This window comes from Sipha flava, unplaced genomic scaffold, assembly GCF_003268045.1.
Source record: "Sipha flava isolate LNK unplaced genomic scaffold, YSA_version1 124_pilon_pilon, whole genome shotgun sequence".
Classification (NCBI taxonomy): Eukaryota; Metazoa; Arthropoda; class Insecta; order Hemiptera; family Aphididae; genus Sipha; species Sipha flava.
This window is the reverse complement of record NW_020271750.1, coordinates 817,869-962,047: the sequence shown is the minus strand read 5'-3', so window position 1 is coordinate 962,047 and position 144,179 is coordinate 817,869. Positions and strand designations below refer to the sequence as shown.

At 32.5% G+C, this 144,179-nt stretch overlaps 4 protein-coding genes across 8 annotated transcripts in view; 1 reads left to right on the top strand and 3 right to left on the bottom strand.

Annotated features, from left to right (window-relative positions):
* The window catches only part of LOC112694191 (forkhead box protein D1-like), a 13,719-nt gene extending 2,393 nt beyond the window's left edge, over positions 1–11,326 (bottom strand). The window contains exons 1-2 of the mRNA XM_025569588.1: positions 10,612–11,326; positions 5,208–5,970 (exon numbers count right to left, since the gene is read on the bottom strand). Coding sequence (XP_025425373.1) covers positions 5,208–5,970; positions 10,612–10,935 — 1,087 coding nt within the window. The 5' untranslated portion in view covers positions 10,936–11,326. The remainder of the gene's footprint in view (positions 1–5,207; positions 5,971–10,611) is intronic.
* Positions 11,327–34,754: 23,428 nt separating this feature from the next.
* LOC112694143 (transcription factor 25) lies at positions 34,755–39,194 on the bottom strand. Its single transcript, XM_025569529.1, has 10 exons — positions 38,779–39,194; positions 38,516–38,707; positions 38,237–38,451; positions 37,209–37,294; positions 37,019–37,149; positions 36,769–36,962; positions 36,162–36,572; positions 35,847–36,099; positions 35,499–35,674; positions 34,755–35,128 (listed from the first exon to the last, which is right to left on the bottom strand). Exons 1-10 carry the CDS (start codon positions 38,914–38,916, stop codon positions 34,912–34,914), a joined length of 2,013 nt encoding a protein of 670 aa, XP_025425314.1. The 5' UTR covers positions 38,917–39,194; the 3' UTR covers positions 34,755–34,911.
* A 98-nt stretch (positions 39,195–39,292) lies between these two features.
* On the top strand, positions 39,293–40,945 carry LOC112694144 (histidine--tRNA ligase, cytoplasmic). Its single transcript, XM_025569530.1, has one exon. The coding sequence runs from the start codon at positions 39,301–39,303 to the stop codon at positions 40,873–40,875; it is 1,575 nt and encodes a 524-aa protein (XP_025425315.1). The 5' UTR covers positions 39,293–39,300; the 3' UTR covers positions 40,876–40,945.
* A 590-nt stretch (positions 40,946–41,535) lies between these two features.
* On the bottom strand, positions 41,536–142,664 carry LOC112694186 (ankyrin repeat domain-containing protein SOWAHB). Of its 5 annotated transcripts, none has more exons than XM_025569579.1 (16): positions 142,380–142,664; positions 142,249–142,313; positions 141,982–142,190; positions 141,755–141,920; positions 141,445–141,579; positions 132,673–132,708; positions 132,508–132,609; positions 82,417–82,428; positions 60,130–60,135; positions 56,884–56,973; positions 53,648–53,653; positions 51,316–51,388; positions 50,866–50,961; positions 43,710–43,739; positions 42,494–42,636; positions 41,536–42,330 (listed from the first exon to the last, which is right to left on the bottom strand). In XM_025569579.1, exons 1-16 carry the CDS (start codon positions 142,504–142,506, stop codon positions 42,109–42,111), a joined length of 1,518 nt encoding a protein of 505 aa, XP_025425364.1. In that variant the 5' UTR covers positions 142,507–142,664; the 3' UTR covers positions 41,536–42,108. The 5 variants fall into 5 exon arrangements, with proteins under 5 accessions (XP_025425364.1, XP_025425366.1, XP_025425365.1 ...); XM_025569580.1 differs by lacking the exon at positions 60,130–60,135 and adding an exon at positions 82,303–82,305 and having other exon boundaries at positions 42,109–42,330; positions 142,380–142,506; XM_025569581.1 differs by lacking the exon at positions 141,445–141,579.
* Between the last annotated feature and the right edge of the window lie 1,515 nt (positions 142,665–144,179).

Here is a 144,179-nt window from a genome sequence, read left to right as displayed (position 1 = left end):
ACGCTCGCGAGAAAATTGTGTTAGCAGCTCGTAATAATTACACGTTGTTGCGTCGTTTTGCAGTTAATACATATACATCGTATACAGTACTCGACTTGGCAAAATTAAAGAAGGGGGACTCTATTTACTTATTTACTTTAAAAAAAAAGGGTCCCCAAAACTTTTTAAGCCTTATAATTATAATGCAATAATAGTAGGGGGATGCTAACATTTCTGAAAATTAGTTGGGGTACCCCCCTGCGTCCTGATCGTATATAGTGACGGGGAATCGTTATTCAATTACTTTAACCATTTATGTTTTTGAAGGATATTTTTCTTCCATATGTGTTACCAAATTTTTCTTCATCACAAAAAAGTCACGTGAACTATCTAGTGTGTTCGAGTCAGATGACCGACCAAATAGAATTCTTGCGAAACATCACTTTGAAGCAACCAATGAGGTTTACACGATTACGGTGGTTTTGTTATATCACTGTTGCCGTATTTTTAGACAAACGTTAAAAACAATCATAAAACGCGTGATCGTTGTTTTAGTATTAATGTGTTATTACTCGTATATTAATACTGGGAATGGATGTTACGAACAAGATGACGTCTGATCAGTGCCGGATTAAAAATTTGTGGGCTCCTAAGCAATTAAAATGTTGAGCTCTACAAAATTATTTTTTATATACATCTTTAACGTTATAATCCAATAATTAAAATAAATAATTTTAGTAATAACCAATTATTATTAATAAATAAAATCATGTTTATTAATTTTTTTTATTTGCAAGAAAAATGAATGAATTATTATATTATTTCTATTTTTTTTTTAAATAATTTTGTTATTATTATTGCATATAACACCTACAACTTAATATATATTATATTTTATAATGACTTTTGTCCTGAAAATTCGTAATTAAAATACAGGTATTATTAAATAAAAAAAAATATATAGTTTTCCATTTTCACATGGCCCCTTAAATGAGTGAGACCCTAAGGCGGGCGCCTACTCTGCTTAAAGGGTGCTTAAACAGTGCTTAATCCAGCACTGCGTCTGATATTGTAGGACAGCGAAACGCTTTAACATTATTCGAATAATAATAATACGATTAATACGATGTTACACGATTTTAGACAATACAAACGTAAGTCTTAGCACCAAGTATTTGAAATTGTTTATCTTAAAACATTGGAAACGCACATATAATATATATATATACACACCCTTCTACACAATTTAATGAAATTATAAATTCGATTTCAGTAAAAACTGTAAAATCTGCTGAAATAACAGAGAATACCTAATACGAGTGTTTATATTTTGCTGAATTTATTTATTGAATAAATAAATGTGTTTTATATGTATTATTTTTATTTAATCAAAGACACGATGAACAATACATTCAGTATAGTCCGTAAACGGGATCCTCTACCTATCGCATTTTTATTTTACACTCGAGTTAACACTGCAACTCATTTGCGCACATTTAAAATTTTTTATCTGAAAATCGACAACTCGTTTGCGCACGACGAAATCAGCTGTTTACCTGAAAATAAATAACTCTGCGCACAACGACACATTCACATACATGACACGTAAAGTTTCAGTAAGTATGGACTATGGATTTGGACGGTACAGTGGTGACTAGTGTGTTGACGACGAAAACTTAATATGACGTAGAAACGTCTAATATTTTTGAATCTTGGTGAGGAAAACAACGTTTTAATATTGATAATTATAAATTTAGTAAATGCTGTGTTTTAATGAGTGGATGTTCAAATTTTAGATGCACTAAGAAAAAAATGTCCTGCGAGTGTTATTGTTAATAACTCAAACAAAATAATAAAAGTAACCAACTCTCATAATTATAAGGAGTATAATAATCAACGATAATAAGCAAACGAGTTCTGACACTAGGGATTTTCGTCACAAGTAGCCAAAATATATGTGCGCAATCGAGTTGTGCATTTTTGCGCAGACGAGTTGGAAAAAAGGTAAATGTGCGCAAACGAATTGTAGCCCGAGTTAGCCGTTTGCGTGCGATTACTTTTCGAGTAATCGTCGTTTGATAAATTGTTCAGTTATTTCGAAAAGCGGGCGTGTACAAAAGACTGATTAATTTCCCACATACAGAAGTTTGGTCCAAGCGGAAAGTGAAAATTACAAAATATGATTATCCTCCAAATTAAATATTTCAATAAATCACACAAAAACTAATATAAAATATATATATATAATTTTACATTAATAAAATTATACACGCTAATATGTATGTATCAATTAATTTAATGAAATGTACGTACTGATTTACTGTTCAAGAATCATCAATTATAAAACAGCTATATATATTTGTTAGCATTCCTAAGATCATACAATGTTGTTGATTTTGATTGAATTTTAAATTATAATCATCTAGGAGTGCACGATTTTACATGCCAATAAGTAGTGAGTACGACTTATTAATACCAATTATGAAATTGATTTGACTTGCAAGCTAAGTTTTATTGATTATATCTACTATAATGTGGTCAATGTTATCTTAGACAAGCTAAATCTCAATATTTTAAAGATACTCTAACATGAATATAAATGCTAACTTAGTATTAAGTACAGAATAAATACATAACTAGTATATTAATAATAGTTAATAACTAATGTCACCTAGGTAGTATTTATATTATGATAATTTATTAGGAAGTAATCTATCGAAAATATTATACTCCTACCTATATATTAACTGCATGAATTTTTTGAATATAATATCAAATTCAGAAAAATTTTTATCCAACTATTTATTTACATGAATTATTTCCATTAGAAAAACGAATTTAAAACAAATTTATATCGATATCACGTTAAATAATATTAATTTATCATATTGTAAGCTTTTGAAATACAACCATATTTTACTTGTACTATATCATAATCTCTGGTTTGAAGCGTCAAAAATATCTTTTCTTCGTATATCAATTTATTTTTTATAGTTTCATAATGTTTGAAAACCTTTTAACTTGAAATAAAAAAGCAAACTGCAGTGTTGGGATTTGACACAGATTTACGATTTCTATTATTATTACTATAATACATTTTATATACCATATGTAAGCCAAAGAATTAGTTGTTTTCTAGCCATCTATTTATATTTTTACTTTATTCATTTTTTGTTCGTCAATTCTTGAAAATTATAAAAAAAAGCTAAACACAATTGATACGACATAATTTAACAAAAATAAGAAAATACCAAACCTATTAAAAATGTATTATGAAGTCGATTGAGTATTATAAATTATAAGTGTCTACATATACATTTTTAAATTACAAATTTAAATTATAAGTAGTTGTAGTAATATTTTAAATCTTTAATAGTGTTTTTTTTCATATAATTGAAAATAAGAAGTATTTTAGACGAAATAAGTATTTTGAACACATCGAGAAAAAGGAAAATAAAAACCACGTAGGTATAAATTAATACTTTACACATGTTGCAAATAACGACGTATAATTAGTTGACGCTCAAGTATAATGTTTCGTATATGCAGGGACCATATACAGCATATAGAACGAATGGTTCTACAGCCAAGGATCATTGACTTGCGATTTATCGTTTGGAATGTCTAAAACGAAAAAACATCAGACAGACTAATCAAGAATACCAGAACACTTGATTTGTAAATACTTGTTTTTAGGGTTGCGGTATGGCAAAATATGCGATAGCGAGATACATAGTTGTATTCGATTAATCGCTATCACTTCTTGATTCGCTTCTCTTACCTAATATACTAGGGACCAGACACACAATCTTTACACAGTACAATATACGAATTAACATTTATTTTTGTATTTTTGAAGCATATGCCATAATGTGCTCACATATTATAATTTATTCAAATACGGATTTTAATACTTGTATACTTACTTGTATACTTATATTTTATTAAATACCCAGTACTCGTTAGCAATGATAGTAATTAAATAAAAATTTATTTTTCTTCTGAAGCCCTAGGGGACAATACATAAAATGATTTTCAGTACATGTAGTTTCAATATCAAATACATTTAAATATTTTTCTTAATATATGAAAATACAATTTGAATTCAGTATTTAATACGAAAATAAATATTAATAATTAAAATGAGCCATTTGCAATAATTAATTTGAATTTTAAGTTATAAAACAAATACACTTGTTAATAATTGATTGTTAAGTTTATTTGTTTTGTTATTGAGGTACCTATTATAGACGATCAAATAAATTAGCTGTGGCTTAGAAAAAAAGAACATTCTTATTTAAAAAAATATTAACTGTTGGTACACACTATATTATATTTCTGTTTGTGCTAATTTCTAGTGACTAATTATTTTTTGTTATAACAAATTTAGAAAAATGCAATAAGTAACACTATACACAATTTTATTCTCAATAAGATATTCAAAAGTTATAAAAGAATAAGTCTGACCTTTTTTTAATAAAGTAAAAGAGCTGAAAACTACTCATTTGTTTTGAATATTAGTTCAATAATATTAATTTTACATTTCTATTATAGATTTAGGTGAAATACCAAGTTGTATGAACCAGATATACACAATTTCAAAATTCAAAGCTACTACTAAAATATACATAAACGCCTGTCTAAGCACTACGAAATCCATTAATAACTTATTAGTCATCAATTGCAATAGCAGATACGTTGTCGTGATACTGATGATATAAAATACATCAGTGTATCACATTACTCAGGTGCCATGTTTACCATAAGGGTGCGTGGGGCACAAACCCAAGGACCCGACTCAAATCCCTAACCTCCGATTTACGGTAGCTCCGAGAAATATAAATTACATCTTTACGTTGTAACATATACGCGCAATCTATCTCGAATAAATATTTGATTGTTAGGCTTAGATATAACGTTATAATTTAAATGCTGTAAATACGACGATTCCTACTTTTAGCCATTAATTTGAATAATAACAAGTTACATTTTACAGTTTATTGTTATACGTCCGTGACAAAATAGTATCGTTGTTACATTTTTGAACAAATAGGTGGGCCTAAAAATATCGTTTCAAATTAAAAATGTTTGTTATGATTTGTAAATGATTAGGCAATGTGATCGAATAACTGTACTCTTGCTTCTAAAAGGACTCCTGCGTTGCCAAAGATGGCGGCTTTGGGCATGCGATTTGTTTGGAAACAAAAATCGAAGAAAAATAAACTCACCGTTATCGTGCGACAAGTTGTACTGGCAGCCGTAGTCGAACTGTTCCTGGTAACCACCTGTGCCGCCTGCGCCAGGGCCGCCGTAGACTTCGGACTTTTGACTTTGCCAAAAGCTGGCAGCGAAATGATCCAACTGCAGATCGTTTCTGCAATATCCGCCGTCACCACCGGACGCGCTGAAGTCCTGATGCTGGTACCCGGCGACCATTGCTGCCGCAGCATCTTTGTAATCGTACTGGTCGTGCAGATAACACGGCACGGTCGACTGCGACTGCGGTTGCGGTTGTTGCGGTTGCGGTTGATGTGGTTGCGGTTGATGCGGCTGTGGTTGATGCGGTCGCTGCTGTGCCGGGGCCGGTGGTAGTGACTGAAGCTGTTGTTGCGGCTGCATCTCGTGCCCGGCGGGACGCTGAATCTCTTGGCCGGACGGGTGCTGTTGCTGCAGTTGACCGAGACCGAGTTGCTGCTGCTGCTGCTGCTGCTGCTGCAGATTCTGGTGATAATGGTGATGGTGGAGGTGCTGGTGATATTGCGAAGTCTGGTAGCCGCCGCCGCCACTGCCGACCATAGGAACGACCGACTTCTGCTGGCACTTGCGACGGAATCCCCGGGGCCGTCGTCTGAACGAGCTCTCTTCGAACATCATCTCCGATGCCGGATCCACGGTCCAGTAGTGGCCCTTGCCCGGCCGACCCAGTCCTTTCGGTAGTTTGATGAAGCACTCGTTCAGCGACAAGTTGTGTCGCACCGAATTTTTCCAGCCCTGAACAAACATACGCTCGTATTACCATAGTGCAATGTGACCGGGGGCGAAGAATATGTGTTCGCGTTACTGACAACGTTATGAAACATTGGTAAAGAGCCAAGAGCGAAAAATAAATAAATAAATACGTTCATTTAACGTGATTTACATTAAGTATAAGGGTATTTAAAACTGTTTTCGTCTTTACACTTTTGTCGGTATTGAATTTTACTTATTCGAGTATCAGTTTCGCTCTGACAATATAACGAACGACTATAGTTATGCATAATTAATTTCCACTCCATCCAACTGATCGAAGTTCAACTTTTTAAAATCTTACTATGATAGAATATAAAGAATTTCTATTTTCTGACTCAACAAGTTTCCATGTTATTTAGTATTCACATTGAACTATTGTAATTTATAAATTCAGAAATTCGTTTAATCTATATTATTTACAAAAACATTTCAAAATATTAAATAACTTTAGTGAGAGAAACTAAAGTTTGGAGAATACTTTGAGATGATCTTAAATCTAAATAGGTACATCCCTTTTTTAATTTGGTTTCTAACAATGTTTAATACGATCTGAGAGTGATACTTGTAGTTATTGTTTACCTTTTATAATAATTACTTGTAAGCGACAAGCGTCTCGAAGGAATTTACATATTAAGTATCACGTGTGTGAGATCAATATGAATATTACAGAACGAGAGCTAACTGTAAAGGAATTCGGATGCAAAACGCGAACACCATATTTTTAATAAAAAATATATTTGAATGACTTGATGTTCTCACTGTGCTATCAAATTTTATTTTGTGGTAGAAATGTTAAAAAAATCATTAATTAACAAACCTATGAACAACAATGGAATCATCAATGGAAACGGTTCAGCAAGATAAATGTATATTTCCAAATGAATTAAAACGGTATATTTGGGGCTTTTTTTGCAACGTGTGCACTTGAATTTCGATACGATTCAATGTTGTACATTCACTGAATACAACTGTTCGAGTTTGGCAACTTTAGTATCGAATTTTCACTCTACGCGATTTTTACTACTTCCGCGATCACTTGTATTTATTGTTTCGAAAACAATACAATTAACTGTTGCTTTGATCGTCATTTCAGCGTGTAAACTATATTCTTTAAGTCTATACCATATCATAACAAAATTCGATAATAACTCACCTATTGTTCTCGTCTTTACGAAAATGATTTGAAACGCTCTCTTGGAAACCCGAAGTTTTAGCGGTATTGGATAATATGATTTGACGAATGTCGCGAAAAGATAAAGGAAACAATTACAAACACGAAATTATTACATTATTATTTGAAACCATATTCGTAGAAGTTTAATCAGACCAGTCTATAGCTCATTAATTAAGTATTCGCCGTGCGGTTGACATACTATCATAAAATATGAGTCACCCGCGTACGGTATACTCGATTGGTTTTCCGACATTTAGATAACACCAACAAAACGAACGTGAACTTATGGTAAATAGTAAATATTTTGAATTCTTTTATAATTTTTTGTTTATTTAATTTTTGTCTATAATACTTTTATAATATATTGAATATTGATATTATGTGTAGGGCTTGTATAAAATATTACTAAATAAACAAAAAATGGAGGAGTTCAATGGCAGAACATAAGATTGCGTTTTAAAGATTAAACTAGTATACCTAATGACGATGGCAGGGATATGAAAAGAAATATTTTCTTAGGCTTAGTAGTGATTTGAAAGACATTGAATATGTGTATCAATAGATAATTATACTTCAATTATTAATAGATTCTCTTAATACAATTGTATTCTTATAAATTTAAATGTTTAAATCACGTTAAAATATGTATTAAAAGCTGCAGCAGAACGATTAAATTATATATAGATAAATATATTTACCATTAAATTGTATTAATAATACAAATCATAAAGTATTTTAATTATATCCTAATAATTGTGGTTTATTAATCTAAATACGCCTGAAATTGTACCCATACATATCTTAGTTGCATTTTCAGATTAGTCGTAACTAAGTTTGATTATATTTTGAATTTGAATGGTAAAAAAAAACTACTCGGTGAGTGTGCCAATTTTTAAACATTTTTTAATATTTAAAAAATATCTAAATATTTTTAATGATAATCGTTTTGTATCAGATTTGTCTATAACTATAACCACAAAATAAGTACGGATAAATCCGAGAATTCGATGATATTCTGTAATGTGTTTATCTGATTAAACTATGTTTAGTTTTTGTTTATACTGATCTGAACTTAACCACAATAGAAAAAATTATCAATTATAATTGAATGTTTATTTATAAATAGTAAAAATAATTTAGATCTAACCAATCCACTACGCCGTCAATAATTTATCTAATCTTGTAACTTTATTAAGTAAAGCTAATGAGAAGGAAAAATGTTCAGATACATTCAAAAAACAGAATGGTCAAAAAAGACAACTCCTCCAATATTATTATATTTTTTTTGTATAAAAGCTATTAAGAAAATACGTTATATCGTTACACTTATTGAAATATTTTTACAATGTATTAACAATAATGAATAATGGTTTTGGAGTCCAAGCATTATTTGGTACAAAGTTTTCAACGAAGGACAGCAGAATCGATTGAAACCAAATATTTTTCATTTCATAATTATAATCCCATTACTGTTTGAGAGTATCTAAATGGTTATTTGATGATTTTTAAGCTAAATTAAAATAATATTAACTTATTAACCCCCTACGAGAAAGAAGTACACACACATTTACGAATTGTTTTTTATATGGTTATTTTCAAAAAAAAAAAAAAAGCCGATTAATACTGGATAAATATATGAGTACAAATAGGGTTAATATCAGGCGTGTATTTGGACTTACTTCTAGGGGGGAGGGGCGACTCAAATTTGTTCTTCAATTCAAGTTCAAAATTTACAAATTAAATTTTTGGTAATATTTAAATCAAGTGAATTCTTAATAATATGTTTTTTTTTTTTTTAATCCTATACCGGATCCACTTGGAATCGATGACTACTTGTGTAGTTCTTTTGTAACACCTGTCTGTTTTGAAAGTTACGCTTGTGTTTTATTTGATTTTTCACTAAGTATGGACCCGACAAAAAGCTCAAATCAGTATTCACAGCAACGTGTAATTCGATTTCGTTATAAAATGATCTACATTAAAAAAAATTGAAATGTGCATCTCACATATAATAAATTCCTTAAATACGGATTCAGGGGGGGCGATTGCACTTTCGCCCCCCTTAAATTATGTCCATGGTTAACATGTTGGTATGCGATGTGTTACTATAGTATGCTAAAGGGGGTTTGGGACGGTTAGGCCCGTTAGACGTAATGAGGACGTGACAAGGTCCAAACTAACTCTGGTAAAAGCAGTGGCGGCGACAGGAATTTTTGCTAGGCAGGGTCAATGGGAGGCCAACAATTATACGGTAGGGCCACCAAAAATGGTGTTTCAACAAAAAATGAATAAATAATAAAAAATTAAAAAAACAATTAAAACGAGTTAATTACTATATTTAAATATATTAAATGATCACTATAAATGATATCTATAACAAAACTACTTGAAAATAATTCTACGATCACTATGTGCATCTGCAAACTTATTTATTATTTATTTATTAATTTATTATTTATTATTATTATTAATTATTTCATTATTACTGATATTTATTATTTATTATTTCATTAATGTCTAGTGACTTAGTTTCACGTGTTTCAATATATATGCTCTTAAACTTAAATAAACAAACTTTTATTTTATATTGTTAAATTGCATACAGTGAACAAAATACAAATACCATTATTTAATATTTTCTGCTTATGAAAAATGACTGTATTATTATGTCTAAGGTCAGGTCAGTGGTAGGGCCACCGGTAGAGCAAGGCATTTTCAGGTAGGGCTATGGCCTTACCTGGCCGGTCCCTTGCACAAGATACAAAAGACCGAACATTATGCCTAGAAGTTTCGCCTCATAAAACGTAATAAATTGCTCGCAGGGGGCGGATGGATAATGTAAGAAAATTAATTTGGCCCTTCACACGAAGAAAGGGTTAGTGTTTACTACTAGCACGTAGTATATGTATGCGTACTATATTATATTTATTTACATTGGGTTCCGCCTGATGTAATATTTATTTTATCATAGCGATGGAATGTGTATTAACAACTAATACGATTTCGTCGTAACTATAACATTTTGTCTGTCAAAAGTAATGAAAATCATTAGTATTTAAACCGTAATGAGATTTAGATACGAGTTTAATTGAATGTGTAGGAGTGTAACCAGCCCACGACCATTTCAATTTTACCGTGAATTTCAAGGCGATCATGAACGTTTTCGACAAATTCTCGAAAATATCTGTGGCCCGAAGAAAATATTGTGACGAAAAACTAATGAAAAATCATGCGTCCCGAGATCATGTTGCGAATTATTATTTTGTACATTTATTTATCCATTAATTTAACAACTTTTTCCAATTCAATGGGTCGCGTGTGCAAAATAAAAACTTTTTCGACATTGTAAACGTTTTTTTGTTTTGCGTCGGTTTACAAGTTTCGGTTACCGCGGGCAAACGAGTTTGGTCCGGGCGGGTGCGCATCGAGACCACTGCGCACGTATTTACCTGATAGGAGCCTCTGAAGAACGGGAACCTGTGCTGGAGGAAAGCGTATATCTCGCTGAGCGTGAGCCTCTTGACCGGCGAACTCTGTATGGCCATGACGATGAGCGCTATGTACGAGTAAGGGGGTTTCTCGGACCTGCCGGTGGCGACGACGCCCGCCGGCACGCCCGTCACCGCGGTCGCCGTTTTGCCCGTCGCTGCGCCTCCGCTGTTCTTCCTGCAACCGTCGTCGTCGTCGTCGTTGTTGTTGTTGTTGTTGTTGTTGTTATAGCTGTTGGCCTTTTTCCTGTCTTTGTCCTCGACCTTGACGATCAGCACGTCCATAGTACCACCGCTGCGGTGCCGACCAACCGGAACCGCGCGGACGACGAGAGCGAAAGTAGCGATTGTCCGGAAAACGTTCGGACGAGCGAAAAACAAAACGATCGATCGCCGGCGTACACTAGCCGGTACGTGTGCGCGATACGGGAACAACACGTTGTCGCCTCGGAGACTGGCACCGCGGCACCGTGACCGCTGTTGTTGGCGCACGTGCGTGGACCACCGCGGACACCGTGGTCGAGCGCGTGGACATTTGCGTGCGGGACACGGATCGTGTGCTATACGCGCGGCGTTCGTCGTGCGGTGCGGCCGTCGCGCGCGATCCACCAATACTGCCCGGTGCTGCGGGGCAACCGGTTGGAGCGGACCGCGGCGCGACCCGGGCGGAGCGGCGTCCCCGGGATATGGGCAGGACGGCGGTCGGCGGGCCAATCAGCGCCGGCCGGGGCAGCCGCCCGCCGACGTCTCGGGACGGGCCGCGATGTCGGACGGTGCGCGCGCGCTGCGTACGCGTAACGAATGTCCGCGACGAGAGGGGCTAGCGCCGCTTTCGTTTTCCCGAACGGTTCCCACAACGTTCCAATTATCGCGCATGAAAACGTTTTTTCCCTGTCCGACGAGTATACATATAACACACGTTGATCGCGCACGTACCGCGGGCTGCCCGATGCGATTGCTTTCGACCGCGATCCGAACGCGTGTCCGTCCCTTATTTCGTTTCGGCCGCAACGCATTGCGTACGACCAGTGTGCCGTCCGTACCGCCCCTGCGGTCGGTACCCGGGCGAAAAAAAAACCATGTCCGCACAGCAGACGACTACCACCATGGTTCACATCGGTGAAACTCGAATTGCCTCCTGTTCGAAAATCGTCCGTCAATCCAATCAAAACCGTCGATTTATGCAATAATATACGCAGTACTCGAACGACGTTGTTATACGTGTTATACGCAAACATATTTATTAGAAAGATTTAATGTGTGTAAAAATAGCATACGTGTAATATGTCAAATATATAAATACGATTCATGAATCAATAGTTAATATTAATACCTAAAGGATGTATAACGTGTATGTAAATTTAAAATATTTTTATTCGTTTTTATTATGTATTTAGCTGGTCAAAAATAAAATCAATTATTGTTTTCTCGGTTTGAATTTGATGCTAATGTTTTTACATATTTCAATTGTGATATTTGATTTGTATTTAATAGATGACATTAATTTTATCTTTCTGTAGGTATTAAAATTGGCATGGATTTTAATACTTCTAAAATTGCATTTGCTTTTCTTGCTTTATTACTGGCAAATTCATCGACAATTTCTTCATGTGATTCATATTCTTCGTATATTTAAATGCCCTTGTGTTATTTTAATAATTTCATCATTAAATTCACGCGTAGTGTGTACAAATAGACAACATCTACGTATTTCAAAAATATAATGGAAAAATTTCGATTTGATTGTAGGATAAAAACACGACTTCTGCAAAATGTTGCACCCCTTTGCAGTTTGCGCCCCAGGTGTAGACACAGTTCACCATACCCTTGTTATGCCACTGCCTATGTTAGCCGAAATTATGTAGTAACTACGCAGCATAGTTATAGATAAAACCGTGCTATGCAGACATGCAGCACGCGTTCACCTGGCGACTCGCGCTTAGCAACATACAAAATATATAACTGGTTGAATATTAATTCAAATGTGTGGTAATTATAATTATATTTACGCTTAGTACCCATATAGGTAGATGAGAAAATATATTTTCATAGTAAAAGATTATATGTTGGTTATGGTATAAATGGTTATAAGCGAAGACGTCATTATTTTAGGAAAAATATAAATACTAATATCTAATACATTCGGTTATAATTTGGTATATACTTCATTGTATCGTTTATCATTAATGCTATCGATATTAATATTTGGAACCTAAATACTTGTGTAACTGATAAGTTGTATTAAAAATATACGTAAGGTTGGTGGAGGTGGTATGGGAGGGCCTTGCCTCCCACGGGTCTGTGTTAAAAAATTGCGCACGTGGAACGCAGTTTTTAAATCGTTGGACTGAGCTCTTTAATTTAATAATATTAATAACATAGGGATTTATTACTACAAAAAGAGATACTCAGTTACACTTTTAGTGTAAATTTATACTTGACATATAAAAATAAACATTTTCGTGATACTTCTTTGCAATGTTTTCATATGAATCGAAGTATGACATCGATTTTGCACTAATTACTTATTTTTAAAGTTGATTGTAACATGTAGAAATGCATAGAATTTTATAGGAGTCATATATTGAACAAGATTTGTAAAATTAAGCTTAATTCTTAAAAATGTAATGTAGGTATTAAAAATTAAAACACACTGGTTATTTTATATTAAAATAACTGTATTAATGCATCAGTTGGTGCTTTGAATCAGGGACCAGAAGCGTAACCGAAAAGAACCGATACTGGAACCAGTTAACCTATAAAATTTAGGAACCGTCACTGAAACCGGAACCTTTATTTTAAAAAAATGAAAAACCGTAACCGTAACCTTCATTATAAAAGGTCTAATTTAGGTCAGTTATTTAGACTAGTAAAACTATGGTAATGAATATTTTGTTTGTCGATTCAGAAAAATAAAAATCAACTGTGTTGTGTTGTAAACTGTAATAGTATAATGCATATAATAAGTAAATTTGTAATATTATTAATATTATTATTTTTGTATATTTATCAATATATTACAATTTACAATGAGTATATCATCTATCTTGTCTATTAAGTTTTAAATATAATTAATGTTTATAAATAATTTGTAGCTATAACAGCAGCCAGTATTAACTTTGATTCCAAATTAAAATTAAATTTTAAATTAAAGATATTTATTTCATCATAATATTTACCATAATATTTCACAATATTACAAAATATTTTACAAATTCATACTATGAGTTGAAATAAAATAACTTAACCTAACTAAAAGAAATATAATAATAGGTTGATATAATATTTATATATTTAATATATTTATAATTATTTTTTTTTTAAATATTCATAATATCTTCTATTTTCATGAAATGAAACAATTATAATTTAAACAAAAATAAATAAATAATTTCATATTATTTTTTAATAAATCTCTAATAATCAGAATCAACCGAAATTAACCGGCTCTAGAACCCTTACTCTTTTAAAAAACCAAAACCTAAACAGGAACCCTTAAGAAATTAATTGAACAACCAAAACCGACATCGGAACCGAAAAAACCTATAGGTTCCAGTCCCGGCTTTAAATAGCAAAAAATTAATTTAATAACTACATTTATTCTTGTTAAGTACTTGCAAAATCAATGTTTTATATCAATTTTTTCATTTTAATGACACCAAGCAACATCAAACGTAAAAAATGTGTGACGATTGCACAACAATGTTGTTCAACGATTCGTATGCAAATTTTACAAAAAAATTTAATAAGATTATTTTTTTTTACTTTTATACTATAATTTTGAGAATAAAGCAGAATTTAGAGATAAGGAAAATAATGGTATCATTGGCTAACTCTTTTGTAATGCGCTGTTACTAGTTTTCTCATTAATTTCAGTAACATGTTGCAGAATACGTGTTTTGCGTGTTAAAGATAAATATCCAAGTATATATATATCTATTGTAAAAATGTCGCTGATATGAATCTGGGTGAAAAATATTGCTATGCATTTTAGCAACATTGATTTTTTGAGGGAAAAAATTATTTATCAAAGGAAAATGTATCATCCGAAATCAATACACCTTGAGTTGCAACGATAGCGATCACGGGAATTAAAACGGTTCAACTGCTGTTGTTTTAAAATAAATGCGATATTGAACGCGAACATATTTAATCGGAAATGAGTGCAGAAAAGAATATGGTAGACTGGAGATTACAGATATAGAATATAGTGTACCCAAGGGCCTGCACTCACGTTGATCGGCAATAGGAATAAGACGATAAAATTTAATACAATACTAAAATATGAGGTATAAATTTGTAATTGTTGACTACATAGTTGCCAATAAATGAATACTGAAATTTAAAAACACAAAAAATATTATATTTATATATTTTAAGTATTCATAACATAAAGCAGTATTTTATATTTATTTTAACTACTAAAGTAGTATGAATAATAGTAATAGCAATTTTTTTATTTTCACTGTTATTTTATTATTTATAATCATGAATTTACTTTTTATGTGTTTAACTAATCATCAAATCGACGTGTTATCTAAATTATTAACAATAAAAATGTTTAATTTTAAACTTTTTTACGGATTTGTATACAAATCCAAAGGGGTTGTACATTTATAACCAAACATAATAATTTAATCATTATCAGTGTAACATAAATTTACTACTTTTACTATCTCTCCATCATTTGTCTGCACATAGCAATCGGTTATATTTTTGCTTTAATTTCGCTATAATTAAATGGCATTACGAGTATATATATATATACTGATATTTACTCTGTATATCAATTGGTTAAGGTCTTTCAGTGTGTTTGTTTTTTGATACGTAATCATCATGTATGTAACTCCAATTACTTGATACGTCGAGAGTGATATTTATTAAATTATATTTGTTTTGAATAGCGTTTTATTGCTTGTTGAAGAGGTTGACTTTTTCGCACACATTTTTTTAGAATCGTCATATGGTTCTCGAACGGAAATGCACTTAAATGATATTTGAATCTTATTCTAACATTTAAGTTAATTATTACAGTATGCTATTTGGGTAAGTCTATAGCAACAAAGAAAAAAAAAATGTAGAAATCATAAAATTCTATGGAAAGATATTTCAACGCTATTATTATTATTCTACTAGCTTAATTATCCGCCTTCGCACGGAACATTCTTGGCCGTGACATAGGTTTTAATGGATTATTATTTGACACTATTTAAAGCCAAGTTTGGTTCAAAGGAAAGTTCAAATGAATCAGTATAGTAATTTTGGTAATACGCTGAATTACCTCTGAATTATCGTACTTGTTGGTTCCAATATTTTTTAAAATCCCTTCTTATTGCATGTATTGAATATTGGAGAGACCACCATAATAAATTTCGAGTTCATATAGTTTTGAGATGTAGCGATGATCAATGAGGAGTAATACCTGACGTTGTCCGTTGAGAAATTTGTGAGTGTTCAACTCTTTTTGAGTGTTACCGTTGAACCTATACCTTTTTAAGTATAAATCACCCGAAATAACGGTTGAAATATTAATTTGTTATGAATTATAATGAGTAAATATTAAATATAGCCATGCCTATCACGCCTTCCTGTACTGTTTATGATATTTAAGCATATACTAATATCCTTACAACAATGTTCAATTTATTTTGGATTATTATTTTTTTATTTATTAATTTTATTGAGAAAACTCTGATGATTCGAGGTTTCAAATAGATGCTATTTATTAAAGTGTATTTGGATTATACAATACTTTTTGTTTTTCCTTTTGTAGTGCGTACACAAATAAATCAGAAGGTTCTCTAACGCGTGAGCAGGCCACACACAGTTATCTATGTGAAAAGCATGAATTTTCAAAATCCAGTCCACATATTCTTTTAATTGTCCTTGTAATTTGTTAATGATCATTGCAAAAGCAAGTCGCACTGAAAACTACAAAAGTTTGAATTCTTATTGCTTATCTGTTGGAGTCATTGGGATGCGTGGCATAGTACGTGTTCACCTTTAAATTTTCCGTTTAAATTCGATTATGTTGATATACAGTTTAATAACTTACATAATTCTTAATCGGTGATTATTAAAATCAACATATTAAACAAATCAAATATTTCCTAGGTAACCAAAAATTTGAAAATGTATGCATTCAGTCCAAAACTGTTTCGACCCTTAAATATGCGATTTTCAAAAAATCCTTTCTTATTGCACTGTGAAAATATGAGAAGAACCTCTATTCCAAATTTCAAGTCTGTACGTTGCATAGTTTTTGAGATACAGCGATCAGTGAGTCAGTGGTATTTGGATTTTATATGTATAGATTATTATTCTAATGTCTATGTATTTATAGAAATACATAGACATTAGAGTGGTCCTTATTTATGTAAGTGGAATATTTTATTTTGAAAAGTTAACACAGTATCTCCCCAATTTGTTAAGTCATGTATGTAAATAATTTCGGTAAAATTTGGAAGGTCTTACTTAACCCCTTTTGGTTCTGTACTAGGGTTGAAATATGGCAGAAAAGAGAAGTTTTCTTGATTCTTTATTTAATTTAATTTAAATTTTGCCGGTAAAATTATAGAAAACAATTTTTTTTAAAAGATCTGTAAGGGTATTGTTACAGCGTAATACCTTGTAACCAATTGAAATTGAAATTGATTATTTTTCGAATATTCAATTATGTTAAAATAATTGTCTCAAAAACATGGGAACTTTTATAAATCGAACATTTATGTTGTAATAAAATGGAAACCGATTAAAAGTGTATAAAACTAACTATCGAAAAATTCAATCTGAATCTGAGTTTCTTTCATTCAACGGATTCTTCACTACCATACTATTCTTATTTCTTCTTTTTTTTGTTAAGGAGTAGGAGGATTTGGAGAATTGACCTTGTTGACCTTGTTTCGATTTAATTTCACGTATTAATAAATGTACAAATTATTAAATAATATTAATGTATTAGTTGAATAACAAAATATGAATGTTGATTAAAATAATACTAGTAGCATATATTCTGTTTTGATTCTGGTGGTTTTTCAAACAAAATTTATGACGCATCTTCTATATTGAAAAGTCCTGAGAACGTCATTACTTTGATTTATATTTTATTCTAAAACTTGCTCAAAGTTTAATACATTGTGTTCAATTGTTGAAGAAGCAAAAATAACTATAATCTACAGTTTTTTAAATGTCACCTACTGAAAACCATCTTCTTTACGGGGTGGTAGGTAAATTACTAGCGAAATGTTTTAAATCAAAAACAGTACATATTTTATGTGATGATCCTGCTATTACTTAGACAGCGATGACGTTACACGTGTCTTATTTGACCGGCCGAAAATAAAAATTAAATAAGACCTAACCTTTAATGGCCATGTGTTTTCTTCGTATATCCGCATGAAGGAAATTGGCAGGGATTATTCTATGGATTTTTATCAGCTACGCATTTTGTTTGAATAAGCCTATCAAAATAGAACCATGATCTCAAAATATACTGTCAAATTATAGTTAAAAATGATAACATTTGTAGCTTTTAGGTGAAGTAATTTAAAATGTTACTTATTTAAAGGATATAAAACAATTTACATTCGTGTTTAAAGTATTTTTTTTAATAAATGTCCTTTTTACTTTGATTATAAATCATAATGTAATGTATAAAATAACACTAAACAACATTCGATTATAAATCAATTATGCAAAGTCTATTATCAAGTGCGCATCTAGCTTTTCCGAATACGCAAATTAAGCCCAACTACGCTTTAGAATAAGTTCTGGAAATTGGTATAGAATAAAACAAAAGCATAAGTTCCATTCACACTTCAGTCCATAAATCAATATGAAACGACATCGCATTATTCGATGAAAGCCTGCTGATGAATCACAATTAAGACGAGCGATAAACGGTTGTAGATTCAAATCAAATACAATATTAACATAAAGTGCCATGTATTATTTCGAATTTTAAATCACGATTGCGCGTATAACACGCAGGACTGCAGTACATAACTTTATGGAACTGGATACGAAAAAAAAAAAAACAAAAATAGACTCCTCACGATAAAAACAGAATGTTTTTGTGGAAATCTTTTAATCAGAGATGTTAAGTCGTTTAACACATAACTCAACTCATCTAAACGATTACATGTTATGTGGCTTGTCATTTAAGCTACAAGTACAACCAATCAATCATCTCATACGAATGTTTTATCGTCGATTAATTAGTCTGTAATACGATATAATTCTATAAAACAAAAGTTATCGGTCTATGTCGCGTCTTATGCCCACAACATATCGATTAAATCATCTGTAGACTAAGTTGTTCATTACACGTTTATATTTCGATGAACATTGTGGCTCGTTCTCGTAGTACTAACTCATATATAACTGATAGTACGTATCAGCAATTGTTAATTAGAGATTATTTTTTTTACGTTTTTTGGCGAAAAATAACGCGTAATTTATAGAATGACTAATATTTGTATAAACTAATCGAACGTTTTTATTTCATTTGTTCGATAAAAACCAACAATACGTAGTGTAATAATACCTATGCAGCACATCTAAACGTCACTCGTATCACGCGGCTGTCTCTATCGCGATAAATAATAAACGACCTAAGTATAATATCTCGCAACACATTTAGCCGACCAGAATAATATTGTAATGGATCAGTTGGAAAGTATAGCATATGAATAAAAAAAATACATTCGTCGTTTCATTTAGAATCTAAAACAATACGTCGACTGTTTTCAAGGCAATTGCAAAGTCGAATTACAGTAAATATGATATTGATAGAAAACATATTATATGTATTTATATGTCCGTTTAGTACAAAAATAAGTTTATTCTTATCAATAGTATTTATTTTTATTTTTTATAACATTATAGAAATTACATTATACATTTACATTACAATTTAAATATTAATAATGAATTAATTGAATTGATGAATTAACTGCACATTGAATACATTTTAGAAAACAGAAAGGATAAACCTTTTTAAAATAATATATAATACTGTATTAGTTGTGATAAATTATGTTATGATGATTATACACACTTTCAGTAAGAAATAGGTACCATACTATATTACATAGGGCCAGTTACCAAGCATATATCATTGTTTATTAAAACGAATATAAGTTATAAAATTATTATAAGAAATATCAATATAATTATTTAATCACTCGAGCAAATCGTATTAGACGCGTTGTTTCATGAAATAAACAATTTGAAGAGAAATAATAAAATATGCTTTGTTCGACTCAAGTTTTAACATTTTGTCCATGGTCTACTTTGAAGGTATCGGGTCAACAATTAAAAAAAATCAAAAACATATTTTACCTGGTTTATCCTGATTCATTTGGATGATCCAAATAACAGAAGATTCCACATTAGTATTTTCACTGATCATTGTATTTGTATTATAACTAACCTAACTAAATGAAAGAAATATAATTAGGAACCTACTTAATATTATTTACAGTTAGTATACAAATAATATAAGAAATAATAACTGATAATGGACTAAGGGACTAATTTAATTATTTTTATTTAAAAAATGTAAGAAACCATTTATGAATTATTTCAAAAAATAGATTAAAAATATTTACCTGTGCTTGTCTGATTTTTTTTTACAACAAATATACTTAATGATCCTTTTAATTTCTTTATTTCTTCATTTTTATTTAGTTTTGTTTTTTGTTTTTCACAATCATTTAAATATTTTGACGACAATATAGAAAAAATATAGTCACATTTGACAAAGTTAATTTAGTAAAAATTACAAAAAAAATTTAAAAAAATGCACATTTATAATTTTATAATTTTCTTATTTGATAAACACTGATACATAAGTTATGTTGGGAAATCGGTAAATGATGAGTTTGTGAATAAACGGCAATATTTTCATTCTACTTTTATTTTTAGTGCTAATTTCAGTGTACTGCTGTACAGTTATGATTATTTTTTATTTTGGTAATATGGGGGGGGGAGGAAATTAATGCATCCACAACAGAGATATTGAGAATATTCAATGTTACTATCTATTTTTTTTAATTTTATCATCACTTACTGTTATTACATTTTTTTAAATATTATAATAATTAAATAGTATTGGTCATTATCATTTATCAACTATATTTTATTTTAAATATTTTAAATGTACACAATTTCTGTTTACTATCTAGCCAAATTTACAAAAGGACTTCAAACGAATTATTTTTTTTCGTCCTGGTACTAGTTGCGGCACTGGTCTGTTGCGTTTTAGTTGAGCATATACATATACGCTGTACAAAAGAGCTAACTTGAACGACCCTAATCTTATCTGATAAGACTACAATAAAAGCATATGCGTACAAGCATAGTAAAACGCAAATATATATATATATAAATATATATCTATGCTAAAGCAGATTCGATTTGCCAAGAGTAATGTTCATTATTATTATTTTTTTTTTTGCACTCGTGTATTTATATCCATACATGTATAAAGCAATGCATATTTTAACTAATACACTGGGAAACATAATTGTTTCCTAGTAAATATTTTTTGTCGCCTAGTAGATGATATCTTTAATTATTGGGCGATAACAATGTTTTGTCAAAAATTCAGATATTTTTAATCATTTTGTAATTTTATTTAATAGTCGTTTATTAAGTATTAATTTTGTTATTCGTACATCATTTCGTTTGACGATTTGAAGTTGAAACATTAGTTACATTGGTTATCAGAATATCTAGAAGCGGAGTTAGGCATTAGTCGAATAAAAAACTATTCGATTGATCATTTGAATAAAAATGTATTATTTATTCATTTATTTTTCATTTGATTGTTCTAGATTACTTTTATTCGTGATTTGAATTTTTACAATTATTCGTAAATTCAACGAGTTATTCTACATATTTTTCTTCGTTATTTGGTTATTCATTAATCGGCTGTTCGTTATTCTTTCAAGCCACCCATGGTTATCATAAACAATATGTGGACAATTTAAAATGCTAACTCTGTTGAAAATTGAAAAACCAGTGTGCATCTTTTTTTTATTGTTATGTTATCTGCTGATGCAACGGACGCACGACGTCCTCCGACCGGGGATCATCATCGGGACGGTACGCGTGTGCGCGCGCGCAGTGGCGTGAATAACTCGAAAACGTTCAGAGGCAATTGCAATACCCACTCAAATCCCGAAAAACTGAGAGGCGGCCGCCGGTCGATCACCCACATCGCCACTGCGTACAACGCAATGTGTGCGTAGACGACGTACGCAAACCACGTACGAGCGTTTGCACGAGGACGTGCGTTACGTGTCGGAATCGTGTTCGCGGGAACCGGGAGTGCCACGCGAGGGCCGACACGTTGCGCGCGAACTCGTGCACGTGTTCTTGCGGCCGGTCCGATGTCGTAATCGGTTACTGTTCGACTCGGTCCGCCCTAGTCGTCCCGGCGGTATTGTCGACCGTCGCGCAGAGGCGTATTAGACTTACTTCTAGAGGGGGAGGGGGTGATTCAAATTTTTTCTTTGATTCAGGCTCAAAATTTACAAGTACGATTTTCGGTAATATTTAAATCTAGTGAATCCTTAATAATTATGGTTTTTTTTTTTTTTTTAGTCCTATGCCAGATCCACTTGGGATCGACGACTTCTTGTGTAGTTCTTTTTTAACACCTGTTTGTGTTTTGAAAGTTACGATTGTGTTTTACTTGATTTTTCACTAAGTATGGACCCGACCAGGGGCGTATTTAAGGGTATTTTATGGTATTTCACTAAATTGCAAACTTACTTACAGTATAATTTGAATAAACGTTGTAGATATTACGTATACTGTCTTAATATAATTATTTTCATTAATTTAATACGGGGGGGGGAGGGCAGAGCTCCCCACTTACCATGAGTCTATTAAATTATAAAACACCCCCGTTAAATGAATCCTGGATACACCACTAGACCCGAAAAAAAAACCCAATTCAGTGTTCACAGCCACGCGTTATTTGATTTCGTTATAAAATGATCCACATTAAAAAAATGTGAAATGTGTACCTCACGTATAATCGATTACTTAAATACGGATTCTGGGGAGGTGATCACCTCTCCCCTCCTAAAATACTCCCCTGCGGAAGCGTCGGGTTGGGTTGACGGCGGCCAACGGTCCGTGACGATCGCACGACGGACCGGATAAAACGTTCGACATCATCCGGCCCTTCTGGGACTCTGGACGTGTATTTTTTCAATTTTTTTTTTTTTGGAGAATGTTAGAAAACTCACGCGAAACAAGTGTACGAATACACTGCATATAGCTCGCAGTGTTGTAAAGATTGTGTATTTCCTCGCGGAACAAAAACGTTTTTCGGTTGTGCGCACGTGCGCAGCAAATGAAAATCATAAAAATCGCACAACTTGATTGCATGCGAGAATCATGCTCGAAAGCGATGAATCTTTGGCCGTCTGTTGAACGCAGCGCATGTTTTCTCTACTTTCTCTCTTTACGAATCGACTAGCGTCGTAAACAAATTATCTCATTATTACGCAGGCGTACCTCGTCCTTTATTCTATACAGTTGCCCGGGAAATCCTTATGCGGATTCACATGTATATATTTGTTTTTCTGGATTACATCTTACGTTGTAACCGCGAAGGGTTGTGTCTCGCGGAAACACCGAGATGAGTAGCGTCTCCTAGTGGTGGTCAAGTTCTCACTCGCGGGCGTAAGAAGATATTATTATTACAATCACGTACGCGCGCTCGATAACAGTTATAATACGGTTGAATTTAACACTCAGGATTCATATTATTTTCACCTCTCCCTTTTATTTCGAAAACACACAAATCACACACAAACCACAAATCGAATGTTTTTCCCGTCAACCACGTCCTAAGTGCACTCGTTCACACCTCGTGTATTTAAATGGGAACGCACGGACCGCTGGAGGGGTAAAAATAGGGACTAGAAATAAAAAACGAAAAACAAAAACACTTTGTCACTTTGAAAACCGTCGTCACCGCGTGTATCATAATCGATGCCAAATAATATATTATTCCAACATGCGTTCGTCGTTATACCGCACGAGCTACTCGACTCCTCTCTTAATCACTCTCACTCTCTCTCTCTCTCTCTCTCTCTCTCTCTCTCTCTTTCGTTCAGTCATCACTCACAATCCCTTTGGTTCACTCACCACTCGTAATCTCTCTCCCTTGCGCTAACACGTTGTACCGCTTTCATCACCATACACGTACACTTTTACTTAAACGTACATGTATATATGGTCTTTCTAAAATAATAGCTTGAAATAACGGTTGATTTATCTGTGACACGTTTGGGATTTTAATATTTTAAGAAAACGATCTGTGCGATTAAAACTTGACGAATTTGCAGTCCGTCTGTTTTTTGCCGATTAAAAACACGTCTACAAAGTTCGTGCGATGACTTTGAATTCGAACAAGACCTAGTTTCGTAAATGATGACTGATGCGCAGCTGTTACATTAACTGCCACATACGATTTGTAATACTATATACGCGTATATACGTACACATGTACTCTGATCGTATTAATATGCCGCCAATACCGCCGTCACGCGTTTATCGCCGTATATCCATTTAACACAGTTGCTTAATTACAGCTCAATTATGCAGGCGGGGGAGAGGTGATTTAAAAATTGTAGTACACCACAAAATATTGCTACGATTTCTCTCTTCGCGAAAAAATTCAACAGTTAGTCATTTGATTATGCATAATACCGTAGCCATAGCGGATGCATATGGTGTTTCGTGGTAGTGCGGTATCGGTGTACTATCACAACCGTGGTCCGTGATTTTCACTGACTTCTATAGAAGTTTATGGTGATTTTAGACAAGAATTGGTCGATATCATTATCAATACTCTTTGGTAATGCTAATAAAAATGTATAATCAATATTGCGAATACAGGCACGAAGCTATAGGCAGCATCGCGTTACTGCGTTCGATGCGATAAATTACAAGCAGTTATGTTCATATAATTTTGTATTCGTCGTGAATAGAAAAAAAAATGTCATAGAACACAGCGTTAAAGATAATCATTTAAGATTATTTAATAATAACACACTATAAGACATTTCAAAATATGGTTCAACTCTTTTTACTCGATTGTTTCAACAACATAATAGGGGTGGCCTGTTACCCCAGGTCACGTCACCCCTTAGCTACGTGCTTGTGTGGGTACAAATACTATATTATTTTATTGCCTACCCGTAAGTTGCAGAATTTAACCGTGATTAAAACGTCATCGATAAAAATTCCAAGGGATGTTCGTCCATCCTCTCCACATCAACGCCGGTGATTCGGACAAATACTCGTCTTGTACCGCTATGGTGACTCGCCCGTCGTGCACACGCATGTAATAAACTACTAATATTCCTAAGCGCTACAGGTCATAATAATTCTTGGCCTAATATATATATATATATATATATATTATATAATTAAAAAAAATGAATATTGTAAACCGTTCTGTTGTCTGTGAATATATTATTATTATAATATCGTATTTACATACGTATAACAATTTGTAAATTATGCGCTCACGCCTACCGTATCCACGAGCGCATGTAACGCGTCGTACGTAATGAACGGTCGGGTGTTTATACTACGACGAGAACGCGGCGAAAGATTATGTACGGGTTTCCACCGGGTAGCATCATCGGCGATGATTAAAAACAGAACATTTGAGAATCTCTCTTTCTCTCTGCTCTCCATTCCACTGCGCAAAGACCGAAATATCTGTTCTTCCTGTTTACTCATCACCTCCGTCATAAAAAAAAAAAAAAAAAATAGGGGAAAAAGGATTTATTGCCAGTAAGTCCGTATACGTCATATATACGTACATATGCATACGCATTATATTTACAGGCGTTCGACAGCTCGTCATCGAAGGGATTTCCCTTGTGATTTTTATTGCGTAACCGTCGTCGTTGCCGTCGCCACCGATAAAACTCAACAGGGGTAGTATGTATTTGTGTGTGGGTGTGCGCGCGGGTTAATATCTGGTTACTTTCGGTCGCAGCCCGTCCGGTACCGCGTAAATTTTTTTTTCTTTCCATTTTTACAACCTATTCCCCGGACGTCTAGGTAATAATTACGCTTTATGTACGATTTATAGTTAGAGCGAGGACACAAATCATTTGTTTCCATCTCACTCTAACTATAAATCGGCTTTCGAGGTACGAAAAAAAAACATCTAGACCACGCAGCCGCGGTGACTTTGATTTTATATCATCTTTTGGGTACCCTCGTTCTCCTTTTCCTCTTCGTGATCCACGTGCGTCGGCGCACCCCCATATCATTGACAGCATGTGACTTGACGACGTGCACGCGTGATTCCGTAAGTCGTATCGCTGACAGTAATATATTAGTACACCGAGACGAGGACGTCACATTATTCAGCGGTTTACTTACCGCGCACTTTTTTTTCGCGTCCAAAAGACGTTTGACAGGTTTTTTTTTTTTAAAGATCAAAAAATCATTAACGATACAATTTTGATAATAGACCTACTCTTTTTAATTTCGTTAACGATTCGTATTCTAAAAATATGTATTTTTTAAATTAAAATAACCAGATAGAGTGAATATTCGATATTCGATAACCTATCAAAACGGCCTTTCAGAACTATTACTTTTTTCAAGACTATTACACGGAAAGCGTAATCTTTTACAAACCATGCTAATTTCAGCTCTTTCCAAAAGTCCGCTGGGTTAGAACTGTATATTATACTGGATTAGGTTGTTTTTATCGATATATCTCATATTATTATTATTTGATTTAGTATTATATACGCTTGCGTCACATCTATGTAAAGTTAGTATCAAAACAGTGTCGGTCTCTTGCATAACAAATTTACAAAATACTAAATAAAATTAAATCTGATCGGCATATTATTTGTCTACGGAAATATCGAGCCTTTTAAGATGTAATTCCACTGTTTCATCAACTATTAATGCGCGGTAAGTGTTTAGGTTGAATTCGTGATGTGGAATTAAACAATGATCACACCAATTCTTAATGTACATCTATTCACCGAAACCGATGTACTTACTAACGACTAGCAATAAAAATATAATTAAAAAAATTCGAGGTAAATGTATACATACAATCACAGTTATTATCATGTTCTTATCTATTGAATTAACTGACTAATTTTTAATTTATGTTTTCTTGTTTTGAATTATACCGAGTTCTGATTCATGAGAATGATTATTATTATTATTAAACTTGATAGACGCAAAAATTACTTTCTAAGGAAGGCGAAGCAATTAGTTGATTGGAATAAAATGATAAATCCACAAAAATAAATTGCCCCATGCATTATCACTTGAGAACGATTTGACTGATTTGGAATTTTTTTTTTTGTATTCGTATTTGTCTAGAAAACATTTGTATGAAAGAAAATGTTTAGAAAGTATACATTTGACTTATTTAACTATATATATATACATATATATATTAGATGAGCGTATTAAAAGATTATTTATGAGGGTTTGATACATTTAGGTAATAGTTATTTTTATTATTACCTATTTATCTATTTACTAACAAGGATTTTGGCAATGGAGGGGGGTTATCCCCAAAATCCCACATTACCTATGTCCCTTTATATTTATAAATATCAGGATAAATAAGTTCAGCGTTTAAAAGAAATATCACATTTTATTATTTCGAAAACTATTAATTAAAGGAAAGGATAATATAAATGAAAATTTGGTTCTCGAAGTTATTTATATATGAGTTTATAAAGAACTTATTTTAAAATTTATAAAATATACATTTTAATAATATACATTTGTATGCTCTGAACAAAGGAAAAATATAATTAACCCTTTTATTTGTAATTTATTTCCATTCACAAGTCTTAACTAACAAAAATGTTGAACAAAATAACTACCTTCATAAAATTATTTTATCAATTACATGTAAAAATATATAAATTATGTATAATAATCTATTAAGATTAAATACGTATGATATAGAAAATCTATAGTTAGTAGAACCAAATTTGAGTTGTTAACTTTGATGTAAGAATAAACTGAACTGTTATCAAACTTAAATGGACTTATTCATTTTTAGAAAGAAAAAAACAGTTTCTGCAAATATTTTAAAAACTAGATAACTTCGTTGTTAAAATGTTTAGTTCATTTCTTATAGCATTTTTAAAAACTCTAATTTACCGGCTTTACAGGAAGAATATATCTGTTCTATAACCTTTTTTATTTTTAAGCAAGTTATAAGGATTAAAAATTTATAATTAGAGATCCAAACAAAGTTAATCTATTCGTCTTGTGGTCATTGGCGACGCCAGGGACGGGCCAGGTAGGGCCATGGCCCTACCTGAAAATAACTGGCCCTATCAGTGGCCCTACCACTGACCTAACCTTAGACATAATAATACAGTCATTTTTCATAAGCAGAAAATATTAAATAATGGTATTTATCTTTTGTTGAAATCTCATTTTTGGTGGCCCTACCTTATAATTATTGGCCTCCCGTTGGCCCTACCTAGCATAAAAATTCTGGTTCCGACACTGCTTGTGGTGTATATAAAAAATTAACACATGTTGTACTGCACGTTTTATTTCGAGTGAGTTGAGATTAGGGTTAAATTTGTATCAGAAGTATTATTTGCACAGCAAATAAATGTTATTCGTGCGCGAACTAAAAACTTATCGGGAAATCGAGAGATATCTCGTCAGAACTTCAAATAATCCCCAGATTCAGCGTAATATATTTGCCATGTAAACACGTTCGCGTATCACAGTGATGTCCAACCTTTTTTCCTCGGCGGTCCACTTGGTGAACAATTATCTTAGACCAGGTCTCCAAATATAAAAGTAAGCACAACATCAATATTAACCTAATAATGTTCTTTCGTTACACATATATAATATAACACATATAACACGTATATTATATTCATGTAGGTACATATTGAATAAGTTTTCAAATATTTTATTGATTACCGGAAAGATTACAGATTGAGATACACACTGTAGGTACACAATTTAATTTGTTCAGTAAGGTCTTTTAAGTCCATGGGTTATATCGTGAAATTTCTATTTTAAAATGCTCTAAAAAAAATTTTTAATTTATAAAAAGATTGTATTTTATAATAATTTTACATTTTTTTTTTAATATTTTGTTTCATTCTAAAAAAATTTAAATTTGTCACATGTAGCTCGCGGGCCATGAGTTGGGCACCACTAACGTATCATATCTATACAGCGATTCGTAGGTTGTTTTTTCATTCGAGTGTCTCGGCAATAACAACGTACACGGACAATAATGTGTTTGATTTGATGAAACTCACGTATAACCCAACCCCTTGAGAATTGACCGAGATGTTATCACGTCTATCGAACGGTTTTCTACACTTGATGTATATTAAACATAATACTAATATTACGGTTAATGAAAAGTTAATTGTTATGTTAGTTGTTGTTGAAAGCGACCGAATTGTTCCCTTGAAAACGGTAGCGTATCTAGACATGTGCTTAACGATGCACATGGTTTAGTGGCGAATAAAAAAATTATCGAATATGTGATTTGAAGCAAACATTAATGATTTCTACAGTGACGGATTGCAGAAGATACGTATATTATATGCTAGTTCAGGGGTGATGATAGATAGTTTTGAAGGTCAACGGCTGTAATTTCGCACAGAAAAACATCGGTTGAGTATTTCTGCTTCTATTAATATGCATCGGACATGCAATATCTACTCCATCGAAGTGCGATCCACGAGTTCAAATAAATTATACAGACAACCGTGATCGTTATAGATCTGAATTTTTTTTTTGCGTTCGCGACCATACACCGTTGAGAGGTCATGTCGACGATTGTACTATTTTTATTTGAAGTGATTATACGTTAAGGGGACGTTGTACTAATAAATTACATAACAAAAGAAACATTTCGTATTTCCATTGAGTCTACGACGTATACACGATTGAATGTATACTATATGTAAAAAGGAGAAGATTCAATATGTCATGTAGGAAGTAGAATTGTAAAATTCTGTTTCCAATTGTTTCTATTTGTCATTAAAATTATGGAAAAAGTATAAAATGTTTACCAAGAGAACTTCGGTCTCTTAAAAAAAAAAAAGATAGTACCTTTGAACCTCCCGTGGATTGAACGGCTTTCACGTCTAGAAAATTGTTGTCTCAGACTTTATTGGACGTGGAATACGATCCATACAAGATGCCGAAACGGGCTTTGAGAGCGAAAACATTAAAACGGATAATCGAATTGGCCAAGCCAAAAGTGATTAAGACCAAATCAGAGTCAGAATTTAAGTTAAATCTTTACGCGGTGAATCCAAAAGTCTTGAAGCACAGGTGTGCGCACAGAGGGTACCGGGTGCCCCCAGAAATGTTGTAAATCGAGCCCTAAAACTTAAGTTTAAGAATAAGGGGCCTCTATTTTAACTGATGTTTCTCGAATAAAAAGTAATATATTTTAATATATTTGGTAAAAAATAAATGATATTTCGTAATAGAATAAATAAAACAAAATATTCTGAATTTCGTGCGAAAACTTATTATGATAATTTAACAGCTGCTGTACAATATACGCGCATATCTGCCGCACCGGACCGATCAAACCTCTGGTCCGCTGGCAATACAAAAGGCCATTTCCGAACACATTCGATTCCCGTCGGCCTTCCAAACTGGGCGTACGACTGTTCGCCCGGCACCCGGACTGCTATCGATGCCCTGGAAGACTCACTCCGTGTGCCGCGACCGTACGTCACGGAGCTGTCGTCCGCGCGCGTCCCGAACGTAATCTACGGACTTACGAGTCGTCCGGGCTTTTCCTGCAACGGGTTTTCATCGTCGACAGTATTAATCTGGTCCAATACGTCACGATTGATTTATTTTTTAATATCGTGCATTTTTTTTTTTTTTTTGTCGTCGTGTCGGTTTCGTCACGATTGACAATCACATTGTCGTCGCTTGCCATCTTTCAACGCTGTCGCGGACGTTCCTAGTTCCAACGAACGATTCCAAATGGGTACAGTGTTCCAGACATACCTCGGAAGACTTCCGGTAGTTTCCTATCCATCGCACGTGAATCAACCAATGGCGTATTTGAAGGGGGGGCGAATGGGGCATTTGTCCCCCCGTGACTCGTATTTTTTTTTGAATATGATACATTGATTTATTTAAAAAATGTATAAATAATTAAGAATATAAATTACTAGTCTATCATTATAATATGTTATCATTATAACAGAACATGAGCTGTTAATTATTTTTAAGTTTGTATCGAAGAAAAATTAGTTTCACCCCCTCCCATGGACTCAACTCAAATATGCCTTTGGGATCAACACGATCCCGTGGGTAAAACCGCACGGACTGGGGCTGCGCTAGGTACATTAATATCACGCTACTGCGAGAGATTTGCCATTATTATTATTATTATTATTATTATTATTATTATTATTACATTGAATAGCGCGTCTGCGGCGAATTTTTCATTTATTTGTTATATCACATAAGTAGGGCTCGGATTTAAATGCCCTAAAAAAATGAAAAAAATGCCTTTTTAAAAAATGCATTTATGACCAAAAACTCTAAAAAATGCCCTAAAAATATCAAAAAATTCATAATTTATTAAATAAATTCAAATTATTATTAAAAAAATGAGTAAAAAATGAAATTTTATTTACTTTACACTACAAAAAATAAATATAAAATTACATATTTGAATTGCACTGTAGGATTAGTATTTGTTTTAAGTTTTGGAATTTGAATGAACGACGGTTATCTGCCAATAAGTTTTTATATACTGAAAATGACTTCTCAACATCAACTGAAGTTAGTCATAATACGAGAAATAGGTCAAAAATGTCCTGAAATATAAAAGAATGCATTAAAAACGTTGAAAAATGCTCTAAAAAGTACAAAATCCAGTAAAAATGCAAAAAAAGTACCGAAAAATGTTTGTGGGTAGAACACGGAGTACCTGAAACAAATTTGTAGCTTGGAAAGCATCGCGTAAGACATCCCAAAAAAAAGATGCAAATGCATTGAAATCCGAACCCTACATATAACTTATATGTAAGGGTGCCGCCAATCGAATATTATTATTATTATTAATATAAATCAAGAATAAAGATTAAACTATTATCATTATTTGTTGAATTGTGAGGTTACCTCCGTCCTTACCTTTTTTGACTGTGGCTTCCAAATCAGCGCAATTATATTAGGCCGATATACAGGCAAATGTAGCGGAACCGCCGGGTATCTCCGGCCGACTATTGAGGTTACGTTTACAGCTACAATTGAATATAAAAGTAAAAAAAAAATATTCGTTTGGACTAAAATACCATAATCTTAAATAAAAAACTGAAGTTATGTTTGTTTAAATATTTATAAATTATAATTAATGACCGGATTTATATTCTCTTAAAACACTTAAAATATGATGTTAATATTCTTTAAAAAAACCTTTAAAATATTCTCATTATATTCTCTAAGAATTTTAAAATAGTATGCAAAATTAGATCAATATATGCTTTAATATACCAATTTTTTTAAAACATTTTTTTTACAGCATTCCTTTTATTAATTAGTGAGATATATGACACTTGCGATTTTAAAATTATTGGTCTTTTATTTTTAATTTAAAAATAATATAAATCATGCAATTAAATAAATGTGTAAAATTAAATAATGTGTAATTTTCAAAAGTTCAAAACAAAATATTTAGACATTTGAATTTTTATTAAACAATAAACATACATATATGAAAACAACTGCCAGCTTTACATCGCCATTATGTTTAGTGAACCAACTTGTTGTTTAGGCAACTTATAAGAAAAGTGTTATTATTAGGGCTGGGATTTAAATGCTCTAAAAAAAAAATGCACTCTAAAATGCGTTAAAAATGTATTTATTGTAGTTTAAAAATTGTATTATTAAATAAATAGCTAAATACTCCATAACCCATAAAATATTCTCAAACACGCAGAAAAACTTTTTCGCGCTAACTCAGAATTGAACGAATCGTTCACAATTTTTATTCTCAAAAGACTTCATTGATCTGTTAACAATACGTAAAAACATATAAATCCCGGTCTTTAATTATAATTTATTAAACGTACCAAACACGTTTTGTTTAGAACGGAGCACAATAGTATTGTAGACATCCCTTGAGATACAGGTCGCCCACGCCTATGGGTGCAGAGCAACAAAACGCATTATTAATCAATGCCCCGAAAAACAGATTAAATGGTCACTCGAAACCATTCGCTGCACTTCACTGCGTTTTCAATATCTCGTTGTCAGACGTGGATCGACTGGCACATCCTCTAACCTCAACATATCATTATCGCCTGTCGGTGTTTCCAGTGCGATTTTATCCTTTAATTTACCTATTATGAATCGACGCATTGTATTTACATAAACACAATTTATTTCCGCTTCGTATGAACGTATAACGTAACCAGTTGAAATTGAAGTCGAGTAAAATTCAGTCGAACAATCGTACCCTCTCACCCCATCGATTAATAACTTTCGTAATATTATCAAGTCGGCGGCGCGACGCATAGGCAAACGCGCTACGTAACTACGGACTAAGACGATTCAACAGTATTTTTTCGACCCGTAAGCGTACGAGGGAATACCATTACAAGGATCACGTAGTTTTTTTATTTATTGCTGCGAACGGTATTTTTTCCAAAATATCCGGTTTTTGGATTTAAAAATCCAAAATGCGGAACAAGTATTCAACGATACTTGCCCGTTGTACACGTGGTCTTAGGCAGTGCTCGACTCGAGGGGGACGCAGGTGGACGGATTTTTCATCCAACTAATTTTCAGAAATTCTAGCGTCTCCCTACTAATAGCACGTTAAAATGATAACGCTTAACAAGTCTTGGGGACGCTATTTTTCTTTAAAGTAAACACAGTTCCATTCTTTAATTTTGCCAAGTCGAGCACTGGTCTCAGGATGAAATCCGAAACCAAGATGTTAATCAATTCTACGTCGACAATAACAATCGAAAGCAGTTATCTGATGATCCGATAAAAAAAAAAGCGACCAGGCGCAACGAGTGTACTACGAGAAAACAATTGATAGGTACCGACACCTCGTTCTAGTTGAACATTGGGATTTTCCACTGCAGGTTCCCGATGAGAATATATTCGGTCTTAATCAGGTTTGTGACCACGATATTTCAACCGTCTTGGGACACCAGTCAATTGTACTTCAATGACAAGCATCCAAAAAATTACCAGCGCCTCCGAGTTGTTCTTGGTTATAGTAACCTGCGACGGTTCTACACGATATATGTATAGCAGCAATGGTTTCCACGGAAATGTGTTCAATAAATATACATTCTTTTTTTTTTTTTTAATTTTCCTTATCATTCCTAAAAGAAAATACAATGGTTTTTGTTTCGAGTATATAACAACACTTGAAATCAATTGACTTTGCAGTTCGATTCCATTAATGTGAACGATAGTTTAATAACATCTACACTTTTAGGTAAAATATACGAGTAAATAAAAACAAAGATTCAGTTTATTCAGCTTAAAAGCTTTCATGGAAATCGTTCTATTCAAGTTCAAAGTTAATTGACATAGTTTTTATTAATCCTTTAACACATTTGAAGAGTGGCTTATATAATTTCACAATATTTATTTAACGTTTTTTCTATCTAGTAACTAAATATAATATTTACACCTTTTCGAGTAATATAAACTGAATAATAATAAATAACCTTTATACTAGATGTTCATTTGTCATAATTCCATACAGAATTATAGTGGTTTTAAAGGAAATAAGTGTGATTGGTATTTTTGAATTTAAAGATTATTATGTTTGAGAAAAGTGAAGAATAACCAAAAAAAATAGTTACTAGAAAATTTATAAATAAAGAGCAATCAAAACAGCTATTGACCTCCCCAAAAAATAATATAGTTTATTTATAAATATCAAAATGTTTATGTAAAGAGAAAGATTATAGAAGAAAAAAATAGAATTATAATTTATTGAGATTGGCGATAAACGTAATTTGTTTTAATAAATCGTCTGTACAGACATTTTAGAGTAAAAATAATATAACATTAAGTATAGTGTTACAATAATATATTATACATAAATAAGCAAAATCCATCAGCCCAGTCTTCTAATGCAATATTACTTTAATGATAAAATTAAAAAACAAATTATATGACATGGGATCAAAACAAAAAGTTATAAAGAAATTACATATTTTTTTCCCCCTATTATGCTGTATCTGTAAGCTCCGAATCATCATCAATGTCACCATCAGCTGGTACATTTGGTGAATGAACATTAGACAATAAGTTTCTCATAGCGTCTAATAAAGAGTTTACACTTTGGCGTAAGTCACTTCTCATCTCTTCAATTTGCTCCCCGACCATTGTAATAACAGGTCTTGCAACTGCTTCAGCTTCAGCAGCTAATTCTTCGTCCACATTACTAAAAGTTAATTAAAATATATATAACACAACAACTGATAAAAATGTAGGCAATATACATGTATTTTAAAAACAAAATCCATATTAATAAATAAGATTAATAAGTTTACAGCCTTACAGTATAATAAACATTTGTATCATTTTCTACAGTTAAAATAAAATAAATTTATATTAATGTAAATAAATGTTACTAATGGGGAACTTCTTACTCAAATGATTAATGATTGTAACACATAAATAACGTATATTTATTGTACTACTTTGTATAGATTATATTTTATTTTAATGTAAAATAAAAAATATAAAATACATATTAAAAGAAGTCAAATAATAATTAATGTATTGATAACAACTTAATAATTTTGATTTACCTTTCATCGGAAAGTGCTTGAAACACTGGGTTTAATGACCGGAAAAATGTTGAAAATAGTGATTGGTTTTCCGTAGCTGTTCTACTAATGCTATCGAGTGATGATCTGGAATTATAAAAAGAAGTACCATCTAGTGGTGGAAATGGATCCATAATGAGAATTGGACTGGTAACCGCCTAACAAAAAATAATAATTAGTAAATCAACAAACAAATTCAAATCTAAACATCTTGTTAGATTAATTTATGCAATGACTATTAGACCTCACATATGTTAACTCAAGTAAATACATAACAATATCAAGATTGATATTAGTACAAATATGACAACAAACATTGATTATTTTTACCTCAGCTGGTGGTGCAATTGTATCACTCATGTCAGACAGTAACAGATGTCTGTGTATGTTGAGTGGGGGTTTGGCACTGTATAAAGTGACTCGTAAGTTTTCCATGTTCTTTATCAATGGATCCTGAGCTTGTACTCTATCAAGTACAATTTGTACATTACGTTCAAGCCATGGTAACAGCTGCACTTCTTTCCAAATATGGTAACTTCTCGTTACATACATCGATATTAAGTAAGATAAAGATTTTGGTTGTCTAAAAAAAAGAATTACAATAAAATAATTTTATATCATTCAAAAATTGCATATTACACATACGTTTCAGTAGCATAAGTGGTGAAAAATGTATTATCATATACACGCTTGTCGGCCTGGATAGAACACTTTTCTAACAACGGTAATAAAACACCAGGAAACATGATCAATGCTTCTTGTAGTAGAGTGTGAGCAGTTTCAACATCACCTTTTTGCCATTTAGCAACAGCGAGTGAAAACTTGATGTTAGGAAGTTGAGTTAAATTACGTGCAGAATCAAAAGCATTCACAAAGTGAATGAACCATGTATACTCTGAAGAACGCAGAGCATAAAAATCGATACAAAGAATAACTGCAAGAGGATCGTCCATGGGAGATAATGACAAAAGAAGTTTACAGAATTCTAAAGCTGTACGATAACAAGCCCGAAGTCCAACAAATGTTAAATGTCTGTACAAAGTCAGGAATAATGCTCTGAAAAAAATTTAAATATATAGATAAATAAATCGTACATGTATTAAAATGTTTTAACTTAATATAATATTATAATTATTATTATCAAGGACAGCATGTAGATAACATAATTTGTGAATTATTAATAATATTTGTGAACTAATAACTTACATTAATAATTATACTTTCAAATAATAATGAAAAAATAATTAAATACCTATTTTCATGTAAACGATAATCTAAACGACATTTTCCATTGGACAAACTGAACATGGGATGGAATGAATTTTCCAATGAATACAAAGCTTGTTCGGTAAGTTCAGCAGCAACCGGTAAGTCTTCACTTAACCTAGCCCATTCTGTTATTTGCAAAAGCACATCCACATGATATGGATGGTTATTAATAATATTCTGAAATGATGTTATGTATACAATCTTATGTCAACTAAAATTTAATTGATACTAACCACCAGAGTTCCTGATGACATGTGAGATACAGCTTTGTAAAGTTGCATCTGTACTTGTTGGTATTCAGGACTGTGTTCAAATGCAAAGTACATAATTCCATTTTTACTTTCCACATATTTCATTGTTGAACCTAAAATATATTGTTATCTTTAGGAGATCTTTACATCAAATAGTTATAAGTTAATGCACCTGATTTTCCAACTGGTGGCCAATTGTCTTTAGGTGTCACCAACCATGTTGTTTTTAAATGATTTCTTCCTCTGAACTTGCGCTTACTGTAATTATTATAAAAAAATGCAATTAATGTATAATTTTAAAGTTAGTATAGAAAAAAGTACATATAGAAATTATGTTTCATTTATAACAGCACAATAACTTAATTTTTTATTTATATTTTTATTGTAACTGAAAAAAGTACAGTTATGCATTTAGTTATTCAATTTTAATTTAAAATATCTATTTTTACTTTATTAAAGGGTTTGATAAAAATATATCAGTTAACCTTGACATATAAGTTCAACTTTTAGTTGTTGATCTAATAATACTTTATGATATGGCATCTTTATAATTTAAACTTAACTTAACCATAAGCAGTTTTTGAATAAACAATGTAATATAAAAGCATGTTACATTATTTTAAATGTCACTAAAAACTCATTTGTGATTCATAAATTAAGTTAGTAGGAATAATAATAATTTAGATATATTCATTAAATAAAGAAGAAAAAACATAATATAGATTGTTCAATCATATAGTAGTATAAGCAAATATTATAATTCTACTAGCAAACATTATATGTCATAAAAATAATTCATAGTATACTAAAAAAATATAATACAGGTGGACAAAAATTAAAAAAAAAAATTGATTTTCTATTGTTTTTATAATTTCAGATGTGAAAATAATTATGCTGTAAAAATGACCTATTTAAAACATAATACTTAAATGGAAAAATAATTATAAAATTGAGCACACATTTATGTAATCAAAACTTGTAAAAATATAGCACTGAATAATGGTGTAGATAAAAAGGATAGTCATACGATTAAAATTAAAATATAAAATTACTATTAGGAATTAACAAAAGACAACAATAGATATTGTTTTTTTTAAGTTTAGAATGTGCGATAGAGATAAATGCTATTCAAATACTTTAAAAAAAGTATATTTTTTTAATACTACACCAAGAAATTGTTGTTAAACAATAATGTTATACCTTAGTTCAGCTTGATGAACAACTCGTCCAAACATTTTACGCAGTTCATTATTAGGGTTAAGATTACGGTGCTGTACAGACAATATATTTTTAAAATAAATAGATTCTCGATTGTGAGGTAAATTCTGCGAAGAAGTAGCTTCATTTTCTTCTCCTTTGTCAGGTACTTCACCCAAAATTTTGTTTACTTCACGCACACTTCTTTCAACTTCATCCTAAATGATTAGTTAGGATTTATATTTCTAGTAGCACAAATTGTTAAATCGGTACAACACTTACTTCAATGTTATCTTCGCTGCTGCGAGTGTTAGTAGACAATACTTTTCCAGACTTCTTTCTCTTTTTTTTCTTTTTCCGCTTGATGTTTTCCTTGTCACAAGAAATGTTTTCATCTTTCTTATTTACTGAACCGGTAGTTTCATGGTCATCATCTTCTTTCACTTCGGACTCGGATAACGACCCATTGTTCAGCTGTAAGACATTGGCCAACATTGCAGTATTAACAACAGAATTATGGTCAGCGTATACACGTTCGCACTCACCAAATCGTACATGTTTAAGTGACGCTTCTTGTTCACACCACCGGAACTGGTTTCCGTATCGTCACTCGCGTCATCTTTGACCACTGACAGGTCCTGTTCGTCCTGCAGACCCATTTTCCGCAACACCCTCGAAGACATTTTCGTACGTGTGGCGCGATCGGATTTGTTTACAGATATTCCGAAATCGTTGGATTACATGTCTCGCGGCGACATTGATAACCGAGCGGTGTTCACTGGCTGTTACGGTCGCGGGAACAAAATGTAAATAACAAATGCGCTGATGTACAAGGAGGACGTCACAGGACGATAACGGTAGGTTTGCGAGATTGACATTTGCTATATCATTATTATTATTATTACACGGCAATATGATTGCTCGGAGATGTTTTTATTTTATCACGCGCACGACAGATTTTGTATTGTCAAACAACAGCTGTTTTGTGCGTGTATAGAGACCACGATGATTGCGAACAGTTTCTGCAGTGTTGCCAATCGCGTTGGCGGTGGCGTGGATATGGACTAATGATAACCGGACGGTCGGCGGCGGCGCCGCTTAACAGCATGATGAAAACCTTGCGCACGGTTGCACGGTGGCCGAACAAAGTGTGTTGTACTCGCGTCATTCATCCGCGACCGTGCACGTACCGCTCAGTTCACCATCACGACGACGACCACGACGACATGGCGTCCAATGACCAGCAACACGATAAACCACCGCCGCCCACGAGTAAGTCGCTGGACAAGCTGCCGGCCAAGGTGCAGCTGAAGACCCCAAAAGGGACGCGCGACTACGGGCCCGAGCACACGGCCGTGCGCAACGACGTGCTGGGCCGCATCACGGAAGTGTTCAAGCGCCACGGGGCCGTGAACATCGACACGCCGATATTCGAGCTGAAGGAGGTGCTGACCGGCAAATACGGCGAGGACTCGAAGCTTATTTACGACCTGGCCGACCAGGGCGGCGAGTCGCTGTCCCTGCGCTACGACCTGACCGTGCCGTTCGCCAGGTACCTGGCCATGAACAAGATCACCAACATCAAGCGGTACCAGATCGCCAAGGTGTACCGGCGCGACAACCCGTCCGTGACACGCGGCCGGTACCGCGAGTTCTACCAGTGCGACTACGACATCGCGGGCCAGTACGACGATATGATACCCGAGGCCGAGTGCGTATTTGTCGCTACCGAGATCCTCAGTGCCCTGGACGCGGGCAAGTTCAAGGTGAAGGTCAACCACAGGCTGCTGCTCGACGGCCTGTTCGAGTCGTGCGGTGTTCCCACCGACCAGTTCAGAACCATTTGCTCCTCTGTTGACAAGCTGGACAAGTCTCCGTGGCTAGAGGTCAGGAAAGAGATGGTCACCGAGAAAGGGTTGGCCGAAGAAGTGGCTGACAAGATCGGCACGTACGTGCGGATGAACGGGACCGACGAGTTGGTCACGGCTCTTTTCAAAGACGACCTGCTCACCAAGTCTAAAATGGCTGTACAAGGGTTGGAGGCCATGAAATTGTTTTTCGAGTACATCAAGTTCTTCAATATCGACCATCTTGTGTCCTTTGACTTGAGTTTAGCCAGAGGACTGGATTACTATACAGGTATCATATATGAAGTTGTTTTATTAGACAAAGGCGAATCCGTCGGTAGCGTTGCCGGCGGTGGTCGCTACGATAATCTAGTCGGTATGTTCCATCCTAAAAACAAAACCATCCCATGTGTGGGTATATCGATCGGTGTGGAAAGGCTGTTCACCGTCATCGAAGCCAAACTAGCCAAACAGAAACAAAAAGTACGTATGACAGAGGTGCAAGTGTATGTAGCTGCTGCACAGAAAGACCTGGTCCAACACAGGTTGACAGTGTGCAGAGATTTGTGGAATGCAGGGATTAAGGCTGAACATTCGTACAAGAAGAATCCTAAACTGTTGGCCCAACTTCAGCACTGCGAAGAAAATGAAATCCCGTGGGCTGTCATCATTGGTGAAGGGGAAGTAGCGAAAGGTGTTGTTAAACTAAGGGATGTTGTTACTAGGCAGGAAGAAGAAGTTCAAAGGGAGGATCTCGTCCAAGAAATATTTAAGAGGTTACAGATTAAAAGCTAAAGTGTCTTGTATAGTAGATATATTGGTATTAAATTATTTTTTCTATTAAAGGGTGTTTTTTTTAATAAAATAAGAAACATGGTTTTTTAATTGCTTTTTTTTTATCTTGCTTTTATTATCTAACTATATATATTTCAATGCATCTAATGTTGTTTTATTAATTATTTGCTTAAGCTCTAAAACTAAAATATGTTTTTATACATAACAATCCTTGCCTTTCCGGGTAAATATTTATAAGTTATTATTTACAATTAGTGTTGTTCACAAACAGGACTGCTGAAACACTTGATCACAACATTTTGTCATAGTCAATTAATACTAGTATTGTATTTAGAACTAGATATGCATTATTTTTGAAGTGAATCATCCGGGAATTTGTAAGTGGTGATGAAATTGTTCAAAAAGCAAAAAGCAAATTCTGTTGGTCATTTAACATGAAACATGTATTATAATAAATTGTCATCCTAGTGCGATACTATTTAAAAGGTGTAAAGCATGTCTACAGCTGTTATTGATAATGTTATGTTTAATTAGTAGAAAACTTGCATGGGATTCATTCTATTGTACTTGATCCATTAAGTAAACGTATACTCGGATTATGCATACATGTGTTCGTAGCTGATGGACCATTGATGAAATATTACAATTAAACAATGATAATGATTGTTCATAATTAATCCAATTTATTACCATTTTTTATCTTAAGACTACTCATCAATTAATCCAGTACTAACATTTAATAACAATAGCCTAATTATATATTTTTATAGCTCTTAATACTTGAACAATTAATAAAAAGTATACAATAAATATCACTAGCATGTTGTCATTACTCGAATTAATCACTCATTGGGTCACATTTAAAATAAACTGTAAATTAAATTATTGTAAACATATTAATAACTTATAATCAATGTATGGTGGACTGCGCACGTTTGTTACATCACATTGTTAGGCTATTACATCACATTACCTCTAATAATGTGTGTTTAGATTAAATACAATAAGAAAAAAAAAACAAAGCTAACATAATAGATATGAGTAGAAAAAAAATGGTGAGATGCCGGGAAAAAGAACAAATGAGCTCTTTTGTTGGATTACGCAACGATGACTGAAGATCAATAATACTCGGTTTTAGGTACATTTGGATTACAACATTTTACGAAAAAAAAAATAAATAAATAAAATCGTATACGACTGTTGAAAAAAATTTCGGGTACAGAGACGGCGTTGTTAAGAAGGCTGCCAGTTGGTCCCGAAACCGCAGGCCGTGTCCGAGTCTGAGTCACCGGTGGTAGCTGCGACTGCGGCGGTGGTGGTGGCGTCCGCCGATTTCCTCTTCTCCGGCGACCTGTCGGCCGGTGCCGATGCTCTTCTTAGAAAGTCTTGCGGTCGTTTGGATTTCCTCTTTTTAATTGAAACGCTCTTCGGAGGGGGCATCCTTTTGATGTCATTCTGCGATTGCGGAACGGGAAGGGGAAAAAAAAAAACCTATATTAGATCTTCTCGAGCCGTACACGGGGATGGTCAAAAACACACGGCATGCATTCGTGTGGTAAACGTAACGTAATGTTACGGAAAAATCGTATATTGCATAATGTTCGGTTGCGTTTGTAACCTGTTGTAAGTTGTCGGCCGAGCCCCAGGTCTTATGAATCTTCTCTGCGTTATGTCCGACGCCCAGGAAGTTGCTGAACGCCTCCGTGGTGCGTTTAACGCGTACGTTCAGGGACCCGATCCTGAGGAATCCTAGATCCTTTTCTGCGGCGCGTTAACGAAAACAACGAAAACAAAAATCCGACGAGACACAATTATATTGATTATTAATCGTCGCCGTGTGTGCACGGTGTTATATGCTCGCGTGAGTGTTAAAAGCCGGTATCGTGTACGTAACATTATTACACGTATGTCGTGTACGTTTGGATCGGAGAAAATCGTGTGTGAATTACAGTGGCGTACGCAGAGGGGATGATGGGGGATATATCTCCTTAAGGGCTTTTTTTTTTTTTAGCCTTAAACATATAAAAACGTATTTAAAAAATACGACGGGGTAGTCACGGTTAAATTGATTGCGTTAATGAAAATACATCGAGACATTCCATTATCAACAGAACAAATTATTGATGAATTTAGTGTAAAAGCCAGAAGGATGAATTTTCGCCTTGATTGAATTTTTTTTTTTTTTTATAATAATAAAGAATAAAAATTTAAAATAATACATTTTAATGTTTGACATCCCTCCTCTCATACAAAATGTCTGCGCACGCCATTAGTAAATAATCTAACCACCAGCAGGAGCGGTTTGTGAGCGCTTTCAATCCAGGATACCGCTTAGAAAAAAAAAAATTAAATAAAAAAACAAACGTGATTTGGGTGAAAATGCTTAAGTCTAACAATGCGCGATTCGTTTGGGTCGTAAAGCCAAACAAATTTGAAACACAAGTGAATAGACAGATTGCCCCAACAAATTTTCAGAAACCTTATCGTCCCAACGTTACAATTATAACGCTTAACAAGTTTTGGAGACGCTCTTTTTTTTTTAGGTAAACAATTTTTTTTTCATCAAGTCGAGCACTGCAAGTGAATTTATGAGTGTACGGTGTGATGAATTGTGACAGTTATCGCGGTGTCACGGTGTACGTCGAGCAGAGTGATTCTCTCTTGGAGCACTGTCGACTGGTGGTTTTGTCCGATTGGTGCCGGTAAAAGACGTTCGAACCGCCTCTGCTGGCGAACAGACACGTACATTTGCGTACGCGGGACGTGCCGAAAACAATGTTACGTACACAAGCGTTAACGTATAATGAGAAGCGATTAGGTGCGCTCGAACTTACCCGTGTGCTTGTGTTTTCGGGCGTTTAGTTCTGCAAACAAACAAACACTACAGTATATTATGAACGGAAACGTAAACCATGGGGGAGAAAAACGGAACCGGAAGAAAACGAATGACACTCGGGAGGCGGAACGAACGCACACACACACATAACTACGCGTAATGTAAGTATGGAGAGGATTGCGGGGGTTAGTTCGTTATCTTGCGAATAAACGTATAAGGGTGGCGCAGAGGCTAAAATATATAATTTTTCGTACTGCACATTTAAGGATTTTGTCGCGCTCCCCTTTCGAACGTGAACGGTAACGAGCAACACGGTAATAACAATTTTTGTTTTATATTTCGCCGATGATACATATTGGAATTTCAAATATATGTAAGATGATTTAATAAAAAAAAAAAATGTAAAAGTTAAAAACAAATACCGTAATATAGAACCACAACACACATTTTTTAATTTCATACTACACACTCAACATTTCGTATTATACAAAGCGTGTCATACTGCACACAATTTTAGTTCCTGCGGGGGTACGCGTCCGGATATTGGAACGTTCTTACGTTTTATTTATTTTTTTCTCCCTCGCGTCAGAAAAAACCCGTGTTCGTCGTTTCGATGTAAACGACGAACGACCAAAGCGGTCGCAGTTGCACGGCCGCATGGCGATGAACGTAGAGCACGCGATAATAAAATTATACAGTTATATACGTTAATATTCTACGGGAACACAACGCGCGGGCAAACAGGGTTAGGTACGCCGCGTTGTTTTCGACAAACTTTCCAGCGAAAAGCGTATCCGCGAACACGGCGTCTCGGGAGTGTTCCGAGTGGCAGACCGTGTAAATAATTATTATTATTATGATTATTATTATACTCGTATGGTGAGTCGAGGGACCACACGTGAACAGTTTGACCATGCACAAACCTGTACGCGTCGTGATGCGTACGAAAAAGCGTGTTCACGTTCGGCGAACGTAAGCGGTGGTAACGCCAGGGCCGTATTTAAGGGGAGGACAACGCTGTAACCCGATGTCCACAAAATATTGTGTTAGTAAATATTATAAACATTAAATTATAAGAAATAACACCGCCAATATTTTAATAAATAATTGAAAACATTATCTGCGCAATTACTAAGTTTAGGCAAAGCGAAGAACGAACTAAAGATGTTAGAAACATTTATATATATAAAAGCGTATATATATTTTTTTTTTTTTTTTGGAAGGAGATGCGTGTTCAAATACAGTTGACCCAGGGTTCAAAATATGTTAATACGACTCTGGCTAACACCACGTGCACAGTGCGCAAGGGTTTATGCTAAGCTAGACGGGAAACGTCGAAGGTTATGTGCGGGAACACGCGCTACGGGAGTTATTGTTGCACCAAGCGAAAACCACACCACACACTTTTATAGAAAATTTTACTTGCCTTTCCGTTTCCAACAGCCCTATAAGCAAAACAAATAATAACAATACGGTTAGATTTTCGTCGTGGGCCAGTCGAGTTGTACAACGCTGCGCAGGTAGGAGTGATACGCCACTCGTGTGTTTGTGTTGACGACGCCTGTACGCGGGATAGGAGACGAGACCTTTTCACCGATCGCATGGAATGTGCTCAAAAACGGGACGTGCTAAAGACTCATTGTATTACAGTGCTGATAGCAATTAATTGTAATTAATTTCAAGTGTTAACAATCGGAAAAATGTGACTTTAGCAACAAAAATCTTAGGAAAAGTATAAAAAGTAACTTGAAATAAGATACTTTATTATCATAATTTACCTTTTTAAAATATAAACTACTGCATGTATTTAACATTAAATCAAAATTTGAAAACAAAATATACCCGTCACATTTCAAAAACTAATCATCGCGAACAGAGTATTTCGCATTATCAATGCAAGAGGGCCATATATCAAAAATACTAAATCGTCCAGCATTTTTAATGTTTGATAATTTATAGCAATTTGTAATTTTCTTCTGCTAAATGTCAATATGACTAACTAGACCAGACATTTTCTTATAATATTGTTATCAACAAGTATAATTAAAAGGCCACATTTCGTATTACGGCTTTATTGTTTTCAGCAACCACTCCATCTGTCTTAGTGTAATAAGTTTATTTGTATAACTAACGATTTAAAAATGTAACTACATAGATCGCGCCACTTTATAATACCAAAAACGTAAATTTAAAATTGTTTGATATACGGCCATTGGCACTCATAGTGCGATTTGTCCAAATTTATCAATACGCATTAAATAACAAATAAATAATAATCTATAGTATAATGAAATAATATTAATAATAATAAAAATTATTTAATCTGTACTCTGTTTACCAGTCATTACTCATTATCACTTTTTTTTGTTCGGTCAAAATGTAGGGCAGGGTCATCGGAATTAAAAACGAAAATATGCAATACCACCCTAGGTAAGGTCACAGTGAAAATATAGTTGCTTTTTAGGTTTCCTACTCTATCAGATCTTGAAAACATTATTTTTCTATAAGTGTTCATATATATAATATACGATATGTATTTGGTGTTTATCATTACAAAATGTATCTTATTAAGTGAGCGGAACATTTTTCATAGTGAAATTTGTGTTAAGAATGTGTTGCAGCTAACACAGATCAATAACAGAAAAATACAGAAAAATGTCTTTATTGGAATCTCAAAAAGATGAGAAAAGATACCATAATTATGAAAAAAAAAAATAAAAAAAAAATGAAGAAAAATTAGGAAAGTGAGTCGCTACCAGCACTGCCGTTCGTCCTCCTGTCGTATGTACACAAGGGGGAGGGGGTTGAACGCAATACTGCTCGTCACGGTTAACAATATCATCACATCTGCGGGGTGTTGCATGCTGGTCGGACGCATATTACCAAAGTGTATATGGTCTCGGCACTAGGTATAAAATAAATCATTTTCATGTCTATGTATAATTTTATTATTGATAGTAATTTTGTTATCAAAATATCGGTGACGAAAAGCGCGGTAAAATAAAAAAAATGTATTTTGTACCTAGTGCCGAGACCATGTACACTTTGGTAATATGCAGGTCGGGGACGCGAGCGCACACTCCGCGGACCGGTCTCGTCCGAACGCACGTTACGTGCGTCGAAAACGCGCCACGGACATCGTTGTATCGGCGGCTGCATCCGAATTGGGTCCCGAATTATTTTAGGTATACACTAGTTCCTGAATATTTTTCAGTTAGTACTACATTATACTAATATTTTCCTTCCCATTTTAACAAACTTAGGACTGTCTATGATCTATTTTAGACTACAGGACCACATTTTTTTTTTAAAATTCTATAATTTATATATTAGAATTGGAAAGTTAGGATAGTGTAATAAAAATATTATACAATAATATTAATACAATTTTAATATATTTAATATTTTTACCAACACAATTCTAATAATTTATATTTTAATGGAAAAGAAACTATATAAAAAAACTATAAAAACATTTTTCACCATACCTGTGGTCTAAATAGAACATAGACAGTCCTAAGTCTGTTAAAATGGGAAGGAAAATGTTAGTATAATGTAATACTTATCAAAAAATATTCAGGAACTAGTGTAATACCTAAAATAATTCAGGACCCAACTAGTGTAGTACCTATATAAATTCGGGACCCAACTAGTACACTACCTGCGATTAGCACCTAGTATTCGGGACCCAACTCGGATGCTCCGGTTTCGGCACAGGCGCGCGCAACGCGATACAAGATCACGCGTACGGTTCAACCGTGTCACGCCACACGGTGTACGCGGTTGCAGCTTCGCGCGGTGTAGGTTCTGTTACAGGGCGTAAGCGATTACAATAAGCGCACACATAACGACGCGGGTGGGTGTACCGAGTGCGGTTACAACGAACGATTGAAACACAGAAAACGCAATAACGTGGACGCAGGACACTACGAAGCGTATCTAGCGCATCTTTGATGCCGGCGGCGCCGAACACGTGCTTTTAAGGGATGGGGGCCCTGCGTTTAACTTCGCACGGTTGAAAGTTCACCATGTAAAATCATCCATCATTGTTCCGCTCCGACTTAGCGAGTGGTGCCGATAGAGGTGGAACTTGGAATTTTTACGCTAGAAGAAAATGTTAAAACTACGCCCTATCATAGAGCAATAATTGAATACGCTTCTTGAGAATTGTTTTCTAATAATTAAAACACAATCATACTTATTGAGTTTTCACTTAATATCAGTATTTAACAAAGTTAAAAATATCAAATTAGTTGTTGATAATTAGAAAAATTACACCCTCTAACTTTTTTTGCCCGGGGATGAATCGCCGTCTTCCGCCCCCAGTTCCACCCCTGGGTGCCGGTAACCGATGTCTCTATTTCGCCCCACCAAAGGAAATACAAGTCGGCGCCGCCGTCTTTCGGATAGTCATGCAATACATTCTCACCGACACCGATCGATTGATTTAAGATGAAAGTCCGAATTGGCGTTAGAACGGTTATTTTGTTTAGCGTAAAACGTTTTTAATTTTTTTTTTTTTTTTGTACGTCAACCGAAACGTTCAGAACAGGATCGTCTTATGGTAATATACCATATGTAAATACGTTTGTTTTGGAATCTTAAAAAAATTTATACTTCAGACGAATAATAATTTAATTTCGTTTTGCAGTCCCGTTTCGGTATATAGGTTACATTGTTGATGGTTTTTTTTATTTATAAAGATATTATTGATTATTAGATTTATTTATACGATCAAATGTATTTTATTATATATAGTTCCTCGAATAATAACAGTTTGTTAAAATATAAATAATACGAATTTTTGTAAATGTAACGTTCTTTTCAACCAAATAAAATAGCCATGATAACGAATTTTCAATTTTATACACACACAATTATATGGAAAAAACTTTAAATAACTAAATAATAAATGTTCATTTTTTTCACAGAACTTCTTTAAACGGTAATTTTTTTATTTACCACCATCAAAAGAGTAATAACAAACTTTGAAATTTCTTTTTTATCTTAAATTAATATAAATTATATTATTTCGAATGCGTTTGTAAAACTTTTTTGAGGGGATCCTTTATCTTATTAAAATAGTAAGTTAAAAACCAAGTATTATCTAATAATATTTTAATATAAAATAATAAAAAAATTAGATGAAAATAACACACAACGGTAGAAAAATATAATAAGTACAAATCTATCCATAAACTTCAGTTAAGTCATAACTAATCATACGCATAATAATAGTATGATATAATAACATAAAACATTGGTTAAATGAATTTAATGATATTATAAATTCTAATAGTAATAATAATTTGGAAAAATGAATATGAGACATTAATACACATAATCTGTAAATATTCGAGGATCAGATATAATGTAGGAATATTTATATTCCATGATATAAAACTCTTTTATTAAAAATATTTAACCTATTTTCTCAAATTATGCATTTTACACACAGTTTAACTAGATAATGTAATCTTTAAATTAACTAATTATTGTTTATTACCAGCGGAAAGTATTACGAAAATATTAATATATAAAGCCATTTATTGATAAATTTAATATTTGAATTAATAAAAAAATGTTTGATGTATAGTATAAAATAGTATTAACATTGAAAAATAATTTCAAATTAGATGTTTAAAAAAAAACTAGTTTAGCATTTATGTAATAATAACAAACAATTGATATTTTACCTATTTTACTTTTTGGTTATGGACAGTACCTATATGATTTATAGTAACTTAACTGGTAGTTATAACGAAGACTCATGGAAAAATAATGTATTCAAATAATTGTTTATTTCTAAACAATTATGAACAATAACAATAACGATTGATATCACGTATTTATTTAAATATGTATATATATATATATATATATACACATGTAAATCGAAGTAGAGAAGAAACGCGTACTATAAATTATAATAAATTAACAAATATGCACCTAATCCAGAAGTAATTATTTATGTATTAAATGTATAACAATTAATAATTATGATTAAGCAACAGAATTATTTCAAGTACATTTGTTACAAACCATGCACCACAAAATTAAGACATAAATTATTACGACTATATCTAATTAACTACATTAACATTGCACTAATAGTTGCTACTACATAAATATTAAGTACGAAAGGACTTTTTTGTGTTCTTCTGTTGTTATTGTCGATTTTAGGCAACGAACTGTGCACAAAAAAAGTGTAGGGCGATATTGGTGTAAAGGGTGGAGGGGTAAAAGTAATTTGTGATTCGATTAAATTTAAGAAAAAAAGGGATTGAGATCAATCGAATATTACAGTTCCGCGCGATTTGCCAGAAGGGGTGGTGGGAAGAGGAGGGAATCGTCGAAAAGAAAAATTTGTCATCGAATAGAGAAATTCAAAAATCTATCGAAGGAACAGCGAACAGACGTAATAATAAATATGACGTCGCGACAACATTTTAATATGCAACGGGATGCTTTTTACCGTGACCGCATTGGGGTTTAAACGAAACAAAATGGTGCTCTTGTAGTAATTATTCAAGTGTTGTTAAAGGATGCCGAACTCGATACGGGAAAACATAATGGATCACGTTACAAAGTCGAGAAGGCCGAAAAAAGTTCAAGTAAGTAATAGATGATGAGATACATTCCCGTTTTATTACACGTGCAGGTACGTATGAAATATAATAATAATAATAATTTTAAGGTGAGGAGGGAGTGGGGTGGGGGTAGGCTGGCGGATATGAGTTGCGAGGAAGCGATGCGATTATTATTTTTGTTATCAACGTATTTTTCTTTAGTAATCGTCGAGCGTTAAAAGTGTGTTGTAATCACGTGTGTATCGTGTTACGATGTATTGGCGATGATATAAACTGCGGTGTTAAATTTGCGCGTGAACGCGGAATGATGTACGGGGTGGGCACGAGTGCGTCACAGCCTACGACGTGATGTGGCTGCGTGACGGGGGGAGGGCGTCAGGCCCGGCGGCTCGGTCGCGTTTTTGTCCCTGGTGAGCTTGAACGGGGGGTTGGTTGGGGCGGTGTACGAGAACGAAAAGGACGACAGTTGGGTGTTCTTTTTCGCACGTCGTTTTGGCCTCGGCAAGGAACTGAACAGAAGGAGCTTGGCGGCCGCCGAGAGCTTCTCGCGTCGAACATACTCACTGCGATACGTGTCCGCCGATAGGCTCGTCACGTCCTGGTTCGTCTGGTACTGCCTGGGTTTCCGTCCGCTCCAGTCCCGCACGTTCGGGTCGGCTCCTGCTCGTGGATCGTTGTTCCGCCGGGGCAGCACCGTGCGAAGAAAACCGAATGAGTTACACGGATAGAATAATAAAGAAACCTTAACCTAAACGTAAACATCCTGCTGGTCCGACGAGCGAGTAGGACTGCAATGCGCGCGCGATAACGGGAAACTATTGCCAAACTTAGGGGCGGATAGGTGATTGTAACGGGTGTACGACGAGTTTTTGGGTTTCGGTGCAGTGCTCCTCGTACTCGTCGGGTCAACAATTTAGGTATTGCGACGAGAGTGTTGTGTGTACATTGGACATGCTATATAGTATATACAGTCGACACAACGCTTATGATCACCCCGTTAGTACCCGTGCTTACCGTAAGACTCAACCAGTATCTTGTAGATCTCCTCATGTCCGAACTGCATGGCTATGTGGCACGGCGTGTAACCCTGCGCATATTCGAAAAAACCGTTGGATGAAAAAAAAATAGTTTTCCACTCGGCATCACCGTTTCATATGGTATTAATAGCGGGGCGGAAGAGGCTTGGCAACAAAGAAAATAAGTTCGTCTACATTCGTTTTCGTATTCGGTGCCGAAGCATATGCTTCGAGAAAAACTACGCGAAACGGATCATGTCCCGAGAAATTTCTGATTGTTTTACGGAATTCGAAAATATTAAAATTACGCATATTGACCAATACTTGTTGACTGGATTTAAGACAGTATAAAATCCATATGTAAACCAATTGTAAATATTTTTTCAATCCACCCTCCTTCCTATTCGCATAATAAATCTTTAAATCTCTTATATACACCGCCTTTGTGACGTTAAATCCGCATTCACGCGTGACTTCAATTTGAGTAGCATTCCCATTGCGTATTATCCAAATCAGGCTATCAGTAAACTACGTGCACTACAATCCTAAAGTCACAGGTGAAAGTATACACAATAGTTTATAGACACTGTAGATATACAATTTACGGCATATGTATAAGTACAACTCGTATACAAAACTACGGAAACGTTAAATCAATTTTTGCCAATGATAATGATTTATGAATCATAAATAAACTAAAGGATACCTATTTTATAATAATTATTAATTAATTATAAGGATTTTATTTCATACTACCATGTTATCTTTAAATCTTGTCAAAACGAAAATATGATATAAAAAATGTTTGACTGCGATTTTTAATAATTTTTACATATATTTAAGAATTATAATATTTTCTTAAAGTTTTAGTTGTTTGAAAATCAATATTTATTTTCATCTATATAAATTCATATTTATAATTACATACATTTGTAATAAATATTATTTCAAATCAAAAAAATAAATGTTTTGTGTAGTATTCCTATCGATTGAAAATTCAACTAAAATGTTAATTTGATCAATTTATCTAGTTATCACGAAAAATACCGAAAATAAAGTGAAATAAACTACAGGGTCATAAAATCTCTGATGAATAATATATCAAAATTTTATTTTATGCATAGTGTTACAATTCATTTAAAATATAAGAATTTTGATTTTGACTTTTTGGGAGAGGGGATCCGTAAAATATAACTTAAATCATAAATATATAAATGTTAGTATAATAAATATTTATGAATAGCCTTAAGAATTATTATTTATAACTATCATTTAAATTTTGAATGACATAAATAGACAAAAATAAGAAGTATTTATTTTTTTTTCAACTAAGTGTTTAATTTAAAATTTATTGTCTACTTAATAATTTAACAAATCTAGTTATAAATCCCCTCTTGTTTATCATAAGCCTGAGAAAGCCATTGAAATTAACTATTTCCTATGCAATTATTTACGTATACTTAAACAATAATATGTACTCGACTAGTATACAGTAATTATAAATAATTATAATGATACACGTCGTCATGGGACAATGAAATGCAACGAAAATTCTCCTAGTAGAAAAAACTGAACAAATATTATACATAACGTGTTTAGGCGTATATGCAATTGTGCTTACATCACCGAAGGGATGAAAGGCAATGACGGAAATGCATCTGGGTTCTGAAAAATTTTTGCGTAACTCAAAACAAAACTGTACAGTTTTAATGCGATATTTCCCATTGTTTTGGCAGGAAGACATTTTACAGTATTTTTTTAGTACTTCATTTTGCACTAACTTTTGTCGATATAATTGTCGCTTTGTATAAAGAGAACAATATGCGTACAAGTGTAGTCGTTTTGAATTAATTTCTCACACACAATGGCGCAAACGTGAGTATAAGACCGCCAGTCCTGTGGAACATTTAAGTGCGCATCGTTTTGGAAAGGGTGTAAACATTATTCAATAGCAATAGTATTCTTTATGCTTATATTATTGGGGTGATTGTCGGGAGAGTGCTATGATTTGTCACCCTTTTTGATTTTTAAATCGTTTCGTAAACGTTCTAGAGGACAATTAAAAATTCGAACAGATGTCGCCAACCGAGTATTTATATGTATATATACTATATATAGGAGTTGAATGAAACGAAATACACATACACTTGCAAAAAAAAAAAAATGACAACAATGTCAAGGGGTTTGCATAAAAAGGGTAGGTATATATAAATGTAATTTTAAATTCTATCCTGTTTTTTTCAATATTATGCGGTTCGTCATGCTTCTCAATCGCTTATTGTTTAATTGCCAAACCCTTTTCCACAATTGAAAATTAGTTTTATACTTACTCCATTCTAATTTGTTCCGTTTATTGTGTAGGATCCATGTAAGAAACAAAAAAAAAAAAAAATATTAATATATATAAGAGTACGCATTAATATAATAAACATTAAATTCATAAGTCGAAAGTTAGGTTATTGTTCAGAGAAAAAGGGGTGAAAAACTTTAAAATCCCATAGGAAGGCAGTACAACGTTAAACTTTTTACGGTTTTCAGTCTTACCTACCTATAAAAAGTAAGCACTCAACTTTTCAAGTACACACGAGATTTTATTTCTTCTAAGCTCAACAATACTTTTCCTGTACTACGGTAAGGTAAGAGAAATATTTTGTTTTTGTATATTTTAATACTACACTTAATTATTGACATAGACATACAGTCAAAAATACCTCAGGCTAGGGGAAAAATGTATTATATATACTATTTCCTTTAGATATTATAAAAAAATTAAACTGTCAATATTATTTGTAATTTATTAAAAATATTGTTTTCAAAATATGAATAACTCTGCGTTGGTTAAAATGTCAACACTATTCGCACAATTAGTATTACTAAACAAGTTTTTACGTGTTGATGTTGCTTATTTTTAAAATATATAACAATTACCTGAAACTCGATAAACTATTATCATTTTATTTCATCATGACATTAAAACGAAGGCTACGTGAAATAAATATTTTTTAAATTACTCATTTTATTATGCTAAGATTAGATTTATTGGGTTGTCCATAGAATTGGAATATTTTCAAGTGACACTTATCTAATAGTAAAAAGTTTACCAGAATTCTAATCAATTATAAAAATGCATATTTTGAACAAGATTTCTGGTTAAGTCTATGATTATTGAAATATTTGAAATTTGATAATTTACTTCATAAACGTTTAAGATGAATAACTTAAACTAGAATATGTAAATAATATACGATTGCAATTGATCTAGGCTATTTTTAGATTTTAATATTAGTCATTCGTATAACCTGTTTTTGATGTTAAATAGATAGAATAGTACCATATACACAAGCAAAGATTTATCGAAGGATTCGTAGTCATTGTAATAAATCACATTTGATGTAAACGTGCTCTTTTTTTTTTTTTTTTTTTTAAATAATTTAATAATTTTTTATCATGTTTGTAATTAAAACGAGCATGTGACAAAGCCATGCACGAACAATTAATAACACAAACAAAGCACGAGATTATTGTTTCTATATAGGAAGTTTTGAAGACAATATATTTTAAGTGATGTCATTTAAAAGAATAAAACGGATTTTTTATGAAAAAAAACACGTGATTGGATGTCGTACTTCCATCTACTCGAAAGTCGACCGAAGAATAGTTGTTGTTGTGAAGGATGTCGTGAAATTTTGAAATGTATAAAATAGGAAAACATCGGTGGCGGTGGTGACTAAACGGTTCTATGATATTCCCCGTCGTTGTTCAACAACAAATTGGAAGAAACGCGAGCGTACACAATATACTCGTATTTAATACAATGTTCTTACAAGAATGTGCAATACACCGGTCGCAACGGCGGCAGCGATTTCTTTTTATGTGCCTATCCAAGTGTTTTTTTTGTTTCTTCTCCCTATTTTATACACCCAAATCGACGAAACTTGGCTTAACGGTAGCCGTCGCATAGATATTATCGCTGAACCCGTATCTAGACGGTCAATCGATATTCGTCATACAACACGATGTATACACCGCCGTATACTGTGTCCAACGCAGAGCAGTAGTCCCCGGGGCCCTCGGTGGCGTCGTCGTCGTCATCACGGGGTTATCCGTGCGTCTTGCACCGCCGAGATTTAATAAACCGTATCTCGGGGGATAGATATTAAAAAAAAAAAAGTAAAACTGTACGTAAAAATCGACAGGGAAGGCGACGACGGGCAGAGAAGAAATGTGAAAACAGGATACGTATCATCGGACCTGATGATCGGGCGCGCGCGCGCGCGCTATTATAATTAAACCGAATCTGTATAATTATTGTAATTACCAGATAACACATAATACGCGCGTACAACCGCCACCGCAGTAATGAATAATGTATAATCCATAAAAATCATTATATTATCGCTATAGTTATCTCAACGGAATTACATTACGTACCACATAAAGTGTATAGGGAGCCCGTTCCGTCGGAATGTTACCACACACACACACACACACACACACACACACACACACACATACACACACACACACACACACACACATTATACATATATACTAATCGTTTCGGACCTCAGGCCAAATATATATACATACCCAATACGGCTGTAAAGTGTAAATGTGTCTAATACGGAGTTCAAGAATTCGGACGATTTGCAAAATTGTTCTCATTTTTCCGAATACCAGCAAAGTTACCAGAAACCGTTTTCCCCCCACCCCACTGCAGTGCAAATAATAATTGTTCCGCGCACGATATTGTGTTTGCTGTGATGTTTCCACGGTATAGAATCGCAGACCGCTGGTAAGTATTAATATTTTACAATTAGAATATCGTGACACATAAAATATTCTAATATGTTAATACCTCTATTTTAGGGTTGGATATATGGCGAAAGGGGTTCAGGAGGTCAGCTGACTCACGGTTAATATGTGTTAAGGAAATTGACATCTTGAAGACAACTTATATTTTTTAAGTGTGCCGACTATAGGTTGTATTGGACTGGAGCAAATGTCCCAGTTGCTACTCTTCAAATGACACCACTGGTTTAACTGTGTCGTTAAGTAAAATATCTCTATGTCGGTTCTCGAGTCTCGATCTCACCAAAAGAAGAAAAAATTACGGTTTAGTGATGCTATCAATAAATAAAAACTACTTAATAACAACTGAAGAAATTATTGGTGAACTGACGAAAAAAAGACGTTTACCTTTTGGTATTTAAAATAATAATAGAATAATGTATTAATTCATACCTTATAAGTATTATTTTTTATATTATAAAACCACTTATTTGTTAAAAATATTTTCAACCCCCTTCCTATAACAAAATTGAAAATAGGCCACTTTAACACGATTAGGACTGTTTTAAATCTCATTTTACTTATCTCACAAAAAAATAAAGATACTCAACTCATTGTATTAGAATTATTTTTAATTTTTGTCTCCCGCCTGCGGGTCTGACAGAGAAAACGACTAAAAGCTAAAATTACCTGCATTGTTTTGCAACATGGTTCTACCTTAAGTGAATATAGTGAGAAATTTATAAAAAAAATAACGAAAAATAACCGCGCTTACCGTTTTGGCGTTGACATTTGCGCCGTACGTGCCGGCCAGCATTTTCACCAGGTCCATGTTACCGTGTTTCGAGGCCCAGTGCAACGCAGTCTAAAACTCAAATAAAACAATTCACATTAATGTATTTCGTTTTTTTACGCGTGCTCACGCACAAATGATTGCATTATAAGCCCACCTGAACGGCTAATTAATCTTGCATGTTGCACACGACTAATTTGCAGGCTATTAGCCGCGTAAAACTAGTTCTCGAAGAATAATAATTTTTTTCGTATACACACACGGTATACGTGTGCACGGTTAGTAATATTCGGAAACGCAAGACGCGCATTATTATATCAGCTGCTGTGTCTCATCGTCGAACGGATACTACTTCGTGACGGACTACGCGCGCGGTGCTTGTATACAACATAAAAGTATACACATACATGTACACACCACACGTATATTGCGCGGCTCGAGATCATAATAATTATTATTATTTTGTTTAATTTACACCTGTGCACGACAACAATAACCCTTTCCCGCCATCGTCTCACAATTGTACCGCGGCCGTGCAACTTACCACACTCGTTAAACAGACATTACTACTAGTACTACCAGTAAGTACTATGCGCAGTGCGGCCCCCAGGGACCCGGGGGTCATTATTTAATTGCGCGAGCCGTCTACGAGGATACTTCGCAGTCGACGTAATAATATTAACACACGTACACACGGTTTTATATTCAAGTATTATTGCTGTATTACACGTGTATCTACCTTTTTTCGTACAGTATATACGTGTACGACGCGCGAAACGTTTCGTATAATAAATTAAATTATCCGGTCGCCTTGTCTCGAATTGCCGTACTCTCAGGCGTAGAACGGTATTTTTTTTTTATTATTCGAGAAAATAACACTCGGATCGAATCCAAAATCTATCGTACCTAGAATTAATAATAAAATACTGAATGGTAGGGTGGTATCCCCATTACGAGTTCAAAGTTTTAATCATTCATACCCGATCTGTTGACCGGGAGAAAAATACGTGTTCAGTAACCATAACAATGCCATCCTCGAACCTAAGCAACACATTTTATAGTCATGAATATTTCGCGTTATAATAGGATACATTGTTTCGGGTATATCACACTTGTCGCCATTTATTTTATTAGTAACTATGTATAAATATTAATAATTCGAGAGTATAAAATATTGTATCCCATCAGAATTTTATTTTCGTTTCGATGTCGATCACGGACTTCCACGACAAAACCGCAAACGCTATGTTTAACCCTTCTTCATGAACCAAAATGCCTAGTTCAGTTATAGTCAACGTGGTGTTCAGAGTGTTTCCTAAAACCTGGTCAGCCTTTCTCAGACCGAAGTTGACGCAGTGTTCGGCCTTAGATATGCTGTCGACGAAGGACTTCTCGGTCTTGATCACCCCGTCTACGATCTTCTTCTCCGTCATAACGATATCATTGGTCACGGATTTGTCGGCGATCCCAATCTTGCCGTTAACCAGCGTGGCCGTTTGGCTCACGTGCTTTTACATCGTCTTTCGTGCGTCCGAAATGCCAATGGCCATGCTGCCCATCCAGTCTTCGATCTCATAGGCCACGCCATCCCGCAGTTGACCGTACTTTTTTTTGGCCACCTTCAGCGACCTGATCAAGTTGCCAAATAGGATATTTTGTTTGCGCACGCAATCGAAGTCCACCGTGTCGTTATTGTTCACGGTCCGCGGCATTGTGCGGTTCTTCAGGAAGTAGCCCAAGGCCAACGCAAAGTCCAGCTCATTGTACCGGTTCGGCAGTGGCCGTGGCACGATTTTGTACGTCCCTTTGCGGTCGCCGTCACTGATCTTGTTATTTATTTTATTATTTACTTACTATTTATTTATAAATAGTTAATTACACACATACTTAATAAAATATGTATATTATACACAATTATTATTATCAGCCAGACAGATAAAGTAGCACGATTTGAAAATTATTTAGCATAAAATTATACAAATATTATTTAAATCATTTTTGAAAGTTATAATTTAATTTGTGCCGCAACAAAGTTCATCCGTAGCCATACGGCTTATTTTTGCATTATACGAAAATTCACACGTTTCTATATATTTACACGTAAGTCTATTTAGGCATGCGCCCATAAATTCACTACAAATAAACATAAATTAACTGTACAAAATATTTAAATATTTTATACAAATGTGCGTCCGTGGCTACGGTTTGTACCCTATGAAAACTTGAAGTCGAATCATTTACGCGCAGCAGCATTAAGTAGACAAACAATTTCGTTCAATACACACTGTACGTGTAGATACTCTTTATATACATACGATATAATTACACAATCGCTCGTTTTGTCCAGAGAAATATTATAATCAACCGGTTTGGAAACGCATAAAATGCGCACACCGGTAGATAACACACCTATAATTTAATTCTAAGGCTTTTATTATTATAATTATTATTATTATTATTGTAATATAGTCGAAGGTACAATAATAATACGAGTCCTTATGCTGTACATACTTACGCACGCGTATGTAGCTTCAATACACAGTTAATACCTAAACAATATCATATATATAGTTAATAGTTATATACGAGTATAATAATGTCATCGGGAAGTACAAAGGTACACTCATTTAGGGAACCTATAGACGTTTATGCCGCACAGACCGTGAACATATTCGATAAGTTTAACATTTACAATTCGCATACACCTATAAACTAATGATTGTGAACCTGCAGTATATCATATCATGGTTATGATATCTAAATATACTTACACGGATCGTGTAAGTTAGTGTTAGGTTTTTTTATTTACGCATTCTTCCTTTTATCTGCCGATACGACTTTTTGTCTCACCGTAAAATGCATAAGTTCCAGGAAAAAAAAATAACTCAACAATTATTAACACTGTTGACAGTTTAGATGATATCCATAGAATTAATATTAGAACGAAAAGAAAAAGACATAAAAAATGTTGTATCTTCATATCAGTTTATAAATATAAACATGAGACAGTAGGGGATACGTTATACTTCCAAAATGATAAATACTCTAGTTTTTCCCAAAAACTGTAGAAACTATTGTGTTTTTTTCTGTTATATTTTATAATGTAAAATAAACTATATACTTGTAAACCGGTTACACATGGTAAACATTGTACATTTGTTAAGAATTATAAGGTAAACAAATTAAATGGTCCAAAATCGATTAGACCAAGTTGAGGGTTGCATAACTATAGCTCTCATCGGATTTAATATTTTGATTTATAAGTTATATGAAGATTTACAAAAATAAAACTTTCAATAATTTCCTATTAACTTATAATATCATTTGCCATTATTTAAAAAAAAAATTTTTAAAGTTAGAAGGAGAGACAACTGCATGCACGTTTGCATATTTAAATGGTAAAGACGCGTAACAATTTCACGTATAAAATAAATACATATTTATTTATTTTTTTCATAGAGCAAGAATTGTTACTTGTATTTTTTCGAGGTGAACAGAGAACGTACATTAATACTATATGACGAACTCTGCTGAAAACAAAGGGCATCGTAGCTTCGTAATCCACAAAAAAATAAATAGAAAAAGTACCCGGAACGATATAAAATAATTATATATTTATATATTTTCGCGTTGATTTGAAACCCATCACCGTCGACGGAACCGATAGAATTAATTAATTCTACGAAGCTGAGTTATCATTAAAAATTTCACATCTGAACTCGTATTGCACGTTTTAATAATTATATAATAATTCAAGAATTAAATTTATACAGGATAAATAAAAATTTCACGAAATGTGAACGTATAGATTTTAACTTTAGCGTAGTAGCTAACTAAATGCCACGGTCTTATTGGCTCGGACCACTGTTTCCAAGAGTCGTAGTTCAAATAAACTAATATTTCTACGTTTATAATGTTCAGTATATTAACGAATTTATGATAAAGTGCACTTGCGCACGTGATACAAAGTGATCAAACAGATAGACATCGTATGAAGTATAAACACAACGCGTATGCATGGTATTTTTTAAGTGGAACTGCACATCTTGAATCGAGGTGAATAATATATTGCGCGGGAATAGAGAATTTTTAGTAAAACATTGAACAGAGACGAGCCGGAAAAAAAAACTAAGTCATTGGGCGCCGATCCCGAACAGAAGTTTCGACGGGACGTGTATGCGTTGTAAGAAAACATAATTTCACTTCGAAATATACTTAAATTTCGGTACAAAACGTGGCGCTGCCTTTTCTATTGTAATTGAACTGCGTTAAACGCCATTAATGGTTTGCAGCGTTGTGCCTGACAAACGCGCTGCTGCTGCTGCAGGGTTAGCTCCCCGGGGACATAGATTACCGAGAACACAACACGGTTAGGTCGAATTTTTTTTTCTCAGTCCCGCATCCGTCTACGGCGACCACATTGCTGCTCAGAGTTCGCGGAAGACGGGAAGAGCGCACGGGATCGCACGGGCGCGCACACACGCCAGGGACGCGGTGTAAAGGTTGCGACCCGGAGGAGGCGAAAATGTTTGCAGACACGTTTTGTTGGAGCCACGGGAACAACGCGAGACGTATTATTTACGTGTAATTTATAACCGCGCGCGCTAAACGCATTTCATCGGTTGTTCGCAACAGCAGCAGCAGCAGCAGCGAGCAATCGGACTCCTGTTCTAAACGGGTGGAGACGATTAATAATACGCGCCGGGTTGTCAACGCTAAAAGATCGACGTGCACGTGTGCAGTTCGTGGAAACGACCGGGTCGCCGCGGGATAAACGAGAAGAAATAAAACGAAAAAAGGTTTTTCGGCCCGTCTGCTTCCGGTTCGGCGTGAAAAACGCGCACAACATCGTGGCCGGTACACGTGTAAATATACGCGTAAGTGCACGTATATTAGCAAAACGTATACCGCGTATAAATAACACCAGACAAATGTTACAAGACAGTATCCAGACGCTGTACGTAATTTCATCGAACGCTCAGTACGTTTTCAACGCGGTTATTAGTACACGTGTATTATCATTGCAAAACGCGAAAACGCGACTGCCGGCACCAGCTGTATATTTTGTCGATGCGATCGAAGGCTTTACGATAAGTTTCCATTGTCCGCCGCCGCCGCGAAACGACTCTATTTCTCCCGGGCACCGCAATATATACACAGTGTGGCATAGCATTATTATCACTGTAAATACGGTGTATTATCGTATTGAACAGTTGTTGCCGCCCGGTACAACAATGCGCGACCAACAGTCCCAGCTCGGTACGTCGTGTAACCTAACATTTGACCCTGCGAACGTAAAATACGTGTGTCCGTGTGTGAGCATCACAATGCCCGTTCTCGATTTAACACGTGTGCACGCGGCTACCATACGTGCGCGCGCGCGCGAGTTTTCTAAATAGTTTCTTTTCGCTTATCTCGCGCGTACTATCTGCGCGCATTGTTGTATTATATTATTACGTTACGTCGGAAGCTGCCATTGCTGCTGCTGCCGCCCTCGCGCGTTCTCGCCATAAAACAACTGCGGCGTGCAATGCGAATTAGGAAAACATTTGTCGTTTTTGTTTTTTTTGTTCTTTTTGTTTTTCGAGTTGCGCGCGCAGAACATGTTAATAATAACATTATTTACGCATACGTTTGGTAACCGTAAATCACTTTAATCCATGTTCCTGCAACGTGTTCGTTCAATGAGCTATTGCAATCATTTTTAAGCCCGAAAAAAAGATATTTTTATGAAATCGTTACATGCATAAATATAACGTACAGCATCCTAATACTCTAATGTAACGTCATTTCAGGAGTAAACGATTTGAAGCATAGGATAGAGGAATTTTCGTCAGTTTATTTTAATATTTCCTAGATTTAGCCACCTGCAGCTACCGCCGCTCACTTATAATGAAATAACACGGCACGTATTATATATATGCAGTACGGAAAAAAGAAATATGTGGTTCGTCGCCTGAATGGCAGATCGATTTATCACATTTTATAATATACGATACGTCAGCTAAATATTAAAATATAGTACAATATTGGAACGCGCACAAAATTATTATCTACAGCCAATCCAGGGACGTTTTTCTGGATACGCTATTATTATAGAACATAAGGTACTATAGTTACACTAACAATTTTTAAGTTTCTATTTGTAATTATGAGGGAAGTATGTACGCAGAATCGAATAAAAAGGTTTAAAAGACAATCTTCAAGAAATTGAAATGGCGTTGATTCGGAAGTGTTATCGGAGGGGCACCGTTGTTTCACAACATTCGATGGCAACATATTGTAAAATATGATATAAATTTAAATAAAAATTAGTTAAACCGATCAGTTTTCGGTCAAGAAATCAGATTCAGTCAAACCGATCGAGTGTCTATTCTATGATGTTTGTGGCCAATTTTTATTTGCTATTACCTACTAGTTATGTATTAAGGTTACCTGGGCGACTGAAACGTTAAGCGTTGATATTATATTTTATCGATTTATTTATACTTTGATTATAATTTGTCGTATTAAATATATATTAGTCAAAAATTTTAATCAAACATGTTCAGCTGTTCGAACGTTCGCAGGTCCATGGAAAAGTTGACCGTTCAACGGACATCTTATAGGCCGCTCCCCGTTCACTGCAGGTTGACGCCACGGGTCACGCTCGGGAAACGCCATGCCGGGCCCTGGACCGCGGTAACCGTGCACAACGACACTTATGGAATAAAAGACGTGAGCTGCGTGACAATAACGAAGCCTCCCAAAGATCATGCGTTCCTTGCCGGAGATGGACTTAGCCGATTCCACAATACAATGTACGGGACGGATTACACGTCGATACCAGGGCAACCGGGTGATTATTAAAGCGTACCAAACGTCGTACTGTTAAAAAAATGATGTAGTCTGAAACAAAAGTAAACCGAACGATCGGAAAAACGTTGTGAAGACGTTATTCTTCTTGATTTCGCATTTCGAGTATATTTTGTAATCGATAAGTTGCCCTACAATCTCAACTACTATTCACTATAAAAATGAATAAGAACTTTTTAAAACGTACGTAGCAAATTTGTCATCGAAATGTTTGTTGTCGAACACGATCGCCAAACCATCGAACCAAAGACCACCGGTGCTGATTTTTGAACCGGTCTGTTTTTTAGCGAATCGCAATAAAATACAAACACTACAATGCCGTTAACACTTTTGAATCCTAGTTTTTCGTTCACAGTTTTTTTTTTTTGTGTCGTACTTTCAAGCAAGTTTCATTTACACGTAGATGGTCGCGACTGTATTACAATATTCTTATAATTACAATAGTATATAATTTCTACACGTGTCACTCATTAAATGCATCTAGTTTTCCCTCGAACAGCGATTGTTGTGCGCAACAAATATGGTATTAAAATATATTGTATTTTCCGAAAAAATTCTTAGGAGGAGAGTTGAACCTCCTCACTCCCCGTGTTAACGCCCACCGCAGCATAGTACACTATTATTGTAGTACAGCTCGTGTCGACCATTACAGAACGCATTTTATTATTATTATAACTGCACACAAAGACGTTTAATACCCATTAAGCTTAAAATATTTATAAATTCGTATATAAAAACGCGATTATACATTATACGCACTTTAATCATATTAAACGCGTATTACAGGGTACATAATACGACATTAGTGTACGTTTAAGCGCACTTTAAACGCGTTCTACATTATATTTTACAGTATACATATAGTAACATCGCGGGACCGAACAATATACACGAAACAAAAGGCAATTCGACTAACACGGCCGTATATACAATATAGTGTACCTGATCACTGCATAGTATAAATTTAGTTTTTTAAGAATTACTATAGTCATACACTAGAAGTGTTATTATAACGATATCAACGCGTGGTACGGGTTCACATTTGCGGAAAAGAGTTATTTCAAAATGAGGATACGTATATTTACTTATACATACAATAAATTCTAATTAATCGCCATCATGATCATCATTCCGAAAATTATTACAACTTAAAACAACAGATAGTCATCGCGGTAATGGATTATTTACACGCAATATAGATGTATTTTATTCTGTTCGTGAAAATACTTAAAACGTACGAATGCTTTTCACAAGAATAAAAATATATGTAATAGAAATGTTTCCTTATAAAATAAAACTGATTTTTCTATAGTGACATTTAATATCGTTTAAATTTGCAGAAGTGTCTCTAATTCCCTTTCTTTATTTGTATACGTATATAACGAGAATGATCCGAGTATATTTTTAATACTTATTTTATTGATATTCAAGCTCGACCGAAAACTCCAAATCCTCGGCTTCCAACGGAAATGTTAATTCAAACAGATACAACAACGGGTTGCGAATACCGGCGGCCCGAAATGCAAAAACTTTGGCGCTATGCCGAAAAGGTTCCGAAAAAATTATCGGGTCAAGTGGAATCTTTGTCGGTGTACCGAGCGAGTTATAAGCCCACCAAAATTAATGACTTAGCAGTGCCAATGCCTAAGAGAACCTGTCATACCTGCGATAAAGCAAAACATTGCAATAAGGATTTATACAGGGCTACGGTGCCCATAGAGAGTCTCACCACTTATAACAATCATTATAAATGTCAAAATTTCAAATGTAGGAAAATAATATCATCAGCAGTTCAAAATTGTAGATCTATTGCAGCTCCAAAGGCTCATAACTACGACTAAAAAATCGTAAGTTTTTAGAAATATATACGAGGCTGCTCTCTGTCAATTTTCAGATATTTCTTTTATTAACGAATTTAATTAATCAATGGTACAAACACCGGTTAAGACACTTGGTTTTTTCTCTATTTTATTGGATTACTCTTATATTCAATAATAATGATAATTCATTTTAGTAATTTTGTCATAATAAAAAATACATTTTACTTTTCAAAATTCCAACTGATTAACGAGTGCGATTAATGTTTGAATCTTTGAGATTTTAGTGTTGTTCAGTTCATTATCATGTGAACTAACAATATTATACAAGTTTAATAATAATATGCATGAAACTGGATATATTATAAAAATATTTAATAATGAAAAAAAGTGTAACAAAATGATTGCAAATAGTCGTAAAATTTACTAGCGCTATTTACTAGCAATAGTGAAACCACTACACGAAACGATTGTAGGTTCACTTCACAATGAACTGAACAACATACATTAAACCTCAAACATTCAAACATCCATTTCATTCGTTTATCAGTTGAGATTTTGGTATAAATCTAATTTCCCAGATACTTTTTTTTTATCTAATTATTAAATATGATTTTTCAAACTTTTCAACATTTTCGAAATTAAAGATGGGAAAATCCAATGTTAAAGAACTGCAAAAACTTATGATTGAATCCTTATATACATAAAATAACAAGTCTTTATATATATAAGGATTCAATTATAAGTTTTTAAAGTTTTTTAAAATTGAATTTTCAATCCATTTCATTCCATACAATTATTCAATTTTGAAAATGATGGAAAATTTGAAAAATTACATATAATAATCAAATATACAAAATCGAGTAAAATGTCTGTTTTTATTACGTCATAATTACTACAATCATGCTTAATTTGTTGAATAAAAGACCAAATTATCTGATAAGATAGAGAAAACTAAGCATCTTAAACATTGGGTTTTACATTTAGTTAAAATGTCTGTAGACCGACGGAAAAGCGCCTCTCATACGGAAAAGCGTTTTTAACGATTAATACCGATTGCCAGTTACAGTGAACCCAACCCAAATATATTATATATTCGTTTTATTCAAAGTGTTTTTTATCAAAACTTAATATCGCATTATTACGAAATTTGTAAACGTTTCAAATGGTTGGATACGGCTGCGCACTAAATTTGTTGCAGTAACACCCCTCACGCGTGCAGTGTGTATAATAAATTGGGTGCGTTATGCGCATAACGCGATGTAGTGTTAAATTCTTACAACCCTAAAATGCAACGGTCATACAAATTATGGCACCGATACATATCCTACGTACATAATTTCCCGGGCGTAGTTGCACTGTTGCGGTTAGGATGTGCATTTGCATCGTGCGCTTTTCGCTTACCACAATTAAGCTCGACCGGTAAATCACGAGGCTATCATCTGCAACAAATTGCACATCGTTAATATGCCCCCAAATGCGATATACAGTCTCTCCCCCATAAAACGTGCGCAATTAAACGCGCATCGTGCAACAAGTCATACGATAAAGGGTAGGTATACGTACTTATGTGTTAAAAGCGATAACACATATATTTTCAAATACAATAATTAAAACGTCTTCAGGACGCACGCACGGGATGAATACAACTTTGGTAAATACAATTAAAACTGTTTTGAAATATTATCAGTTCTACAGACGTGTAGAAGAAACGCGCACGAAAAATTAAACATTTATTGAACGCGGTTCATATTCATACGCGTACACGGTTGGCATACACCGGTGAATTAAAACACCGATGTAGATAAAATATTCGAAAACACATTTGTTTTTTTTTCTTACAGCATATCCTATATCTCGACCTACACGCATTATTATCGCGTACAAACGATTTCCAATACGGTTCAAGGTTGAACGATATATACAAGCAGCATGTGTGTATCGTTAAATGAGGGAGGTGGGGGAGGGGGAATGTGTAATTTATATCTAATTTAGACGACAACGAGGTGGTAGATTTTCGGTGTTAAATTTCGAATCGCAAAAGTTACAACGACAGTACTGCAGTCGTACAATCCGTATAAATACATAGAAACTACACTACGCGCGCACTCGCACGGTTCACAGAGCGCAGCAGACCTCCAGAAGACCCGAACGGATCTCAATAAATCGAGTACACGGCCCTGTGCGCGCGCCCGACCGGTGTGTACCTATTGCACACGAACCCGATAAATCTGTACGATTTTTATCCCCACGAATGGTCTTAAGAATTACTCGTATAATATATATACACATATATTTGGATTCACACACAAACACACAAACGTAGAATATACAAATACGTGTACAATAGAGTGCCGAGTGATAACCGGCTGCTGCACGCGTTGTGGTTTATTGCTTCCTCCACAAACTGGTCTTCACGTCGCGACGAACAGCATCGGATCTCGGGTACACGCGCGCACATATATTACATTATACACGTATTCATCGCGTACGCTACGAGGCACGATGGACATAATTTTTTAAGCGGATCTCGCCGAAAAGCGGATTTTTGTCAAAAGCGAACGGAAAAAACCGCGGCGAAATACACCCCTCGCGCGAGTATTATGGCGACGTACGATGCGCCTTTGTCGGTATCGTTTCCTCACCACGCGGACCCATTGGAGTTCAGCGCCCCGTGCGTGATGACACTACAGTCGCGGCGGCCAAAAGAATACACAATAATATAAGAGACACACCAGGTTTGCGGTGGTTTCATTTTTTTTTTCCGGTAGCGGCTTTTGCACACACGATTGCCGAACAAAAGTGTCGGTATAATACGCGGTCGACAATGCGAATGCGTATAAGTATACGTATTTATTTGTATAAATGCGAACTGTGGGTCGTCTTCAAACGCGCGCGCATCATACGAAATACGGCGCGTGGGCGCGGGCCGCGGCGAATAGGTTTCAACGGGATTACGATTCGTGTACACGCGGGGTCGTTGTCGATCGTAATATGAAAATAATAATGACAACAATAATAATAATATATACATCACGGCTATTATCATCGGGTGCATTATATACGCGTATAACATGTCTTCGGAACATAAAAGTAGCCGCGGCACACTTAAACGTTACTCGAAATTTGTCAACGATCCGAGAGGAATAAACAAGATTACACGTCGTGGGCACAACACAGCGCGTGTGTATTTATACGGACACGAATGCGTGTATACGAGATATGGTTTGAAAATGTTCACCGCGTATTGCGGTGAGTTTTCACAAAGAATGTATACATCGTTGCGGAGAAACTATTTGAAAAGGCGCGCTCGCACGCATACGTAATTGATTCGCATTCGTAAAAATATACTTTGAATCGCAGCAGTTGTACATTCACAAACAGCGCTATTTCTATAATATACATCTAATGGAATTATGTTTTTCAGTTGCTCAAAAAAAAAAAAATTAAAAAAAAACACGCCCCAAGCCCAAGATGAATGTGTGCGCGTATTAAATTTATATTAACACATTATTAAACATCTAAGAAATTATAGTATATATTTTATATACGTATACACATGCTTAGACAGATACCTACAGTTAATATACTTGAGTTATACGCTATGACAGGTGTTTTCACGTTTCTTAATTTAACGACATGTGTTTTTACACAGACGTACACACAATAATCAGATCATATTATTAATGTTATTGAAATCTTTCGGGAGGATTTATCTTGAACGTTCAAAGTTGAACATAAGCTATAACAATACGAAAATACATTTGAATAATCGTTCCATAACTATGGGTACGAGTTCTAGAATAAAAAATGTAATAAATAATTAATGTAAACATAAGAAACGTTACGCAATAGACACAATGAAATTAAAAGCCGAATGTTTATGAAAACATGTCAAAATACTGAACGGTTTTAAAATTCGTGTTTGAGTGTTTGACAATAACTATATCAGATACAGAAAACATTTGCATAATTTAAATATTCACAAGCCTATAAAATTCAATCGTTTATGCAATTTTTGAAATGTGTACATTGAATATTATAATAATACGACATAAATGTATTACATGTATCAATATAAATATTATACGATCACATACTCGTATTATAGTTTCCTATGGTATAAAGTCGTATGGGAACAACTCGTGTTCAATAGAACTCACGATGAATAAATATAATATATATACTACTTGTGTATATGATATATATCCTGTCATTTATATTAATTGTACTATTCGCTGCTGTACATGTGGCGTATACTTCACGAATAGTGAAATACTGGCCGATATATAATAACGAACAGGGTCGCATTTGTATTTTGACACGAGAAACTATACTGATGGTAGCCAGGTGCTCTTACGTCCTATACGGGAAAGTGTGGTTTTATTGTTGTGTAATTTTTTTTTTTTTATGCGAGAACCACATTTGTTTGAAAAAATATTAACGTTTAACAGTGCGGGCTGGTTTATTTAATATTTTATACTTGTGATTGTATTTTTCGTAACCATATAGTCAAATCAGTATTTTACTAAATTTCTAGGCATATAATCAAATAATGTGACTTTATGCAAGTTCACTATACGTTTACAGTATCTTATAACTTATCTTAAATCTAGACAAGTAATACAAATTAAACATTTTTATAAAATTTCAACTATATTTTCTTATAAATTACAAACTAATTATTGTTAATGCAATTATATAAAATCATAATAACAAGATTACATGCAGTTTATTAGTTATTTAGTTACCTATTAGGTGGATAGTAAAATTGCATTGAGTTTAATTATTTGAACACTTGCCTAGGCATATAGTAAAATGTTGGATTTGACTACCGGGATAGTTGAATTGCACTTATTATCTACAAATAAATGGTCGAATTGCACTTGGATCGAAAAAAGGTAATAGTCGAACTGCACTCGTTCAAAAAAAGAGTTACCTATATTGGAAAATCCTCTAAAAATATTACGAATCCTTCCGTTGAACACTACAGCGAACTTATTTAATAGCATTATATATTAGTTCGTGCCATTTAGATAACGCAGGTAATATTATATAATAATAACATACATACTCAGAAGCGTATTACCAGGGTAGAATTTTTGAATACAGTTAGTCATTACTACAAAAAATGATCGAAATGACAAAAAAAATTATAATAATGACAGTAATTAAATTTGATGATTAAAAAAAAATGTATACCTAATAATAATAACATATATAATATAATATATGATTATACATTATAAAAATTATAATGCAAATATATATATATAATTAACATATAATAATGTAATGTATAAAATAATAATTTTTAGCCACGCTAATGATTACTAAATGGTAATAAATGTAACTAAATAAAATAAATCTAACCCCTTCAAATGCATGATAATTTTATTGAAATACTTTTTTGAGCCCAAGTGCAGTACGACCACTACCTGCTTTTTACCCGAATGCAATTCGACCATTATCTTTTTTTAAACCCAAGTGCAATTAAACTAAAATAAGTGCAATTTGACCTTTGACTACATGTCTATAACACATAAACAAATAAACGACAGCAAAAGATATTTAGTTTATCTATGGATCAATGTTATTTGAAAGCTAATTTTGTATAGTAAAATTGAAGATGTGCAGTCCATGTGTAACGTATAATATAACATGATACAACCGTAATTATTATTATACTAGGTGTGAATAAGAAAAAAAAACTACAACCTAAACGATGTTTAAAAATAGTTATGTGTGATTTTAGCGCAAAAAAAAAGAAAATCAAATATTGTCATAGAATTACATAAACAGGGCGATTTACACTAATAATAAACGGACTATATAATTACAAGTGGTTATTTTAGGTTTACCGTTTAAATGAGGCGAAATCGAGACACACCTGCAAGGCCATTAAAATAAATGCAAACCGTCCACTTAATGACTTTTAACAACAAGTTATCGAATTCGACTTTAATTATGGTAAACAGGTGATTTCCTAAAACGGGCTACGGGGAAGAAAAAAAACAGGTGATAATGCATCCTACTTATACTTAAGAGGATATATTAGAGACAATTACCGGTGGAAACACTCGAATTTATAACAACAGCTACCATGGAATATGCATAATCAACCCTTGTTAAGTGTATTACTGTAGCACATATATTAAGGCAAACTTATATTCATTGGTACATTACGAGATTATAAATTTTAAGTAACTTTTCCCAAAAACCAGTGCTTACATTATTTCCTCGTATTATAATAAAAGTTGTTACATTCATTTTTCTTTTAAAAACAGAAAAACAATACTCATCAAAATGAAAAATGTTAGGGATCAGAACTCTCATAAAATTAATTTGCGGATAATATTATTAATTTTTAATTTCAATTATTTTAAATTGTTTTTACTTAACAATAAAATATAATTAGTTAAATAGAGAATAAATAAATAATATATACATTAGAAGCTTAAAAAATTTAATTATACGGTTAAAATATATTGGTTTATAATAATTTTCATAATGCTGCGTATTTGTTGTCATTTTTTCTTATTTGAGTGTACATATTTTCTGGACGAAATTTAGTGAAAGGAGGTCCAACACAATAACCGAATAAAAATGCAAGAACTGTATTACTACTTAATGAGGATCTGAAGGGGGTTCATTTGTTGAGCTAAAATTTCGCTCGCACTCAGTTGTAGATATAGGAATATTAGCTACAGTTTTAAAAAGTATTTTTAAGTCTTTCGGAACACCTTCTTCCAATTTGTATACTTGAAAACCCCGAAACATATAATTTTCTTTATTTAATTGATAGTGACAACACAAGAAGCATATTTTATCATCTTCAAATTTAATATATTTTAATTCACAATTTTCGGAAAAATTCTATTTTTTTCTAGTACGTTAAGACTATCAAACAAATTTGTATAATTATATATATATATATATGTTCTCCTGCTGATATTTTTCATTTTCACTCTATACATGTGATGAATTAGTTGTTATCATTCGATTTCTTAAATTATTTGTTAAATCTCTATATAGTTTACATGTATTAATTTATTTTGCTTTCCCATTTTGAATACATTGCTTGTAAAGCGCTACCTAGTTTATTCACAGGTTCGAATAGTTTCTAATTAGGCTTTTAGTAGCTTTATCGGTTTCTATAAAAGTGATATTACACTTTCGCATTTACTCCGATAAGTCTCCTAGTTAATTTAACGTGTCTGCCATTGCATTGGGATTACTAACAAATTCAATGGTGGAAATGATTAATTTGAACCCGTTGTATTCGGTTCTTTCTTTTGAATCCCTTGTTACATCTGTTGAATTAGATCTAATACGTTCATAAACAGTCAAACCATTATTTATGACAGCAGTTTATAGTTCGTTTACTAGGCGCAACCCAGCGAGTAGACAAAATGTTTCCTATTTTTAAAATTTCGTTTCTAAAGAACTTGTTACTTGTCTTAGCTCATGGTCATCTTATTTCATCTTTGGCGATTGGTGATGTAAAGAATATAATTTATTCATAAATATTTTACAATGATTTATTCCAGTAACTTAATTTACAAAATTATTAACGCAAGTCTTTTAGCCCTCTATAAAAATAGAACTTATGAAATTATATTATATTTTGTCGAAAGAAAATTTGATAATTTTAATCCTCTTGATTGTGATATTGTCAGAAACGTCTTACCAATTGGCAATTTTTTTCAATATTTTTCACTAACCGAAACTTTTAAATTCTAATTTTAGCCAACCAGAATGAACGTAAAAGTTAATATTACGAACCAGAAAATCATATCGGTGCATTCCGGTCCATTTCGAGCACTGCAGGAAAATTAACTATTTGTAAAAGCTTTCGTTAACCTTTTAGCTTTTTTGATTGTTATGTTATTATTATTAGTCATGTAATTAAAATATTTTCTGTAGATTTTGATAACCTTAAGAATTTTTTTTCTTTTTAATTTCTGAAACATATACACCTATGATATATAGGAAAAAATGTAAACGTTACATAGGTATTTTCTTACCAAATTTTTGAAACACTTAAAGGTAAAACCAAAAAAACCTCTAGTTTTGATCCTGTTTATGATTCACTAAGCATATATTTTTAAACTGAAGTTGTAACTTACGGATTGACGAGTAATTATGTACAGTACAAACGTACCTTGATTCAACAATAAACCGCAGAAGAGAAATAATAGAGAAAAAAATCATTAACTAAACTGTAATCATAAATGTTGAACGGATAATACATAAATTCTAATTACATATAATTATATCATGATGCATGAAAAAAAAAAACAGCACTTGGAGTGAGAAGTAATTGTTAACGAATCATTTAGTCGAATACCATTACGTAACTGGCGAGACGCACCAGGAAAAACTAAAAATTATCTTATTTTTGATTTAAAAAATGAAATCAGTCGTAGTGCATGGTTACGGTTTGCTTACGTTTTCACAAAAGCACACGCATCGCAGATATTATAGAAGCGTAAGATTGTAAATACATACATATCATTATTACATATCATTGTTACATATACGTAGATGATCGATTTTAAGTTTAGAGCAAACTGCCCGTATTTGGCGTTAGCAATAAACAATCGAAAATACTGCAATGTACAGAGGTAAAATGCGCAAACTGCTCGGCGGTGTGTAAATGTGCGTTTTGAATACATATACATATTATATATATAATACACCTACTAATATACACGCGTATATCATACATAAACATCGAGCCGCAGTGTACATGCGTACGAATACGTAATATAGTCGGACGGAATGAAAACATATTATTGAAATATGAATTTTTAAATATTAACACTGACCAGAAAACACGGTTCCGATAAAGCCGTGAACCCGGATGTAGGCGGCGGGGGTGAGGTGATTTACATTAGGCCAATAACTTTACAAGTCTGCGCTTGCACTCCTATACGAAAACAACCCATAAACTGTAACACGTCCTGACACGGTATGATAATCAAACTTCCTCCCACCCCCCACCCTCGCGCGAGCAACTGTATTATATTGTGCACGATGTATCACGCATTAAACTGTTTAATACGCTTAACTCATATTATACAAATATGATAATTAATTGGAAACAATGGCAGACCGATTTTAATTAGCATTATTCAACAGTGAGTCGGCGTGTGTATGGGGAAACTGTCGGTCAAAGTTCCGGTGGCCGCCGCCCCGGGTGCGAGGGTAGACATTTTTCTCTCCCCTTCACTCTGCCGCCCATGCTTCGAACACCTCCGACCAACGATTCCCTATATGCAGTTTATGTTTGTGAATATTCAATTGATTAATTTTCCACCGTGAACCCTCCGCGCGCACAGACAATAACAATACAGTCGAGTTTCGGTAACTCGAATTTCAAGGGAGATAAAAATTAAATATGCTTATGTATTATTCGGGCTATATATCTCGAAATTTTTTTTGTAAAATATGAAAATATTTTAGTTGACTATAATCTATTTTATTATCTATAATTACAGTTAAAAGATACATTTTTATAAACCTACATAGGATACGCACATATTTGTTAACCGCAATTTGATTACATTTTAAAAAACACTAGTATATAGACTACGATATAGTAGCATAACTACTGGATTTCACCATCGACTTTAACATAAGTAATTTTGATTATTTTTTCATTGCATTAAATTCCAGATTTAATAAAAATATTTATAACTGTATTGTCCTCGAAATTTCGCTATGCTTTAAAACACTCGCGTAGTTTACAGCAAGTTAGTAAAAAAAATATTTACTTTCGATAATACATTTTGCGCATGACTTCTTTACAATATACCATTTTAAAGTTTTGTATTGTATATTGGTCCAATTGGTCCAAAGGTTGAAGTTATGAATTCGTATTTGATGAAAGAAATTTTATTCTAACAGTAGTAATTATTTCATTTTAAAATTATTTTTTTACCAAAATTAGTTAAATATTTTTCAAATCATTCACTCGTCTTCCATACTTTTTTATTTGATTTATAATTATTTTCGTATATTTAAAACATTTAAGTTTTGATGATTTTTCAATACTATAATACTATTTGTTTCCTCTTGAGCAATCCTCTCCTTTTAAACGGATGTTTGACTCGATAAACACTTTATAAATCATTCCATCAACGTTATAAACGTCACCAGAAGAATATTGATTAAATATTGGTGCGTATTTTACTAATTAATAACATAGTGATTTGTCAATTGAAGCATTTTCATTACATATTTTACGAAAAACAACGTTGTTCTTAATTGTCTAATTACTCTTTTCGCGGTCCCTTTATTAGTTTCATACTTTTGTAAAATATCGTCTTTATTTTTCAGTCTGATTCAAAAGTGTACTCAGCAGAATATTAAAGTATTTGGCAATTTAATTTTTAGGTATACCCCTTTTAATTAGTTCGTTGATTATGTTCACTTTTTCAGCGATTATTAATGTAACCAATTTACTGTACTGATTATTTTACTGTACAATTTTTATCATACCTTAGTGGATGCATGATTGTAAATAGGTTTTAATATTTTTAATTATTAAATTTAAGAGATACTTATCATTACCAACTTTGAGTTGTCTATGTATAATTATATTAACTTTTTACTTATTGTGATAGATATTGCATTGAGTATAAAGATATTCCCAGGGGACACGAAAAAAAAAACTTGAGTTACCGAGACTAAACTTAATTATTAACGTATTTATATTTTATTGTAATATATATATATATATATATATACGTTGTGCTTAATATAAACATATTAATCGCGTAAATCATATTAAACTATAAATGTTGAAAATATACATATATACTCACATACTGCATACGTGGTATAAAGGCAACAGTTGCATGTCCGAATCCATACGGGAACAGGTGAGTAGTCGTTTACATGAAACATATACATTACACAAATTAGTTACAACACGTAGATGAATTGTTTACGTAATGTTCGTAAATAAGAAATAATAACATTTTATATTGTTTGAAGTATTTTAAGCAATTCGATATTCAAACCTATGGTTACGTTCAAGTCTTTTTAAACTGTATGGAATACATGGATATATGTATACATAAAATATATTTATGTTACCAGGGATTACGAAGAAATATTGTAGGTTAATGATATAATATAATATGTGTATTTACTAACAAAATTAATACATTTTTCTCTTTGATAAATGTCTTTTCGGATGGTTATAAGGATACACACAACTATACATATACAAGTATACGTATAACATACGAAAATACATGTTTTTGTGATTTAATTTATATAAACTAATAAATTGCACTTTTTTGAAATATGATTATTACATCTAAATATAATTTCACTAGCATATATTTATCATGAAACTATAAAAACGTAACTTTCATTGTAAATTTATGTTTGATATCCAAAAATCTGTAGTACAAAGTACAAAAAATGAAGTGTTTAGAAAATAAATAATCGTTAGACCTTTCCAAATGCAGTACCGATTCTTTATACCATATACAAACACACGTAATATGATGGCGAATAAAAACGAATTTAGAAATGAAATAGAAACGCACGCAATTCGTACACACACACACACACACACACACACACACACACACACACATAAACGTTTTTGATGGGCTTTTAAAAATGCACTTTTTTTTTAAGACCTAACTATAACCTCCTATAATTTATTCCGAGAACGTCATTGTTATTATGTTATACCCGGGTAAGCTGCTGGGAGAATAAAACACAAGAGCCGTAGATATTTTTAGGAAACATAAAGTTTTTTTTTTTTTTACGTCGCTAAAGTCTTTATCTGTACACCACGAGCGCATCCGTGTCCCGGACTGACAGCGCCAAAAGTCATGAGCCCATAAATTTTGGGCGAACAAAAATCGAGGACACCCCTTGTACCGCGAACGTATACGCACACACACACGTGCATAATAACACAAACGGTAATAATAAAATTATTATTAAACGTATACATACACGCACGCACATAAATTTATTTAATGCACGCGTACCCGCGTGTGCGAACAAACGTGTGCGTGCATGTGTCAGTGTGCGTGCGTTTGGAAGCCAATTTCAGGAGACGACGAAAAATCTCGGCTCGTGATAAGGACCCCGCGCCGTATATCCACGCATGTCTCGGAGGCTACCGTGTTGGTTGAACACACATAAATTATACGCGGATATCTGTGCGGTGGATCTGAATTATGGTGAGCAACGCGGTAGAAAACCCGAGGAAACATATATCATAAAAAAAAAAAAAAAATGTATATACGTATAATATTGTTTTACCTCGGCCGTACACAGAAACGACGACGCCTACCGAAAAAAGTTTAGCCTACGTGTGTAGACGCTGAGAACGACGCGGTATGTAAATATTACGATACACACATATATATATATATATATATATATATATATATATATACATATATATATAAATATGAGCGCGTATGCGCGTTTGTAAGACCACATTCTTCAAAAATTATGACCGAAAAAGTACACACACAGGAGTTTTCGTATTCTGAACGCGCGCGCATCGTGAAAGATCGCCTCACATTTTCCGAATGTTTCGGTGACTGGGCGGAAGAGGACCAAAAGAAAGTATAATACATGTCTTTATCGTATTTTTTTTTTTTTAATTTTCTAAAAAATTAATTGGTCGGACAACCGGGCGGTTATAAATTTCTATAAAAATGTTTTACGGATAACCATATTTTTTTTTGTTTTTTTTTTTTAAATTTTATACTCTTATACCTAAAGCAATTATCTTATAATCCATCATTACGGGCCGGTTACTCATACGCGACATTAAATGTTGGCAATGCGTATGCAACGTATTGTGATGTGTACACGTAGTAAATAAAAAAATACGATCCATCTTTTTTGCAACTGACAAATTCATTAACAACATAAATCATCATACTTGTTCCGTTTCGAAAATAATCTTGAATTTTTTTTGTTTTATATACGTACTACATAATATATATTTATAATTAAATGCGATTATTTTCTTTGGCGTAACGTACATATTGTTATACGATGTTAATTGAAAATATTTTTAATTTCATACTAAAATTGTTGCATTAAACACTATTTCGAAAACATTCTATTTTCCAATATTTGAATACCCACTATACGTTATATAATATAAATATGAGTGTGTACAACTTACATTTTTCAATCAGCGAATTTTAGAAATATGTCAATAATGCGGTTTTATGCTATCCTTAAATATATATTTAACGATTATGTATTTAAACGTATTGCATAATAACAATAACTAACGATTCGATTTTAATACAATTAAAATAATATTTTCGCACATTCGGTTGAAAACTTTTTAATTTTGAAAACGTTAACAATATTATTATACCAGTGAATACCGACTGTTGAATATTACAAAATATAAACGTACAAGTAATGTTAACGATGGCTTTATATTAGTACATATAACTATTCCATTATAAGTCTATTTAAATATGACAAAAGAAAAAACAAACACAACGAACAAAAATACTATGGAATACATTATTGGACACCGTGCAGAGGAAAGCAAATAACATAACCAGTTAAAATCGTGTCGAAACTGATCAATGCGAATAATATAAAATTATTTATCTCTATAAACATTCCTCGAGCTCATGCAGACTTTATAGAGGAAAAATATTTTTGGAAGACTTTGGAAGAAATAATTTGGATTTTTCGAATTTCTTAGGGACGACACGTCGTGGAAACCCGTAGTAATTCGCGAATACCATTTAATTACGAATGATTTATTACACACTGAGTGCCTCGACGAGAATTGAGAACGCAAGAATCCTTTTATTTTTAAACGAAAACAAATTCCGGTATGTTAATCATTGTACAATAGAGCACTTTATTGTGTCAACTAAAGGAAGTACACTGTATAGCGATTGTACAATAATAATAGTAATAATTATATCATATTCATTACGTGTAAGGACCATGTTGTTGTATTATTGTAATTATACATGTATTTGTACACTATGTGTAACACAAACTGAAATCGTCAGCGTATAGTATACTGTAGGACGAAGACTTCTAATTTAGTTTATGTTAACGATCCTGCAGTATATGATTTACTGGGTTGCGGATTTTAATTTTTTTAACTTCTCCAAAAATGTCAAACGTTTCAACGATGACCAAACGTGATGTATGTATTATTAGGTACATAAAAATTTAAACGGGTTACTGTAAATGTACGATATAAATAGAAACGTCGAAAGTACAGTGTAAATACAACCGTATACGAATAGGATAAACGTTTACAGCGGTCCACTACGCTACTGCAGTTTTCGTATTCCGATGACATTCGAGGCGTCACGATAAGTATACAATAATAATGAAACAATATAAACCGTTGTAACAACAATCTCTCACCGTAAATACATAACATTACAACGAAACAATATCAAAACACATACCTTATGCTCGAACTTACGTTTTTCTAAACGCGGTTATTAAAACATGAAAAAAATAATGTTTATGTAAAATGAATGTAAATTTTATTAGGACAGGTGTCCTCATTAGCATGAACCATAGACCCGGAGGGAGTTATTGCGGCGGCGAATAGTACTTACGATGGCATACACAAACGCGCACGCATTAATACGTATTATACGTATATATATATTTAAACAGTAATTTTTTTTTCCTCATCCGACCCGAAACGGCTTCCGTAGCTTTGTGGGCACATCACCAGCTCTTATCGTCGCTGCGGATCAGACCGATACGAACGCGTAGAATCCCTGGCACAGCCCTTGGGGCAATCTCGGCCACGTCATATTAACGCTCTAATTGTCGGTTATATACCACGGACGCCGCAGCCCCCCGAGGCCCCTGACCGACCGAACGCCTTCTCACGCGCGCGCGCGCTCGCGGAACAAATTTCCTAGGGGTGAGGGGAAAAAAATGTATCCGTATTATTCGTATAATTTCTTAATAGTTCTCCCGCGGACACTATCGCACGGGTCGATCGCGGAGAATTTATAAAAAATTAAAAACGCAACGGACCGCGACTCCACATTATATTCGTAATAAAAAATTATATCAGCGGTACATAATATAATATTTTGGTTTACACGGATAACATAGCCGGTATATCCGACGTAGAAATTTTAAACATAAAGCTACACGCTGGTCATCGAATATTATACACGTATACGTGTGCTCTGAATTAATGGACACCCGGGGCCGGATAATGTTCGAAATATATACATATAATATTATTTTTATGTAAAAAAAAAAATAAAATAAAATAAAAAAAAAGCGATAGTACCAAGAGATTAAAAACCCACCTGAAACCATATCTACACGATCGGTGAGCATATAATAATAATAATACGGGTGTATTACTAATATATTATAATACACGAGTGCATCAGACGTACCTACTATAAAATATATAATAATACTCGAATACGCGTAGATCTACTACTGGTTATGACCTAGGACGGCGTATGCAATACACGGGCGTCGTCTAAAATTTTACATCGCGTTATACATTACATATTATACATTTGTGTGCCGAGGAATTATTTAATATATTACAACAATATACATGTATATATATGATTGCTGCGTAAACTATTAAAAACAGCATTTTGCTGTCGTATCTCACTGTATTATACATTTAAGCGTGCATCCCTTACCACGAATGAAAAAAATCCAACGCGGACATAATACTATGTTATTTGTATGTAAATAATGTACCCCAACGGTTAATATACGCTTTATATAGAAACTTCCACGAATGAGGCGCAATCGAAGCAAATTATATGATTATTTTAATTATTATTTACTTTTCGAATTCGGATAACGCGGTGTTTATATAATTATGGTTTAATTTCAAAGGATTACCGGGTGCGACAACCGTATGATAACAGCGTACACCGCCGGTGTATGCTGCTCTTAATGTTCCAACAATTTTTGATCAAACTATAATAATAAACACTCGTTCTACACACTTGTACACGGCCATGATTGTATTTAGTTAATATTTCGTACGTATATATTATAATAACGTATAAGCATATATGTATGTGTTTATTTCATTATCAACAACGAATGTGTTTACAAGTATACTTTTAATCACGAGTTAAACCTACTAAACCGGAACGATGTTCAGTTCGTGTTTCCACTCTGATCGTTTTGCTTTATTATTTATGAAATCGATCAGTTTTTTTATTCATGCGGACGGCGTAGGAAAAAAAAAACTGAATACGATATTTTAACACGTCAACAAAACGTTTGAATGAAAAAAATCTGACCGTATACATTATTTAGATAGTATGCATATAACTCGGTACATTATGCTAATGATCGAGGGAAAACGTTTTCTGGTTAATGTTGTTTATTATATAGAAAAACTGATGAGAGTATCGATCATTAGGAAAGCATTAAAAGTGTCAACGAAGAAAAAATCGGTATTTTCAATTAGTACTCAATTCAAAATTTTAACACATTTTAATAAATCTATCCAATATAAATATGTATACCTATGTATATATACAGTGGCTATAATGGGTTTGTATAGATTCAGAAGATTATATGAAATAAAATAAAATAAAAAATTGATTGAAAAATATAAACGACTTATGAAATAATATTACTCCATTTGTACAACTATATATATTGATCAATTAAAATATTATTAACATAGTTTTTTAATAAAATATAAAAATATATATATACTCACGCTCTATTGAAGTATCCAGAAAAATGCCGAGTCAACCAAAGTCGATGAAAAACGTAAAAACAATTAATTACATTTAAAATACAAAATGAAGTTGCATAAAAAGTGTTTACTTACAGTTATAGGATCCTGTTTTTGAGAATAATAATGATCGACCGAAAACAAACAAAAAAAAAAAAAATTAATTAATATCTATATAATTGTATACACTTATAAATATAATACAGACACGTATTATAATGATTAATCAACGAATTGATATTTGATTAATGTATATGCTTTTATTTAACATTGATTATAAATAATATATAAATATAAATAAACGTGTTCATATTTTAACGTGTACAACCTGTACAAGAAAAAAAATATAAGAATTTATAATAATAATAATAATAATAATTTGCCAAACGCAGTATCATGCAAACTGTTTGATAACGATTTATTAGCCGTCGAGTCAAACATCTTTTTTTATCTACGGTATTTATATAATACAGTTTAAAATTAAATTGAATGCGTCAATATTCGCCCACACTTAACAGCATAACGCTTGATACGTTATAGAAGTCATAAATAATAATTAGAGGTCCGGAACACACGACGTGGAAATGCTTAAATATCACTAAATAAATTTAAATACCAATATCATACGACATATATTAAATGCTGTGAATAATGTTGGTCATTTATCTTATTTACATATTATATTTTTATCACGTAATAAAAACGTAATTTTTATCTTGTTTTAACTATCAAGTTATTAAAATTATATTTTTAACTAAACATTATCAAAAACGTTTGAGTAGATAAATTTAATTATCTATTAATTAATGAAATGTCTTATTTGAATAACAGCCACAGATATATTTATTCTTATTATGTATATTTGAAATTTGTTGGTATTTCTTACGAAAACTTAGTTAAACAATTTACTATAAAATAATAAAATTTTTAAAATAACAACTACCATCAAATACTCATTGGATTATATATACATAATTGTATATAATATCTTTATTAACTATTAACTATTTGAATATAGAGTTAAATAATGAAATAAAATAAATAAAAAATTAAAATTAACAATAATTTTTGTTAAAATAACGAAAAAATATATAAAAATAATTAACGTTAAAATTACTGTTTTCTTGTTATGATTGTAGTAAATATATGCAATAAAACGATAAATGCATATAAAATACATTATTATTGTAATATTATTAACGGTTTATTTTTTACTAAGATGTAAAATGAATAGCAACTAACTATAAAATTAATACAAGTTAAACAAGTTTGTATCTACATTTAGTGCATTTAAATAATTTAATGAAATAGGCGTTTGGACAACCGTCAATGTTTTTAGCTTATTACCGATCTAGATATTACAGACAAATTTTTTTCCACTAAATACAATACGATTTTTCACTTGTTAATGAGATTATTTCGAAGATTGATGAGGATCTTAACATCGGAATTTTGTTCATAAATTAAATTATTTCAGGTTAATTTCTATATTATATACGTTTAATTACATAAGTTATGATTTTGTACTATACGACTGCTTAGTGATATTATTATTTACAGAACACAGTTGTTTTGATTTTACCGTAAAATTGGTAAACAATCATTGCGGTTCTGGTTGTAAATATTATTTCAAAAAATTTAAATTTGTCACAGAATCCCTTGTACGTCCTCCCTCGTCGCTTTTCGTTTGATCGATAATCGTGCAGTTAAAATTGGACCTACAGCGATATTTACAACATATAATATATTATATATACTTTGAAATCGGTAGTAAGAAACGTCTTTGTTTTTACCATATCAATGAAGTAAAAACATAAACCAACTATTGAAGATTAAATGCGGTGCTTAGTCGACTATTTTGCAGCCTTGAATATAATTATTTTTTGGTTATTATATTACTAATAGACTCGTTCAAAAACATATGAAAATACCAATATTAGTAAACACACACACATAGACACACATTCACATGCATATCATGTAAATAAAACATTAAAATTAGGACATTATAGATTTACGGCAGGCACTTTTAACTCGGCTGCGATGTTGAATATTATTCGTACACATCGAATGCCGAAAACGCGACCCGCAAGACTAATGCGTAAAAATCAATACGGTATTATGTTTCGATCGATCCGAGAGATTCGCTCGGCAAAAAATACATCAGTAGGAGTTTGAGGCAAGACAAAGTGTACGATCGTGTCCCGCTTAGTCGTTTCTAGCGCAATAATAACGCGCGTATTATATGAAAAAAAAAAAAAAAAATGTTTCCATTCGGACATTCATCGTAGTTGTAATCTAACAACAGCAACGACCACTACTTGGAAGAATATTGGCGCGCGCACGTCCTCCCCTCGATGTATTAAATACACGTATAACGCGCGCGCGCGTGAGTGTTATTATTTTTAATCGCGCGGGCACACAACGAAATCCGACGAAATCCGCTGACGACGGTTCTCATCAACGTGTCAATCAAGACGATTTTCTCACGGTTCGTCGAGTCAAACCCGACGGTTTGACGATGATAATAATAATAATAATGACACGGTGTACAGTTTATACGCGCGCGGTCGTAAAATCGGGCTGTACAGAATAGAGATGCGAGGATGACCGGCGGTTGTGGTTGACGCGCGCGCGCGAGTTAGATCCTATAAAGACGTACATACTGAGATTCGGGTGCGCTGCAGCATCAGCAGCAGCCGAAGTGATTAATAGGGAGCAAAGCAAATGATTGTGATTACCGTATCCGTATACATATTTATTATGTACACATCGTGTGCGCCGCCGACACTGCAACGCGTTTACGGCCGCTACCGCGAAGGAACGGTGTACAATGTGTGTACCGAAAGTACAAATCGTCCGAGCTCAATTATTTCGCTACACCGCGGGCGCCCGTTATCTAGTCACCGTCCTAAGTGCATATTAATAATACCTCTCGTAAACGCATCAGTGACGGGTGCCGTGAGCTGCTCGTGCACCACACATTCTCCTCGTTGCAGCACAGCAATTATTGTCTTTAAAGTGTACGACACATGCGCCACCGCCGCCGCACGATACTATTGTCTCATAATTATTATTGTACTATTATGTACGATACAATCCATCGAACATTGTGTTGTTATTGTGTAGACATCACAAAAGGGCTCGACGCCCAGTCTCACTGCTCTAAGTTCCGAGGCCCCAAATTAAAATTCGAACACATACGACTTATGCACCACTAGAAATAGGTACTGTTTTATTATTATATTTTAAATTTCGTATGATTTGCAGCCACTCTTAAACGTACATAATACATCGAGCTTACTTTAGAAATTACACTGTATTATTTATATGGAACTTTACATAATTCTATCCAAATTTAATTATGCTTAAGAGATTTCTATATTCAAAACAAGTATTTTGTGTTCTGTTAAAATTTATATCATCGAACATCGATTAATAAAAATACAGAGATCGTAATATGTGTATGTTCGTTCTGACTCCTTGTCGTCTCATAAAATATTTTTTTGCCGGCGGTAAAGTTTCAGGAATATCCTCTACGATTAAATATGTTTACTGTTACCGAGGTGGGCTACGTATTATGATATACATAAACTGTCACCAAGTCTCGCCACCACCAACGCAATTAGGTCAACATCGCTGAGGTAATCGAGCCAGGAGGCGGCACGATGTCTCTCGTCCTCTTCCTCGAATAATAATGCACGCGATACGAGATACCGAGCTTAAGATTTTGCCTTATCGGAAGATCATTTTTTTAATTTCCGCCAAAGGTTTCAACAGATATATATATCATACACAATACATCTATACTAAAAATTTAAACCAACCACCGCACTACCACCAGTCAAAATGTAAGTGAACTTCAAGAAAATTGTTTTCAGGTTTCAACCGATTCCTAGCTAGAATTCATTTTTAAATTAATACTCATAATTCATGTATAGAGAAACTTCAATAAATTTAATTTATATAATTATTAACTTCTAGTTCATTAATTAAACAACGTTGATTTAGTGATCAATGAGAGATAAATTATACTATAAGAACTGTAAACATTTTTATTTTGTTGGTCAAAAAATGAAATCTATCCATTTTTATATATTACTCGTAATAGTATATACAAATTTGTGAATATATAGAATCGAGTACATTGCTTTATAAAAAAACTTGTTTAATATGAGTTCCAAACAAAATATTATTGAAAAACACGATTTAAAAAAAATTCATACCTTCAGGCTCACGGACTACTAAGAAATGAACATCATTAGTGACTTGCTGAAATTTTAGACAAAATGTAGTCATAAAAGGAATTACAATTTAAAACTGTTTACATTGTATAGTACCAACATTTTATACTAATATAAATATCATTAGGGTTTCATTATGTATACCAATACAAAATTGTTGTAAAAACGTACTTTTGTTAAAAGACCAAACATACCAATCTTACACCTGCACAGAAATACACATAAAGAAGTGTTTTTTTTAATTTCCTACGATATGTAAATCAAATTGATGTACATTGCATAAGAATAATTATAATTTATTACTGACTATATTACTCGCTGTTAAGTTCAATTTTAATAATTTCATTAAAACCATTTCGTACACACAAATATGAAGTTTTTCAATGAAATAAACGAATGGTATATGAAGTGAAAACCATTATGGGTTATGATGAAAGACTGAATCGCATTATTTATACACGGTTATAAAATGAAACGTATGATATATTATATAGTTCTGATGAAGATTTTGAACTTTCAACGGGTTCGTTGAGATAAATCGCTTCAACAGAAGTCGTGTAGAATGAAACTGAAGAAACCAAGATATATACAATGTACAATCTCTGTATCACATAATAAACTTCTCGTGCGGTATACAATAATCCATTAATATAAATGTTGTCACCAACACATTCACTTGTATTGCTGCAATTGATCGAATCGTAAAAGGACACAACTAGCGAGACGGATATCTTGAAAGAAGTCAATCGACTGTGTCCGATATAGATAACAAGCGTATGTAGTACCTATACGTTGAGGCCAAGGTATTTCTCTCACGATATTCAAGTAAAATATACTCAATATACACACACACACACACACACACACACATAACATTTATATAATATTATCATTCGAATAATTGCATGATAATCATAAACAACAGCGAGCTGGTAAATATTACAAACTGGCACCGGTGACGATGATCTAAAATTCTGAAACGATGTGTGCACAGAGAATAAATTATGTCGTTTTATTTTAATTGTACGTATATTATTACGTTGTGGGGTTGACGCGGGAACGATCGTAAAAAATTAAAAACCAGTTGGAAATCGGATGTGGGACTGAGCTTCTGCGCTGCAGAGTCGAAACTGTTATTATATTATTATTATTATTATTATTTTTTATTCATCGCGGTCAATGAAAAATAATATAAAAAAATCGCGATAAAACCGAGATGTAGGATTTACGACCGTATATAGGATAAAAAACAATCGTAAATCACTATGCGGACCGAGAGACGTTGTAATACGTGAGCGCAGAGTGTTTTTGTGCGCCAGCCGAAAATCGCGAGTGCATACATCTCTCTCGTACCTAGTAATATATGATAACAGATGATCGGACAGTCGGACGGATGGCACGAAAACGGTCGAATAACAAAAACGAGACGGAAAAAACGACGATAGGACTGAAGAAAAAAAAAAAATCAAACGTCGATAAATTACCGACGGCGGGAGGACTTTAACGCATTTTCCGGTGCGGCACGAGGTCTGCTGCGGTACACACGCGAGGCAAAGCGTCCCCGGTGCAGACGCGTATTATTGCGGAGCGAGCGCGCGCGTCGTTGTTTAATGGGCTGTTTAATTGCCAAATGCCGACGACGAACCGACCAACTCGCACCACAGCAGTGTATTATTATTTTTCGAGTTTATACGTGCGCGCGTGTGTTTTTGAAAGCGAAAAAAAATAGAAATACGCGTCAAGGGTATAATTGTGCGTATAAAAAAAAAAAAATAAATAAATAAATAAATAAAACAACAACGCGGCGACGTCTTCTTCTCCGTCACCGCGATCCGCAATACGGGGTCTCGGGCTTTTAATTACGACGTCGTTTTCGACGACGTCGACGGTATTTTAGGATTGGGTGTCGGACAGTGGCCCGGTGCCAACAGGACCAAAGATTTAGTGGCTCCGCGCATTCCTCGCGCGTCCGTTTAACGACGACGGCTACGGCGGACGATTTCCGAATACGCCGAAACTATACACCGCGCAGCTATAGCCGCCGTAGTAGCCGGTGATGCGCCGGCCGACCGGCCCTGTAATCGCCGCGCGACGATTTGTTATCCAAACGCGCTCACGTTTCTTCACACGTGCAATTATGCAGATATATAGATGTATATATACATTCATTCATCAGCAGGGATAAAAAAAAAATTATGTGTGTATAAATAAGAAAAACCAAGCGACCAGCAAACATGTGTCAATAAATTGCGCGAATCACTATGGCGTAGTTATATGACCGAGTTAAATTTGATTCTCGTTGATATGGAAATTTAATTGAATGCCGAAAATGTACGCACTCGTAGTACCATATAAATACGACTCTCGAACAACACCATTAAACGATACGCGGGTAGGTACAGCTGCGAGAAGACAAGAATAGTGTAAAACATTTATTATTCCGTTGCTTTGGTCAACGTTACTTTCGACATTTCGGTCGATACCCTTTTCAAACCATTGGTTACTTTTTTACTCTCGCGCAGATGTATATAATAGTTAATATATAAATAATATATATAATATATTTATATTAATACACCATTGGTAGATAAAACAAATCCTATGAAATCCAACGATCCGCGTCACAAGAACGTCGTATTCTATACGTATAGCATTCACATTTTAGAAGACTTGACATTTCCGTTAAACTGATATTCTACAAAATACGTAAACTATGAAATTTTATTTTTTGACTAAATGCATAAGTATTACATGGAATGCCAAAGTGTAATGTTTTTTATATTATAGGCACATAGGTAAAAACAGTAGCGTAGGAAGACTCAATAGCGCCCCTGGCAAACTTAGAAATTAACGCTTTTTTACCAATTAGAAGTTTAACGTAAGGATATTTTTTTAACCTTAAATTTTACTAATTTTTGTACAATTAATTTTAGACACAATTTATTTCCTCATATGAAATTTCCTCTTTGGATTCTCTTGTGCACTTTTCGTAATTTCATTATTAAATTCACATGTAGGGTGTTCAATACACACATTTTAAAAAGTATGACGGAAAAATTTCATTTTGAAGATAGTATAAGAATACAAATGTTGTGCGATTATGCGCCCCTCTTTGCGATTCATGCTACTGGTGAAGACAGTTCACCATACTGTTGCTACACTATTGGGTAAACAAAATGAAAACGCACTCAAAATCGGTATTTATTAACTGCCACACATTTGAACAGCGATGCTATAGTGAAAACTCGGTATAAGTAAATTAAAATTTTAAGACTAGTAAGTACATTAGGATGGAAAGAAAACGCATGATAAGCTTATTAGATAATACGCTTTTAGGTTTATACTTTGTAGTCAGGTTTGAGGTATGTGCGTGTGTTTTTACGGTAAGGCTATATGCAATCGGGATTATGATCATTTCGAGGTGGTAAATCGCATAACACACACCTCGTAGACGATACGGTTTACAGAGAAGGTTCGAAAATCTTATGGTCGGTCGGTGCAAACGTCGGCGGCGGCATTGAGATCGCCGAGAATTTGATGTGCCGACGACGATGCAACGCCCACGTGCACAATTGCGCCTCGCCACCAACTCTTTTCCATCGAAGCCGACCCGATCCCATACCGCCGTTTGTACACGATAAATAAAATCGGCTACAAAACACACATGCACACACACACACACACACACACACAAAAGATTAACATAAATGTGCGGTTAACGACCAAGACCGCGTGATACGGAATAAAAGTATAAAAAAAAAACAACAATAAATAAATAATAAGAAATAAAGAAGAAATACAAAACAAAACGAAGAGGAGGATAAATACTGAAAGGAATTCAAGAGACTACGAGAGAAGGAGAGAATGAAACGGTCGTCGACGCATAGACTTCTCCATGTTTATAAATACACGTATATACATACATACGGCTTGTTCGCACGCGCGCGCGCGCGCGTGTGTGTGCTGTGTAAAGCTTGGGAACATTATTACCCCTTGCATAGTTGACCGCTCTAAGTGCATTTGCTTGTCGGGACCGACCCCGACCGTCCACCACGCGTCCACCACGACGGCCCCCGGCCAATGGAAATCCTCCTCCGGGGCAGCCGCCCGCACTGTTTTATTATAAACACACAACAATTAATTACCGGATCAGATACGGATACGGATCGCCGCCGTACGCGATTCTCGTTCGAATCGGACGATTTATTATCAGCGAGATTTTTTTTCCCTTCCCATTTTCTTCTCCCGTTTCTCTTTTTAAATTGTTTTATTCTCTTCTCCGCTTTTCACTTCTCAAGTGTGTGTTAGTGATGCGCACTGCACGCGCGTGTGTACGCGTAAATAATACGTTATATTATAACGTGAAAACGATGGGGGGGGGGATTTGATTTCAGCCAAAAATATGATTTCGACTCCGATCACCGCGAGCATATATGCACAAGGCGGAAACGATGATGTTCTCATGCCGTTACGTCTAGATTGTGTACTCGACTGTTACGTATGTACGTGACCGTACTGTGACCGTTCAATGAGATATTATGAGTTTCAAAAGTGTTTTCCCCTGCCACCGTTATCGATGTCAATATAAGAAAATGCCGTAAGAAGATAAAATTATTGTTAAAAATTAGACTTTAATTGTTTTACTTTCGAAACGATTTGTTAGCTCCAATGTCTGCAGTTTGTATACATTACGTGTACATCGAAAATAGTGTACCAGGAAACGGTTGAGTCGGTCATTGTTATAGTTATAGGATGTCGGAAGATAATTATTGGTGGAAAATCTTTCCGTGCACATTTACACGGTCGGTATTCATCGACGCGAGCTCAATATTTTAAAATTATATCATTTTTTCGTTTTGGCACGTGAATAATTTAACGTGCGTGCAACGTTTGAAATCCTTGGAGAATAAGTTGTATGTAACGAAACTTTCTAGAAAGTTTGCCTTTTCGCCTTTGTTCGTGAGATTCCTGGACATCTGTTCTTTTTGACTTGTTGGAAAACTCGGATTTCCGGTCACGGCCAAGAAAAGGAAAAAAATCGAAATAGATTAGCCGGTAACAATCCATTATTTTTAGATTAAAGTGTTATTTTATTTATGGTTCACACCGTTGCCGTCGTCGCTGCCGGACGGGTTCATGATTAATGGCGTTGGGTTAGCTTTATTGGCATCAAGGAAGGGGACGGTGGGGTTGAATGTTAAGAGATACAAGGAGGCAAATAATAATATAGAAATAATACGTGTACATAATATATATTACACACACACACACAATATACTTGTATATAATATATATAGGAATAAACGACGAGACGCCAGTCTAGGATCGGAAATGATAACGACTCGGCCGGATATTTGATTAATCGTACACGGTTTCCCTCTGGAGAGACGAAATAAAACTTAATGACAGCCATTAGTTTACGAAACGGGTTAAAGGAAAAAATACGGTTTTTTTTTCGTCAATAGAAAATGAACGATACACGGAGTTGTAGACTAAAAAGAAGAGGGAGTGAATTAATTTTTCGTTAAACCAAGGCAGTTTTGGGTGTTTTTTGTAATCGGTTTTTGATTTGACACACAGTTGACCATGAATTTGTTCACCAGAATAATAACGAGTTGAAAACGGACAAGAGAGAGATAAATATTATTATACCGACAAAATTCCAACAAAAAGCTGTTTCCCCAGTCAATCGATTTTGAATCAATCTGAATAATTGAATAGTCCTTAGCGGATATATGGTCTGATATACATATATACATATTTCGGAATTTATTTAATATACGATTTAGGGCGGAATTCAATGTATATTTACATTTTATTTTTATTGACGCCATTATACGACTGATTTTTATATGAATATAATGTAAATGTAAATAAATCCTTTTAAAACACATTTATTAACCGGGTACATATAATTATTGGACAAGAACCCGCACGCGGTACATCCTTAAATAGGTAAAGTGATTATATCTCAAGTGTAAACATATATTATACATAACTAGGCAAAATTTAAGTATTAATTAAATGTTTGCCATAAGTGTTTAAAATGTCGGATTAAATTATTTAACGTACGGGCATCGATCGTTACAATTAAAAAAAAAAAAAAATCTAAAACTAGTTAATCTCTACATGAAATAACCATGTATTATGACCGAACACGATGTAAACGACTTGTACCGTGATTAGCGTGCGGATTATACAATCGAGTACAAATTTGCGATTGTGAGATTATATCTGCACAGGAATGGTAACTTTGTGACTGTCAAAGGTATTGCTATCTCTATAATGAGTTCCGCCGTTTAATCATCAGATACAACGTGAGAACTTTAGAGCAGCTTAATTATAATCAGTAGTTGCTTACAATATAGAAGTCGAATGTTACGAGTAATAGAAAAAATCTGGTTGATATTATAATTGTAACTATTGTACTTAAACATTGAATTACTCGTATAAATTTAAAACGTACATATATTATTCTTTTGTTTTGGCGTACACTTCACATATTTATAAATAAATAAATAAAAGATATATATAACAATTTGCATTTGTTTATGTCATAATTTATTTACACAATATGAATAGAAAAAAAAAATCGATATTCCTCACAGAAGTTAGATACTTTGAGTGGTGCCTTAACAGCTCAGATGATTACGAACAAAAATATGATACATATATTTTTCTCTCTAAAATTCAGTTAGTATATAAAATATACAAAAATAAATATTTACTTGATTAATTACCATTGTTAAGTACTTAAAATATCAAACATATTTTTATTTGTATACAAAATAATAAGACAAAACAAAAATATTGCTAATATTGCTTATTGAAATGTGTTTTAACAGGTATTAATTTACATATGATTGATGGTATTTAATATGAATTCATTCATTGTTGTTAATTAAATACTCGTTATGACAAGCCACTGGCATTATTGAAATTTGGATTGTAAGTCCGCTTCCAAATATATGGCATTGATAAAATAGCATAATATACAATATATTAAATGTAATTATGTATAGTAATTAATTATAATTAATAATAAAATAATTAATGAATATATTACATTTTCAGTACTGTTTTGGTCTTTGTCCAAGTAAAGACGTGTGGTTAGCGTTCCATCACTTATCTAATCTCCAGAGTACAACGTTCATATACAACGTATTTTAAATGTCTTTCGAGTGCATGAAAGGTAATGAAAAATTCACTCATAATGAGGACACATTGGAATGTTGTTAGTGCGAAAAAATTCCATTTTTATTGCACTGGGGTCACTGAAGCAAATTTCAAAAAATGTCAAAAAACACAAAATCCAGATTTTCGTGTGTTGCAAGCCAAAGCTCTGATCTTAAAACAGTAAATGACCCAATAGCTAAACTGGACGCAAAAATGGAAGACATATTAAATTCATTGAGTTTTATGAGCAAGCAGTTTGATGGTTTTAATAATAAATTAAAATCATCATTGGTTGAAATGAAACTTTTAAGAAACGATTATGAGAAAATTAAAATTGAAAACCCACGATTATCTAACGAAATTTTAGAAATAAAATAAAAATTAGATTAGTTTGAACAACACAATCTCCGTGACAGCGTTGAAATAAAAGGACATAATGACATCAATTAACACACTTTTCGACATCATTGATAAAGAAAATGCAACAATTAGTTCGCTTAATGGGATTAACAAACAACTTTATAATAATGATACCAGTTTGAACATACTATTTACTAGTATTAGAAGTATTTCTAATTATATATCTGAACTAGATTGCCTAAATGCAGCAGTTAAGTATAAGAGCCATATTATTATTACAGTTGAATCATGGTTAGGAAATAATATTGATCACAAATATATCTCGTTAAATAATTATCAATCTTCAATTTCTAAAAATCATATATGCAAATCAGACGGCATAGTTATATTTATTCAAAAAGATATAAATTACATCACGGCTGAATTTATAATACAAGATGCAAATTGTCTTTTTACAACAATAAAATTTAATAAAATTAATTATGGAATAATATCAGTGTATAGGTCTCCTAGTGGAAATATTATACAATTTATCGAGGATCTCGAGGTAATAATTACTAATATATTCAACTCCTATAGGAAACTTACGTTAATACTAATAGGTGATATGAACATAAATTAATCTGACACCACAAACTCTACAACACTATACTACGATTTATTAAATTATTTTAATTTTATCTAATACATTAATTGCCCTACAAGACCCTCAACCAATAATTGCATCGACCATATATTCATTAGAGATAATCACAAACATTATAAAATTCATTCAATGGTTATAGAATCACTAATTACTGATCATTATCCTTTATTTTTACAATTTAATCATACCGTTCCACAACAAATTAAAAATTCAAATAATAACTCGTATAAATTCGTCAATTTCAGAGAACTAAAAAACAATTTACAGAACAGATTAGGGCGAATTAATAACTTCAAAATATGCTAAAAAGAAAATAACATTAATTACATCAATTTTAAAAACAAATTTAAACAATAATACACATTATGGGACAAAAAATAATAATTATCAACAAAACCAGTGGATTACACCAGGTATCATCGGCGCCATAATAAAATGGGATAAATTACATGTTTTAACTAGAAAGCAACCTTTTAACACTCTCCATACTGATAATTATAAAGCTTACAGAAATAAATTTTCTAATATTATAATTATACAGAAACAGAATTTCTATGGTACCAAAATCAAAAAATTATGCAAAAACCCTAAAAATGTGATCAACAATAAAGGAAATAACAATGCAAACGCAGCCTACCCAAAAAAATTCTAATTTCAATATTGATAACAATAACTATGAATCTGATTCTGACTCACTCTTTATAGCCAATACATTTAATAGATTTTTTACTTCAATGGGTAGCCAAAATAATGCTACAAAAAACTAGATTTCCAATTAAATTCATCGACAGACAAATATAACTCTAATCAATCCATGTATCTAAGAACAATAAATACATTATAAGTGAATAATATTATCTCAAATATGAAAGGCGACTCCACCCCAGTAAAGATAGAATATCAATTAACGTAGTTAAACAGATTAAAGAATCAATATCAGAGATCTTAGAACATATTTTTAATACTTTTTAATACAATACTATGGGAAGGTACCAAACTAGATTTTTTCAAAAGGGTCATAGTAACTCCAATTTATAAAAATGATGATAAAAACAACACATGATGATAAAGACCAATTAGCTTACTGAATATTTTTTCAACAATTTTTGAGCGGGTAATAAAAACAAGACTTTTAAATTACTTAGAAGAAAATAATATCTTATCTAATCTCAATACGGATTTAGGAAAAACCTAGGAACAGAAGATGCCTTAGCACAGCTTTCATGGATATTAATAGTAACCTAAACAATAATAAAAAAAAAACATTAGGAATTTTCCTAGACCTCAGTAAAAAGCTTTTGACAGCATTTCTCACAAATCGTTGATACATATACTTTAATCTATAGGCATAGTAAATAAACTATTCAAACTATTAGAATCTTATCTGGATAATAAAAAATAACTGAGAATTAATAACACACTAAGTGATGAAATTACAATCACAACGGGAGTTCCTCAAGGGACAGTATTATCACCTATTCTTTATATTATATACGTATCTTCACTAGGTCATTTAAATATTCACGGTCAACTTTTTTTTATGCAGACGAAACAGCCATTCTTATACCAGGGGACAATTGGAACGAAGTTCGTCTAAAAGCAGAAACAGACTTGCACTTGATAAATGCATGGTTTCTTAAACATAATTGAAGAATGAATTACACTAAATAAAATTACATTAATTTCACCCAAGATTATAGAACCCAATCTAATTCAAATACAATTTAAGTTCATGATATAGATTGTAAATCTAATAATTGTTCGTGTAATATTATATATAAAATGGAAATTATTTAAGGTTCATTTTGATCAACATTTGATCAACACCTATAATGGGACACACACATAAATAACACAATAATTATTATGAAACTACGAAAAATTCATTATTTGTTTATTAACGCAAGAAAATTCCTAAATAACCAGCTCTATGTTTAATATACTTTACCATGACACAATTTATTATACAATATGGAATAACCACCTGGGGTGGCTTAGGTGTTATAGGAAGCAATAAAATATTCAGAGCTCAAAAAAGTATAATTAAAATAATTTTAAGTAAACGAAAAACATATCGCACTAAAGATCTATTTACTGAATTTAAAGTTTTTACGACTCAACAATTATTCTACAGAAATGTCCTATATTACACATCCAAATTTAATTTAATCGAGTTTAAACCTAGATACTATAATACACGTCAAAAAAATAACTTAGAAATATATACTGTTCGTATATTGAAATCTAGTCGATGTTTTTCGTAAGTGGGTTTGAGATTATTAAACGATATTCTGCAGCAAATTATTAACAGTGCGTCTTATAAAATATATAAACACTCTATTAAATTATGGTTGCTAAATAATACTAGTTACCTATACCCTATGTAATATACCAGTGTACCTATATAATATAGTCTATTTTTCTATTTATATATCTACTTCCATTTTTGGTGTACTTCTTTATATTATATTTATTTATGCTTTAATTACTATAGCTCTAATTAATAATTAGTTCAATAGGTATGTCTTCATGTTTTTGAATTATAGTCAAATATGACACGGTTTTTTATGAAATATCTAAAATATTATAAAATTTATAAATATATACCTACTTAGCTCTTAATAGTACTCCATCATCACCGATAAGAGGTTATCCTCAGTGGTGAGATGGACCATCTAACCCATATTATAAATATAATCATTGTATCCTACTGAAATTTTATTTTTATTTTTTGGCCAATAAATATTATTATTATTAATATTTTATTATTATTATTATTATTATTATATTATACTGGATGATGAATAAAAATGTAATGTTGCATAAAGTTAAACATAACACCGTCGTTAATCATTTTACCGCAGCCATCTATTATGTATGTAATATATATATATATATATATATATATATATATATATATATATATATATATATAAATAAGTAAATTACGCTCTTTACTTGGTAAATTAAAATACTCGATTAAAATCAACTTTTTTATAAAATACATACATTACATAATAGTAGAATAAAACTAATCGAAAGCCTAACGTTATTGCAACAGGGGAACACATGTGATAACGGGTAAGACATAAGAATACTTGAAGTCATCTATGAATAATACATGGTTAAAGAGTTTGGACTGATAAGCACAGTGATGTTGTTCACGAGAAACCGTGTTCTACAAAATGTCAACGATACATATTATATAGGTGTTGTGCCGTCATTGGCGTGAAGGAGAAGGAATCAATGTATAAGTTTTTTCTTCCCCGTATCTCAGATGATATACGGCCAATCGGTGTATCCTTATGTGCACTTAAATTCCCAAAGCATGCTGGGTATACAGCAGAGTGTGCTTTCAGCCTTTTTAGTTTTTTTTAACTTCTAGATCCCGAACCCCTAGGCTCTTTTGTAGAAAAAGTATACAAACGAACTTTTCTTTAAAGCACAAAGCTGTCCGGAATGCTATACACACGCATACCTATGTATAGTATACACAAACACTCTAAACAAAATCAAAACACACATCGAATGTACAACTGAAAATGGAAAATAATTTGGTACTAACTAATAATAAGACTATACTCCTAGCAATTCCTGCCGTGTACAAAATATATAAACGTTATTAATTTGTCAACGGTTACAACTATATCAATACTGATATGATCAATTGATTAATTATTATAAATAGTAAATGAATAATTTTTATCAGATCACGTTAAAAAATATAAAACGAATTCAAAGTGTTATCATGTCCAGTACGAAACAGTATTTACAAAGTTATGATAAGACGGTAATATGTCCTATGGTTTTTGAATGATTATACGAAAAATGCTACCCGTGTACATTACAAATGTTTACATAAAACGTAGCAACATAACATCACGCTTAAAAAAATACGGGATGATGACGAGACCAAACTTATAACCCGAACGTGCGTACGATTTCAACTAATGATAACACATTAATAATATTTTAATAATCCTCCCTTCACTGAACACTAATAGACGCCCGAATAATACTACAGCGGGTTATAGGTATTTCAGGTATACAACTTTTTAATTTGACCAACTAAATTTCTGAACCGACGTAACAACCTATTAAGTTCTCGATATAACTTTAAGGTAATATAGGTCAAACTTTTTAATGGATTTAAAATAGAATAGTGATCCAATACTGCATGCACGGAAAATTTCATCGTTCGGAATTCAATAATCTTTAAGTACTTCTCATTATGTATATTTAACTTTAATCTTTCCTTCAGTCTAAATAGGAGAATTTACTTGCGTTTCATCTACAAAATTATATATATTTTATATGGAGATTGAACTATCGAAAACCGATCAGTCCATTCGAGCGAAAAAAAAAAATATTGTTTTTGGCAATCTTCTGTACCAAATCATTTGTCCGTAAAAGGGAACATTTTTAATAGTTAAACCAACTATATAGGTGTGGACACCGAATACAACGAAATGGTGGTAATATTTTCAATAAATGATCGAATCGGTTCGCTGTGCAAACAGATTTTTTTTGATTACTTTTCCGAACGTTTCGAGATGGGGAACAATAAATGCGGCGAACGTGCGCAGAGCGAAGCGCTTCAGACGAAATATAGGTACTGATCGATGACGGAGCGCGGTGTACGGTATGGTAAATATTATTCAAGCGGTCGCGTCCGTAGACAGCCGTATCGCATAAGTCGTACACCAGATATAATATATATCTGGTACACCGGTGCAGTCGGACTGCGGAGGGAGGAACGAGGCGAACGGTCACTCGGCGGTTGAATTGTCGCGGTTGAAACGGTTTCCGGGGCGTCGGCGGTGCGACAATCATACAAACGCGGACCGATTTGCATCGTCGCCGACGATCAGCTCCGCCGCGAGGCGATAGCGGCACACCCATGGCTTAGGCTGGTCGACGAAGGTGCACGACGAAAAAACTTACACAAACATATATACTCACGTGATAATATAATAATAAAATAGACATGGCGGACGACCCGATCGCGCTCTAAATCGCACGCACAGTTTCGACGCAGACCTTTCTCCTCCGTTTTCTCGAACCATCGTCATTACAACTATTCGTCGCACGCGAAAATCGCCGTCCGGCGGCCGTAACCGCTCGGTACCGCGTATACCTAAGTTATGGTTAAAGTTTCCTAAACCATATGCGTAAAGGTTCCATGCGCGCGCGCGCGCGCGTGTGTGTGTACACACATACATCACATATTATAACTATTTCAACCGGTCTCAAACAGATAGAATTCAATGCCGCGGCGAATGGCACGGTATAGACGTACGCGTTCGTATACCAGCAACCGTATACCTGGTACACTAGATACGTATACCTACGGCGTGTACGCGGCTTGTATTCGCTCGCGGGCGAAGGGGCGAAGGGAGAAGAAATCGTGCTTCCAATTACTCGGTATAGACCTACACGACGGCTACCGCACTGCTATACTGTACGTGTGTGTGTGTGTGTGTGTGTGTACTTGTGTACGGCTACCATGTATGCGGTAAGGGGACCGCGTAACGTTAATTAGACGTCAGCCCGGGGGACCCACCGCGTCGACCTCGGCGGCGCGCGCTTCGTGTGCACCGGGTATACCCGCTCGCGGACACAACACAAACGTATACCGTACGTATACACGGACGGAGTGTGTGCGCGCAATACGCCTGGATGGCGCCCCGAGAGAGACTGTACACCGTGCGCGCCGACCGACCGACTGCCCCGGCGATCGCAAATTAATACCGTCGGCGAGTGGAGACGCAGTCGTCGGCCGAATTAACATAAGCCGCGTCGCCTATTGTTGTGCCGCCGCCGTCGCCGCCTTAGCGCGGGCCCACATCTGGGTCTGCGGCGTCACGTAGTCGACCCAATGCTCGGCGTGGGCCTGACTCGCGTGCAGCCGTCCGTCGCCGATGCGAGTTCGGAACCGATATGGCGAAAAAACCAACCCAGACGATCGTACAACATACACTCGGAGAGTTGTTGTACGTGAGTCGGGGGGAACGCGTACGAGGAGACTTCTCGCGATCCAATCTCGTCGTTAAACCCTTATGACAAACGTCCTCTTCTTACTACAAGACTCCACCGACGTTTTACGAACTGTACATTCAAATCGTGTTTGTATTAACCGGCTCCGCAGAGGTTTATTTTAAACGGTTGTTTTCCCTCTTAAGCTGGCGAAACATTTCGACAAGAATTATATATATTGATATTTTGTTACAACGAACGAATCTAAGAAGTAATATTATGATTGCGAACAATATACATCATTACTTAAAACTTTGCAAACCTTAAAGAAACAAAATAAAAATAAAAACGCACGCATTTATAATTTTTGACAACTTAATTTTTGGCTATTTTTCAAGACAGCAGAAGATGAAAAAACCAGGTTTTAATGCATTAGTTTTATTCTTATTTTTATGGTCTGAATTGTTTTCATAATACTAATATACAAAACTTTTCGTTGATGTTCCCTAAACTTCTTAAACATCTATCATATAAACGTCTTCTTATGTTCTTGAGCCGCGCCAATATAATAAAACATAATAGCCAAACAACACGAGTACAGTAGAATACGGTTTCAACGATCTTCAAGGAATCGTTTTATCAGGAATATCGTCATAAGTGAATTCTACTGTATTCAGAAATAATAATTATCGTGCACGAGTGTTGACATTAATGACATATTTAGAAGTGCATTGTAAAAAAAAAAAGTCTTAATAAAATTACTTCGTTCCTGGTGCAGCGATTAGTCATTGGATTCAAAGGCACGGGAGATCGATTCTCACGATCAACCCTTTGAATACGTCACGTCGGTTGACATTCCGACCGCTATCGATTATACAACAGTATACGTATAATATAGTAATGCACTCGAAACCAATATGAAAACGTGTAAAAAACGCACTCGTATGGTATGATAAAAAGAAACGTTATACCGGAGCAGCTGCAACAGCGTCTCGTGCGATCGCAGAAGATACTCGATTTCGACCACGACGAATACGACGTACGCACACGCTTGTAGGATACGCCGATACGGTTTGTTTTCGTTTGGTCGCCAGTATTTTTCTGCGGTCAAAATGTCACGTGTATAAATTTATCGCCGACCCATTGTAAACCGCGGGGGTATACCCGATACGACCGACCGCGGTCACGATCCCATTGTGGACCGGATAGACTGCACGTCGGAACAGCAATCGGTCTACATTTTGTTATAGGTATTGCTATTATTGTTGATACCACTACACTGCGTTTTACCGAGAAATAAAAAAAAATTCAGGAACGTTTCCACGCGCGTATTATTATTAATACGTAGTGATCTTCGGTGCAATAGCGTGCGCACGCGCGTGTTGTTGTTCTTCTTTTCTTCTACAACCCATCCTCCGTAGGTACGCGGCCACTGCGCAGGTACAATATAATATAGTATACGACCAATTAGCAGGCGAAATGAACATGTTCAGGACGGCGGCAGGAGCATTGTGTGCGCGTGTAATGAACGTTATCTATACACATCGACGACGACAACGTTCACATACTGACCGGCAGCAGTGGTCATGGGGTAAACAATGTGTACTCGCGGAGTGTACGATAGGTATTCACCACTGTACACGAAGTTACATACCATATTATATATACCTCTATATCTTGGCTGTCCACTGAGAGAACGATTACAACGATATCATTATCATTATTATTATTGTTCATCCACGACTTCGTATACGAGCAGGAGTTGAAAAACACGCGTTTATCTCAGGGCCATTTTATCTGACTTTTTTCGGTAAACGCGCCACCGAGATGAAGATAACGAAATCATATGAAATATGAAATAGGATACGTCGAGTTGTCGTCGTCGCTGCGTCTATTTCCGTTGTTTTTTGGCTTGTCTCGAGATTTTTCGAAACTATTCTTTAATATTATTATTATTTTTATTTTTTTTTAATTGTATTCTTTTTCTTTATTTCTATTTTATTTCTCTTTCTCGTATTCTTTTTCTTCTTTAAACGACTCGTCGACAGATCTGAACGTCAACAGGACTGTTATGTCCGTTGGCGCGCCGTGATTAAAAATTGTCCTCGCCATCAGACATTAAACGCCGACAGTGCAGCAGCCACTGCGTGTATAATATGTGTCTGCGGTTCTCTTGTATATTATATTGCTCCGATCCGACGAAAGCGGTTTTATTTTAATCGTATGCATAACGCGATAGTCGGATATATCGTAACAACAGTAATTCGTCGGTAAACTTGGCATCTGCACAACCAGGATTCACTGTAGGTTATGGTTTTGAAGCGAAAAATAATTGTCGTACTGTACATTAAAGTAACACTGTCCTACTGCGATTTGAATATGTTTCGTACCATGTTGAAGTCGCACGAAATAATAAAAATAAAATCTAGTTTAATTGTTTCGTCTGGGAATGTGCATATGGTTTATTTTTTATTTTAAAATATTATTTATACAATATGGAGGAAAACATACTAGCCGTATATGCTACACGCACTCCTTATATTAAATAAAACATATTCTTTTTACACGTAAAACAACACTAAATACAACCTTAGAAAATTCAAAACCTAGTTGATATTTTCATTCGATATAATGTAATATATAAGTACAAGTATCACATTCTCGAAGTGTAGATTAAATTACAATTTGTAAAAACAAGTATTCTAGACTTATACACCTATATACAGATTAAATATTTAATACTATGTATAACATATTTATTTTATAAGATTATAGAAATATATGTAAAAAGTTTTTAATAAATAGATACGTGATAAGAAAACAACAAATTGATTACATTGTTTGAAAATTAGTTACATTTATTCTTATTAAATCAGCATACTTAATGGGAAATAGTTTTTAGTGAAATTCAAGTGAACGGAGAAAATATGTAAGGCACAAAAATCGATAGGGCATTTTTTTTTTTTTTTTAATAAGATTTTAAATAGGGCATTAAAATCAATTTATATATTATAAATGATATATATATATATATATTATACATAATATATATATATATTATACATGAAATGTATTATATACATTTGCTATCATTACGTAGATTTTATTATTTTTAACAGAAATAAGATTACAAACAAATATAAGAGTTTGAAGTCAAACATATAATCACCGAATGTAACGCACACAATATGAAGAGAATTAAGCAGCAGATATCTTATCACCTGGCTGAAACACTAAGCCCCAAACCAGACAATATCGTCAAGCTCTACCAATTCCTCACAGATACACACCTCATCACCCACCTGTAACCAACCTGCACCAATCTATTTTTTTATTTTATAAATGAATTAGTAATAAGTAATAAGTTTATTTTCATTACGTACTAAGTCAAAACATTGTAACGTCCAATGGCCATAAAAGCCGTGGATATATTATATAATAATAATAAAAAAAAAGAAAGAGTTTGAAGTAAATACGTACCTAATCATTTACAACATTGTAGCTCTTAATGCTATAAGTAAGATGATTTCAATAATATTACTATGTAAAAATATGTTTTTTTTTTTTATATTTATATTGTTATTTTTGGTTTTATTTCCAAGCTGGAGAATTAAAAATAATATCATTCAAGAATAAATATGTTAGTTAATATATCTCGACAAAAAACGAACGTAAAAAATCAAAAAACAAATAGAGCGAAAATATTTTATTATTACCATATTTAAGTTAAAATAAAGACATAGAATATATTATTTTTAACTTGTAGCTATTATTTATTGTTTGTAAAAAGTTGTTTATATCTTATATTATGATCGTACTTGCCATGACAAATTATACGCAATACCTCATAAATAATTAAAAATTGATATCTAATCATAATCATGAACAATATTTTTTAATTTTTCTGCTGAATTTTTATGTTTTTTTTTTTTTGAATTATTACGATTTATTGCAGTCTACATAAACCACGGATAAAATTACTTGTGAACATTTATAAAATTAATACGATGAGATATAAAAGCAATGGACATTTCATCAGCTAATAGCTTGTAAGATCTACATGTTTTTGCTATTTTGATTTTCGCTTATATTATTGTTCGTTCATTGTGTCATCAAACTTTTGTTTTCGCTGATATGCGTTCGCTCTTTTAACGTAGAACCGTTAGTTAATTATGAATGTTGAAAATAAAATTTTATCAAAATACGTTTTAATTATTTAATAATACCTAGACTGAAGTAAAGACGTAACGACGTTAGGAGGTATTTCCAATTAAATGGTTTATTATTATTCATAATTCATGAAGAAACGGTATTTGTAAATAAAACAACTATGAAAATATTCGATTACCAGATATTTTTTAATCTAAACCTAATTGATTATAATCAATTCGACTACCAGATATTTTTTAATCCAAACATAATTGATTATAATCAATACTGAATGTATAAATACTGCGAGTTACATTAGTATAGATTTTTATGACGTCTAAACCTGATATATTTCTCACATCAAATTATAATAATTCTTAATATTAGATAAATAATCCATATTATTAGATTCACATACATAGCTAGACATAGTTAATATATTTAAAGGTTTTATTTGAAATCATAACGAATTTTCTTCGTAACAATTTATATAGCCACAGGCGACCCTACATACGTATATATATAAAGTAACGTTTTTAATTTCACAATATATTCAAATACGTTACCGAGTCTATAATTTGAAAAATATAATGTTAAATATGCGGTTTTAAGTTTAACATTATGTAAAACGGTTATATACATAGGATTTAATTATAAAATTAGAAACTGAGCTTCGTTTAAACGAATATACAATATAAATATATGTAATAACATATCAGTAGTTTTATAATAGTACACACGATATCAAATAATTTACTTAAATTATGTAAGTTAACTGATTACAGGTGCAAATATAACTTTACATATTTAAAAGACTGTTGAATTACACAATATTTTGTGATTTGCTAAAAGATATAGCTTTAACAATAATATTAAATCACCAGTAACGTTCTCACATATAAACAAGCAATACTTTTTGTTTTCGTGGTTAGACAAAAAGAACTTTAAAGGAATTTCTAAGTTTTATTCTTCAGTATTATATAAAATCTACATCGTTTAATATTAATGTAATTTAACAAGAGTTTTTCGTCCGATTCACTATTTTCATTAAATATATCCAAATATTACGTGGACAATAAATTTGAACAATTATGAATATATAATTTAATGTACCGGTGTAATAAAATGCACATGATACAATAAAATAATATAGTATTTTATACACTATGGTTTCACGATGAATCGTTATTCGTTTATATGGTTTGTAAGCAGAAAACTGTCAGTAAAGATTACATCAAAAACAATATATCGTTATCGTAATAAAATAATTCAATCCGAATAAATTTTATTACATAATACATAAAGAATATAATGGGGTTTCTCCATTCAATGCGGAATTAGTGTTTATATTATTAGGTTCGGCCAACAGTGATATCTTGATCAATCCGGTTGCGGGCAACAGCAGCAGACAGCATTGTTCTTGGGAGCACAAATTAGGATAAAATAACCTGACCAGAAATCTTTTCGACAAAAAACACATATCATATACGGAATATCGGGCAATAAACACACGGGAAAAAATATATACCTATACATTTATATGTAAGTACGGGAGAACCGATTTGACAGACCGATGGCGCCGGGCGGCCGGCATGAGGTCTCCCGAATGATTTATGGATCCCGATGGATATCAGAGACTTCCTGTTCGACCCCCAGCACTTGGAACCGATAAAAACCCGGCTGCAGCTCCGGGGTCGGGTTTCGCGCGCGTGGAATTTTCGGGGGAAACTGTTTTCCAACTAAGCGAATGCCTACGATACGGAGACGGTTAATTGAGTTGAGCAGGCAAATTTACAACCGGCGCCCGTGTCGCGTACAATATAATATTATAATAATAATAATAAAACAGTAGGACAGGGCCCGCAACGGTGCCAGACGGTTAATAAACTATCGTGGTCCGGGGGACGACCGGTGTGTGCGCGCGCGCGCGTGTAGTTTTTATTCGATTCCGTTCGCGACTACGGTATTTTTATTTTTAGACGTTTTCTTCCAGAATACGACAGCTCCCCGGTCCATTGTTCATGTATGCTGTGGCCGTTTTATTTCAGCGAAAAAAATATATTTATCACCCAGTGCATAACTCATCGGTCGTCCCACATCCAACATGAAATAATTATCTCGAGTCGAGGTTACCTCGAATGTATACTTTGGTACTTTGGTTTCGGCCAAACAACCACCGAATCGCATTCGCGTGGGATGAATAACAGTTTGAATAACAAAATTAGAATCCAAATAAATTTACAAAAAATAACTGCACGTATCAGAGTATCAAGAATAGGTCTGTATATGTAAACGGAAAAACACACATACCATAGTCCATTTCTAAAAGACTACAGTGCAAAAAGATTAAAAACAAAACGTAACGAGAATTTATTACCATTTTTTGATAATATCCATCAACATTTATTTAAAAACATTTAAGAATTATTTAAAATAAAATATATAATATATTGTAATCGAACGAGGTGATGAAATTAGATTTTCGGATTAAGTATATAAGTAGGTACTATACTATGAAATACGTCGATAATTAATAATTATTTATAGTATTATTTAGAAAAGGAACTATAATAATAAATATTCTTAAACATGAAATTCCTAGGTTTAAAAAATTTGTATACAATTTATGAGCAAGACCATTATCAGAGTGTAATTTTCACCTGGATATTTATTTTATGACGTCACATATCTTGATATGAAGTTTCATTTGATGTAATTCAAGATTTTAATATACATTTTAAACGAGTTTTATGGGTATATTTTATTATTTTATAGCTATACATATAATATATTAATCGTGGTTATGCTCGGAATCATTTAAAATATAATTCATTAAACAATAAAAATACATTACTATTAAAAAATGTATTAAATTTAAATTAAAACAAAAAAATTACACGCTTATAATTATCTAATACTTGTGTATGGTGAGAATAAATAATGAAAACTATAAGTCAACATACGTCAAGCTAAAATTGAATAATATGTAAATTTATAAAAATTATTGATTTATTGATTTTTTTCATGAAAAATATATTTCAAAGTGCCAACAATGAACAACATTTTATACTGGTTACTAAATATGTATGATGATAGTTATTTTATTAGTCTGGTAAACGTGTTTTTGATTGCGACATCCGATTTGTAACTTTATATATATACGAGTATAGTGTCCGGTGCTGCTCTTTCTTTACTAAATAATGCCAATGGTAAACATTTCCCGTTATCACCAGAAACATTTTGCATTCCAAGACTTAAACAATTTTATGGAAGCAATAACTGTTGTACAAGTAAATACGAGAGTATAAATTCAGAATGGTATGAGAGAAACTGAATAAAACTACAAATCAGATAAAACATTAATTCAATATTCAAAACTCTAAACCTGTCTGTGGACGAATGAAACTTTTTATGAATGAAAATAATTCTACGTGTTCATTATAGTAAAACGTATGTATGGGTTTTGGGTACGTTATAAATGTGTTCTTCCTTCAGATAAATCAAATGAATAATAATAAGTTGATTCTTTTTTTTCCTTTTTTTTTTTCGTGGCTGTGGACCTTCACAACCATTATTGTAAATAAGACAATTATTCAAGGAATACTATAGTGGGATATTATTTCAGACTGTCAATTATCATATATTAAGATATGAATCAAATAATTTAAAAACAAACCCTTTTTTTTTTTTTTGGAGAGATAAAACAATACATTGTTTCTTAGAGGGACATATTTTACGTGTAAGGAATGAAAGAGAAAGAGACGGCGGGCATCAGCCTCGGGAGAATGATAATGGGATACTGAGACTCCGTTAGTTAACTTAAATATATATATATATATATATATATATATATATATATATATATATGTATATATCTCGTCAGACTAATATGGTTCGTATAAAAAAGTACACAGGAGTTCAATAGCGTATTTTTCCGGGAACAATTTTTAATTGGACATTTCCGACTAATTATATCGCATACATATTATTTCGGCGTTTTTTAATAAAACATAAATTCACCTAGTTATAGTATTTATTATAATAAGAATGAAATTTCTTTTGAAAAGTTTCTTTTGCTTACATTGTAAAGCGTAATATTTGAACCAAACAATGACATTAAATTGTATTTGTTAATTGAATCGCAATGCGAATATAGGAGGGTAATGGACCCTTACACGCGTGGTATCCCTTTATATATTGTTCTCGTACATTAGTGGGGGGACGATATACCTTATCTCTAGTTTCCGCCTTTATAGGTATTTAGTTTAAACCCAAAGGGCCTAAGCTTCTAAATTGAAAGACCTCTCTTTTCTCCTAAAATAGTCCCAAAGTCCAGAGGGTAAAATTTAACAACTAAAGATATAACTTTTACTCGCATCGCAAAAAAAAGAGAAAAATAAATTCGAAGTTTTTTCGCCCTTGTTTAATAAAATAACTAAAAAAGGCGTACAACGATTGTTTGCGAAAACTATTTTTTTAATTGTACCCGAAAAACAAAATAGTACCTATACAAAAAAAAGAGTAATTGACAAACATCATTTTTACTTTTTAATACAAAAATTAAAAAAAAACCGTACAAGCTATATATGTAAATATAAATACAAAACACGAAATGTATTCTACAATATATTCTATAGACTCAAAATTTTTTTTTTTAAATTAAACTAATTTACATTTGATTCAATTGTTTTAAATATTGTATTTAAAAATAATTTAGGACACAAATCGAACAAAACAATGATTGTTTTTATTGAACACAATTTTATATTGTCGCAGTGAAATCGAATATAACTCTGGTAATACGCACAGTCATCAATCTCATGCTTACTAGAGAACCCTATACCTCTATATAATATACATATATAGATTAGATGACATTTTTTTCTACTACATCGTCTTAAAATATACATCCCAGTTAATTATCCGAAAACCACATACGTATTAAGTCATCTGCTTCACATTCCGGGCGGTTAAAAAAATGTACTTCTTTCCGTTTTCCTTCCCCGCACAATAAGTCTTGTTATTTTAAGTATCTCTAGTCACATTCGTCACCGTCGACTTAAGCACAGATCAGCCTCCCTTAACCTGCCAATTTAAAAAACGATAAATTCAACACAGGTGTATAACTATATCATGTTATTATACGTGCGTAAAGTACTACACAACGCATTACAATACGCACGGACAACGATTGTCACAAACGTCACGTTAAACAACCATTTGTCATCTGCTCGTCAAGGCGGTAGACGAACTCGGGCCGAAAAGGGATTGACATAAAATACGATTTTACACTTGTTATATTATATTATATATTATATTATTGTTATTGTCGGCGATTTTAAAAGCGAAAAGGGTATGTAAAGGTATGGATTACATTTTCGGGAGGAGAGGGGGGGAGCGAGATTTTGACAACTCTTCAAAAACGTATCTATAGAGCCTGTAATTTCTTTTATATTGTTTACTGAAAGAGTTTCAGATTCATTTATCATGCAGGCCAGACGTAAAAAATACTATCAAAACGGTTTTTTCCCATAAAAGGTACCATACACGTGAAGATTTATGGTGAAACTGTCGTGCAAATATGACATACGTGATGTGTACGATGAATCCTATCGCCGATAAACACGCCCACTAAAGTATTCATATGTACATCATAAGGGACAGTGTATACACCCCTAATACATGAACAACAAAACTCGATATTGTACAACTTCGATGAACTGTCAATAACAAATTGTACATATTCGTGCGGTAATGAAAGAGTTTGTATTATACTAACAATCGGGTTTATTTCATTATATATGTTTATACTTGAATACAGGTACTAGGGATGGGCATGAAATCCGAATATCTGAATTATCCGGATACCCGGATATTCAAATCCGGATTTGAATCAAATTCTTATCCGGATTTGCCGAAGTGTCCGGATTATTCGGATTAATGAATTTGCTTTTTATATAACTTATAATTATTTTTAATTTCTAGTAAAATAAATTATTTTATTTTATTGTATTAAAAAATTAATATTATATTTTATTTTATATTATTAGTTACTAAAATTATAATTTACTAAATTGTTGAGTTTACTCTATACCTCTATGACTTACAGTGATATCATGACTGAATACCCAATTAACTTATCTTAACTGCATAACCTTAGAATGGTTATTGAATAAGATTTTCTGAAGATAAGTTAAATTTATGTAAATATAAAAATGAGTAATTGAACAGCAAAATTGAATTAAATTATTCGGATAGTTTGCTCTATTATCTTTTTTTTTTTTTGGAGTGAGGATGGGTCTAGAGTAACTAATTATTTAAAGGGTCTTTAAGAAATGTACTGTATTCCAATAAAGAGGATTATACAAAGTGTTTAAAAAGTTTGGTAACGGTTATTAGATTTAATGGGACTGATATCTAACGTTTATTGCTCTATTTTCTTCAAATGAAATTGGTATAGGTCGTCACAGTCAGAATCTATTTACACGAGATGGGGCAAATATAGGCAACATTCTTTTTTAACAAGATGATAGAATACTCTATTAAGTATTATATTTTGTAATTTTTAAAGCTTGGAAAGCCTTGGAAGTGAACTTAAACTATATATCATTTTTTGTGATACAAATATATTATTATTATTATTAATTATTTATGTAAATATTATATGTATAACTCGGTGAAACGTATGTATTAAACGTTACGTAACTAACCTGTAGCTAGTGGTTCCATAATAAATTTAATTCAATAAACAAATAATATTAGTTAATGAAAAAAACTAAAATTTAGAATAATATTACTCTGTTAGATTTTACACTGTAACACACGGTGGACTTATATTACGACTGCTGTTACTAAATCAATTTAAGCCACAACACGTGCACAAAACCAGTTAACAATGCAGTATGAACTCCTTTATTGATATATAATATATAATAATTCGATAAGATAAGTAAAATTAGATAAATGCTATTTTTGCCAGCTTTCGGTGTCAAGTGTGCGCCGATACAAAACCAAATACAACAAAATAAATATATTCGAATTATGTTTAAATTGTGTCTAGAAATATGTCAGAACGTACCTACAACAGACAAGATACATACCATAATATTACATTAGATTAAAATGTGGAAACTCATACGATAAAATTAAAGTATGGACTATAATAAACTGTAAACAAACTCATATAGTGTTCGTAAAATAATAACGGGGTTTCTAACCAGCATCCTTATTAAATTTACCTAATGGGAATTAACGAAAAAATATTTCAAGATTTTATAAAGGATTTGAGTTTGCTATAATATTCAATAATACACACCAGTCAAGTTATATAATGCATATACGCGTTCGATTACAAACGTCTAACCAGATTTGTAATTTAATTTATATAGTTAGGTTAGTTATCACAGTAGATGAGAATAATATAATTTATCAAAATCATGAAGATAAAAATATTGATAAAATAAACAAAATAGTTGATTTTCAAGGCTACATTTAATATATATTTAGTGTGAATAAAACATTAAGCTGGATTCTAAAGATATTTATAGGTACACAAAGATACATATTTTTTTAAACCGTGACGTACATTGTCCAAAAGTGATTAGGTTTTAAATAATAAAAAAAAAAGTCTTGTTAATACAATCATAGTAGGTGTAATGTCTGCGGACCCGAATGGAAGTTACACGAAGTTATGGTTAACAATATATTATTCAAAGCGCATCGACAGTGTATAACAATTGTCAACAGAAAAAACGTACGCATTATACGCGTATTTCGCAGAGCCGAGTATACAACATTCATAACTGCAAAATCGAACAATTAAAGAAAACGTTTTATGTACATCTTGCCAAAGAAAGCCATTTGTTTAGTGGCACACAATATATTACCCGAGGGTTATTTTTGCACAGTCCGTCCGCAGTTACGGAAATACCGTGCGGTGTTGGCATGTTGTGTGGGCGGCGACGGAAGGGTGGAATTTACACGATTGTGGACGATAAATCCAAAAAACCCGACGGGCGACGGCGACGATAGCGACGGCGAAGGGTAGCAGTAGAAATATTTACTGCGGGGAACCGTAATAAATTTCAGGGGCGCATCGACGCGCTGCCAAACTTATATAAGCATTGAGTCCATATATATATAGCATGTACACGGTTGAGGGACAAATAATTAGCCACGGAGAGTCTCTACGGTAGCCACCACCACTCGGTCGGTTATCAGTGAAAATATATCGGTCCAGACCTATGCAGATATACTATATATAAATTATAACTGTCGTGTGACGAGGATACGTTTTACAGGTCGTGACGGTTTTGCTTTTTTTTTTTTACAATACTAACAAAATATATACGTAGTAAATACGACTGACAAAATACGTTGAATACACAGATATTTTTTTCGACCATATAGAGATTTCTTATCAGTCTGGGTATGCATCAAGGGTTGATTTTTTTATTAGCATTATGATTATTGATGGAAGGGAGAATACTATCACACCGGCGCCTGTCGCGACTTGATGCCCGACGCAGATGTCTGCCACGAGAATACGTTTTCATTGAGAAACAACTAACCCAGGTATAAACGATACCTACTATATATTCGAATACCCTATATATATACACAAATATACCTACGTGCGTGAAGCATAATGAGTATTACAAAAATATACCTGAAGGTGTTAAAACGTTCCGTTGAAAATTAATCCTGTGTCGATGACATTTTATACAGTGGTATATAGTATCGATGTCGACCGTTTTCTTATTTGGGAAAATATCACATTTCGTATCAAAATTAGAATCTCAAGGGAAAAAAATAAGGAATTAATAATATTTAAAATCTACATTTAAACTTATTAATTTTAAATTTATGTATAGCCTACATACATAAAAAAACAACGTGTACCTAAAATGTTCCATTGAAAAAATTTAACTTCACTTTTTCTGTTGAATAAAAATGCATAGATTATTGAGAATCTATTATTTTTAAAAACAAAATTACAGTATAATCTACAAAAAAAAAAATGTATACCTACAAAAAAAATATAATTTGGTATTTAAAATTAAGACATTAGTTTACTTTCCATATTATAAATGGTTTAAATTAAACTGAAGCATGCGAGAAACTTTCTCGACTAGGTTTTATGCATACTTATAACTACATAAATTATATACTTTGATAAGTATATTTAAACACTAATAAATAAAAGAGATATAATAAAACACAGCAGCAGTGATGAAATAAAAAAATATCAGAAAATTAAACAGCATTTAGTCCGAATATATTTGGATTAAATAGAATCAGTATGTATATAATATTACACTCTCTAAGGAGTTCATTTAAACATGTAGTTTTTCGAAACCTAACCTTATAGATAAGTAATTGGATGAATTTATGTGTATCCGTTAGGGTACGTACAATAGATTATTAACAGACGGACATTAGATACCACGTGTGTTTACGACTCCATTAACGCAGATAATGCGGATTAAACGCGGGCAATTCCAGAGGTTTGTTCTTCACGCGAGCACATTATTATTGCCACGGGGGCCTAGCCAGATGGAGAGCCGGTTCGGCCGGTTGACTGGAATCAAAACAAACACACAGCGTCCTTAAGAGATTTATTGATATTATTTTTATATCAATTAAATACGTAAAATACGGGAAACGCCTACGCAATCATAACAGTGTCCGGCGAGAAAATCGATTTTTAATATACAGGGTGGTCCGGTAGTACATATGGACTTAAAAAGAAGATAGGTTGGGCTGTACATTATAATATAAAGTCAGATCGAGTTTTTATAGTTTCTAAAATTTAATATTACAATAAGAGTTGTTTATTTCGAATATATAATTATAATATTATTTATAAAAGCTTTTAAGTAACGTATAACATTTAAAATATCAAACAGTATTAATAAACATACAACACAATATTTTTTTAATCCTGAAATTGTATGAAAATCACAATTTAAACCATATATTAATAATATAATAAATTTAGTAGTATAAAGTCGATAGAAGCGTATAATTTATGCAAAACCCAAGAAAGTATTTATAGAAATAGAATTGGTTTTTAATATTTTGCAATTCGCATGTACAGAACATTTATTACAAAAAGTAAATTTTTATTTCTGTATATTATAATTTCTTGATTTTAAAAAAGCATATTATATATTAATAACATGTTTTCGACTTATGAATTCCACGTATAAAACCAATAAAACAATTTACTTATAATTTGCATCATCAAAAATAATAATACATTTTATACAAAATAAATGGATAATTTATTTTGATGTAAATGTTAAAAACATTCCAAGACATAAATGTAGAAACATTAAATACAATATTGAACCTATAATTTAAATAATAATTTAAAAAGAATCAACTCAGTTGTGTAGTAAAACATAAGAACTAATCGTAATAAATTACAGATTATATTGTACTGTCTAAGTTGAAAACATTTATAAATACTTATAAACAGTAACATACGTTAAGGTAACGTATAATATTATTGATAGTTTTATTGATAAATTACACCTAAATTATTCATCAAATGAACCAACGTGTAGTTGATTTCATAAAGTTTTTATCGGAGTCGATAATGGAAAACTCAATTTGTTATTCGTAAGACAATGAAATTCGAAAACTATATTGATTTAAAAATAAAAATCGCTTTGGCAATTCAAATTTTAATATTTTAAACGTAACAATGTTCTATAAGCTGAATATGTGCATTAGTATAGACGAAATAAGTCGAAGTCGTGTGATTCACCCACTACATGTATGCTGTTAGAGATTCCAGTAACGTATTTATCCGTCTTTGACAGATAAGATCATTTGGTACACGCGCACGCATACATATACATATAATAAATATACATATATGTAATATTGTAATTGCTAATTTCCTTGTTTGGAAGAAAATGGGATTTATTGCTGAGACGACTAGCGACGTTTAATTGCACTAGACGATTATTTCTTACCGTCTATAATTTATATAAACAGTTTTTTATTTTTTATTTTTTTTATTATTGTTATTGCTATTCTCCTCAAACTCTGTTGTACGTCTATTACCCTTTACTCTCGCTGTATAAACGCTCATTCCAGTCGCGACCAATCTTCACGACCGCGCGCCGCATGCCACCGCAATGAGATAAATAGGCGGCAACAATGCCACACAATTTTCCCACTGGACTACAACAACAACAACGGTAATAATAATAATAATAATGATAAAAATAATGAAATCGGCTGCGATTTCACATACGCCTACACGCAGATACTTGTAATACTGTTACCCGGTATAATGATATATTTTATATAATATATACATATACCGCGTGCACAGAAAAACACTCGTGCGAATCACATACTTATTATACTCGTAGTATAAATGATGAGCATGTGCTTCCAAATATGCATTGCTCCACCGGTGACACAAACCACCGCTAGCATATACGTGAAAATAAATGATTCGAACGGATGAAGATGTTCAACATAAACGCAGTAATATCACGTAATAGTAAGTATGAAACCATTAAATGTAAAAGAAGCAGAGAAAAAATAACTGAGAAATGTTATCTTTACCAATCGCTATTCGCTATACCCAAATGAATAAGTAGGATACAATACCGTAGATATAGGATGTAAACATAGGACGAAAAAAGGAGAAACAATTTAAAGTTCAACAATTTATTTTCATTGCATATTAATCAACGTTAAAAAAAAATACATAGATGAATGAAATAGGTTGTCTGAACCTTAAACCTTAAATATGCTCTGAACCTTAAACCTTAAATATGCTCAAATGTCTTGAACATCCATGTGCTCAAAATAATATTACTGAAAACTAACAGCACTAATATGTTTACATTATTTTCGGCTATATTATTAATAATAATTGCGAAATATCCATGTTGACAATAAGAATCGATTAATCCGATGAGATAAATCCAAAGAGTTAATTTCAAAAATATGTACGAACCCGTGGATATAGGCGATGAAAACATAATTTAAAACTAATTTAAAATAAGATTTGAACAATTAATATATATATATATATATATATTATTATTAAGCGTGTTCAATACAAATTTCAAAAATAATATTAAAACACGACGTTTGATGAAAAATAAAAAAAAAAAAAAATTAAAATATAAATACATCATTGAAAATTGTGAAACGTTAGTAAGTCACGAATAGACAATTCGAACATGAATATATTTTATGGAAATTTCAAATAAGTACAGGTAAACGGTGGAACAAATTGATTTTAATATTTACAAGGAACGCATGGTCTGCAAGAACTGCCGAGATATCGATGTAAAATGCATATGTATACAATAATACGTTCGTATGGTACATACATTATCGTTACACGATTCGAATGTTAATGAAACGCATGGGTCGGTAGGAATTCTTCGTGACAGTATACACTCGTAAACATTCTTAAGCTTGTGAATTCATTTAAATCCGCCGAACAATACGTACTGTGTCATCTCGCACCGGACCAATTCGAATAGAAACAATGGGGAGAAAAAAAAAATCGAAACGTCGTCAAAGATCCAATAGAGTTGTGACGATAATTACAAATTCTACAAATACATATCGTTTGCGCGGAGCCACTGATGTGCATTGTTCGTTTCCAACAAATTGAGCAAACGGTTGTATTATCCGTACGGATGAATACGAATAAAAAATTAAAAAAAATATTATTCTTCACATATTTGCGTACCCCCTCCCCCTCACATACACAATACGTGCGTATACATAAATACATATCTAAGAAGTGCACCGCAGCGCAACGCGTTGCGCCTGCAGACGTTCGCTCGTGGTCTAGAGACGCGCGGCGCTTCCGACGTCGGAGGGGCTCTAAACCGGCGAACAACACTACATACATGATACGCGGTACCATGACGAACGAGTCGATGATGATGATAGCAATAATAATAGTAATAGTTATAATAATTATAATAATAAATACGAATACAAAGTAGCAGTCGTGTTCGTTAATTAAACTCGTCGGAATTGAAATCTGGAATTGGTTTCGTTTTATTATTTATTTTACCCCGCCACTTCCTCAGCGCCGTTCGAGCAGCATAGAGCATGTTCACGAGTAAACCGTGAACGCGTGTACAACAAACGGTGGGCGTGAACCAAGTGATTTTTCCAATCTAAACATCAATAATACAAAAATAACGAATCCACGAACACGGCTAGTGGTATTTCGATATCGTTCACATATCACGCGGTTATATTTATCGCGGTGGCCATGCTATTATTATTGGATCGAAAGAGAATTATACCGAGGGGGTCGCACGCAGCCTCCCCGCACGGTTTGATTTATAACATCATCACTACGCGACCGTTAACAACCTATTAAAAATATGTTACTTGTATATAGGTACGTACGCAAACGCACGCACACATATTATATTGTTGCTCATTGTGGAGATGAGAAGCGACTACAAATCACCCGGACGCGCCGGAGGCGATATCGGTATTTTTTTCAGTCCGTGAATTGGCCAAGTGGTCGCGGTGTTTAATTTCATAATTCCGCGAGCACGTCCGTCATGACTTAAACTTAACTGCTTTCCGGATACAACCACATATCACTGTAACAGGGAAGTTCGACAGTAAGACAGACGCTAGTCTCGGTAGAGGAATTGGTAGTATATCGCGTAATCGAACCACGTAAACGAAACCCTATGGTTATCAACCGGACATTAAAAAGTACACGGTTGAGATTATATGGTATTGTATTAGGATACAAAGCGTCGACACTCCGTTACCAACTATTGGTACATCAATTAACCTACGTTGTAAGTATGTTACTATGTTATAATCAAGATACTTCAGATTTTATTTTCGAACAAATTTGTTGAACGGTTAATTTGAAACGATTGAAATTTTAAACCATTTTGGTTACTATTTTTACAGTGGATGTAAAAGATCGACTGTAAAATGACGCCATAGTGCAGATTAACAAACGGTAAAGGAAACGAAGAGATTGTTTTAGCTTGTATTAGTCAACGGTTGTTTATTTATTTTTTCATGAAACATAAATGTTTATTATGCTTATTCTTATTCTTTGTACTAAAATGTTCCGTATATTCATTAACATATTGTTTTATTTACGTGCAACACCTAAAATTCGAAAATCGTATTTTCCACACGAGTGCTTTCGAGCATTTTGTGACCGTTTGTATACATTGTATAGGTATATAAAGTGTATACGCATACACATCTTTGGTATTGGGTTTGAATAAATTTGCATTGTAAACGCATTAAAAAATATACGACAATAATTCTAGGTAAACGAAAAATAAAAAACAGGTATTTCTCCGTGCGATGAATTTTCGATCGTATCCGGCGAGGTGGCGCCAGGGTGCCGCCGTTCGATTTGGATTCACAATCATACAACGCTGCTTACATTTTATTATATATGTACATATTGGCAGTTGAATACGTGTAGTCAACACTTTGTGTGTATGCGTGTACGTGTTACTTTTGATATTTTATTTGAAGGGATAAAGAAGTAAATCAATCGCGTTTATACCACATACGAATGTACCTATGTACACGGCGTTGTGTGAATGTGAATGTATATCAATGAGTATATGACACACGACCGCGCAGCCATTGATATGCACAACACAGAATAACAATCCCTAGAGGACCAGGAAAAAATAAAAAGACGAAAAAAAAAATAAAATAAATACCTAAAAGACCAATGCCGAATCGTGCAGCGTTCGTTTCCCACGGATCGGACGACGGACCCTTTAAACGTCACGAGTCGTCCGGATACGACGAGGAGACACAGGTATATAATAATATGTACATATGTTATATACATGTGTGCGCGCGCATAACGGCGTACGATATAATAGTGCGAACACGATGTCTTGAAGAGACGTGTTTGCTTAGTTAAACCCTAAACAAATTGCGCGGACGAGGAACGCGACACTTTTGTGGTGAAGAACTCGCGTCGCCTAATTAGTATAAAAAGGCCACGTGATCTAATCCAGAGCACCCCCTCATCGCCTACCAAACTACCTCCGACCGTTTCATCCCCACGACAAGGGCTGATGAACAACCACCACCAACACTATACACATATATACATACTATGTGTACGTACTGTATATATGAATAGCGTTGTGTGTATATATTATATGATATACGACCGTCTAATTATGACACATATGGCGAGCACAAAAACCCCTCCGCCGCCACCGCCCTCGAACTACCGTTTGGGTTAGGTATACGCGTCGTCAGCAAGGAGCGTGGTGTTTTGACTTGTTTTCTGGTTTAATGGAAATTCTCGACACCACCGCCATCACCGCGGGGGATGATGGCTAGTTAATTAGAGGAAAACGCGCGCGCGCGTCTACGTCTGTATATATACACAACGTATATTATATTAGAGTGTATTAAATATGCACGAGTTTTAACTGTATAATATATATATCTCAACGCGTACGCGGCGCAGTCAGACGTCGAGTACGCGCGTATGAACAATGCAAGAGGATATGTTCTATTACAGTAATGTTTACTGTAAATATATAAATGTGTATATTTTTGGGAAATAATATATCTTCCGCAGCGGGGGCGAACGGGCATCACCAACTCATCGCCATGCGACGGTAAATTTTGTAAACCCATCGCTCGACCTCTCTGCGCGGTCAAAAACAGACGAAAATACTATTTTCGTACTATTTCCCCTCTCGTAACACGAATGCCTCGTGGTCAAAACAATATATAATTTGTACATAAATACAATATGAATATATTCGCGTCGAAATATTTCGAGATGTTTTATCATCTAACATTAACATTAATATTATTATTATTATTATTATTATAATTATGTGATAATGGCATTCTCGATCGCACTAATAGTGTGAAATCCTGCGGGCACAGGGATTGCGCATGATTCTTGAACGAGAGCGGTTAAAGCACCTGGGACGACAGTTTTCCAAAAATGTCTTTCAATCGGAATAACAGTTACGTGTTCGTCATGGTTTCGTCAATATATTGCTGCAATAATGATTTTTGCGTAATCATGTTCACGAATGACGATCGCGAAAACTATACATAACTACGGTAAAAGATAAATATTTGTAAAAATTATCGACTAATAATATCTCATCATATGTCAGCGATAAACAGACCATTAATGTCAAAACGTTAAGTACAAAAACGATTTATTACATACCATAATAATCCGTCTCATTAAAACACACTTTCTTTTATATGTATTTATGAATCACAAAATTAAAGTATAGGTACCAATTAGGTCACATTCAATCAATGACTCATTCACTCATATTAGGATTAAAATTTTAAAAATAATTTTGGAAATTTAGGTAAAATTTTCCTGACATATTATAACATTTTTTCATTAACGATTCATTAAACCAATGCATTTATAGGTAATAAGTAGGGAACGGATTTATATGTAAATATACATTTTTATTAAAACGAGATATTTAAGATTCCATAAGAAATGTTCATGATTTAAATCATTCCTATTAATATGTTGCTACTTTTATTTTATATATTCTTACATATTTTGGTATAATTACATATTTATACATATTTCACAAATTTGTAAATATTTTTAAACGTATTTTATCATTTCATCATTCATACGTCTTCTTCATACAAAAGTACAAGAAATTGTTTCAAATTTAGATCCAGTAACTTCTATCACTATCAGAAAAGCTCAAAATATTATGCAAAATGAAACATTAAAAACTAATTTAATTTTCATCTCAGTGAATTTTAGTTTTACTACACATACATTTACAAAATTAGAAACAAAAATATGTCCTTAAATGAAAGTATGCAAATTGTCGAATCAACGATTGCAAAATGAAAACTCGTAAATGGACCAATAGGAGATGTTGTAAAAAAGAAAATGCATGCTGTTACAGAAAAAAATTCCAGGTTATATTGATTTTAAATCAATCAATGACATGATGAGTGGCAGACACCCTTCTAAAACTTTGGAATTATCGCCTTCTGAAATTATGCGCTTCAAATATGCTTTAATCAACCTATGTAGGTTGATGTGGAACGATCATTATGCGTTTTAAAAAATATTTTAAGATCTAATAGGCGACATTTAATATTTGATAATTTAAAAGATATAGTAATAATTCAATACAACAAATCATTTTGATAATTTAATAATTATAATTTTTTTTTTTTTTAATTAATTAAATTTTTTTTCCTGCATAATTGGATGTTTTTAGCACATATTTTATAAATTATTCTTACATACAAATGCACATATTTCTGTATTTTTATTACATATAAATCCGTTCCCTAGTAATAAGTTTTAAATACATTTGATATCATCATATATATCTAATATACATAGTATAATAAGGTGGAATGGAAAAAAGTTAACTAATTGTTAATCAACATGTTTACATGAATTAATTCACATCAAATAATAATAATAATAAAAATAATAATAATAATAATAATAAGTATGTTAAGTAAATTTTCATAAATGCACACACATACAAACATTTTTATTAATATACATATATAATTGAAATTAATAGTATTGAATAATTTACAGAAATACAGAAATAAAACGAAAATACAAAATTAGTAAATTTCATAAAACATTTCACCAAACCTGTTTCAAAGACTACGTCAATTGTGTACACTTTATACGAGTAGAGTGCAGTTAAGGGCAAGGCATTTTTTCGATAAACCGTCAAAATCTATCTTAGCTATAAATGTAACGCCGAGTACTGACAACCCATGGGGATTCAATCTTCATAGAATATACCAACAATCTTAATCAATCTGTCTATTTATTAATCAATGTCTCAATCTATTTATTATTATTTTTATCGCACCCTAGCAGTAAAAACCACTTATCTATAATATCGCTTATTTCCAAAATTCAGTTTTTATATGTTCACAATGCCAATACAAACGTCAATGAATAGAAAAATAAATAAATACCAATCTAGAAATGTTTGTCCGAAAAATATTTAACCTTCTCTGGTAAAATTCTGAATTCAGAGACATAAATAAAAAACATTTAAATATATAAAAAAAAAATAAAACTACTCAAAATTATTGTTTGCATCAAACATGACTTTATCACCAGACAAAATATACGATAAACGATAGTTATAATGTGTAGCAACTCATTACAATTAATAATTATAAAATATTATATAACACATTTAATTTAACTATCCAATTGATACTCATCACAGTAGATACGGTCACATGGTTAAAATTCGAAGAACAAGAAATCCGATCCAATTTGGCAATAATATATTGGACTTGTTTCTCAGTGCGTCAGCTATAAGTTAGGGTTTAATACATACACATATCATGTGAACGTATTTATAATTTTTTTTTTTATAGATAGCATTCCATGTGTCTGTAATATCATAAAAGCATAAAAGACGACATGTGTATTATTTTTTTTTTCTTAATTCATAAACTTGTTTCATTGAGACCGAGACCAACAATTTTTTTTCGTTTATTGTTATTCCACGAACGGTAAAGATCGGAATTTATATTTATAATTTTCTCTGGTATTAATTGCCCAACCTAAATCAACCATAATTAATAATTCGGTAATTAACACCAATCTCTTTGATCTCTTCGAGAAATTATTGCTAGATTTTTTTTACCCATCGTAAAATACCAAGAAAAATTATGTCTGCATTTGAAATTAATAAATCAAGCGAAGTTCATCTATTGTCCAAACTGATTGATTGTCTACAGCAAGAAAAAAAATGAGCATTTATGTATTTATGATTCATAATGTTGTTTTATTTTTGAAGTATGACAGAAGGAGCAGATGATACAATTTTACCGAAAGTATTTCTTTCGCTTTTTTTTTATTATTAACAATCGTGTTTCAGACGAGTACGTGTGGCCCATGTCCTAAATTGGGTCTTTGAATAATAATAATAAAAAAAAAAAAAAATTAAAATTCTAGTAAAAATAGTTGTTTACGGTTGATTGCCAAAAAGCAAAGGACAATCGTTAATAATAATATTTTTTCAGCGTTGTAATGCTGAAGCAACTACATTGGTCGACACGATGGACGACGATTAGTCAGTGCCAAAACGTCGCGTGGTGGTAGACGACATTAAGTCGTACAACGGAAAGCACTTGTAAAACACAGCTTGTTAACCCTCTCCCCTAGACATGACTCGGAAAAATGAGCTGTTTTACATGTGCATGTCTTCCAATGTTTTCCCCTTCGCCCCTCTCCCATCCATTACTGTGCTATTTTAAAACTACCAATATTAAATGGTTAATTAACTTTGATCGTGTAAAACAGCAGCTACTACTTACCCCCGTGTGGCAATACAGTTTTGGCATATTTCACTGAGCTACACATGAAATTTGTACTCGATACATGTACACGTTATGTACTGCAAACAATCGACAATGTAAATGTATTTCACAAATACAAATGTTTCGACCGCGTAAAACATCGAATCATAATGTTATAGCAATTATATTTTTTCGAAATTACTTATTACGTTACCTAGCGCAGAGCGTCGACATATCGAAAAATGTCAAGATGGTACAATGTATGTAACTGGTTGTAACCGCTGATGGACAGATCATAATTAAATGTATACTAACGAAACATCGTCACCGACATGTGTTTCTGACAAAAATAATAAAACTGTATTGAGAATATTATTTATATTAGCATTCGGACATGGCGATAAAAATAATGTGTATCAATTTATAATTACTAAGAATCTTGTAAACAATACATTCTACAAATATTTTTTTAGGATTCCCCATTGCAATATATATAATATATATATTGCAATGGGGAATATATATAATATATATATATATACATATGTTGCAAATACACAGAACAAAATAAATATTCACCACATGAACAAATAATATTGTTTGATTATATATTTTATGGGCCATTAATTGTATTTATTTTTTTTTAAATCGTCAACAATTCTACAAGTATTAATCAATGTTTCTTATAAATTATAATTAATTTTACTTAAGACAATCAAAATACATTCAATATATCTATGCAAATATTATAGTCGCAAAGATTCTTACATAAAAATACTTTTGATTATATAATATTATTTTGTTTCTAAATTTGAATGAATACAATTTTAGCTGTATATCTGAAACTCATAATAAAATGTAATTAACGTGGTGTTGAAAAATTAATATATGCCAGATGTAAGGAAAATGGAAGTAGGATGTTTATTTTAGTGCTTCAAGACGTTGGATATATTTCGAAAATTGTAAACATATAAAATATGCAAAGAAATATCATAACACAGCTAAAATTTGATAACATCATCAACTGTTATTAATTGGTTAAATAATGATTTATGTTTTAACTGTATGTAACTTTTAATAATTGAAGATATGTACAAACTATATTCTAAAACAAATAGTTTCATATCTCGGTTACAATTAAGCACAAAATATACGTAATTTTACATGGTGCCCGCCTTTATAAGTAATGCTATAATGAAAGTCGATCCAAAACATATGTTACAGAAATTCTTAATATACGTAGTTAAACCTAAAGGCAACTAACCATGAGTCAAAACGTAAAATAAGGTAATAACTCAATGCGGATATATCCTTATTCTCAAATAACACAAAATTCCAGAAAAACTTAAAATTTCAAAACGGCTTCATGAATCACATTTATTTCCAGCTATTTTTCACTTATGTCTCTAAATTTTAAATTCGTTTTAGTAAACACGGTTAAATGTCTTTGAAAATTTCGTATTTATGTACAATCTATATTTAATACAACACTTTTGTTATTTTTACTATACTTAAATCCAAACAAAAACTCATTAACTATTATTATTTCTAAATTATTCATAAAAAGGGGCAAATATTACATCATTAATATACAATTAACTAGTATCATCAACACATCAAGTTACTGAGGACTAATGGTAAATTTATTTACCGCTATGTTATTACATTAAGACAATTCATTAATCTAAAACATGTATACAATTTATCTTAAAAATAAGCTCGAGTTTTACTAAGAGGTTTAGAGACTCGGTTAATTGTAACTGATACAAAATCAACATTGCAAAAACAAGTTAAAACTATGTTAAAACTTCTATATATTACTCTTTGTAAATCATTTAATTTTATTAAAGTTGGAGTTTATTAATAATATTGTACACAAAATTAATTAGAAAACTTTATTCTCTAAATTCTAATTTTTGCTCTCTACATTTCCCACTTTATTATGTAGCTAAGTAACAAAACTTGGTTGGAAACTAAAACATGACACAATCTTGTAATAATAATAATAAATTATCTAAGTATAAGCTTCTGAAAATAGTAAACTAAGTACTAACATTTTTTAATTTTAATCAGGATTAAAAATAATAACTGTTTTGAAATTAATTTCGAAACTCTTAAACATAGGTAATAAATGAAATTATAAATAATCCCTAGGTAATTATATCGAACGAGTTGAAATTTGAATTCAGTGCGAAACTCGACAAAAACGGGAGCAATATAAAGGAACAAATAAGCGCGTAGCAGCAGGAGGATTGAACAAAGCATGTTTATCAATGAATTGCAATGAGGTCCAAAAACATTCGTTTGGATAAGACGTCAACGCGATAGTGCGGAGGACTGAAAGAAAAATAAGGGCTCCGGTTAACGCCTCTCCCGTTCCGTCTCACTCACTCTTCTCCGGAACCGTTCCAGGGGGGAGGGGGTCAACGGTGGTGTATTCTCGACGAAGGGCGCGGGTGAAGAGGAAATACAGCGGGATGGGTGTGTTTCCGAAAAACCATAAATTGGCGGTTTCTCCGCTCAACCAATTTATTTGCAGGCAATAGCGGCAGCCGCAGTAGTCGACGTACGCCGCACAGTGCTCTGCACGCTCGCGCACAATACGACACGACAACAGATGCAGACTCGGTGTAAAACAAAGGTCCCGCGAAGGGCGAAGTGGAAGAGAGCGGCTGCGGATTAAAAGGGTTCGCCGGAGAAGACGGATCGCACTATGACCCGCCTATTCGCTTTGTGACAGCCTCTCCCCGAGGACCATAATAATATATCACCGGCACGCGCTTAAACCATGAGTATATATATATATATAGACGTACATACACGTAAACATACACTCTGCACTACTACTGCTGCTGCTATGATATCACGCCGGTCTCGAGCCAGTGATAATATTGAAGTTTGAAGGGTGTCAGAAACGCGTACGGCCACTGAAATAATGGACTAGTATTTGAAAGCCAACCGTATACGACGTGTTGCCATTAGGAGTCCGAATGAACAACGGTTTGCCGATCGTTAAATGAATCTACATTTTTTTTTTTTTACGGTTATAAGGGGCTCACCACGATGACCCGAAAATTAACTAAGTTGTTTCGATTATCGAATTACCATAATCCACAACGATTTGTTTCGCGAGCGTTGTTTTTAAGCTCGACATCTCTCTATTAGTCTTTTAATGCCGAATTGACAGACTGATACTGTAGTACAAGTCCCGTTTTACTTTGTGTATTTCTTGCCGAGATTAATTACTGGGGATCTAATTCCATTATATACTGCCATGGTTTTTAATACAACATAAATATGGCTAATAATAATAAATTATGTGAACAAAAAAATTCTTATTTTAAATTGAAATTTAAAAAAAAAAACTAAATGTATCAATATAATCTTATTAGTAAATAAAAAATATTGGAATAATATGATTACCTCAAATACTAAAAATGGGCATTAAAATCGAAACATAACATATTGCACGAGAAATAATTATAAACACTTATTATATTTGAACACAACCCCTCTATTGGCGACCCCATCATAAATAACCCCTGTTAAGGATCAACCCCTCAATCTATGAGAATCACATTATTTTAAGTCAATCATATAATCGTCTATTCATCTTTCAATCTCCAGCGACTAACAAATACACAGAAAAAGTTTATATGCGTTAATGAAAAATATTTGAAATAGCTACTTTAGCTGAGCACCATATGATTGCTATTGGTTATAACCTATAGATACTGTATATTTTTATTTTATATTTTTGTAATATATATTACTCATATATAAGTTTAAAAATAATTATATGATATTAACATTTTAGCTGTTTCGTAATTCAGTTTATTATTAAAAATACATTAATTCGATTCATTACAAATAACTCAGATTAATTTAATATTAAACAACTAAATAAAATGATTAGAGATTAAATTATGTAATAAAGTGAAAGATGAGTTCTTTAAGATAAAACATACCAACTAATCGTAATATATTTTTAGTATTGCATCGTTATGTTAATTATTGGCCGCTATTATACTTAATATCATCAGGAAGAAAAATAAGCCGATAATACAATGAATTTAATGTTATAACTTTTATTTTATTACCATGTAAAACAAAATTGCCTACTCAAGATGAAAATTATTTTATGATTAAAAATTCATTCGAAAAATGAATGTCAAAATAATACAGGTACCTATGAGATCGTAATCATTTTTAATTACTATAGATATATAAATAAAAAATTATATTTTCCAGATTTTTAGCAATAAAAATATACATAGCCAACAAATAAGAAATTCTAGAAACTTAAAATGAATTATTTGTCATATATAATCAACCAAGTGTTTGATTCGACCAAAATCCTTAATAATTTACGATATAATAAAAACCCCAAATGACTAGCGATAATTTGGAATTTTTAAACAAATAAAATATTCTGGTTAGCTATGTAGTACGTACACAGTACTATTTCAAAACGGCAATCAACAGTACTATTATAATAAGTCATTATTATAAATACGGATAGATATGAATAGTTTGTCGCAGTTAGAAACTGAAATTAAACAGATTAAATAACGAAGTTACTAAGTAAGACAATTATTTATTGAGTATAATTCATTATTAATACTCATAAAATATTTATACATAATATTTTTTATAGACAGTTAAATATTTAAATATCTATTTTGATTGTTGGTCAACAGTTAATATTAAAAATATATTTTAAAGTGAAATAATGTATTTTTTAATGTCACACTTCTTCTTCGAGTAATCATTCTTTAGATTACTTAAACGCAAATTACAATTTCCCATGCTTCTTTCACGACTCATTTTTTTTAACTCTTGGTATTTGTTTTTTTCATAAATTGCATAATCAGTAATACGAATTTCATTCTTTGTCTTACACTTACTTTTTTCTTAGCGTTTATTTTTGTCAATTTAAATAAAATTAATAAAAATGTTATGTGACAAATTTTAAAGTTCATCCATCGAAAATAATAATATAATTTTAAATATTGCTGTAATAAAATTTTCCATAATTTATAAAGTATTTAGTTTATTATTATGTTTTTTTATTCAAAAAAAAAGTCCATAAGCTTTCTAGAAAAAAAATTATTTTTTATGGTTTTAACATAATTTTTCTTAAATAAGTAATATCAGTACATGTAAACTTAAAATAACAATTATAACTTATAAATGTTTCAATTATATTTAAAATAATTTTCAACGGTAAACAACATACAACAATATGCAGCTTATATAGTTTCATAATAGTATGATCAATTACATCAGTGGTGCCCAAAAGCTTTTCATGAACCAGTGCAGTTATAATTATAGGCACTTCAAATTAATTTTGGTCTACATTTATATTAATTTAACTTAAATAATTTTTTTTCCAGACGACATAATTTACTAATATATAATACTTCACGATTTTTCTTTTTTCCTTTATATAAATAATAAAATATTGCAAATCCATTGCTCCAGAGAAAGCCCCCCAAATGTAGATAGGACCTGGGACTCACGTGAAAGCCATGCAATTTTGCTACTTAATACCCTACGTAGGCACCACTGAATCACATTATAGTATTTGAAAAATTATAAATAAACGATGTACGTAAAACAAAAAATGATAAGACATTTCAGTAGATATAAATATTACTATCTTCGGAGGAAAAATCAAACAGTCGTTTAACACAGGTTGATATTACTGTTGGAATTCTTTATTTCTCGTGGATTTGCAGCGTTATAATTTACGTAAAATAATACGTTTACACAATGTACACAAAAAGTAGATAATACAAACGATTTCCGTAAAACGTTATAAATCAAAACAGGAAGTGTTAATCAAGATTTGTGTTTAAATTAACACCACGTTAACCCTTGTTTCCCTTAATTTTGTTACGTCAGATGTAGAGTTTCAAAAACGTTTTAACATGCGAACCGCTAGACCACACAGTATAATAATGTACAACATATATGGTCGTACACATTCATATATGAGTAAAGACTATTTACCAATTCATTATATGAAAGTTAATTGTACATACACGTTATTGTGCAGCGGCATGGGCTAATTGGACCACCGAAATACACGAACAACGGACGAAACGAAGAAGGAGGCGTGTATGGTTTATCGCGAAAATCAATGGGATCGATGCGTTTGTTTGAAAGGGACGCTGCAGGACGGGAGGTGGTGATGATGGTTGGCGTTCGGGAAAACCATGTCCAGCAACGGCGGCGGAATTAATTGAGACCCATGTACGTCCCGGAGGCATCCCCGAGGCCAAATAATATTATTATACACGCAAACCACCCGTCGGTATTATTCGACAGTACATTGGCCACACGGGTACAGCAATACACGTCTGTCTGCATGTGTGTGTTTGTGTATACATAAGTATGTATATATATATATACGTACACATAGATACAAGGCGAGGGGTGGTTGGTATTGTATATTCTAGTCGGAGGGACGACAACAGACTTGTTTTGCGGCGGTTGGCAAGAGATTCCCGCCTTTTGGCACAGGTCCTCCGGTTTTCAGGCTCGGACATTAATTAAAATATCCCCGGGTCCGGCATTTTAATCGCAGGGGACAATTCCTCTTCCTCCTTTCCAACACTGTTTTCGCCACACCACAGAATCCCGTGTCCTCGGGATGATTTAATTACAACGAGTGAGTATGTATGTGTTGGTTTAGTGTTAGAGTTAGCGATAGTATTAGAATAAGTGTGTGTGTGTTTATCAGTCCCACAAAGAGGAACGAGGTTACAGCCGTCAGGATCAATTTACATTTCGGGATTTGCATATTCAAAACCAACAGTTTTGATTATAAAATTTGTTGCGTGCTATATATGCATATTATATACACTATGTATATTCATAGCTTGTATATATATATATCCATCCAGAACAAGTTTTTTTCGGACCCTTCATAATCCGATGATCGGACATTCTAAGGTAAAGTGCGAAAAGAAATACCGACGCAACCCCAGTCGAAACGAAATTCCCATAATCCTATTTGCTATTGTCAAAGTCTAAAAGTTCTTATACCAACAGCAAATTTTTTTTTGAAAAAAAAAAGTAAAACAAATGATCGCGGATAAACGATACATATTTATTATATCTCTAGTGATATATAATGTTTTATACTATCATATTTACTGAAAATACCTATGTTAATAAAGAACATTTTTTTTTTTATGTTCAACATAAGCTACAGTGTTAGATTTTAACTATAATTGGTATCAGAAATCCTTTTATACTTATAACTCTAATCCAAAATAAATTGATCTAATTTTAAATAAATCTAACTGTCATACAACAATAGAATGATAATATCTAGATTAAATAAACCTGAGTATGTATAGCACATTGGATTGTAAAAAATCCAATTACATTTTATTGAATTCCATATTTTCTAGACTATATTTCAAACGACATGAAGAAGGTATGAATCTAATACATGGTAAAAATTATGTACTGATATAAAAACCTAACTAAAATCATATACAATTTTATGACAAAGAAGAAAGAAAAATTATTACATTTGCATAATTATAATGATTTAAATGTTAAAATATGATGTAATAATTTATAAATATGGATGCTATTAAAAAAAAACTATTGTCTTACTATCTTTGGAGTATTATTTAAATTAAAAATCTATCAAGTGTGAACAGTAAAATGTTTAGACACACGTAATATGTAATATATTCATTACATTATATGCAGTACATAATGGAATAAAATAAATATGGATTGAAACTTAAGAATTCGTTATAATGATCAGTCGTTATCTTATTATCACTATCCCATTGTTCTTTTATCAATAATATCATAAAAAACAATAGAGTTTTGCGATAACAATCATACGTTATTATAAACTCACTTCAGTGCTAAATAAGCATCTTTAAAAGTATAAGATTAAAGTACCTAGATTGGTAGTATCTATTGGTGGTAAACTTCCATAAACATGCGTACTTAATATTAACATTAGCAATCGTAAAAATCGTATAAGTAACTGAAATTTACTTTTTCTATGAACATTTATATCTTAATACTTACATTTATAGAAACACGTAAATAGTAAAAATGTGTATTTATGTGTTTTATGTAAAATATAAAATTGTCAATAGAATTTTGAACTAACAAAATATAGAATAATTTATGATTGAAATCCAAATCATGTGGATTAAAATACAAAATAATATAATAAAACCATATCCCTAATTTAAATTGAAATTAATTTAATTGTTCTCCTATTTATGAAGATACCGCAATAAATTATAAAAACTGCCTTACCTTGAATTTCGCAATTCGAGGATTTTCAGAAGCCATTTTCGCCAAAGCTTGATAGTCACACTGAGCCGACTTGATTACCCATTCTTTGGTCTTGGGATCTAACTGTAAAAAAAATGATTAATTTAAGAAAAAATTATCACACTAATGTTTCTGCAGTATACTTACCGAAGTCATAGAAATGGTGTCTTCGTCTTTATCGTTCTGTAAAAAAAAAAAATATAAATTTTTAAATTACATTGGTAAAAAGTAGGAACGGTCAAATTAGCAGTTTGTAAATCCAAAAACATTAGTCAGCAATTAAATTAATTCGCATGGTTTTGTAAATCATTGCGTTTATATGACCTCGATAACAATTTTGACACATAGATGTATATACACATCGAATGTTTGGCTATTTGCCCCATTCCTCCCGTTTATATTTTAAACCCTCCTTTTCTGGCCGCTCGTTATTAATTACTTTAATAGGGAGAGAATTTTCAAGACCTCTTTCTGTTGTCACTCTATTAATCTTCGAGGGACGCGACGACTCGGAGATTTATGGTGCTATTTTTTCTCCATATATTATATACGGGAAATAGACAGATTTTGAATAAATACATAAGGCAATACAGGCATACTTTTATAAAGTGAATCAGCTCAATTATTCACAATTGTAGATTCGAGTACCTACTTTTGTTTTTTTATAACTTTTAATATTATAAACGCATGTCTACGCTTGCAAAATGCATATTCTATACGCACGGCGAATAAAATACAACGAAAATACTACTGTATCAGACGCTGTCGGTAATACTTAATATTATTATTAATTATAACACATTATGATCGGTGACGAGAAAAAATTTTATCATTGTAAACCGTAACAAATTTCTAAGAATTGATGATTGAAGGGTCGCAAAAACTAATGGACACGTGTACAATGCACGTGTATCTAGGGGAGAAAAATATTGAAAACTTATGTCTTCGGGCGACGTGCGGACACGCGGCAACAGTCGCTACCGCCGGGCAACTTGTTGCCGCGGATCATTAGATTTCCGCCCTGCACTCGAAACCGCACGGTAAGTGGCGGTTTTTCTCCCATATTTTCCCCCAGAGGCCATTTCTCGTTAGTAACTTTATTATTATAAAACATCAGTTAGGGATTATAAGTAAAAAAAAAAATAAAAATATTATATTAACAATAATATAATTATCATACTGAAAAAATAGGGAAAGAGCTGAAAGTGAAATGATAGAACTGCAAATAACAGCTATTTGTGGATGTATGTTTTGAAAACTACATTTATTTGAAGCTAATAAACAAAAAGTTCTTATTTATTAAAAATTAAAATCTGAGTAACTGTGTAATAAATAATATTTTATTAAACCGAGCATTTGTTTTCTACTGAATTGTATATACGAGATGGTTAAGCTTATGAAAACTTTTAGTTAAAAAAAAAAAATTAATATATTATTTTTTCAGAATGTAAATCACACAGTCCAGTAATATTTTATCGATACAGTTAATACCAATATCAAATCATATATTTATAACAAATTCAAAATGTCACTATGTAAAGTTAACTATAAATGTACCCTAATAAATGTAAATCTTTATAATGGTTTATAGAATAAATAAAAGTAAATACATAATATATTATGGACAATTAAATTTGATAATGATTTAATTTCAATTTAGTCTTAGGTTGGTATATCAACTTATAAATTTAAGACAGAACTTTATTTTAATATAATGTTTCTTTAAAATAATAGTAATAAAAAACAAGATATACAAGTTAAATTAACAAAGAAATGTTCGGTTTCGATGATAATAAACAATAGAGGAAATGTTATCCTTTATTCACTCAAAAGCTCTAGAGTTGCTGGATTTCAACAATGGCATTATTATTTATTATACAGATACCGGTAAACATAATACAGTTTTCATGATTTATAAATTAACTGAGTAGAAAAAATATAATGGTATACAAACAATATACTTTGAATCACATATTGAATAATAAACTATTACAATAGGTAGATGTAATTAAATAATAAAATATCTGATAAATAGTTCTAATTATCTCGGCATAGCTATTATCATGTTGATTATCTTTTTTAGTAAATACTAAAATATTTTACGAAAAAAAATAATGATACATATATAATATATATTCCAATAACTAATTATATCGTTATTCTACGAGTCTAAAAATTATTACATTTTTTTTTTACTTAGAATAAAAATTAAGTACTGTAAATACATCAATAAATATTTTTCTTTGATACAAGATTGCAAGATTTAATAATTATTCTGTCATTACTATTTTTAGAAGTAATGTTAGTCAAGGTAAAAGTAGGCAATAAACCATAATAACTGAGCTTAACTTAATAGCCATTATTAAAGCTCATATTAAGGAGTCACTTTTCAGATTGAACAAATATATTACATTCAATCGTTCTATGATTTTCAGTGAGGCATTATATTAATACACAATAAGCGTTCACAATTTATGTTTTTAAAACTAAATTTAATGCAATTTTGATTATGGAAAAATGTAATTTATTTTACAAACACACGAATAGTTTTGTAAGATAATAATATTGAAAAGATGAAAAACTTACATTAAATTTATGGAAATATTTTTCTTAAAAATTAAATTACCCTGTCGGAGATGCTAAAAAATGTTTGGCTTCTATTATTTTAAAAGGTTTCTTTATGTGCACATTGCACAAATTATCTGAATTTTATATCCGTCACCCAAATAATCCCCTAGTGCAATATTGATGGAATCAATATATCGTAAGGTTTCACACAGCCAATAAAACACGCACAATGGTAACACTATGACGAATTGATATTCTGCGTTTCAAAACACCTTGTAAGCAAAATCAGTAAAACTCAACCGTAATCCAATTGATAAACTAAATTGATATTGAAATAAGGCTTCGATCTGAATTTGCTGCAACAAGATTTTTACTGTTGATTTTATCCATTGTTATATAAACAATGTCAGGACGTAATTTATTACCGCAACACCTAAAAATAGGAGAGGGGAAAGAGGTAATTTAAAAGATACACGTTTCTCGAGTGAAATAATTGCTAAAGACCGTAAATCACGTGCAATATGGTCCAAAAACTATTCGGTAGTTTAATGTCAAATGTTTTTAAAAATTACATAAATCTTGGCCATAAACTATATATTTTGATAATTTATACGAAATAACTAAATTGTTTATTTTTAATTTAGTAAAAATCTGTCAAAATCAGTTAAATATTTTTTACCCAACAAACTACGTATACTTTCATACTTAAGTTATTGAAATTAAATGTTCTTGTATGTTTGCCAATTTTTCAAAGAAATTTTTTGTGATATAACAACAAATGTTTCAGTATTTCTCTTCTACTATTTATATGACGTTAAATATCAATAATATTTTAATTTTATCATTTACTGATCAATGAAATACATCCCCGGGCGTTTATAATTATAAGTTATTTAAATTGATTGATGTCGTTTGATATGCTACCAATATTAGCTATTATATAATAATTCAAAACAACAAAGCCATATGATTGAATACAATTATAATGTAATATAATAAATATAATAATATGTTGATAGAAAATTTGTTATTCAACTACTGCCTGAAGATGCACTTTGATGATAGTTATTACATAGATGTTCTCTAATTGCAGAGAAAATAAACAAAATATACGAAGGAAAGTTATAATTTAACAAAAAAGCTATAAACATTATACTCAAACAATTTTTTTTTTTTTATATTAGAAACAGCATTTTTCACTATGAATTGTGTAAGCAAATAAATGCTCTTCGGTGGATTGTGGGAATATTTTTTTAGAATAACATGAAATCAAAGTATTAAGTGCTTTTATTTTTTCTAATGTAATTTGTCTAATTAAATGTGCCAATAGATACATATGAACATGAAAATATCTATTTCATATTATATCAACAACTACGTTCTTACTATTAACATAATATTAAAAAAAATAATAATTTTAAAATGATATTTTACTTAGGTATAGTAATATACTATTTAATTATTTAAATAAAATACAAATTTAAATTAAATTTTTTATTAAAAAGTTTACGATACTTTTTTTTTAAAAATTTAAAATATAATCAAGAATGTAAATCAATAAGCTGAAATTCGTTGGTATCTATATTAAGTTAATTATTTGATTGTCATAATGTCATAACAATATACACTGTCCTGTTCCGATTAAAATGTGAGAGCAATTTTTTAAATATTTTAAAATGTTTGAAAACCCGTAATTTGAAATTCCAAACTTTTTTCTATCTTAATTAATTATATTTAATATAGAAAATATAATTATTTATTATTTTTTTACAACTCTAATTGAATAATTTGCAAAAAAATAGGCATGAAAAAAAATCTAAGCATATGATATTATAGTTGATTCAAGTCTTACGTTATTAATCTAATATATAATTTACTTATTATTTTATTTTTCATTTTAAGACCTCCTTAAATATAACGAATAGTAATACATAAACTTACCAACTAATTAAACTGCAGTTTATTAATAAAAAAATTATATCCGTATAAAATGCCTGGTATTTTTTTTATTCTTGATTGTTGTTTTTATAAATTGATTTTTTTTTTTTTTTTAGAAACAATAAAAATAAAATATTATATTTCTTCTGTCAATATAGAGAAATGAAATTAGACTATTTGTTAACACATCAAAAATGTTAATAATGAAAATCTTATTTTTATTTGAAAGTAAGCTACGTGACAACTACTGTTGTACAACTAGATGTAAAAAATAAACGATATAATTATCAAAATGTTAATTATTAAATCATTATGACGTATCAATGAACCGCAAACGTTTAACTATGTCTCATAAATGTTGTTTATTTACAACCAATTAAATATTTATAATAAGTTATGTATAGATATCTAAAGATTTAATAAGTATGTAATATAAATGAGTATATATTTTAATGTTATTACAATTAAAACAGTAAAAAATAATTTCGCTGTGTGATCAAACATACAGGAAAATAAATCCAAAATATAAAGGGAAATTAAAACGAAATAGGTATCAAATACACACAAAATCAAAGCGAGTACATACTTCTTGTTACTGAATTTAGGAGAATTTTTAAAATGGTTAATTTTTTAGACTAAATGTCTTTAATGATTCAATAAACTAGTGTACTATAAAATACATTTTTCTAAATAAAGGCAACCTAATATATCCATAACCAGCGTTACATATAACATAGACATACAATTTCATTATAAATAATAATAATTCAATGTTCATGTTTTATTGTGTGTATATATATATATTTTTTTTTAATTTCGTTTAACTGTTATTTATTGGTTAAATGTAATTTATTAGTCAAAATTAATGCACGCGACTGTTGATTATGAAGAGCATTTGTATTCAAAGCCAGTTACGTACGTGAATATAAAACTTAACATGCTGAAAAAATATACACTGCATATAGGTGTGCTCGGGAATACATGTTTTAATGATTACTATGGGCTTTTTTTTTGCATTTCAGTGAAAAAATATATATATACGTATACGTATATATTGTGTATGTCAACGATTATGGTGTGGGGGTGTGCTATATACTAATGAATGTTACACTTTTCTCTACCACTGTCCCCCTACCGACCCGAATTTCGATCGAGTTCATTAAGTCCCACGGTGTATTTAATTAATTAAAATTATCCGCTCTAGGTGGCCGTGACGTGAACTATAAATAACCGCGGCTGAGGCCCTTGCCCTGATAAATTATATAAACCGAATGTTGGGAGTGGACTTCGCCATAACGTGTCACCGACCGACGGCGTGCAGTGGCAACGGCGCGCGCGGTGATACGGAAAATGTTAACACCGAAAAGCTCGCTGTAGCTGTTCGATAACGATAATTGCGATGGATTTACTAATAACAAAAGCAATAATAATATTGATGGGCGCAAGAATCGCTTTCGAATGGAAAATCTCTTCCGTCGCGATTTGTTCAACGTTACGCGCGCGCAATTATGAACAACAATACGGTTGCAAACGTTCAAGTGCATCGCCGACGTAGCGCTCGTGTGCACCGGACGGAATATGTACGCGCGCAGCGGTGCTCGCGTCCTCCCGCGCGCGCAACTCCGAAGAGTGGCAGCACAACTTATGGGCGCGCGCGCTGGGGTATGTTTCGTACGGTTTGGCTCGGCTGATTTATAGCTCATTGCTCTGCCCACCCAGCTGGCTCGCACCGATTTCATACACCGTACCACGGTATATGAATACGATATAGGATTTTTTTTTACTTATTTCTTTTAACCGACCCTGCGCACACGGAAAGGAAACCGTTTCGTTTTTAATGAGAGCATTACGTACGCATAGTTATACGGATGCAGAGAATTTTAGTCGACCATTATTGCGACGATGTTTTCGTGTCCGTACACACGCAGCGTATACACTTGGAAATAAGACGGATGATCGCATAGAAATTCAAGCCTAATAGACGTACAACGGTTGGCAAATATCCAAGACGAATATTAATTTGTCATACACACGACCGACGCGACGCTAAGACGAAAATATCTAAAATCTAATGTACAGTCGTAGAAAACAATAAATAAATAATGTACCCGGTTGTAATTAATACCCAGGACTACTACTAACTCGACCGAATGTTTAAAAGCAACCATTTATTTACGTTATTCAAACCGAGTACGATTTGTAACACTATTAATCGAATGTTGAATTTTAAGTACCAATGCAGTATACGTTTTCCTTCGATTTAATAAACACATAATATGATATATTTAAAATAAGAATCATTCAAATAATGGTAAATAAATTCATATCGGGTGCAACATCAACAGTTAATAGCAAGAGTATAATAATTTTTTTTTTTTTTAAAACCTACATAAAATTATAATTTATTCGATTGCTAATAAGTGAATAACAACCATGTATCATAAGTATCAATATACCATATCATACTAACTATATTGTATCATTTTTATTATTTTATATCATATATTTTTACAGAGAACATCTAATTTTTAAAAAAAATTGGTTTAGTGCAAAGAGCAATGTATACGTTTTAATGATAAATAATATATAATAATGATAATAAATCTTTTTTCTTCGTTTAATTATTTAATAATATTACATAAAAATAGGGATTTTTAATGGTTTTAAATCATGAATTTTAAACATTCCATCATTCAATTTTAAAAATTATAAATTGAAAAATTAAAATATAGTCAATTAAACCAACTTTTGTAGATATAAATATTTTACTGTACAAATAAACAACATATACCGTAAAATTTAATTATATTTCACTGCTAATTTCTGATAAAACCATTTATACAGTCATATGTGCAATAAGGTCCAAAGAGTATTTATACAAATTAAGATTAAATAATAACAAACTTAATATAAAAAAAAATTAATTTCTCATGGGATAGCTATCTAACGATGAACAATGCTGATCTAGGAAGGGGAAGGTAAGTTCATATGTTTGTCCCAGATGTTGTTGGTATAAGGGCGCTTTTAATTTTAAGAAGAATATAAAAAGTCATGATCTATTTATGAATTATATATAATTATATAATTATATATGTCTATATATAATTATATAATTATATAACTACCACTTATAAAGGGGCACTGCATTTTATTAGTCATATGTCAAATTTTCTTGATCCGAGATACCAACTATGAAATAACCAATACTTCAATCTTATCGGTCAAAAAAATGAATAGCATAAAATAGTCCAATAAATATATACAAGATGTTCCATGAAGATTTACCATTTTAAGGGGTAAAATAATAAAAATGCTCAATTTCTCACTCTATAATTTTAGATTAGCAAATGACCATATAATAATTTTTCAAATTTTAAATTTAAGTAATGTTAAATAAACTTTGAAATAAAGTTTTTAAGAGCTACAAAAATCAAAATGTACAAATTGCCAAATGTTTTAAATATGAATTAATAATCGTGAATACATTTTATAAATATTTATCGCTTTAATTTGAATAATAAAATTGATAAAAAAAAGATAGTAGATTAATTTATTAACTTCCCCATAATTTATAAAATATGCACTGAAAAATAACGCTTAACTTAATAGAAATTGTAGAACTTTTAAGAATTAAAGGAATATGTGGAAAAATGTATGTAAATACAAAGCTTTAAATTGTTAAAAACATTTTACTAGGTACCTTTATAATGAATATTTACATAGGAATAAATTGTACATAACTATGTTATGTAATATACATACAATAACACATTTATCAATACCTATATATTTCAAACACAAAACCCAAAAACCATATTAAAAATTGTTTAACTTACCTGTAAGTCCAAAATGAATGATCATTATTTCATTTATAATATTGAAAATAAGTTTTTTTTTTTTATAAAAGTTATTAAGTTAAAGAACATCAACTGAGATCAAAATTAAATTGTTACCTAAATAATAAATACTGTCCATTATTAATTATTATAATTTTCTTACATTAACAAACTTTGCACCACAACCAACTTAAATAAGATTATACAACCAGGAACCTTAACATAGATCTGATTATCTCTATTAAATGCATAATTCAAAGTAATCGCTTATTATTTAGTATGATTGTTTAAATAACCTTATAACTGTTTTCAAAACTATAAAAATTGAACTTTTTTTAAGCATACCTATCATATATTTACTATACTATAAAATGTTCAAAAAATTAAAAATCTTTTATCTAATCATAACAGATATAATTCAATGATGAAGTATAATTTAAATATTACCTTTCTAAATAGATAATGAAATGAATATAAAGTACTTAATACTTATAAAATAACAATTATACACCGCACTAGTGTTATAAATGTAAAAACATAAAGCAAATAAATTAATAAATATAATTTTGTAAATTACCTTATCAATTTTTTTTTTATTTGGTGACGGCTGTTGACTAGCTAACTGTAAAGCATTTTCAGATGCTATCCGGTTGAACTTTTGTGTACGATCTTTCACACTTATCTGAGGCTGTTGAGGTTGATCATTTTCTTTCTATTCATTATGTACGTGCAATAGCAAAACACAAAATAATAATGAAAAAAGCAAAACACATAGTTATTAAAAAAATAAGCAAAACCATCCAGCAGTTATACTTTTAACCAAAAAAAAAAAAAGAAAAAGGAACTGTATAAATTGCAAAATAATAATACAAATACATTTTTCTTACATAGTTGTCCTTAAAGTTAATTATGACATTTTCATTTGATTCAATCAATCTTATTTTCTCAGAACTTCTACGTCTAGGAGGCACAGGAGGTGCAGCCTCTTTAGTCGGTGAACAATCGTTAGGTGATACAATTGGAGAAGGTGGTGGTCTATAAGGTGGTGGTTGTCTATAAAATAGAATTGATTATTTAAATAACATTCAACATTATTTAAATAATACTTTAATACCTAGCTGATGGTGAAACCATTGGTGATCTTTGTTGAAATCTAGGTGGATCAATAAGAGAGTCTTGTGATAATGAATGATGGACAGCAGATAAACCGGGATATGAGGTTAGAGACGTAAGTGAAGAAGCTGAACTCATAGATGGTTCTAACGACAAACCGACACAACCAGCCACTCGAAAACGACGTTTAAGCATTAAATATTTTTCTCCCTAAAAGTTAGAAACAATTATTTAAATGTAAAACAAAAAGCCTATTGTAATAAATTACATCTTCTCCGCGGATAACTGTAGCGACAGTGTTGACAATCTCTTTAAACTGATGTCTAGCTTCAGCTACGAAATACCAAAATGCATTAATTTCCGAAGTATTTTAACGCCCAACATTGCTATAAAACTTACCTCGATTTTGTGGATTCGTAAGAAAATATTTAAAATGAGTCACTAGGTCATGATTAGTAACTTTACCACCGTTCATAATCATGAAATCACGAACAGATTCCAAACTCAAGTCGTTCGGAACGGCCATGCTCACAATATCACTTGACAAACTGTATTCCGATCGAAAATCGGGGTTAAAAATCAAGACAAAAAAAAGGCACGTTCTTGACACACGGAGAAAAAAATAACTTCAAAATAAAATGTTATACGTATTCAATATCGAACTATAAATATTCAAAACAACAACATTGATAACGATAAGGCTTAAAACGTTATCAACCTGTTGTGATTATTCCTTGGTTCGGTATGAACGCCGTAACGGACATTGCACTATCAGTTACAGTGGTTCTCATTATGTGCTCCGAATTCATTCTTTCGATAGTTTTGCGTAATATTTCAATTTATATTATAAAGGACATTACCAGGACCGTATATAAGGGTGACTTTAAGGGGTATTTCAAGAACGGGGGCAATAGTCCGATCTGGCATTTGTTGGGGCTAACAATATTGTTTGCAGTGACTGTTAAAAATATGCAAACGATGTTTTCGTCTTTCACTTAGTCGCGTTGGAAATTTTTCATCGGTATTTGATTAATATATCGATGAATTTTAGATTGTTATTGATTGAGTAGTGTGTAGAAAAAAGGCAGTATGAAGTACTATGTCGTACAACAGCACATTTTTAATAATTATTTAGCTTTTCACGCACGGAAAAAATCTACATTTAGATCCAGTCCAATCAATCAAAATTTTTAGAATCCAGTTTTTATTTTTTATTCTTATCTTAATGGTTATTATGGTTACATTGAACCATACTATTTATAAGTTGAATGGTACTTATTCTTCACCACGATGTGAATAAAATATCAATTAAGGATTATAATTTATTCAAATTATATGCTATAAAATTATAATAAATACCTACATGTATAATATATTTTCCAATCTGAACTCTGAATTAGTCAAACCCGCACATAGCACACCATAATAATGGAAAACAATAGTTCTTATGTTGACTACCATTAATGTAACCGTTTACCATTTATTTTATTAACATTGGCGATAATTTTAGATCATGGGTGAATTGAGGAGTTTGAGCTCAATAAAAATATTTTATTCGTGTTTTGTCGTGATCTAACTTTCGGGAAAAATTGCATGACTTCACAGAATACTTCGGATTCTAACTATTTTAGACTAAAAATTAGACACAGGTGGTACTTCAAACATATAATATTTGGATATTTGTATTTTTACGATAGGTAGTAGATAAATAAATAATTTTATCGTGGTTAGAAAGTCACGATGAATGAAAGCGGGACAGTATACATAGCATAAAAACTTAAAATGTAATATTTTATTAGTAAAACGCTATGATAATAGTAGTTTTTAAACATGAAATGAATAAAAGAAAATTAATTTATTATTAAGTCTATGAATGCGTCATGTTAAAGTTAATGACTATACGACTTAACCACATGGCTACAGCCTGTAATACTGTGAATATGCAGCCTAAGCACATTATCATATAATTTACAAATAATATTTTTCGTAAGTCGATTAAAATTTTTAATTAGATTTATTTTTTATTCAATTACTTCATTAGAATTAAGTTATATTATTAACTATGTACTTCTACACGAATAACCGAAATAATTATTTTAACTTCACACCATTATTTGACATTATTATAAATAGTATAGGTATACAAAATAATTTTAGAAAGTATTCCGTTAAAATACAGCCGATCCTATACTGACAAAA

Coding starts and splice junctions, on each gene's coding strand:
- LOC112694143 (XM_025569529.1), bottom strand. CDS start 38,916: ATGTCTTCGAGGGTGTTGCGGAAAATGGGTCTGCAGGACGAACAGGAC. Junction 38,708..38,778: donor ACTTAAACATGTACGATTTG/GTGAGTGCGAAC, acceptor AATGTCTTACAG/CTGAACAATGGGTCGTTATC. Junction 36,100..36,161: donor ACCACTTATGCTACTGAAAC/GTATGTGTAATA, acceptor TCTTTTTTTTAG/ACAACCAAAATCTTTATCTT.
- LOC112694186 (XM_025569579.1), bottom strand. CDS start 142,506: ATGGCCGTTCCGAACGACTTGAGTTTGGAATCTGTTCGTGATTTCATG. Junction 132,709..141,444: donor ATAAAAAAAAAATTGATAAG/GTAATTTACAAA, acceptor TTTTTTTTACAG/AACGATAAAGACGAAGACAC. Junction 50,962..51,315: donor GATACTGGTTGAGTCTTACG/GTAAGCACGGGT, acceptor ATCCACGAGCAG/GAGCCGACCCGAACGTGCGG.
- LOC112694144 (XM_025569530.1), top strand. CDS start 39,301: ATGATAACCGGACGGTCGGCGGCGGCGCCGCTTAACAGCATGATGAAA.